This window comes from Trichosurus vulpecula, chromosome 7 (genome assembly GCF_011100635.1).
Source record: "Trichosurus vulpecula isolate mTriVul1 chromosome 7, mTriVul1.pri, whole genome shotgun sequence".
In the NCBI taxonomy this organism is placed as follows: Eukaryota; Metazoa; Chordata; class Mammalia; order Diprotodontia; family Phalangeridae; genus Trichosurus; species Trichosurus vulpecula.
In genome coordinates this window covers 151220711-151364889 of record NC_050579.1, presented here as the reverse complement: position 1 = coordinate 151364889, position 144179 = coordinate 151220711, and the positions used below count along the sequence as shown (strand labels likewise).

The window sequence follows — 144179 nt, the reverse complement described above, 5'->3', positions numbered from 1 at the left end:
CCCCAAGACAGATGAACTCATCCCTTTTGACTTGTTTATGAATGAATACTCCATGGGAAAACACCAATATTTCAGTCTTGTTTAAACCATTTCCCATTTTTCTTACATTTTCCCTTAGAAAAAAAAGCATCACGTATATAGCAATTTACTCTCTTTCAGGAGATTCTGGCAATCATACTGAAATTGTACTTGCTACGAGTATCTTGCTCCAAGGGACAGAGGCTGGATAAAGGTCATCGAAGCAAAAACTAAGGCCTCAGTGACTTCAGTAGTCATCGTTCACGTCAATGGTCAGAAGTAGAACAGAAATTTGTTAGAAGAGAGTTTTCCCTCCTCTTTCTCTCATTTCTCAATGGGGATGTGAAAGGAAGGAGGGGAAGAGCGATGAGCAACAATGTTAAAAAAGGGGAGCCATTGTAACATGTTAAAACATAGGCAAGAGAACAGAAGGAAGTTCAGGAGGAAGAACAAATAAGTAGGCCAATTTCGAAATTAACATTGAATTTATTCTACACTTAAAAAAAGAATAAGCATTATGAAATGGGGATTCATAGTTTCATAATAATAGCTAACATTTATATAGGGCTTGCTATGTGTCAGACATTGTGCACTTTACACTTTATTTTTGTTTATTATTTATTTTATTATATATTTTATTTATGTATTTATTTATTTACCACTTTACAATTTATTATCTCATTTGATTCTCATATCAATCCTATTATTGGCCCCATTTTACAGAAGAAGAAACTGAGGCAAACAGAGGTTAGCTAGCTAAGTATCTGAAGCTGGGTTTGAACTCAGGTCTTCCTTTCTCCGGAGCCAAATAGCCACCTCTTTTTGTGTTCCTCTGTGTCAATGGAAATGCTTTTCGCTGTTGTCTAGGCTTAAAATTTTAGAAATTAAAAAAAGCAGAGCAGGGTCAATGATACAGGTCATTAGATAAAAGCCAAAGTTTAAGAGATGCTTCTCTGAGTCCAGGACTTCAGACACCTGCGTCGGAAATGCCATCTTCGAATCTAATCTTTGCCAAATATGTGTCTCTTTAAACAAAAATACTTTTGCTTTTCCTTTTTGAGTGAAGATTGCAGGGAGAGGAAGCTCCCTTAGAGCTATTTAATGACACACTTTATGAAAAGAGTGAGCTCCTTTTCACTAGTATTCTAGCAGAGGAATTGCAGCAGAGACCTATGAAGGATCCGGCATAGTGGATTGCTGCAGAGGTTGGATTAAATATCTTCTAAAGGCTCTCCCCTCCAAGTGGGTTGAGTGAGAGACTTAGAGTCAGGAAGACTCGGGTTCAAATTCTGACTCTGACATTTACTAGCTGGGTGACCTTGGACAAGTTACTTAACCCTCCTAGGCCTGTTTCCTTATCTGTAAAATGAGAGGTTAGTGTTAGATTACCTTTAAGATTACCTTTGATTCTACGTTGAATTCAAGGCTAGATTCTGTTTCTCTTCATAGGAAATGGGGAACTCTAAACCGTACAGCCATTGGTTCTCACAGGTGTCAAGGAAGAAAGCAAATGGCAGCAGCAAATGACTCTTTGTGTAGGGGATTACAGCCCCCTGTTATTAGCTTTTCTCAGTTAAACCTTAATTATCAGCTAACACTTTGGGGATGGGGGAGGGTGGGAATTCAGAGAAATGGATGGGAATTCCAAGAGTGCCAGGAGAGAAAAGGTTTTGATAGGGAAGACAGAAACTTTAACCTAGGGAACAGCTTAGTTCCTTGCCCTAAGTTCACCTTATGACCACCGTGGTTGCAAACATCTTGTGGTTATAATACCAGGGAAGCTTTCCATGTAGCAACTTCAGAGAATTTCTTAAAGAGTACTGGCTTCTCTTCCTCCTCTCCTCTTCCCCATCTTCTCTCATTCTCCACCCTGCTCATTCTCTTTTTGCGGAAAGAAAGTGGTTTTAGGTACTCAACAAGAATTCAAAGAGTAGTTAGGATTAGAATCCTCTAGGTTAGAATGGACCTCAGAAGTCATCTCAACACCCTCAATTTACAGATGAGGGTCTGAAATCCACAGACTTAGCCCAAATCTCACAGATAAGTTAAATAGTGGAGCTAGGATTTGAACTTAGGCCATATAATTCCAAATTTAGTATGCCTTCCACTGAAGATCAGTCACCAATCTGAGCCATGGGGAGGGAGGAGCGGAGGTTTGAGAGAGAGGCCCCTTTGGGTAGAAGTTAAAAAATTCTTTCATCAAAAGCTAAAAAATTCATTCACCCTTGATGAAATGTTAACTCCATTAAAGTGACAATTTAAAAAATTGATAGGTTTCCTTAATTAAACAAATTGGAATTGTTTCTTTTTAGAATATAATCAGAGAGTACCTGAGAAAAGTTAGAGAAATAAATGTTTTTTTTCTCACTTAAAGACTCAATAGTTTTAGCCAATATGGTTAGTTGTTTCTGGCTTAACTGGTTTAGGAGTAAGCTATCTGGCTTAACATGCTGAGAACAATTAAGCATCTTGTTTAACCAGTTTGGCAATGAATTTCCTATGAGTCTAAGCTGGAAGGTGTTCTCCTTTCTCCCTGCCACCCCTGCTATCAACCCTGACTCAGTCCAGAAATAACATAAAGGGAAAAGTGACAAGAAGGGAGACATTCCAGCCACCTCTTCCTTTTCCAACAATCAATCCATAAACATTTACGAACTTGTTACTACTTCTGAAGGCAATAGAAAGAAAAAGCATCAGGACCCAAACTAAGAACTTCCATTTTGGCCCTTCTTAGCTTTGATTAGAAAGAGAGTTTCCATTGTCTGGAATTCAGTTTTCACAGATTTTAAAATTACTTTTGACAGAATATTTCTCCTTTTCTTACATGGCACATATCTTATCAACCCCAGATTCTCTGTATTTTAAGTATATACGCTACCAAAGCAAGCATGGCTTTTGATCTCATAATAGATTATAAGTTTTAAGAGAAGTCAATTGGCATGGTGTATTGAGATCTGGCCTCAGATCCCGGAAGACCTGAGCTCAAGTCACTGACTCAGTGGTTGTGTAAGCTTGAGCAATTCATCAATCATCTCTGTGCCCTAGGCAACTCTCTAACACTATAAATTGTAGAGAAGATGCCAACTTGCATTGGTAGGATTTTCCTCATCTGGGAGTTCCCTATAGCACAGTTCTAGACCATAGCCCTAAGATCCAAGAGGGCAAGCACATCTTTTCTAAATGTTGTAATCCCTCCCCCCTCCAACTTTGACTTGTGTTCTGCATGAAGTGGCTGCTTTAATAAATATTGAAAAAAATGACTCTTCACTATTTCTTGTATTTTTGCCCAAATCATTGGCTTTCCCTTGTGCTGCTCAGATTTATATAGTACTTTGAGGTTTATAAAATGATTTCTGAATCAATGCTCTTCCCCCTATAACACACTCAGATTGCTTACCTGTTGACAGCCCTATGTAGCCTCATTTTACAGATGAAGAGCTTGAAGCCCAGCAAGAGTAAGTGTCATAGGGAAAGTTTTGAACTGAGTATCACTGGCTCCAGTTGAAGACTCAAATTGACCACTATAAAACAACCAGTAATCAACTCAACCAGCGTTCAAACCCAACCTTTCTAGCTCCAGGTTCAATGTCCTTTACATTATACTTCAATGCTTTCAATGCCTTAGAGTCGTATAATGCTTTTCAAAGCATGTTCCCATAAGTCATCTCATTTAATTCTCCCAAGAACATTATAAGTTAGCTAGGAAATGACAGAGGCACAGAGTGGTCAGGAAACTTAGTCACCATAATGCCAAATGTTAAGTCCATCAAAAACTGAGACCTGTGTTTATGAAGTCTGAGTTCCTCCTGTAAAAAATCCAATTCCAAATAAACATTCTCTGTTATAGTTTAGATGTATTCCTGAGGTTTGAATTGGAAATGGATCCGGGAAAGCCAAGGTTCATTAGAGGTTTCCTTATTCATATGATCCCTGTGAAATAATAATAATAATAATAACCAACATTTATATAGTACTTACTATGTGCCAGGCACTGTGCTGAGTGTTTTACTGAAACGTCAATGAGGACGGGCATACAACCTTTGCCCACAGCTGGCTCCTAGTGATCTGGTTTTACAAAAGGACCACAAACTGTGCTAGCAGAGGGGATACTTAGGGCTACACCTATATATGCAATCTTAGGGATATCTGACGATTATCCAGCTATTGGGCACAATGGCCAGAGCCAAACCTGGAAATTCAGGGGGAATGGTAGGGGATCTATCCCACTATCAGTGACAGAGCCATATGTCTGGAAAATGGGTTAGTGTAGGGAGCCAGTGTAGGTTAGTGGGGAGCTGGCCTGAGAGTTAAGAATTATATTCAAATCCTGTCTTTGACTTATATTGGCTCTGTGATCTTGGACCAGTAACTGAATCTCTCAGTGCCCCAAGCAACTGTATAAGACCATGATGAAGAGGTGGTACCAATGTGCATTGGCGGAGAAAGTTTTCTCACTTGGAGTTCCCCATCCCGGATGAAATCACAGATTCTCCTTCACTCCCACCAATGGGTTAAACTTTTGCTCAATCTTACCTAGATATCATCTCATTATATGACAAAATTCTACTTTTTCCTCTTCGCTCTATTTTGAAGCAGATGTATCTAGTATACACAGAAAGGGCATGACTTCCTTTCCCTCCCCCTCTCTTAAAGTTAATTAACTAAAGCATAGGAAAATCTTCAGCAATGCTTTTGATATTAATTGTCAGGCAGGAAACTCCTTTGGTGTTACATAGCTCCTGACAATATTTATAAAGGCTAACATAATTGACAGCATATTGTTTCATCCGGAGTCCTCATTTCTTCATTACCAATCTAGGAAAACTGTCAGTCTATTAATAAGGAAACATTTGTGCACATACCCACATTTCCCAATATTTAAGTTCCTTGGTCATTTTAATATGTCTCATCACTCCTTGTTGTTTGTCTGTCGTTCTCAAAGAGGACCATGACATCAGGGAGGTGATGCCATGACATGCGAGTGAATTGGACTTAAGTGAGAGAGGGCTGTGCAAAATCACCAGCCTCATTTTCTCCTCCTAGGTTAAGGAAAAAAAGTTTAAAGGTTGGGAAGAAATGAAGAAATACACAGAGGATTTCACTTTGCTGTAATTTAGAAAACCAGAACGAAGCAGCAAAGCAGAAAATGTAGTGAAAATAAACACAGCACAAGCTACTGAATGAGGTGCCTTCTCTCCATTTTCCCCAGAGGATGGTAGAGTTAGACATGTGGAGGGTGTCTGGACTGAGATTTCATGGATATAGGGAACTTTCAGTGCAGAAACTCCCCCAAAATGCAAACCACTCATGTGCAACTTACCCTCTTAGAGGATAGCGAGGGGCATAGAGGGTCTACATAACTTGCTCAGAGTCAACAGAGCTAGTATACGTCAGTGGCAGGACATTAATGATAATAATAATAATGATAGCTAACATTTATATAATGCTTATTATGTGCCAAACACTGTGCTAAGTGCTTTATAATTATTACTTCATTTGAGCCTCACAATAAACCCTGCAAGGTAGGCACTATTATTATCCCCATTTTGTTGTGGTGTTCATTGAGTTGTTTCAGTTGTGTCTGACTCTCCCCCATTTGGGGTTTTCTTGGCAAAGATACTGGAATGGCTTGCAGTTTCCTTCTCCAGCTTATTTTACAGATGAGGAAACTGAGGCAAACAGAGTTAAGTGACTTGCCCAGGGTCACACAGCTAGTAAGCATTGGAGGCTGTATTTGAACACAGGTTTTCCTGACTCCAGGCCTGGTGCTGTACCCACTGTACCATCTAGCTGCCCCAAGTGAACCCAGGTGTTCCATACTCCAAGACTATGTCTATTTACTATGTAGAATCTTAATAATAATAATAATAATACCTCTCATTTATATTTCTTAAGGTTTGGTTCGGCAAGGCAGCACGACCTAAGGCAGGGCTGTCCAAAATGCAGCCTGCGTGGCCAACAGTGCGATTTATGCAGCATGCCTACAAGCATAGAAATTTATATAAATGCTTTGGTAAAGGAAACTGAGCTACCTCAGAGCTCTCACTAAAACGGCAAATCAAAGCATATTGCCTATTGTTTCAATAAAAACCTAAGGTTGGACAGCCCTGACCTAAGGCATAGTAAGCTAGACTTGGGAACTAGGAACACCCAGGTTCAAATTGTACCTCTGACCTCTTACAACATAGGCAAGTCACTTAACTTCTCTGAGACATATACACCTCTCTAAGATTATCAGTGATAGATGGGTTATAATCTGGGAGATCTCCAACCAACTCCAAAGACTAGCTTATAATGGCATTGGATGCTAATATAGACAAAAATTAATGTTCATTATTTTAAGAAGAGTTTAAAATTATAAGTTGTTTCAGTGTAATATATTATTTATAGCTAAGTTTTACACTTTGCCACCAGAAGCTAGAACAATTAGTTACTTAGTTTTCCTATTATATGGAAACCGTGAACTGCTTAAATTCTGCAGATAAAAATGTTAATTAAGTTAAACTTCAATACCTGTGATATTGTAAAAGTTTTCATGAAAAGAGAAAAAAATATTGACTTTGTCTTACATTTTTATCAACAGGAGGTACTGTGGCATATTGGAAATACCTAACAGGAGGTGCCATGGTATACTGGAAAGAACACTGGTCTTTGTCTCAAAAGACCTGAAATCAAATCCCAGTTCTGTGCCTTTAAAGAGCTCATTTAAGCTCCCATTCCTCAATTTCCTCATTTATAGAAAGTGGAAAATAACTAACTCTCAGAGTTGTTATGAGAAAAAAAACTTTGTAAACCTTAAAGTATTATGCAAGTGAGATTTATTATTATTATTGGGACATGTACTCAGCAAAGCTCAAATCAGTTTCATCATCATTAACTAAAATCCTATATACCATCCCATTCTCCCGAGGGGATCACTCATTCATATTCCTAGGAAGCTTTGGAATACATTGGGCCCCTTTTTCAACTTGTATTTGATATCCATGGAAACTCTTACATGGGTTTTGGAGGAATTTGCTACAATTGACTGATTCTTTCTATCTCTTATTTTTGAGGATCACTGATCCAGAATATGAAGACCAGAAGCAGAACACTGATTTCCAAGGGAGATGGCACAGCCTTGGCTTGAGCCAGAAATTGATGCCCTTAATACCAAGAAGGGCACACAACTCACATAGCAAGAAAAGGAGTGAGGTACTTGAAGATTGTAGTGTTAGTACCTTTTGGCCTTGCTCACCATAATGCAAACCCAGTCCAGATGGAGTGCTGGTGTCCTGGATGACTTCAGAAAGTTGAGAGAATTGGATATGAAGAAACAATAACCAAAAATGGGTGGCATCCATTTGCTGCTTCTTATAGTACCTGAGATCAGGTGAATTGACTGGAGCAGTTGTTCTAATCTAGACTGTGTTGATAGATGGCACTTCTCTACTGGAAACCCCACTCCCATGATGTTAAGTAACCACAGCTACCATGCCATGGATGGTACACAGCTTCTGTGGGTAGTGAATGGTAGAGGTGTGAGAATCAGCACAAGTGAATTGAGCCTAATGTTCCTAATAATGCTCTCTATATCAGCATTATCTGCTTAATGGCTGGCAAAATACACACCGGTTCCTCTTAAGCTCTGTAGTGGAGGCTGAATGGACCTACACAAGCCATTCCATGAGCCATGTGCCCAGAGCTTCCCTGGAAATTTCTGGTTATTCTAAGAACATGGTGACTCATTTCTTGGCCATTTAGAAGGCTATAAACTTCCTAGCTATTGTTGGCCACGTGGGGGCCCTTCACTGAAAGCACTTGGCCTTTTAGAATGACTCAGAAAATCCTGAGCAGTCCCTTGGTCCTCTACCCAGCCAGTGATAATGGCGGGGATGGGGTCGGGGTGTAGTTGCATCTGTCACAATAAATGACATCTTCTTGATCAGCCCTCTTTTCTGTGGCTGGCTTTGTACTCTCTTCCTTAACTCTCTTGTGTTGGTGGGTAAGTAGGTGGGCTTCCTCTCCCTGAAACTGGCCTCTTATAGAACATGGACTCAACTAAGCAATCTTTCACCAGTCCCCTTGGCAGCTTTATAAACTTGGCATTTCCTCTCTCGAAGTGGTGACCTCATGAGTTCAAAAGTATGGAGGTTAGCGAGTATAGCAATGACAACCTACACTAGATTTGTATGTGACCAGCTGTATCCAGGGAGATTGGCGGCAGCAACAGCAAATGCAGCAGTGGTGGACCATGGAAACAATTGCGCATGAAGTCCCAATGGTGCTTGGGTTTGAATTTGGAGCCAAGTAATAGTCGTGTCAATGTGGACTGTAAAATACCTACTTCACAATTCTGTCAACTGCTATATGTTCTGATGAAGTCTAACATCAGCTCCCTGATAGATTGTAACAACAGCTGTTAAGTTGTGATCGAATTCTGTTCAAGTTGCCTTGTTAATGCTTGCTGTGATTCTTTCAGGCTTAGTATTCTTCTTTCTGCGTAGGAGTAAATGACTTACTCAATATAAAGTTAGTCAGCAAACATTTATTACATGTCTACTACGTGCCAGGCACTGTATGAAGTGCTGGTTATACAAAGAAAGTCGGAAAAGTGCTGGTTATGCAAAGAAAGTACTCATATCCCTCCTAATGGGGGAGACGACGTGTAGAATATTGCACATAAAAATATATCTTCAGTGTAAATGGGACATAATCTCAGAGGGAAGACCCTAGAAGTAGAGGGTACTTAGGAAAAGTTTCCTGCAGACAGCTAGGTGGTGTGTGGATAGAGTGCCTGGTATGATGCACTCCTCCTGATACTGTGGTTTCAGTTAAACTGTTGGGTGAGCCACGTCCCCTGTGGTTGACTTCAAGCTTCTGGGCTCTGTTCCACATGACAGCTCCCAGCTTCTCCTCTTGCTTCCACAGTTATACCAGAGAGGGGTATGGTGATGGGAGTTTGTGTCTCCTCCCTCTGGTCCCTTCACGTTCCCATGGCTTCTGCTTCCCCTGTTGTAACAGAGAAAAGGATGGTGAAGCTACCACCTCCCTTTCTCCACTACCTCTGTGACTGTTTGCTGGGGAGAACCTGATGACAGCCCACTTGTTAAATACCTAGTGTGGGCCTAAAGTACCTTCTAGTTTCTGTCTTGTTGCATTCCAGCTGCTTTAGGAAGGCTCCCATGGGGATAGTCCAAGCCAGAATGAGTTTCTGGAAGAAGCACTGGGGCCATGATATTAAACCAAAGAATGACTTGCTATTGGAACTGGGACAGAATTTCTCTGGTGTCTATTGTACTTGTCCCTCCGGGTACATAGAAGACCTGAAAAACCCTGTTGGGTATCAACCTAGTCCAATGAAGCATGCAGTGTGAGGAGGCCCTGTTAGCATAGGAAAGAAGGCAATCATGGACGGGGGAGAGAACAGGCTCTCTCTGCTGGGAGATTTCCTGAGGGTTTCTGCTCATGTGAATACCGAGTGTAGCCTGTGAATGTATGTGGGAGGAGCAATTCAACTCTTCCCTGGATGAGGCTGGACTTCTTTAATTCTACATGTGCCAACTGATCTATTATAAATAGAGAGAAAGAGAGATGAAGAGAGCCATGGCTTTAGTCCTCGGTCCTGGGGTGTGTGTTTTTTTCTCTGTGTGTCCATGTGCTCTGCTATTGTATGAACCCTCCTTATAAGACAGCCAGAAAAGAGGTGGCATGCGTATTCTCCTCAGGGTGCCTTAGATGAGTGTTGCCCTCAAACACGTCACTCCTACAGGAAGAGAGTTTGTGATGACTCTGCCTTCAGAACGTGCATACAGAGAAGTGACGGACTCAAGGTGCAGAATGAGGCATATGTTTTTGGAAATAACATTTGTTTTGCTTGACTATATGTGTTTGTTATGAAGGTTTTATATTTTTATTTTTCAATTTATTTTGCAGGTGGGAAGGAGAGACAATAAGTGCTTGTTCACTGAAAAAAATTACAAGCAAATAAACAAAAAGAAGCAGCATACATATTAGAAGACATGCCTGAGAATCTTTCCTGCCTAGGCTAGTGTTAGAAGGGTCTAAGACAGGGGTGGGGGACCTAATCAGGGGCAGAGCCAAGATGGCAGCTGGAAAGCAGGGACTTGCTTAAGCTCTTCCCCAAATACCTCCAAATACCTGTAAAAAATGACTCTGATCAAATTCTAGAGCTGTGGAATTCACAAAATAGTGGAGGGAAGCAGGTCTCCAGCCAAGGAGAGCCTGGATGGTGGCTGGGAAGGGTCTATCGCACAGTGCTGGGAGCAGAGTGCAGCCCAGCGTGGGCTGCAACCAGAGCAGACCAGACTGGGAGTTGGCCTGGAGCAGGCCTTAGGGCCATGAATCATTGAGCTGTGGCAGTTACCAGACTTCTCAACCCACAAACACTGAAGACCACAGAGCAGATTAGTGGGAAAACTGCTAGATAGGGTTAGAGAGCAGTCTGGCCCCAGCCCTAGGGGTGGTGGAGGGGGTACAGCGGTGGTGGCAACAGCAGCAGGAAGCTCCTGAGGCTGCTTCCAGAGGTCCAGCATCAGCTGCTTCTGGAGTTCCTGGCTCACACACTGGGAGGAATCAAGCGGCAGACCAGAACAGGAGTGCAGGGCTTGCTTTGCCTTGCTTCGATCTGGGTTACAAACCTGGTTGGTGGTTCTTGGGGGAGGAGGAACGCTGCTGTGGCAGAGCTTGCGATGACAGTGGAGTAGAAGTAGCTCTGAAAACAACAGTGCTTGGACCCTAAAGCTTGGGACAAAGTCATACCCTGACAAAAAGCTCAAAGGTCAAGTAGCTGGCTGGGAACATGACCAGGCAGCAAAAAAGGATGCAGACTCAGACTCAGGCTCTACAATCTTTTTTTGGTGACAAAGAAGGTCAAAACATACAAGCCAGAAGAAGTCAACAAAGTCAAAGAGCCTACATCAAAAGCCTCTAAAAAAATGAATTGGTCTTAGGCCATGGAAGAGCTCAAAAAGGATTTAGAAAAGCAAGTAAGAGAAGTAGAGGAAAAATTGGGAAGAGAAATGAGAAAGATGCAAGAAAACCATGAAAAACAAGTCAATGACTTGCTAAAGGAGACCCCAAAAATACTGAAAAAATAACACCTTAAAAAATAGACTAACTCAAATGGCAAAAGAGCTCCAAAAAGCCAACGAGGAGAAGAATGCCTTGAAAGGCAGAATTAGTCAAATGGAAAAGGAGGTCCAAAAGACCACTGAAGAAAATACCACCTTAAAATTAGATTGGAGCAAGTGGAAGCTAGTGACTTTATGAGAAATGAAAATATTACAAAACAGAACCAAAGGAATGAAAAAATGGAAGACAACGTGAAATATCTCACTGGAAAAACCACTGACCTGGAAAATAGATCTAGGAGAGATAATTTAAAAATTATTGGACTACTTGAAAGCCATGATCAAAAAAAGAGCCTAGACACCATCTTTCAAGAAATTATCAAGGAGAACTGCCCTGATATTCTAGAGCCAGAGAGTAAAATAGAAATTGAAAGAATCCACCGATTGCCTCTTGAAAAAGATCCCTAAAAGAAAACTCCTAGGAATATTATTGCCAAATTCCAGGGTTCCCAGGTCAAGGAAAAATACTGCAAGTAGCCAGAAAGAAACAATTTGAGTATTGTGGAAACACAATCAAGCTACTACAAGATCTAGCAGCTTCTACACTAAAGAATTGGAGGGCTTGGAATATGATATTCCGGAGATCAAAGAAGCTAGGATTAAAACCAAGAATCACCTACCCAGCAAAGTTGAGTATAATGCTCCAAGGCGAAATATGGATTTTCAAGACAGTAGTGGGGAACCCGCAGCCTTGAAGCCACATGTGACCCTCTAGATCCTCAAGTGTGGCCCTTTGACTGAATCCAAACTTCACAGAGCAAATCCCTTTAATAAAAGGATTTGTTCTATAAAACTTGGACTCAGCCAAAAGGCCACACCCAAGGACCTAGAAGACCACATGTGGCCTTGAGGTTGTAGGTTCCCTACTCCTGGTCTAAGGGTTTAACAAAAGTATAAACTATAACATGCCACTATGTAGATGAGCAGTCTGCCATCCATCACTCAACAAGCATTTATTAAGTGAATACTATTGAGGCATCTAGGTGATGCAGTGGAGAAAGTGAAGGGCTAAAGTCAGAAAGACCCGAGTTCAAATCCAGCCTCAGATACTTAGTAGCTGTGTCACTCTGGACAAGTCAATTAACCTCTGATTGCCTCAGTTTCTTCATCAGAAGATGAAAATTATTATAGCATCTACCTCTCAAGGTTGCTGTAAGGATCAAGTGAGATAGTATTTATAAAGCTCTTTGTAAATCTTAAAGTGCTATAGAAAAGTTGGCTATTATTATTAGTTGTAGTACTAGTATTATGAGGCAGCTAAGTGGCATAGTAGATAGAGTGCCAGGCCTGGAGTCAGGAAGACTCTTCTTTCTGAGTTCAAATCTGACCTCAGACACTTCCTAGCTGTGTGACCCCGAGCAAGTCCTCATCTGTAAAATAAACTGGAGAAGGAAATGGCAAACCACTCCAGTATCTTTGCCAATAAAACCCCAAATGGGGTCATGAAGAGCTGAACATGACTGAAAGCCACTGAACAACAACAGTACTGTCATCTATTTTCTATGTGACAAGCACTATGCTGGGCATTGTGAATACAAAGACAAAAGTGAATGCATATGTCTTGAACACACAGTATAGATGGACAGAGACATGGGACCAGACTGAACAGGAGAAAGAGACTGGGTTAGACTGAATTTAGGAAATTGGATACAAACTTTCAAGCCGCTCTCTGACACAAAATCTTTTTTAACACCAAACTTTTTCCATTGCGTCTTTATGACTACAAATCATGATGCATCACAATCCCTGAGGAATCAAAAGTGCTGGTAATTCAAAGGGAACCAAAAAAGCAAAAAGGGGAGACATATTATTAATGATGACATCATCCTACCATGTAACATAAAGGATATCATCTGGGAAACATCTGAAGAGAAAAGGAGGCAGGTCTGTAACATAATGAAGGATAACAGCTGGACCATCTGACTTATGCACTGATACCCCAAAGGCTAAGAGCCTTAGAGGAAGACCTCTGGAATGTTAAATAGACCCTCTATGGAAGATCTAGGGGAGGAAATAGACAAGAATCATACGGGATGAGGAGTGAAGGGACTGCAGTCTATCCTTGATGGCTGGAGTAGTAAGATCATGAATCGATTATACTTCATATGTTGGTGCTTATGCCCTTCTTAGATTGTAAGATTCATGAGAACAGACTATTCTGTGTTCAAACGGTATCCATTTCCCAGCATTTAGTTAAGTCAATAAGCAGTTAAGTTCTTACTATGTGCCAGACACTGTGCTGAGGATACAAGAAAGAGTCCCTGCCCTCAAGGAGCTTATATTCTAAAGGGGGAAGACAATACATAAAAAGGAGTTGAAAAGATGTGTGTGTGTGTGTGTGTGTGTGTGTGTGTGTGTGTGTGTGTATGTTTGGGGTGGGGAGGGGACATGAGGAGGGAGAGATACCAGCACAGTGGCATCAAGACAAAATCTAGGGAGTCAGAAGCGGAATTGGGAGAGAACAGAAAGATGGATGACCTGGGACATTCCTCAAAATGAAAGTTCCAGGAAGAACTTACCAATGAGAGAAGGAGGCTTCAGGGGTAGAGGAATGTCCCAGAATGAGAAGACCACAGGGACTAAAAGAACTTCCAGGGTGGGAAGGCTACTGAGACATAGGGTAAAGTGCAGAGAGTCAGAAGAGGAAGCATGGTGCTCTGGCTCCTTAGGCTTAATAGATAATTATTCCTCAGTTTCAAAGCTTTTCATCAAAACATTCTATTATAATCATGCATGCTTATGGATTTTGGAATTAGAGACTAAATTTCCTTCATTAAGAAACTAATGATATATTTGTTTTTAAGCTAATATTTGCCCAAAGTATATTTTAGGGCTATAGATTCAATAAGTATATATATGCACATATTATATACATATATATGTATATATAAGTACAATATAATGTAGCTGCAGGTGGGCGGTGCAGTGGATAGAGTGCTGGGCCTGGAGTCAGGAAGACTCATCATCATGAGCCCAAATCTATCCTCAAGACACCAGCTGTGTGACCCTGGGCAAGTTCCTGGGATGTATGGTGTGTTCATGGAGGACTAGCATCTCTGGTGTGAAGGCTTGCCCAGTCCTTTTCAGAGCTGCTCACTCACCTTTGGTATCTACCTGGCACTTGACTCCCATCTGTGGCTCCAAGCAGGTGTAGCATGGATGGACAGGGGTTATATCCCAGTTAACCCAACTTGACAGAACAGGCTAAACCAGACTGAGGGTAACTGACAGATCTCAAACCCTTAGGGGAGTTGGGAGATGGGGTGGGGTGGGGAGATCATCTACTCCAAGCATGTGAAGACTTCCCCCCAGGGGAAAGGGCAAATTGGAATAATTTGTTCCAATGGCCATGAAGATGGCTGGGTACCGTGGGGCACGTAGAGCTTGGTCAGACATTGAAGATGTCAAGGTCATCCACTGCATCCCGGGCCATCACCAGTGGTTCTGATTTTTGTCTTGCCACTGGACTTCAATGACTCAGGAAGAGAAAATGGGTCTGACAGCTTTGTGCAACTCTGTCTGACTTAAAGTCAATTCACCCATGAGTCAAGACATCACCCTGTGATATTATTGGTCCTCTTCAAAAATGAGGGACAAACAACAGCTGTGTGATCCTGGGCAAGCAACTTAACCTTGTTTTGCCTGTGGAAAAAGAAATGGCAAACTATTCCAGTTTCTCTGCCAAGAAAATCCAAAATGGAGTCACAAAGAGTCAGACACGACTGAAAATGACTGAACAACAACAAATGTATATATAATATATATTCTGTGTGCCAGTAATTTATTGGATGCCAACATTGCTAGGTCCCATAGTTTACAACACAAGCCTTACTAGGTAAACTGGGGAACAGCCTGTTGGAACTTCCAGTGGAGAAGACAGGTGTCCAGACAAAATTCAAAATAAGACACAAAAAACCTGCAGCTGCTACTTTGAAGTGGGGAGCAGCCAAGCAGGTGGCCGTGGGGCCGCTACCACTTCCACCTCCTGAGGTGGCAACAGTTACAAACCACAACTGAGCAAGGTGATCATGGTAAAGCAAGCAAAGGACACAGGACTCTATGGGGCTGAGAGGAGGCAGAGCTGGTTTGCTAGCTGTCATCAGTCAAGCCGGGAGTCTGTTTTCAAGTAAATAGCCCATAACACACGGGCACCTAGCATTTATGTGGGACTTGGAGCTTTATACAGCGCTGTGGAAGTTCTATCTCATTTTATCCTCTCAGTAATCCTAAGAAGGAGATCCTGTTAACCCCTATTTTAGAGATGATGAAACTGAGGCAGAGAGAGGTTAAGTGACTTGCCAGAGTCACACAGCTGGTAAGTGTCTGTGGCTTGATTTGAATTCAGGTCTTCCTCTCTCCAGGCCTGGTGCTCGATTGGTCCACTGCACCACTTAGCTGCCTGAAGTGTTCCTGGAATGTGGTTTTTAAAAGTTTCATGAGGATGTTAACAAGAAAAATACTCATCTGAACGAAATGATGTTGGAAAACATGTTGTAGTGGAAAGTACAGGTGCTTCAGAGACATGATCTGAGGCATGAGTCCCCTCTATGACCCTCCGACAACCGGAGCCTCTTATGCATGCTTGCCATGATGAGGAAGTGTTCTCAGTCTCAAAGCTTCTCATCAGAACATTCCAAACTAACCTCACTGGCTTCACTCTTAACTTTCTACCCAGTCTGTGTTGTTGTCATCGTACTGTCCTCCTTTCCCTCTCTCTCCTCCTTCTCCCCCTCCTCCCCCTGCCTCTTCACCTCCTCCTTCTCTTCTTCCTCCTCCCCCCCTTCCTCTTCCCCTCCCCTTCTCCACCCCACTCTGTCATCCTTCTCCCCCTCCCCCCATCCCTCCCCCTCTCCCTTTCTTCCTCCCCTCTTCCTCTTTCTCCTCTTCCTCCCTTCTGCCATCCTTTTCCTCCTCCTCCCTCTATCCCTCCTCCTCTCCTTCTTCATCTTCTCTTCTTTCCCCCCCTTCCCCTTCCCCTTTTCCTCCTCCCCTCCTCTTTCTCCCCCCGTTCTATTCCTCCTGCCCCATCTCTTCCCCTCCTCCTTCTCTTCTTTTTTCCCTTCTTCCTCCCCTCCCCCTCTTGTTCCTCCTCCCTTCTTCTTCTCCTCCTGCCCCTCCTCCTTTTCCTCCTTTCCCTTTTCCTCTCCCTTCTCCTCCTTTCCCCCCTCCTCTTCCTCCTCCTTCTCTCTCTCTCCCCCTCCTGCTCCTCTTCCTCCTCCCCTCCTCCCCTCTCCTCCTCTTTCTCTTCCCCCTCCTCCTCATCAACCTGTTTCACTTAGGCCACTCACAGTCCCAGTCTCACTGCTGACGGGCATGGCCTGCTCCGTTTCTGACCTGGGCTAATTCATTTGTCTAAGCAGCCTAGTGACTTTACACTCCTGTGGGCTCACCGTAGTGTGGCCAGACTTCATGGGGATGCTCAATTGATTTCAGTCTTACTATAAGTCAGAACTCCTGAGTTTAAACGATCTGCCAACCTCAGTCTCTCCCAGGATTGCAGGCAGGCATCACCACCATGTGCAGCAAACCCAAATCTTCTGAAGGGTTTTTGGGTTTTCATGGCAAAAAAATCTACTGCTCAAAATCTGGGGTACGTCAGCCTAAAAACAAGTTTTATTGATATTACAAGCCATTGTAGAGACAGTCTGGTTGATTCACAGAGAAAATCTCTATGGGGAAAGTAGATTCTGTATAGACACCATTTTCCTATAGTAGGCATAGAATAAAATGAAGAGAAACAAGAGCAGTCATATGAGACAGCAATGTTCCTATCAAAGAAAGTCCTTGGTTATAATTTTTGTTATTTAGTCAACAAGCTTACTACATCCCAGGCTTAATGCTGGGAATGCAAATAAAAGAAGAAAAAAAAAAAAGACAGTCCCCGTCGGCAAGGAGCTTACATTTTAATGGGGGAAGACAATACATTAAAGGGAGATAAAAAAAGTGAGGAACAAGAGGAAAGTACCCATCAGAAGCATGATGGAGATCTTGCAGCCTAGTAGGAAGTGGAGAGATGCCTAACCTGGGAGAGCTCCTCAAATGGAGGTTTGAGGGAGAGACTAAGGGTACTTCTGACCTGTGATATTTTACGGCCTTGTTTCTGCCTAGAATAAGAGGGACCTTGGCAAGGACAAGAATATGATTTTGAAAGGCCTTGCAAAAGAATAAAAAACCTCCTCACCCAGGGGAGTGTATGGAACTTACTTAGTTTACTCTGAAATGAAGAATATTTCTAAATGTAGTTGCTCATGGTAAGAGAGGGAAGCTACAGGGCTCTTCTCTTGTTGCCTTCACAGGGTTCAGGAAGTGAATTGTATCGTTTTCATTTCTATTACACTATAGTGTGAGAAGTTGGTCTCTAGAAATTTTATATTAAAACTATATAAAGACTGCATTGCTTGAGTATCTGTTACTTTTTAAATGTTCTCATAGAAACCGAGAAAATAGCTTTGCACGGAGGTTACACAATTTCTCAGTTACAAAGACCCGGATCCAAGAGATATCTTAAAAGAAAAGTCATGTTTCTTTAGGACCTTCCACACAGGCTTGATCTCTGTAGCATATCTAAGTTCAGTATTAGTAGAATAGTAGATGACATAGCTCAGGTGTAAGCAACCCCTGAGTCTCAACAAATATCATGCTCTCCTATCTCTGTGTCTTTGCCCGCACTATTCCCTATGTCCCTGTTTCCTCTAATCTCAACCTGTTGAAATCCTAGCTGTTGTTCAAGGCCTAATTCAAATATTACCTTCCCCAGGAAGCCTTCCTCCATATCACCCAACCAGAAGTGTTCTCACTCTCTTAGGAATTTTTAAACCATTATTCATACCTTCCTAAGGGACCTATCATAATCTATTATGTATTATAGTTATTTGTATCTCCCCTACTAGATTGCAAGCTTCTTAAGGGCAGGGGTTTATGTTATATACCTTAGAATTGTAGAATTAGAACCAGAAGGGATCTTAGAGATCATTCAGTCTAAACCATTTGTTTCAAAAATGGGAAAACTGAGGCCAGGCAAAATAACTTGTCCAGAGTCACCCATGGGCAGAAGGTAGAAAGAGGATTCCAAGATGAAACTTTTGAATCAAGTCCAGTACTGTTTCCACTACAGCACACCTTGTCCTTTCCTACAGGCTAACTGGAGTGGGGAACCCACGGCCTTGAGGCAACATATGGTCCTCTAGGGTGGCCGTTTGGTAGAATCCAAACTTCATGGAAAGGGCCACCCTTGAGGACCTAGAGGGCCACATGTGGCTTCGAGGCCCTGGCTAGCACAATGCTGTCCATGAAATAGAAATATTTATTGAATGATAAATAAATGCATGAACCTGGAAGAAGGATTATAGGGAATTCTGGCATTATACTTTCTTTTCTGACTAGAATTCAGGACATGGTCCAGTTCTACAACTATTAGACAAATTGTATGAACACTCTAGATAATCCCATTAGGAATGAAGTGAACACAGTCATAAAGTAATCAGCTTTGGCTTCTTCTTGATGCCAGAATGCTAACTGCCACAGACTGTGATGGCGAGGTGAGGAAAGGCAGGAAGCTAACCAGACCTTCAACTGACAGATGGCTGAACCATAGTCTCCACAGAGAAACTCAATAGGCTCACAGATATTTCATAAAAGTCCCTGAATATGTACACGGCTGTCTGGGTCAAATGCTCACTGAAGATTACTGGGGTCCGAGAATTTGAAGTGCTACTTATTGGGTTTTTTTTGTATTTTTAAGAAACACATTGAAAAAGCCAGTGGCTTTTAAAAAGTGGTCTTTTGGGATGCTAAAAAAAAAGTTAGAAAAAGCACATCGTTATATTTCTTTCATATTCTTTATAGAATGAAAGATTCTCAGACTTGAAACAAATCTCAAAGGCCATCCAGTTTGCCTTATATCTTAACAAAAATGCTCTAAAATCCTCTGTTGTTGTTGTTCAGTTTTTTCTGACTCTTCATGACCCATTTGGGGTTTTCTTGGCAAAGATACTGGAGTGGTTTGCCGTCTCCTTCTCCAGCTCATCTTATAGATGAGGACACTGAGGCAAACAGGGTTAAGTGACTTGCCCACAGTTACATAGCTAGTAAGTATCTGAGGGTGTATTTGAACTCGCAAAGATGAGTCTTCCAGACTTCAGACTGGGTTCTCTAACCATTGTGCCACCTAGCTGCCCCCTGGTATCTTCTACAAGTAGTCAACTAGTTTCCTCTCAAAAGGTGGGCACTGCTTGGCATCCTATCATTTTTGATTATATCAGTGAAAGAACTTGAGAACATGAGGGGGGAAGGTCCATATGCTCATTCATGAGGCTTGAAATAATATGAGGTACTTTTGATATCTTTTATTCATGGACCTTCACAACTTTCATTTTAGTTCCTTATTTAAATGGATGAGGGATTCAACTCAAGTAAATCTGAAATAGCAATATTTTCTTTTTATAGTGTAGCTTTTCACCCCCCAAATCTCAAAGTCTTATAGGTAGAAATATTAACATGCCCATTTTAGAGATGGGTACTGTGGAGGTTAAGAGACTTGGTCAAATGCACAAAGGGTTAGGAAAGAAAAATAGAGTGGAACATCAGATTCCATTTTTAAACAACACTAATATGAAATCTAACAACATAGCAAATATTTCAAATAGAATTCTTACTATACAATGTCTATCATAGCATCTTACACGTAGTAGACAAGAAATATTTTCTGAGTGAATTAATTTAACTTAAATTCATTATAAGTGTGACAATCTTAGGGTCATAGCTTCAGAGCTGGAAGAAACGTTAGAGGTTATCTAATAAAACCCCTTCTTACAGAGGAGGAGACTGAAGCTATGAGATGAAGTGACTTGCCTAAGGTCATACAGGTAGATTACGGGAGTTAGAATTTGAACCCAGGTCTTCTGACTCTAAATCTAAGTGTTGGGTTTTTTTAATATATTGAAAAAGCCAGTGGTTCCTAAAAAGGGGCCCCTATAACAGGGGTCCTTAACTTGCAGCCTGTGAACTTTTTAAAATATTCATTTTCATAACTGTATTTGAATATGATTAAAATGCTGGACCTGGAGTCAGGAAGACAGGGTTCAAATCTGGCCTTAGGCACTTACTAGTTGTGTGACTCTGGGCAAGTTGGTTAACCCTGTTTGCCTCAGTTTCCTCATCTGTAAAATGAGCTGGAGAAGGAAATGGCAAACCACTCCAGTAACTTAGCCCAGAAAACCCCATATGGGGTCACAAAGAATCGTAAATGACTCAAAACGACTGACTAACAATAAAATTTGAATATAATTGATTTCATTTGCAATCATAAGTATTTTCTTATATGCATTTAAAAATATCAAGGGATCCAGAGGCTTCACCAGACTGTCAAAGTGGTCCATGAAACACAAAATAGTTAAGAATCTTTGCACTGCACCAGTCTTCAAGAAACATGTTTAAAATCTGAGAACACTTATTTTTTATTTCTTTTAGCCAAAAGAGAAAAAAGCTATTTGGCATTAAATGAACACCACGATTCATTCATTGATGGTGCTATCTTGGATAGTAACACATGGGAACGTTTTTTGAGCCTGCTATTAACTGGCTGGTATATTTAGATGAGAAATTAGATAGAACTTAGGCATTCTGATATCAAAATCACTGTTTAGAAACAAACAGATATTTCTACTTCCAAACACAGTTACATCTATATAGCTGGAAAGCAAGAAGTCTTGACATGTTTTTGCTTTGGGGAATTTGATAAATGCCACTCTCCCGTAAGGTCAAGGAAACTTAATGTAAAAGTGTATTTCTAAGACAAAAAAATTGGTTCCTAGTTCATTGTTTAAGTCAAGAAGCACAGATTTTCAATTAATAATTGTATTGGAGAAATAGGAGGAGTCTGTGTTTGACTCTGTCATAATATCCATCATAAATCCATCAGATTTAGTCCCACAACTTTTAAACTTTACCCACAAATAAATGTTCCATTATTTCTAGCAAACTCTTTGATGTCTTTGAAATTAATGCTTGCTGAAATGACTGCCACTGTCACTTTGAAAGTGGATGGGAGTTTCACTGTACAGTCTTCTTCTGTTTTACAATGTATGTGGAAATTCTGCTCAATTTTGCTTTGCATTTGACGTTTAAGTTCAGAATAAAAAAATTAAAACGACAAAAAGAAATAAAGGAATTGGGCACAGAAATAAAGGGTATGGGACTTGGAGAGCTAAACATTATGCAAGTATGTATATGCATTTACAGATGTGTGCATGCACAGAAGTGTACACACCCACACAGAAATAAAAGTTGACTTTTGTCTCATCTCAAAACCACCTTCAGCACTCTGTCATGAATTATACCATTTAAATACAAAGGTTCTGGGGTCTCCTTCTCAAGCTTATTTGAAACTGAACACATGTTACATCTGTTCTCTGTGAATGTTGAATACTTGGCACTGAAATGGGACTTTTTTTTCTTTGGCATGAAATGATCTCGAAGATTCATTTAATCAAAATGTCAACTTTCTTTTCCACTTTGCAGCTTGGAGAGTTGGTCAGTTTCCTGAGCTGCTTCTCCTCTGCAATGGACAGATAAGACTCAGTCTCCCTTTGTATGTAGGAGGGTAGCTATGGGTGTGGGTGTGGAGCTGAACTCTCACAGAAGTCCTAAGGTCACCAGGAATCCCAAAGACACATTTTGCCCCAGCTGGAAAGGGTTTAGTTAGAACTTCATAAGAAAGTGAGCTTTTTCAGGGTAGTCTGCTAAGAGGTGGGAAGTTTGTGCTTTACCACATACTGTTGCTTATAAGACAGTTTCTTTTTTCTCTTTTTCGAAGAACTTCATGCGAGCAAAGATTTGCCTATTAGTAAAGTGGGTGGATGAGAGAAACATCATGGTTTAGGGGGCAGCAGAAACTTCCTGTTCCCTCCTTCTTTGCTTTCTTCCTTCCTTCATTGACCATGTATCCACTAAAAGCATATGCTTAGTCGGGTGGAGGCATTGAGAACTTGACAAGAGAGAAAGCAGAGCCATTGGTTCTTAATTTTTTTTCTATTTCCTCTGCCAAAGAGAATGACCTTTGGATTGGAAAGAAAAGAATAAAATTGCCCAACAGGGAGATGAAATCCAGCAAAAGTAAAGAGATTGTAAAAACTCCTAGTTTTCTTTGATGAACCCAAATCATGTGACCCAGAAGAACTACCTGCTCAGCTACTGCAAGATCTGGGAGACGTGATTATTGAATCCCTGTCAGTGATCATTAGAAAATTCATGGACAACAGGAGAGGCCCCTCAGAACAGGCGAAGGGTAAGTATTGTTTCAATTTTCAGAAAAGGCAAAAGGATGGAATCTGCAAATGATAAGCTAGCATACTTGACTTCAATCCCTGGGAAAACTCTGAACTATATCATTAAGGAGAAGGTTTGCAAACATCTAGATAAGGAAGAGTTGATCCCAAAGACTGACAGGTCATGCCAGACTAAACTTATTTCCTTTCTTAACAGCGTTACTAATCGAGCAGATCAGGGAAATGCTAAAAAAAAAAAGTTCATCTAGATTTTAGCAAAGTCTTTGTTGAGGTAGCTCATATTTGGGGGGGGGGGGTGGAATGAAAAGATGTGGGTCAGGTTATAACAAAATTAAATAGATTTCGAACTGGTTGAATAGCCGTGTCAAATCAGTACCAGGTGTGGTGTACTCCAAGAATGTATACTTGGTCCTGTGCTATTTAATATTTTATTAATAACTTCGATAAAGCATCGATGACATGCTTAGCCAATGTGTAGATGCTACCAAGCTGGGAGGGATACCTAACACCCTGGGTGACAATTGAAACCCTCAAAGATAGAGGAAAATTAGGCTGAATTTAATAAGATGAAATTTAATAGGTATAAATGCAAAGTCTAAATATTATATCACTAGAACTGGAAGGGGCATCAGGAGCTGTCTAGTCTGACCTCTTCACTTTACAGATGAAGACACCCGGGCCCAAAGAGGTTAAGCATTTTGTCCAAGGGGTAGAATTCAAACTGAAATTCTCTGACTCCTGATTCAGTTCTTTATAGATAGCGATTCATCTCAAAGAGATCTAAGAGTATCAGTGGACTGCAAGTTCAGTCTGAGTTAACAACACAGTAGTCAAAAAAGTTAGTGAATCTTGGGCTACATTAAAAGAGGCACGAATTCTAGGAATAAGGAGGTGATGTGGCATGGGGTTCCTCAGGAGGTAATGGGTTCCCCTTCACTGGGGATATTCAAACAAAGGCTCCATGACCACTTATCAGGTGTATTACAGTGGAGATTCCTTTTAGGGCCTGAGTTTGACTACATGGCTGCTGAGGTTCCTTCCAATTTTAGAACTCTATGAGTTTGTGGTTGGCAGGCCAGACAGACTTAAATGGGTCTGAAGGACAAATTTAACCTCACTCTGAGGGCTTTTGTCATCTGGGTTTCTTCTGACTTGAGTAAAAGGGGAGATGGATCAATGAAGGCCCAACCCTTGGAGCATATGTGGATTTACCCTTCCTGATGGGCTGTATAGAGTATGTATATGAAATATTCTCCACTCATTTGAATCCAACACATAGAGTCTTGATAAGCCTACTTCTCACCATGAGTGGGCTAGTACAATGGTGATGATGAGTCTTATGACTGGCTGAGAAGCCAACACTGAGAAATCAGACAAAGGATTCATTCAAAAAATCTCTCTTCCCAGGTAGCACTGGAGTGAGGAGGACTGCTGCTATGGACCACCGGGTAGATGAGTGGTATCAGGCATGAGTACATGGCACCTCTGTTTCTTATATCTCTTTGTGTTTATTTGTTCATTATCTTAAGTGATTAAGTATCAGGAAACTGAGTGGACCAGGTTATGACTTTATCAGCTTCAAGAGTCAGAAGAGCCATAAGTGATCCCCTCAGAAACTAGAATCAATAGCAGAGACCACCCAAGCTAGTAGTAGCATCAAAAACTTCATGTAGTGAGGAGCCAGTCCTGAGGAGCCACCTGCTTGGTTCAGCCCAATGGTGGACTATTTGAGAGGCAAAACATCATATTCTTCATGGAGCTAGCCCATTTGAACAAAGGATCTATTCTTCACCTGGCTATGCCACACTCGGAAGTGAACGTGACTGGGATTCTGTGTAAGAAGAAATAGAATTCCTAGGTTTTTTTTTTTTTAGCAACTTAGCATCCCCTTCCCCTCTCGAGTCTATGAGTTCAAGACTTTTCAGAATGAGTGTTACACTGGCTTTATGATTTAAATAAAAAGAGATAGAGATTGACCCCGAGTTTAGATTTTAAATCAACTGACAACCCCTACCTTACTAAAACCAAACCAAACCAAACCATACCACACAGAAGGGGTAAATCCACAGATGACCAGCAGGTGGCAGCAGATATCAGAGTACCCACAGGTAACCTCATCCATCCATCAGTCAATAAACATTTATTAAATGCCTACTATTCCAGCCACAGAGCACCAGAGAGAACAACAGACCAGCAGTGCAGCCTGATAGACTGTACTTAGATGATATCACTCATCTGGACAAAGTCATTTTGTGATTCTTCAGCAGCAATAAATGGCAGCAAAGAGAGCAGTTGCCAGCTAGGTGATAGCCACGGGACCCAACTCCATGCCCTGGCTATACATCTTCCTTATTGGGTGTACCTTTCCTAGGTGTGTTTCCTCACCAGGAATGCTTCTTCTCTTACCAGTGGGATGTAAATCTGTGGGAGGATGGGTTTATGGAGGGCGGAGGAATTTTCCTTGCCATTTTTTTTCTTTAATTTTTTTTCCATGTTTAATTAAGAGCTCTTTCCACTGTACTGCACTGCCTTCCTTCATAGGTTTATGTGAGGAAAGTGATCTTCAAACCTTGCAGCACAATACAAAGGCAGGCTGCTACTTAAAAGGGGAGTAAAATCCATCTTATAAAGCTCTCCTCTTTCTTATGCATGAAGGAAAACTATGTTGAGAATGGAGGTGTTCAGAATTTGTCCAAGATCCTAGGATGGTGGATTTATAGCTAAAATAGACCTTAGAGGTCCGTTATTTCAGATTGTTTAGTTTGAGAGTCATCAAGGGCATTAAAAGGAATAGAAGTGATAAAAGGGCTCCCTGAGGGGGTGTGTGTGTGTGTGTATGTGTGTGTGTGTGTGTGTCTGTGTGTCTGTTTGTCTGAGAAGGGCAGTCCTAAACCCCAGAACATAAACTCCTTTAGAGCAGGGATTGTTTCATTCTTTATACCTATCCCTCTAATGCCTACCACTTAGGTGTCTAGCACTCAGTGGACATTTAATAAATGCTTGTCTATAGATTGGGTAAGAGTTTTGCCCAAAAGAAGCAGAATTTACCATTGAGCAGGAGCTGACACCCTTCCAGTCCAGCACATCCAAACAATAAAGCTTAGCACATAGTTAGCAAGAACAATTAGTTAAAATAGGAGCTACCAGATGGATATCCACTTTCTTTCCATTTCTTTGATACAACAAAAATAGGGCTATAAATATTTTTGTGTTTCTTCTCTCTTTCATAAGATCACAGATTTAGAACTAGAAGGGACATTTAGAGGTCATGTCTAAAGCTTTCACTTTGCAGATGAGGAAGCCAAAGCTTAGAAAGGTTAAGTAATTTTACTGGTTACACAACTAGAAAGTATATGAGATAGGATTCAAAACCACATCTTCCCAACTCTAGGGCTTACACTACAGCCACTACAACACATTGCCTCTCTTTCTTTGATTTCTTTTGGGTACATGCCTACCAGAGGTATTGCTAAATCAAGGGATATGCGCAGTTTGATTACTGCTTTTAAGTGTAATTCCAAATTGCTTTCCAGAATATTGGATCAATTCATAGTCCTACCAGTGGTGCATTAGTGTGCCTGTATTCTCACACTGTATTATGGCCCACATTCTCCCATGCTGAGTGTTACAGGAGTTCAGACAAGGGGGAAAAATCAGTATGGGCTAAATGAGTAAGTGAAGACTTCATTCAGAGAGAGCATGGGGCTTGAGATGGATCTGGAAGGCTAGGTAGGATTTAGGCAAGCTAAGTCTATTTAGGGAAAGGCAATAGGTACTTACATTCTCTACAGCATAAACTAGACAATCATTTGCTTTGTAGCTGTTGAAGACTGGAAAAAGCTAGTTTTGCTGGCCTGAAAGTCCTCTGTCCAACAGGTCATCTATGCCCTCATCATGCCCCTCATCTCCTCTTTGGTACCTCTGTCCCCTCTATTCTGCTTCTTCCCTTGAACCCTTATTTTTGGGAAACACCCCAGGGTAGAGACATCCAGTTTCCTAATTCATTATTTATAATCTCAGGAGTGAAAACATAGTCATCCCTGCTGGCCCCTCTCTCCTTTCCCTCTACAACACCTAGAACAGGCTTCACATCTGAGACGACGTGAGCCCCAGAGCCAGGTGAGTAAGCAGTCCCGAAGCAGACTTAGGGGCACTAGACTATCATGGATATTCTCATCATGCCATAGCCTGAAGATGGTTGTGCTGTAGGTTCTCTGGCTGTGTCCCTTTCCTGACCCTTCCCAGCCCTGCTTTGAGTAAGTTCCAAGTCCCAGAGTGAGGGAGGTTAGTGGTCTAACCTAGTCTGGAGGGGTCAGGCCTAGCCCACTGATGGGAAATTAAGAGAAATTGTTCTAGTTTGGAGGTATAGGTCCTGACTACAGTGTGAAGGGCTCATTGAGCTTCCTCGCACTTTCCCCCTGCCTCCCACTCTCTTGAGTATCTCTCCTTAAGTCATCCCTTTTCGGCTATTCCTTAAATGTATAAGTAAGTGTCTATTGCTTTCCATATTGAACCCAGGTTCTCTGACTTAAGAGGCAGCACTTTACCCTGTACCTCAAGCATTTCTGGAGAATTTTCAGAAATTATCAGGCTTGTACACTTTAATGGACACCACCCACATTTATTTACCAGTGTTTCCCATACCTTTTTCTACTGATCCCATATCACTGGGTTGAGAGAACAGAAGCGTCACCCAAAGTAAGTGTCCTCATTTCCCTACAGATGCAGGAAAGCTCACTTTGACATGATGCCTTAAGATTTAGAAAGAGCTTTCAATTAATATCAAGCCAAGTCAGCAAGTATTTATTAAGCACCAACTCTATGCTCACTGCTTTCCTCAGGCAAACCTGAGAGATGGGTGGTGGGAGTGTTATCCCCGTTTTCAAGATAAAGAAATTGAATATTAGAGAAGCAAACTGTATGGCACAAGGTCAAACCAACGGGTCACACCACTGAATCTTGGACCAAACTTCTTTTTACCCTCTTGCCGCAAAGATCGACAAAATGAGAAAACAAGTGGAAATCGTAACGCTTTCTTCCCAGTGGTTGAGGCCTTTCCTCTCTTCCACAGTGGCAGGCAGCAAGCAACAATTGGCATTCTTTGTTCTAGCAGTTAGTAAGCATTTATTAAAAATCTACTATGAGCTAGGTACTGTGCTAGGTGCTGGGTATTTAAAAGGGAAAAATAATGAAGCAACTTGTGTTCTCTGTATGAAAGAGGACAGTCCTTTTCTCACTCCTATTCTCCCGAACTCTGTAATTTCAGAGTGCTCTCAGCCAGCTTTAGCTTTAGCACATAAACTGTCCACCTGGAATGAGTTTATAAGTATGAAGCATAATTGCTTAAAAGTCTTGGAATCCAAAGGCTTGCAGCTGGTTTCCAGAGGAAATTCATATTCTCATACCCTAACTCTCCCTTTCACTCCCATGTCAAGTTCTATTATACTCTAAATTCTGTGGCTAAAGAGTTTTGGAAAAACAAAGTCCTTTTTTTTTTTTTAAATGAGCTTGTACCCAGAGTTCCAAACTGGGACCTTGGGTTTATATTCTAATAATCGTTGGCATTTAGACAGTGCTTTAAGGCATGCAAAGCACTTTTCAAATGTTAACTTATTTTATCCTCAAAAAAATCCAAGGAGGTTGGGGCTATTGTTATGTCCATTTTATGGATGAGGAAACTGAGGCAGACTAAGATTAAGTGACTTGCCTAGTGTCATACAGCTAGTAAGTGAACTTAGGTCTTCTGGACTCCGGGTTTGGCAGCCTACCACTATGTCACCCAATTGCTTCCATCTGGTCCTTTTCTAGAACATAGATCTTCAGAGTAGTCAAATCTTCAATAAATAATAATAATACGCTAGCAAGTGTATTATGAAATGAAAGGACTACAGTGATCTAGTTTCATTTTCCTTTCGTAGGTCAGGGGAGGTCTTGATCTAAATGAAGAGTTTTCTAATCAACCTGATAAGATCACAGGGCACTTGTCCCTGATCAAATTGAAGAGTTCCTCTAATCAAACATGAGATCCCAGGGCTTGCTTGGGCCATTGCCCTTGGAATCAGCTGATGCGACACTGGGACCTTTTATTAATTGGTTGATTAAAAATCTTGGCTGGTCCGAAGGTAGTGAGTTACCTCAATTGATTGTTCACAGTCAGTTACAGATCCATCTCCTTGTTCTCTCTTTCCCTCCCTTTTCACTACTGCAGTCAACTAGTCTTAAAAATAAATCTGACACCATTCCTTGTAGCCCATACATGAGGGCTAATCTTATTCTCTGGAACCTAGGCCTTTTGGAGACTTGATCTTGACTCCAAAAAGACTTGATTTTGACCCTGTCCCTTGTACCTTCTTTTTCTTTTCCTTTTTTTTTATAATTTAAAATAAAAGATTATGTTTACTTTTAACATTCATTTTTTAAAAATTTGAGTTCCGAATTGTTTTCCTCCTTTCCACTCCTTCCCCACTCAAAAAGGTAAAAATGTGGAGGCAAGAAAAGTGACATCAATTATACATGTGAAATCATGCAAAATACATTTTCATATCAGCCATATTATAAAAGAAAAAACCAAAAAAATAAAGAAAAAAATTTTTTTAAAAAGTGTGCTTCAATCTGTACTCAGATTCCACCAGTTTTCTCTCTAAAGGTGGACAGCATTTTTCATCATAAGTCTTTTGGAATTAGCTTGGATCATTGTACTAATCAGAGCAGCTAAGTCTTTCAGCTGATCATCCTTACAATGTTGTTGTTATTGTCTACAATGTTTTCCTGGTTCTGCTTACTTCACTTTGCATCAGTTCATGTAAGGCTTCCCAATTTTTTTCTGAAACCGTCCTGCACATCATTTCTTATAGCCCAATGGTATTTCCCATCATGATCATATACCACAAGTTGTTCAGTCATTCCCCAATCGATGGGCAAAACCCCTCAGTTTCCAATTCTTTGCCACCACAAAAAGAGCTGCTATATATTTTTGTGCACTTAAGTTCTTTTCCTTTTTCTCTGATCTCTTTGGGATACAGACCTAGTCGTTATATTGCTGGGTCAATGGGTACGCAGTTTTACAGCCTTTCAGTTCACAACTCACAATCAGTTCACAACTACACCAACAGTGCATTAGTGTCCCAATTTCTCCACATCCCATCCAACATTTATCATTTTCCTTTTCTCTTGTGTTAACTAACCTGATAGGTATGAGGTCGTACCTCAGAGTAATTTTTAATTTGCATTTCTCTAATGCCTACAAGGTTAAATCCCAAGTCCATTCCATCCTCTCATTGCCCCTGCTTATTCCAGAAATAAAAAAAAGTAATTTTTATATTTTCTCTCTCTGTGAAGTCTTCACAAGAATTATCCCCCACTCATAATGATAAAGAGTGCCAAGCCAAGGTCAGGAAGACCTGAGTTCAAATCCAGCTTCAGATACTTCTTAGCTGTATGATCCTGTGTTAAGTCACTTAACGCTATTTGCCTCAGTTTCCTCCTCTGTAAAATGAGCTGGAGAAGGAAATGGCAAACCTCTCTAGTATCTTTGCCTCCCACTCCCCAAAAAAGAGCAAACCAAATGGGGACAAGAAGTGTCCAACACAACTGAAATGACTAAACAACAGTAATAATTCAATATACAGTGTTCAAGGATCTGGGTTTTTTGAGTTTGTAAAATTGAAAATTGACTTTAATTCTATTTTGCTACGACTTTATCAAGCTAGATTTAATATTCCCTTTCATTGTTCCTTACCCTAGTAAGCTTCACCTACCATTCCCAGAGAAACTTATCTAAAGGTCAAGCTTTTGTCTTCCCCTTTGTAACCTCACCCACCACCCACTTTCCAGAGAACTTCATTAACCTAAAAAAGTAAAATCTCATCAAATTAAACTACTGTAGCAACGACTCTTATCACCTGAGAACATTTGTTTTGTGACAAGTCTGTGGTTAAGAGAGTTTTCTGGAAGGGGAGGTCCAAGTGAGGTAATCTCAATTCTGACTATGTCATCTATTTTGGGTTTACTTGGCAAAGACACTGGAGTTGCTTGCTATTTCCTTCTCCACCTCACTTTATAGATGAGGAACTGAGGCAGAGTTAAGTGGCTTGCCCAGGGTCACACAGCTAGTACACATAGGGAGGCCAAATTTGAAATCATGAAGATGAGTCTTCCTGACTTCAGGCCTGACACTCTATCTACTGCACCACCTAGCTGCTGTGATGCCCCATTCAGAAGACAATACTGTGGGTCTGTGTGCTCAGCTTGTGCCTATGTAGCATGAAATAAATAGAACTCTTGCAATTAGTCTGTTAATTTGATCTTGTTAATTAGCCTATTAATTTGATCAGGATCAGTCATAGGCAAAACTATAGGGTTAATAAAGTTTGTCATCAATGACCCTAAAATTCCCTTTTCTGTTACCTCTCCTTACTCTACCCCAAATTTGGTGGTACCTACCCACTTAGTCAATTACCCACTTTCCTTGGGTCCCTCTCTACTTACTCCACTGTCAGAACCTACAGTCTCTCATCGTAAATTGAAGTAAAGGTATTTATTCCTTCTAGTACTTTTGTTTTCAAATCTCATCTCTAGGTTAGATAATACAGTGGATAGAGTGCTAGGCCTGGAGTTGTCAAGACATGAGTTTAAATCCAACCTCAGATATTACTAGTTGTGTGATCACAGTCACTTAACCTCTTTTTCCTTCAGTTTCATCATTTATAAAATGGAAATAATAGCTTGTAGAGCTGTTGTAAGGATCAGCATCAAATGAGATAATATTTATAAAGCTCTTAGCACGGTGCCTGGCACATAGTGTTATATAAATGCTAGCTATTACTCAGTCATTAAACATTTATTAAATGCTTGCACCATGTAGCAACAATCTTGCTAGCAGCTACTGGGGCTGTATAAGACCAATAACACCAGCATACAGGAGGGCTGCTAACATGGGTTCTTTTGATTTGCTTTGCTAAGGAGAGTAACTTTAAGGAGTTAACTATCGCACTTTAATCCAACATGCAAATATCATTCACTTAGTTCAGGAAGAAAAGCCAGCACACTGAACTTCAGAGCAAATACAAACAAATTACAAACAGAGACAATATAAACAGACCAAATCACAGTTCAGTTACTGAAGAACCAGTGGGTCTGGGTTAGCAAAGCCAGGGAGTTACAAGGGCTTGCTCAGAGTCCCACGCCACTCTTTCAGTAACTGAGAGCCCCCCAAACAAAACATCTGGGCTTCTTCAAAGGGTGGAGGGAGGCTCCTTAATGGCTACCCAGAGTCTCCACACCAACACTCTTCCAATGAGTGAGAGCCCCAGACAAAATGCTAACCTTTGGGTTTTTAAACCCTGTTCAGGGCCCCGAAGGATTCACACTTAATCAGCAAAAGGGTATGAGTCTGGGGCTTAGTACCTAGTTAGCAAAAGGGTGTGTGCCTGGAGCTTTGCACCTAGTAAGACTTAATCAAAAGCACTTAATTAATTTAGCATTCTAAAACAGCAAAAAAAGTCCCACATTAATTAATATTACACACTGTGCTAAGCACTAGGTATACAAAAAGAGGCAAAAGACAGTCCCTGCCCTCAAGAAACCTACAATCTAATAGGGGAGACCATATACAAACAAATATATAAAAAGCAAACTATATATAGGATGAATAATTTGGGATTTAACCTTGTATTTTTAATTTGCATTTCTCTAATGATTTGAGCATTTTTCATATGACTATAGTTAGCTTTGATTTCTTCTTGTAAAAACAGCCTGTTCATATTCTCTGACCATTTATCAATTTGGGAGTGACTTGTATTTTTATAACTTTGATTTGGCTCCCCTCATATTTGAGAAATGAAGCCTTTATGAAAGAAACTTGCTATAAATTCTCCCCCCCCCCGCCCAATTTCCTGATTTCCCTCTAATCTTGGCTACATTGGTTTTGTTTGCCTTGTACCTTCTTTTTAGAGTGCCACAAATGGGTAACGGAAGGAAGATTCTTCTATCCTTTGAGTAGTAATGTTGACTTAGAACAGATGGATATGAACATAGGAGACACGTTTTCTTGCAGCCTGAGAAAAGAGTTCAAAGATACTGCTCCTGAATCTCAACCTCCTATGTAAAAGAAAATGGGGAGGAGATTTGGAATTTACTAGGCTTCATGCACTTGGAATCTAGGTGGTGGGGGGTGAGACAGAAGGAAAATATTATTTTTGCTAATCATTTTTTTAAACTAAGAAGTTGGCAGGGGGAAAGTTATAGATGTGGGACATTTAATGTAGTTTCAGATAAGGTTGTTATATTGTTAGTTTTGTTTTACTTTGAAATAGTAGACCTCTGATAGAGTAAGGGCTATCTGTAAATGGTTGTAATGTCAGAACAAAATACATTAACAAAACTCAAAAAGATAAAAAGAAATCAAACCTTCTACAGAATTCATGGACAGAAGCACCAGCCTTGAAATTTGCCTCATGAGTAACTCCACGTTCAAAAGTTCTTGAGTTTGGGCACCACATCTTCAAGAGACAGAAAATTTCCTGATGCACTCTCTTTTTGGAGAAAGAAAAGCACACAACCCTTGGTTCCTACATAGTACCCTACTTGGAAAAAAAAGCCAGTAAGTCACTCAGATAGTGCAGTTATGATGAGAAAAGGCTGGCTTGCTTATCAAGCCCCAAAACATTTTTTTCCCTTTAGAGGAGTCTAATTCTGAGTCATCATGGTTAATACTGGCTTCTAAAACTCTACTTTTTGCATAGGCAGCAGACAGAGAATTTTGCCCATGCTCAGTATAACCCATTAAGAACTGCAAATTTAAGCATGACCCAAGGAATGAGACCTCTTTGGCCAGTACCTCTACTCAGTTTAGTCATTTCAGTTGTGTCCAACTCTTCATGGCCCCATTTGGGGTTTTCTTGGTAAATATACTGAAGTTGTTTGCCCTTTCCTTCTCTGGCTCATTTTAAAGATGAGAAAACTGAGGCAAACAGGGTTAAGTGACTTGCTCAAGGTCACATAGCTAGTAGGTGTCTGAGATCTCCATTACACACACATAACTGGAACCAAGCATGGAATATTTGGGCATCCTTTGTATGACCCACCAGGAAGGGCAGTTCTGAGCGTAATCCCTCCATCATATAAGCAAGCAATCCATAAATCTTTAGAAGTAAACTCCTCCATTCAGTCCAGAACTGCACAAATAATTGGCCAGAAGCTAGTGGAGGCTGGTAAAGAGGTCACACCAGCTATGGAAGATGCAGAAAGAAAGTTCTTACTACCAAAGTCCTTGACACTATTAAAGAGTTCAACATCAAAAACTGATATGTTATTATGGGAAATGACATTTAAAAAGAGGCACCACCATATGCTTTGTGTCTTTACCCAAAGGACCACACAGTTTAAACCTATATGTGTTGTTTCCCTCATTAGAATGTGAGTGCTTTGAGAGTACGAAGTACATTTCTTTTTTATTTGTATGTAAAGTGCTTAGCATAGGAAGAACTTAATAAATGTATTTTTTAATTCATTCATTCAACAATTCTAGTAAAGAAGCAAGGTATAAAATAAAACCATAGAAATGATCAGCCTTTGTGCATATTTAACAACAAAAAACCAGCAGGAAGAGATTGAAAAAAGAAATTCTATTGGAAATAATTATAGGAGAAAAAAATTTCTGGGAGTCCAGTTACCAAGTCATACTCAGGAATTATATGAATACAATTACAAAACATTCTTCACAGAAATAAGACCTAAAAGACAGACCTAAATACAATAATTGGAGAGATATTAATTGTTCATGGTTAGGTCATGTCAATATCATAAAAATCACAACACTTCTTGAGTGAATTTACTCAGTGAATGAGACTCAGACTCAGACTCAGATTCTAGAATCTTTTTTGGTGACAAAGAAGATCAAAACATACAGCCAGAAGAAGTCAACAAAGTCAAAGAGCCTATATCAAAAGCCTCCAAGAAAAATATGAATTGGTCTCAGGCCATGGAAGAGCTCAAAAAGGATTTGGAAAAGCAAGTTAGAGAAGTAGAGAAAAAATTGGGAAGATAAATGAGAATGATGGGAGAAAACCATGAAAAACAAGTCAATGACTTGCTAAAGGAGATCCAAAAAATACTGAAGAAAATAACACCTTAAAAAATAGACTAACTCAAATGGCAAAAGAGCTCCAAAAAGCCAATGAGGAGAAGAATGCCCTGAAAGGCAGAATTAGCCAAATGGAAAAGGAGGTCCAAAAGACCACTGAAGAAAATACCACCTTAAAAATTAGACTGGAGCAAGTGAAAGCTAGTGACCTTATGAGAAATTAAGATATAAAACAACCAAAAGAATGAAAAAAATGGAAGACAATGTGAAATATCTCATTGGAAAAACCACTGACCTGGAAAATAATTCCAGGAGAGATAATTTAAAAATTATTGGACTACCTGAAAGTCATGATCAAAAAAAGAGCCTAGACACCATCTTTCAAGAAATTATCAAGGAAAACTGCCCTGATATTCTAGAGGCAGAGGGTAAAATAGAAATTGAAAGAATCCACTGATCGCCTCTTGAAAAAGATCCCAAAAAGAAAACTCCTAGGAATATTGTTGCCAAATTCCAGAGATCCCAGATCAAGGAGAAAATACTTCAAGTAACCAGAAAGAAACAATTTGAGTATTGTGGAAACACAATCAGAATAACACAAGATCTAGCAGCTTCTACATTAAGGGATCAAAGGGCCTGGCATATGATATTCTGGAGGTGAAAGAAGCTAGGATTAAAACCAAGAATCACATACCCAGCAAAACTGAGCATCATGCTCCAAGACAAAATATGGATTTTCAATAAAATAGAGGACTTTCAAGGTTTCTCAATGAAAAGACCAGAGCTGAATAGAAAATGTGACTTTCAAACATAAGAATCAAGAGAAGTTTGAAAAGGTAAACAAGAAAGAGAACTCATAAGGGACTTACTGAAGTTGAACTCTTTTGTTTACATTCATACATGGAAAGATGATGTGTGGAATTCATGAGACCTCTCTCAGTATTGCAGTAGTTGAAGGGAATATAGATAGATAGATAGATAGATAGATATAGATATATAGAGATACATGTATGTATATAGACAGAATGCACAGTGAGTTGAATATGAAGGGATGATATCGAAAATAAATAAATAAATAAAAAAGAACTATACCCAAAAAGTATTTAAAGTGTTCATATTGTTTGATCCGATAATACTATGTCTAATCTTTTATCCCAAAGAATTCCAAGAATGAGGGAAAGCATTCATATGTACAAAATACTTACAGAAGCACTTTTTATTGTAAAGCAAGGACCTGGAAACAAATTAGTTGCCTCTCAACTGTAGAAATGTGAAACAAATTATAGTATACAAATGTAATGAATTATTATTTCATCTTAAGAAATGAGAAAATGTTGGTACTGGCTAAGAAATACAGTGGTGGATCAGTGGAATAGGTTAGGTACACAAGACACAGTGTAATGGTAACTAAAGTGGGACTTTTTTATTTTCTCTTTTAGAATGCTAAAGTGTCTTTGATCAAGTCTTGCTAGATGCGAAGCCCCAGACCCACACCCTTTTGCTAATTAGGTTTGAAGCCCTCTGGCCCTAAGAAGGCTATATAAACTCAGAGGTTAGCGTTTTGTTTGGGGCTCTCGCTCACTGGAACAGTGTGTGTGATTTGACCAGATGAGACTCTGGGTAGCTGCTGGAGCCCCCCGGCTTGAAAGCCCAGATTTTGGGGCTTCCCTGGTAACTACTGAGATGTTGGACAGAAAGCTCAAAGCCTGTCTACTGGTTCATGTTATTTGATCTGTTGATATTTTCTGTTTGTAATTTCTGTTTGCATTTGCTCTGAAGTTCAGGGTGCTGGCTTTACTCCCTGAACTAAGTGAATTATATATGTATGTTTGATTAAAGTGATATTGTTAACCCCTTAAAGTTGTTTTCCTTAGAAAAGCAGATCAAAGAACTTGTGCTGGCAGCTCTTCTGTGTGCTGGTGTTGTTGGTCTTACACAGCTACAGTAGCAGCGAGCCACATTGTTGTTACACACAGTAGTCAATGACTATAGTAATCTACCCTTTGATGAAACCAAAGACTCCAGCCTCTGAGATAAGAACTCATTATTTGATAACAGCTTCTGGGAAAACTGGAAAATAGTATGGCAGAAACTAGGCATAAACCAACATCTTATACCCTATACCAAGATAAAGTCAAAATGGATACATGATTTAGATTAAAAAGGCAATACCATAAACAAGTTAGGAGAGCAAAGAACAGTTTACCTGTTAGATCTATGGAGAGGGGAAGAACTTTTGACCAAACAAGACATAGAAAACATTATAAAATGCAAAATGGATAATTTTGATTATATTAAATTTAAAAAGCTTTGCACAAACAAAGCCAATGCAACCAAGATTAGAAGAAAAGCAGAAAGCTGGGAAACAACTTTTACAGCCAGTGTTTCTGATAAAGGCCTCGTTTCTCAACTACATAGAGAACTGAGTCAAATTTATAAGAATATAAGTCATTCCCAAATTGATAGTCAAAGGATATGAACAGGCAGTTTTCAGATGATTAAAGCTATCTATAGTTATATAAAAATACTCTAAATCAGTATTGATTAGAGAAATGCAAATCAAAACAACTTTGAGGTACCACCTCACACCTATCAGATTGGCCAATATGACAGAAAAGGAAAATGATAAATGTTGGAGATGTGGGAAAATTGTAACATTACTGCATTGTTGGTGGAGTTGTGAACTGATCCAACCATTCTGGAGAGCAATTTGTAACTATGCTCAAAGGGCAACCAAACTGGGAATACTCTTTGATCCAGCAATACCACTATTTGGTCTGTATCCCAAAGATATCATAAAAAAGTGAAAAGGACCCACAAGTACAAAAATATTTATAGCAGCTCTTTTTGTGGACAAAGAATTGGAAATTGAGGGAATTTCCATCAATTTGAGCAGGTGGATTTCAGCAAAACCTGGAAAGATTTACATGAACTGATGCTGAATGAAGTGAGCAGAACCAGGAGAATATTGTACACAGTAATAACAACATTGTATAATAATCAACTATGATAGACTTCGCTCTTCTCAGCAACACAATGATCTAAGACAATTCCAAAAGACTCCTGATGGAAACTGCTATCCATATCCAGAGAAAGAGCTATGGATTCTGAATGCAGATCAAAGCATACTATTTTCATTTCTCTTTGGTTTTTTTCTTCCTTGTGGTTTTTCCCTTTTGTTCTGATTCTTCTTTGACAATATGACTAATGTGGAAATATGATTAACATGATTGTACAGGTATAACCTATATCAGATTGCTTGCTGTCTTGGGGAGGGTGGAGGGAAGGGAAGGAAGAAGAAAAATTTGGAACTCAGAATCTTATAAAAGTGAATGTTGAAAACTATCTTTACATGTAATTGGAAAACATACTATTAAGTGGGAAAAAAAGAAATAAGAAAATGGAGGGATACAGAGAGTGCTAGAAGGACTTACATGGAATTGAAACTCGATAACCCGCTTTATTTTGTATTAATTTTTCATGATCAATCCACTATGTATTGGTTGAGCCCCTCCTTGTGTTTGAGTTCCCTAAAGCCTACAACTTCATTTGCCTGTTGTGAAATTTGAAAATTTATATTTCATGACTAATTATTAATTGAGATTTGTATCCAAACAGTGTACCTAATCAGAATCAATATTTGTGAATCAAATTCAGATTTGATTTTATAAGCCCTATTAGTAAAATTTGTAAGAGTTTAATTTCCCTGTTCCTGTAGGCTAAAGTCCAACTACAAAAACCCTAATATGTGAGCTTCTGCTGACCATGGGGGAAGATGCATTAGCCTGGTAGTAGGATGTCTGCCCACCATAGAACTTTCCAAAGGATGTTAGTAGGGGGATGTTGGTCCACTTGTGAGGAACTAATGTAAGCAGCACCAACCAATCAGGAGTGAAAAACGTCTGTATAGCCACTGTGTAAATGCTATAAAAGAGTTGTTCTGTCAGATACATCCTTGACTACTGAGGAGTCTTGGATCTAGTTTATTGGTAATTGCTATCCATATTAATAAAATGATCATGCTTGGAACTTTGGGCCTCAGTTTCTTTATCACAGATTTTTTTTCATAACATTTGTATGAACTGGAGCAGAATGAAATGAGCAGAATCAGGAGGGTAATTTATACAATAACTATACCATCGTAAAGAAAAGCAACTGTGATCAATGCAACAACCAATCCTCCAAAATACATCCTTTCCATAATTTCTTATAGCCTAATAACATCCCATTGCATTCAAATGTTATAGTTTGTTCAGTCTTTCCCAAGGTTATGGGCACACTTTGTTTCCAGGTCTTTGATATAAATATTTTTGTATATATAGGTCCTTTCTAACCTTTCTTGGATCTCTTCCCTTCTGTCCCTCCAATTCACTCTTCCCCCTTCCCTCTGCAAACAGATGTGTTCCCCTACCCTATCCTAAGGCTAATCCCTGAACCTGCTCTTGTGGTATTTTTCCTGCCAAGCCCCTCATCTTGACTTTTTATTCTATTTCTCCACCATTTCCTTCTGTCTCCTGTATTCAAAGCCTTACTGTTTTGCTCTCTCCTTTAACTTTGCTCTCAATCTTTCACTTTCATTGGCTGGCTTCATTCTATTTGTCTACAACTATGATCAGATGTCCTTAAGCCCCAAATGAAATAAATAAACCTTTCCTTTTGACCTTTCTCCATTATAGAGCTACCATCTCTTCTTCCCGGTCTTTGTTCATATATTTGAAGAAGTCTTCACTCCATGCTCCCACTATTTAATTCTCTATTCCTCAACCCCTTAACAACTAATTTTGCCATCCTTTTTTTATTGAAACTATTCTCTCAAAGATAGCTAGCTATTCCTAATCTCCAAATTTAGTGCCCCTTTCCTCAGGCATGTTCATAAGATCAAAGATTTATTGCTAGAAGTAACTTTAGATGTTATTTAGTCCACTTTTATCAATTTATAGATGAGTAAACTGAGGCCCAATGACATCAAGTTAGGTCACACAGTTAATAAGCAGCATCAGAGGCAGGGTTGGAACCAGAGTTCTATGGTTTCAGAGCCAGTGGTACCATGCTACCTCCTTGATTCTACTGACCTCTCCTATAGGAATAATTCCTTTGCCTTTGTAAATACCACACATGCCTCCTTCTCCTCATGCCTCTGTATTGCATTTTTTCTCTCCTTTGCTTGGCTGCTCATTCTCTCCCTTACTCCTTTACTGCCCCTTAGTAATTGCTGACTTCAATTCACATTTCTATGCTGGTGATTCCCAAATCATTACCTACAGTGTGACCTCTCTTACAGGCTCCAGACCCACATTTCTCTTCCTGTGTTTGGAATATGTTCACCTGGATCTTTTACCATGAAACTCAAAGTCAACATATCTAAGTCAGGCTTATTCTATTTCCCCTTAAAATTGATCGTTCTCTTCACTGTTTGTCTGTGGAACTATCATTGAGTCTGCCTCCTGTGTTTAGAAGCTTGCTGTTACCTTTTGACTATTTCCTCACCTTCACCATTCCCTAATCAAATTTTAGAAGAGACATTGAGAAGCTGGAGAGCCAGATTAAAGTTACCAAAATAGGGGGTGAGGGGATCAGAGACCATGCTATACAAAGACTGATGGATGTAATTGGAAATGGTTAGCCTAGAGAAGACTTTCAGCAGGGGTGGAAGTTGGGAATATCTTCAAATATTCGGACAGCCATGTGAAAGGCAGCCTATCTTCCCAAAATTTATTGTTAACATCTCCTTTTATCTGATTACATAGCACTCATCTGAATTCAGGTCATTATCGTTAATTACTTTGACTACTGCTTTAGTCCAAAGTCCCTGGCACTGTCAAATGGTTTGGTGTCAGAAACATAGATTTGATCAGTGAAAATGACATGAAAGAAAAATGGCCACTTGTTTTAGCATCACACTCTATGAACCATGGGACTTTTTCATTTGGCTTAAAGCTGGAGCTTTCTCTATGGGCTGCTTTCCCCATTAGAATATGAGCTCCTTGAGAACAGCGGCTGTCTTTTTCATTTGTATCCCCAGTACTGAGTACTGTGCTTTGCTCATAGTAAGCCCTTTATAAATGCTCATTCAGCAGCCTCGTAACTGGATTCTTTGGATTGAGGTTCTCCGTACTCAAATTCAACTTCCTCTCAATTGCTAATTTTTTTACATTCTCCCCACCTTCCTCCACAGCCACCCATATCAATAAACTCTAGTGGCTCCCTATTATTTCAGGATCAAATGTAGTCTTCTGCAATTGAAAGCTCACCACAATCTTCTTTTCTTACTTTTCATACACTTTGCTTCCATCTATCCACTCTATAACCCAGTACACTGGCCTACTTGAACATGATACTCTATCTCCTGACTCCATGACCTTATATTGGCTGTTCCATGCGCATCCCCAAGTTTCCTTGACTTCTTTTAAGTCTTGGCTCAAATCTCACTTTCTGTAGGCAGCCTTTCTTGATACTCCCATCTACTAATACCCTCCCTTTTGAGATTACCTCCCATCTACCGTGTATATATTGCATATGTACCTAATTATTAATGTGTTGTCTCCCAAATTGAAATGTAAGCTCCATGATATTCCCAGTTCTTCGGACAGTACCTGGCACATAAGAAGCAGAACCATCTCTGAATATGAGGAATAACAAATATATGGTTTTTTTTTTCAATAAAATCAGAAGTCTGTTGAACTTCTTAAGTAAAGCCCAAAATGTGACAAAGCATGGGCAGGTCATTAGCTATGAGATAAATCATAGACATGGCTGACCTCACATGTAGGCAGAGTAATTCTAAGTTTATGTGCTGTGTGTTGAGGGCATTGGGAGGTAGGTGCTATTATCCCCGTTTTACAGATAAGAAAATTGAGACAGAGATGTTAATTGACTTGCCCAGGGTCCTGCAGGTACTGTGTCACACTTGGTACTAATCCAAGGTAGGATTCAATCTAAGTTCTTCCTGATTCCACATTCAGTACTCTTGGTGCTGTGCCACCTAGTTACCTCTATTATTAGTTTGGAAGTCACTCAGCATCAACTTATCTGTAAAATGGGCTGATCATACTTATACTATATCTAAAGGGCTGGTAAAAGAATCAAAGTTCTCAAATATAAGTTCAATTCTTTAATGAAACTGAACATGTCACTTATTATTGGCAGCTGAGTATCAGCTATCATCAATATTATTAACCCATAGTAAATAACACCTTAATGATGACGCTCATTGATCTCAGATCGGGAGAGAGGAAGACCCTGAATGGAAAGGATACAATATGGGGAACGCTGGAGGCAGTATAAAAGGGGACAAGTGGAAGCAAAGACAAGGTTTATCCATTTCACAGTTTTGCTGATGACTGGTAATGATGCCAGATGACAAACAGGATTCATTCTATAGTTTTCTCTTCCCATACACTCTATTACCCTGAACTGGACTTGGAGCTCCTAAACAAATGCTTTTGAATAACACTCTTTGCTTATGAGGCTCCATGTTAGTTCTCTATTAAGCTTAACTTTGGAATTTTTATTGCTATAATTTTAAGGAGTCCTACTGAGTTGTAACATACTTTCAGGAAGAATGTCCAAATGTTCAACGTCTAAAGTTGATTTAGAATCATATCATTGTTCCTTCAATCTTTCTGTCCTTAGTTCATTAACTTTTAAATTTACTTCTGGTGCTGAAAGTAGTAAGTAGATGTTTTAGTTCTCCAAAACACAAATTAAGAGTTTTGCTCACATATTGATAGTTCACATGGCACTGACTTTGGAGTCAGAGGACCTGGGTTCAAATCTTGCCTCTAACACTTATACCTGTATGGTCTTGGGAAAGTTGCAACCTTCTCTGGGCCTATTTCCTTCCTTGTAAAATGAGAGGTTGGCTTCTGTTCATGGGTCATTGTAGTAGAATGGCAAAGTGGGTGGAGCTAGACCTGGAGTCAGGATAATTGTGAATCCAAGCATGTCATTAACCTGTTTGAACCTGTTTCTTTATCTTTAAAATGAGGATAACAGCATGAACGTACAGGGTTGTTATAAGGACTAAATGATGTACGTGAAGTGCTTTGCAAACTTTAAAGTGCTATATAAATATAAATTTATGAGAAAGCCAGAGATCTTTCATTATGAACTCGACAGACCATTATTACAAACTTGAGAAACGTCAACAAATGAACATTTCCCTATATACAAAGAACAGAAAAAGAAGACTACATATGAAAACACAGATCTGCTTTTATTGGGGGGGGGTTGTTATTTTTTTTAATGCTTTACTGACAATATTTTGTTTTCTAGAAACACTGTCACTACCCTACCACTCTTTTTCAACTCAGAAAATAAAACAAGGATAGTGGACTATACCCAGACTGCTTCCAACCCAACTATACGGAAACTTTGGAGTAGTTTCTACTCAGGGATTGTTACTGAATAATGACATTTTCTGACTTTGGAGACGGAAAAACTTGTGACTTTAAAACTTCTGGGTCAGAATTGAGTGTGTATATAAAAGGTATGACTTAAACTCTCAGCCTTTTTTCCTTGTGGCTACAAGTAGTGGGGCAGCTTATTATACCAGGACACCATACTTCTGTGACCATATGGTGTCTCTGTTTTTTGCTTTTAGGTGAATAAATATTACAAGAGGGGAGTAGCCTGGCAACCATGTGAGTTTAAGCATTTATATGGTGCTTTAAGGTTTTTAAAGGACAAGAGTGTGAAGCAGGTCCTACATGGATTTTTCCTATTTTTATTGATGATCCCATTTCCTCTAATTAAGCATCAGAGGTCAAATCAATGACTGGAGCTCTCAGCAGAATCCACCAGTAGCAGCAGCTGGGGTAATAATGAATGACCCAATAGCAGCTTTGATATGGACATGCCACAGCAGCAACTCTATACGCATTTCACAGTCTGGAAAAGTTGCAGAGTAGCTGAGCAGCCTGGCCCAACAGTTGCAAATCTATCAATTTAAGGAGCCTGGCCCCAAAGGAGAGATATGAGAACGTACCTTCTCCTTCCCCTCTGCAGAGACGTGTAGAATAGAACATATAAATACATGGCATGGTTTTTTTTTAATGTATTGGTTGATTTTGCTGATTTTTCTTGTTCTTCCTTTAATTCTTTTTCAGGAGGTGCTCTATAAAAAGGGAAGGGGAAGGAACATAAGGTGATGTAAAACAAGTTATCAACAAAAATCTACTACTAAAAATGGGGAAACTTCCTGGAGATGAAAATTTTAGAGGAAGAGTTCCACTTTGAACATACTGAGTTTGTGATTCCTATGGGATAGCTACATGAGTTGGTGATAAGTTTGAATTAGGGCTGAGTGCGAATTAAATAATTTTATATTTAAAGTATATTTTATTATATTTCATTCATTTATTGTATTTTATATAAAGCATATTTTAACAAATACTAAATAAAAACCCATGGGATCTGATGAGATCACTGGGAAACGGTAGAGATGGTACTACATTCCCTCACCTCCTACCCCCACCCCCTTGGATTATGCCACAGTTTATACTGCTTATATGAAAGCATCGGTCTTGTACAACTGTACTCTTTCACCTAATGAACAGCTTTATTTAATGACAATTTAATCATGGCATTAACTGTCTCACAGGAACTATGTAGTTGCACAATTGGAAGATGTTATGCTAAACATATGCTCTTGAAAAGAAAAGAGTCGAGTTCACATTTGCGTATAGAATCACTCCACTGGGCTCTCTGGGCCAGGTTTGACAAAGATCATAACCAGGTAGATTTAGAGCTGGGAGCTTAGAGGTTATCAAGGCCATATTGAAACAGTGGCCATTAAACTGTACACAAGGATGTCTAAGAGCAACATACTGACTTAGAAAACCACATATTAATATAATCTATGTTCTATCATATTTCTATTTATTTTGTTAAATATTTCCTGATTACATATTTGTCTGGTTTGGGCCCACTTGTGAGTACTGCCCATCAAACCTCTGGTGTAGTCCAACTCTTCATTTTATAGATGAAGAAACCGAGGCTAAGAAATGTTAAAACGACCTGCCCAAAGTCTCACTGGTGTTAAGTGGGAGACCTGGGATTTTAAGTCTGGTCTTTTGACTCTAAAGCCAATGTCCAGATTCCACCAATGGGTCCTACCTCGGCCTACCTTTGGACACAGCATTTAATTGTATGGGGGCAGAGGGTGGATATGGGGCAGTGATGAGGTTCTAAGATGCAAACTCCAAGCACTGTCAAGATGGTCAGATTCAAACATGTGGATTTAGGAGAAAAGCAGAATACATTGTTGATATTATCAAGCTAAGTGATAGAATTTAAACTATTTGATGCAAAAGACGGTTTCTTTTTTTTTTCTTTTTTGTATCCCACTGGCAAGCAGAGTGGAGCAGTTGCTTAGTAAATGCTCGCTGACTGACTCATTGAAATCTATTTCCAGTGAAGGAAGATGAGCAGCAAATCTTGTACCTCTGAATTATAACCAATTTTTAAACTAGCAATAAATTTTTGCTTTAAGAAGGCAAAAAGTATAAAGGATGGTACTAGTATTAGATTGTCCCATTTACTTCCCATTCCTTGACAGGGAAACTAACAATCAACATATGCAAAGCACAAAGAGATAAGGTACTACAGTGTAGTAAGAAAGACAATAGGACCTGGAATAAGGACATACCTGGGTTCAAATCCCAGATCCCACACTCTGCTTACTTAGAGGAAATGGGATCATCAGTAAAAACAGGAATAATCCATACAGGACCTACCTCACACTCTACCTACAATAGAGTACTTTAAAAACCTTAAAGTACTATGTAAATGCCTGCCATGGTTATTATTATTAATATAGCATTAGGGTCTTTATGGATACAAAGTTTTGGAATTAATATCATATTTTTACTTGTTTGGAGACACCAAAATCAACATATACATTTCTACCTTCTTCATATCATATTCTTTCAAAATGCAGATGGTAAAAAACACAGCTTCATTTCCTAACCGGTGCAAATCTTCTTTTGCAATACTATGAATTACTATGGAACCTTAAATAACTTTAGTAGTAATACATATGGCAAGGAGACAGACATACTGTATTTATTTTTAAGACATCTGAACAGTGGGAAAGCTGACACCTTGTGGTCAGAAAGGGAAAAGACAATTGTACGGAAATGAATATTTTCTTTCTACAATTCTGTTCACATTACAACTGTTCTCTACAATGAATGCATTCCATATTATTTCCATTGTTCCCTTGTGACTTTTTTCAAATGCCTAAAAACAGATACCAATCCAATACATGGCCTTGCTTCATAACAATCAAGTCAAACATCTGTTTATAAATTGTTCATTTTCAAGGTATTTCCATATGTGAATTCCAGAGCCCACATAAACCTTAATTCCTTGCTAAATCCCACCAACTTTCCCTGATTTGTATTCCATGGCTATTTTTCAACATGTAGTGCTCCCAAGGCAGTCGTCCTAACAACACAAATGGAAAGAGAATTAGGTTCTGCACTGTCTCCTCATCTCTCTTGCACCATGACATAAGAAACAAAGCCTGAGTTCAAATTTGTTACTGACCTCTTTTGATGACAATCCATTTTGATGCTTTAAGATTTCCCTCCCATGATTTATAACAAACTTCTATTTCACTGATACTTGTAAAGAATTACATAGGGCGAGTGGCATAAAGGATATTAGAGAGATTACCAGAAAAGAACTATTCATGCACCAAAAGCAATATGTAACCAATGTTCTGCTTGTATAGTTCCTTTGTTTAAATGCAATGTCCAGAAACCTAAAAGATCCCTAAAATGATGGGTATGGAGGCTTAATGGGAAAACAGGGACAAGAGTCACAGGATGATTAAGTGTGGATGAGCTGTGATTTGTACTGGTTGAAATCACAGACCCACCGTAACAAAATTATGAACAGTTTACAATAGCTTAAAATTCCTTGTAGCTAAGAAAAATAAAACTTGGTACATACATAAAGTTTGAGACTTAAAAAGTCTCCCTAAAAGACTAAAAAATTAAAAACTGACCAATTCTAGGCCCCCTAAAGAAAAAAAGTATGACCTTGGTTTAACTTATTGCCAGTGAGAGAAATCATACGCATGATGTAGCTGGGGCACAACTTTAAGTAAAGCAAGGTCACTAAGTCAATGAGTTATGAACAATATCTGTGTAAATTTCAAATACAATTTCATAATTTTGATAAACTCTTTCTTATGTTATTAGGCTGTTTTTCCACTGACAACTGATTTGGTCAACAATTTATTAAACACACACTATGTGCAGAGCAGCCCCCTATTCACCAAACCTTCCCCCCTTGGCAAGGCTTTGTTGAGCTGGGTTAGGAATTCAAGTGATGAAAGCAAAAACAGACCTACAAAACTCTAAATAATCTGGAAAAAAAGAAGGCTGGGCAACCAAGTCAGTTGAGGGTTGGCAGAGAAGGGTAATTAATTGTCTGGCTTACACGTTACATGCTGAAAACTGACATAGAAAAAATTCATTTTAGACTAGGGGTTCTTAAACTTTTTTGTGTGTCATGGATCCCCTTTGGCAGTCCAGTGAAGTCTATGGATTCCTTCTCAGAACATTTTAAAATTTACAAAATAAAACATGTAAGATTACAAAGAAAACCACCTATTCTGAAATAGTTATCAAAATATTTAAAAATTCATGGACCTCAAGTTAAGAACTCTGGAGTTAGATCATTTCACCAGGTGGCTTTACATGCCATAGTCTTAATTCTTAGTTTGAACTGAATTAATTAAAAAAAAACAACAACAATTTAGTAGAGTCTGCCAAAAATATGCAAACCTTTAAGTCCTTCTCAAAAATGATTAAATTTAGCTCCCCTTCCCATTTGAAAGTATTTCTCATTTTCTAATACTTTTAGGCATCCAATTATCAATGATAAGCCTCAGAAATTATTCTTACAACTCAATGTTTCATTACCCAGTTTATTACCTTCAGAAACAACTTAAATTGACTATCTGAACTATAAAATGTAACTGAATCTCTGAAGCATTAGAAAAAATTTAAATTTCTGAAGACAGTATCCTAGATGATTGTAAATCATACTAAAAAAATTAACTAAATTTACAACATTTCTTTCAAATCTCAATAATAGGACAAAGAATCACAAATCAAATTTAGTATAGAAGTTTACAGCATTAAATAAATCTCTAATCTCAGTACTCAATTAAAATAGAAATATTACTAGCAGCCTTAGCAATAATGTGAAAGATTGAAAATGTCCATTTATATTCTTGGTTCCCTTTTCACCTACTATACAAATTTTCTTGCTAATTCTAAAACAGAAGTTAGGGGATGGGGTTAGAGATCTGTTCACTCTCAAATGTTTTGAGTGTTGTATCCAGGAAATAAAATACTTCTAATTTAAACTCGCACTGAAAATCCAATAAACACAGCAAAAAATGAATCTTCTACTCTACATGTATATTAAACATGGTCAATTATGAAATATGGATATACATGAATGGTTTATTTCTTTGGTGTAAAAACTGCTTCACCTAGGAATATCTCATACCACCTATAACTGAGTTGAGACATCTTACAGAGTTATCTGAAGGTCAATAAGAAAGGTTATGTGATTTGTCTATAAAAGTTTGCCAAATAATCTAGAGTGGGTATTGATATTCTACTATCTGAATACCAAATTTTTTTAAAACAAGTTTTACTGTTTTTGAATAACAATTTCTAGGGGATTCATTAAACTAAATATTGTAGTTACTTTTATATCTTAATGTGGCCAATTCAATTTGAGGTATATGAGCTCAATAAGACACCCAAGAAAGAGGAATTTCCAAATTTTCAAATCAATTGCAGTCAATTTCCTTACCCCCAAATGAACTCCAATATACTAATTCTATGTAACTGTTGTACTCTACCCTGTCAACCAAAAGTTGACAATGTATTACAATGAAAAACGAAAGACAACCCAAGTACAATTTGTTTTTTAATAAAGATAGTTACAAAAGATGGAAAATCAGCTCAGAAAGGCAAATTACTTCTTTAATAGATCAGTTTTTAGACATAACATAATAACTCACATCAATTTTAAATACTATCACATAAAGCATGGTGGAGAAAGAAATTTTGCATCATAATTAGAAAAACTCACAATACAACTTGCTAACAACCAAAAAAAAAAAAGCCATTTTGAAAATAAATACAGTCCATGCCAAGTAGTACAAAATGAAGTCAGCAGTCTCTTTTGAAAAGAAACCTGTATTTTTTTCTCCCAATATTTCCCAATTTAGTACTTTTTCCTGAAATTGGTGTGAGGCTCTCTAATTCAAGGATTGCTGAGCTGTTCCGATTTGGCTCTGTTCAAAAGGCAAAATATAAAAGTGGCACAATTTTAGTTTTAATGCACTTTGACTGAACTAACATTTGCAACTATATACAGCAAAACAAGTATTTCAGGGACAGAAAATGTCTTCCTTAATTTTTTGTTCACTTAGTTCTTTTCATTAATTTCTGAGGGCTGGGACTAGGTATGGTAATTGATTTTATAAAGCTTAGCACAGTTTATCATGAGTTGATGTAGATATTCAGATTAACTGAATATATGACACTAGGAATTCCATAGTTGTATTCATCATTCCTAGTGTATGTTAGTCTAGGTGGGTTATTTTAAACTTTTATTTGAAACTTAACCACAACTAACTCATAGGAGATTCAATTAGTACTGGGTTACCCTTTGGTGTCTGTCTTTTCACCACTGTTGTCCTTGGACTTCTCCTCTTCTTTAACATCTACAAATTAAAGATCAAAAGAAATGTACAATAAATACAAATAGCCCACACAGGAAAGCTTAGTCCTGAAATCAAAATAAAAAGAAAGAAAACAATCCTATGTCCTCGTAAAACTGTCACTGAATAAATACAAACTTGAAAGTTCTGAGCAACTGAAACCTCACAATTCTTATACCTATGTCACCTATGTAAAATGTCTTACTTAATTTCCACTCAAGTGATCAAAAAACAAAATAAACCAAAGAGCTAAACAAAAATTCCAATATGGAAGATAGAGTGAGACGTTAAGTCTTAGGCTATAATCAAGCTTTATTCTAGGTAGTTATATCATGTAGTCGGAGATACAAAACACACACACACAGATATACATATGGATGCACATACACACATACATATACACATATATACACACAAACATATATGCTTATTCCCTTCTGTTCCCTTCCATGTACTTAGTGCAGTGTCTGCAACATAGTAGGCACTTAAATGCTTACCGAATTGAATATATAATGAGCTCTGTTGGTTTGCTTCAATTTCTCATTTTATTTTGGCTTTAGAGACTAAGCATTGTTAAAATGAGATGATGCACACTTTTAAAAAAATATATTGATCCTTTAAAGGCTAAGGGAGATGTACCTCGCTTTTTGGCCAGTTATTTACTTAGCACAATGCCCTATTTGAGTACTGCTGTAATTGAGTTCACGTCACTTCAGAAATGAAATAATCTCATTAGCAAATCTATCATTTACTACATTTTGAAGACCAACAACTAACCTGCTTTCTTGTCCTCTGTTTCCTTCTTGTCCTCTTCTATCCTTGCTTTCTTCGCTCCTTTCTTATGATCAGCCACATTTCTACGTCCTCCTTCCCCTTCATCCTCGGAATCTGAAAATTCTTCATCACAAGCTATCCGCTTGTCTGATGCTCGAACTGAAATACAATGTAAAGGTACATACTACATTTTGGCAAACAGCAGTATAAAATTTGCATTCATGAGCTTCAAGTACAGATTTTAAGTTCTACCCAAAGTATAAATAACACAAAATACTTAAAATATACCAAAGCTAAAGCCAAACTGGACATCTTAAAATTCCAGAATTAGGCCATGTTTTCTCTCAATAAATACTAAACATACTTTAGTACCGGGGGAAAACAGTTAAAGGGAAATGAAAAGAAATCTGGAAAGCTGGAAAATCTATTTTAAAAACATAGCTTACAATGAGAAATATTCTTACACTGCTGTGCTGTACCAGTTATTATAGTAACTATTTTTTAAAGACAAACAGGTAAAATGCCAAGAGGGGCTTTAGAAATCAGAACAGGGGATGCTCAATGTAATAACATAGTTAAGAGGCAAATAAGATGACTACTCACCCATAACTAAGCTTTTAAAAGGTTAGCAGCAAACCTTTTTGAACATCTAAAGTTTTTTAAAAATGTATAATAGTCTGTTAAAACATGTATATTCTGATTAAGCATAAAATTCTACTCAAGTGGGTTTTGAATCTTTAAGGAAGACCTGCAATTCAGTTTGTTTTCAATGAGAAGCAAGTTATTTTTTCTAAGAAAGAAAACTATCCTAGAATTCAATCTGTATCAAAGTTCTTGGTATGCAAGCCACTTTCAAATAGGTTGAGGAACTAAGAAAACCAACATACCTAACACAATTTTCATAATATTTTAATAGTATTAGCTTACTAGAAATTCGTTTGTCTGGATCTTCTCCATCTTCATCCCCACTGTCTTCATGAACAGCATCTTCCGGGATGGCTTGCATCTGTACACCAGGCGCATGAGGTAACATGCGCAAGTTTTCAAACAAACGTTGTCTATATTGCACAGGGAATAGTCATTCAAATAATTCATTTTTTTCATTAGTCCCTAATATATTTTTTATTGAATTTTATTTTACCAGAACACAAATACAAAATAGAGAAAAGAAACAAAAACACATCCTATAGTCCCTAATATATTTTAAGCTTGAGTACCTATACGTTTATGTATTAGATATATTTGGAAGTTGTATTGGTCATTTTTTTTTTATCAAAATAGAACATTTTCTAGAGTTCAAATTTCAGCAGCTATCCAAAGTACACAGAAAAATTGCACACACAGGAGTTATACTAGGTTACAATGCAGCAAACTGTAAGAAATACTTGGGTCTAAATCCATACATATTTAATTTTCTTTCCTTCTCTTTAAGACGAATGGGCTTAACGGTAATCCAACTAATAGACTGATACATAATTTCATTCTTGGAATTTCAAATTACCCCAAAGAAAGAGGAAACAGTTTATCTGTATGATTAGCCCTATGCTCTAACATCCCATGATTTTTAACAATACTAAAACTGAATAACAACTACATTTCTTTTCAAGTAAAAACCTTCAAGATGATGCTAAAAATAGAATCAATCAGTCAATATTTGCTATCTATGCCACAGGTCATATTCACAATAAACATTCACAGGTCAGAGCATACTCTTAAAAAAATGCATTCAGATTCACTATATATCATTCACATCAAGAACTGGCTTTCTTAACAGGGTAGTATCTAAATTTTAAAAAAATTCTTTCATTGGTCTTAACTAATGCCTTTGTTATGTGGAACTTATTTATACTGAAAATGACAAAATTTGTAAGAAAAATATCATCATTATGTCAACTAATGAGATATTTGCAGTATATATTGCCAATTTAAAACAGTATTAAAGGAGAATGGGAAAATCTTGCTATTAGGCACGTACATTATCATTAAAAAGCAATCCTCGTCTAAATGTCAGTTTATGTTTCATTAACGGATTTCATTAAGAAGCAATTTCCTAATACTTTCATCAAAGTTATAACATTATAAGAATAATGTTAATTCACGAAACACTGAAATTGTTTCAAAATAAACTAATAAAATAATGCTTTAAACCTATTAAGGTGATAAAATTTTAACTGAACTTTGTTGACTTCAAGTGAACCAGTGTTTCAATATTTTTTCAAATTTTCAATGTTTCAATATTAATTTGTCCTCAGTTAAATAGTCAATAAAGTTTTATAAGTTAGATAGTCAATAAAGCCTAGTTATATTAAGATTACTTAAAGACTATTTACAAGCATCTTCAGATATTTCATTGTTTAAGTTCACAATTGCTAAAATCTGCACAGAATCTCTAGATCTTGGAACCTCAGAAGAAATAGTCAAACCTGTACTTGAACAGAAATCCTCTAAATACACCCAAGAAGTGATCATCCAGCCACTGACTAAAGAAAGCACTGTCCTCTGACAAGAGTTCATTCTAGGTTTGAATAATTGGTTCTATTTGTTAATTGAGTATAAATCTGTCTCTCTGCAACTTCTGTTCAAGGTTCTTCACCTTGCCCTCTAGTAAGAGGCAGAATAAGTCAAAAGCCTTCCTGGGTGTTAGCCATTTAGATATATCTTAAGATAACTGCTGGTTTTTCATACTGAAATATTTCCCTTGATTTTTGTCAGTCTCCTATCTTCTCTTTTCTATCTATATTGATATCTATCTATCCAGCTATATAGACCTATATCTATATCTATATATGAAAACATATAACATGTGTATCTCTCTCTCTAAATGTACATACACATACATAGCATATCTACAGTTTCCTCAATTCTTTATATATAGAGTACTGTTTTTGGTGCATCAATGCTTTATTAGATTATGAGGTTCAAAGATCTTAAATCCGGATCCAATTCAACCACGAAGTTAGGGCTTATAGTTATCAAGTCCAAAGTGGACTAGGCACTATTTGCTAGATTATATTAAAAAGTAACACAAGAGAAATGTTTACCTTCCTATTAACAATAAATCATAACCACTGAGAGAAATAATATTATTTTCAAGGTCACTTAGTTAAAAAACATCTTCAAGTAAGAACTAGATGATCACTTGTCAGATATGTTATAAAGGGGTTTCTGATTTTACTATGGGTTGAACTAGATGGTCTCTGAAGATTCTCCAATTTGAGATTCTCTGAAAAAAATGTTTCAGAATGAAAATTTAATGGTATTAAGTATAAAGAAGTAAAAAGTAGGAAGAATATAAACATAGTTCATTATCTAACATTATCTAAATCTAAGTTTTGCAACTTAAGTTATAAAGGACTAAAATATACAAAAGATAATTTAAAAAATGTGTCTGCTTGTGTATGTACCAATTTTTTTATTTTATCAAACATTTAACAAAATAAACTATTTTAATCACTACTTACTTGATCTTTTCCATATACTCTGGGGTATTCTGATTTGTCATATTTGATGGACTAATGTGCAGTTTAAAGTCTGGTCCAAAATACTCAAAGTAATCATTGTATGGCAACTCTGTTGAAGACAACAAAACAAGTTACAGAAACAAAGCTCATCTTTAATGTAGATAAAGTAAACACCCATCAGACCTAGAATTTAAAAATATTTCTTAGAAAATTATAAAAATAGATAGGACCACATACAGCAGGCTAAGTTACAAATAAGTCTACACAAGTGAATGCAAAAGTATAGGAAAAATCTAAAATACAGAAATAATTAATCTCTTAATACTTAAGTCCAAATCTTCCATAACAAGAAATTTGAGTCGCTTAAGTCACTATTCCTCTTCAACTCAAGAATATTGGTAACCTGGACCATTTTGGGGATGTTGGGGAAAAAGAGGAAGGGAGCCAAGAGGGACTAGACACATGATTTCATTAGGAGAGGAATTTTTAGTGAGGAAATTCCTTCTGCCAATGCAGTTACCTTAGAACTTACAGTGTTAGACAAGGGGCACTAAGAGGTTAAATGATTTACTTGCCGATCACACAACCAGCATGTGTCAAGAGCAGTGGTCGAAACCCAATGTTGTTGACTTTGAGGTCACCTCTTTAGTCGCTGTCACAATATACCCTCTCTTCCATCTATCCCCCCCTTTTTCAAAGCTAGGTGAATATGAACTATTACTACATTTGGTTCAAAGAGCATCTATTAAGTACTTACTATGTACAAAGCATTGTTAGGGTCTGGGAATATAAAGATAAAATGAAAAAAGCACTGTACACATTTTAAAATGTAGTAACACAATGTTAATTTCATTAAACCAAAGTACAGAATCACGATACTTAATTTAAAGGGCAGTTTACAACATCCAACACTAGTAATAATTCACCATGCATTTATTAAACTTGTGTAGGGAGGAGACAACATGCAGAGAACAACAGATAAAATATTTACAAATAACTACAAGGTAACCAAGGGATGGGGTGGAACCAACACTTGAGAAATCAAGGTAGGATGGTGTAGGATGTGGTACCTGAGCTTGGTAAGTAGCTGGGAATTCTAAGAGGCAGAGTCGAGAAGGGAATATATTCAAGAGACAGGGCACACAGCTTATGCAAACGTAAGGAGAGAGATGATGGGATCAAGATGGATCATGGAAAGATAGTCATCAGCCTCACTCTCTTCGTGAATCAATAAAGTCCCGGGGCAGGACAACATTCGAGATGACTGGCAATGGCCTGGGCATTCAGGCACCTTTGATGCTTAACCAACTAAGCACTCCACAGCACCCGTTTCAGTCTGTTCTGTGGCCTTTGGAACAAATTGTTCTCATCTACCCATTCTACTAGAGTCGTCACATGTTTGGAGCAGACATCCCCCTAACTCACTGATTCGTTTGAGACCTGTTGGTTACCCACCGCACTAAACTGTCAGGAATCAACTGCCAAGCATGAGGAACAATACCAGCGTGAGCCCACAGAGTGTGTGAAGGGGAAGGACACACAAGGCCAGAAAGCAGACTGGAGGCAGACTACAAAGGGATACGGAACAGAGACAGATATCCCAGATGGGGCCTTCGGGTAGAACACTGGAGATAATTCAACATATGAGACTAAGTCATACAGGTCAGAGAGCCAAAGAAAAACAGTGTCAGGAAAACCCAGGAGAAAGTATCTAGGGGAGGGTAATTCCCTTTCTACCTTTAGAATCTTCCTCTGCCTTACTCCCTTTTACAATGCAAGCACACTGCCCAGCTTGTTCTTCATACAGGACATTCCATCTGTCTCTGAGCCTTTCCACAATTTGTCCCCCATATCTGGAATGTTCTTTCTCTCAGCTCTGCCAATTTTCCCTCTCTCTATTCTAATAATTCCTATTCTTCTATGCTAAGTTGTTGGATTTGAACTCAGGTCTTTCTGACCCCAAGTGCAGCGTTGTATTCACTGCATTATTGAACTGCGTATTCTCTGGCTATTTTACCTAAACCTAGCCTCTCAACCCCACAATCGACCCATTCTGGAAGGAGTATTAAATAAACTCTGCCACTGTTCCCGTAAGGCGTATGTTCATCTATTTCCCATGGACCCATTGATCATCCCAGTTAACATTCTGAAGCAAAGTGCTACCACCGACCACCATTCCCCTAAATGATTGTTATTTTACCCAACAGAATTCAAGCTGCCTTGAAGGTACAGACTGTCTTTGCTTTTGTAGTTGAATCCCCAGTGCTTAGAACATGGGGTCAGGGGGCAGCTAGGTGGCGCAATGAATAGAGCACCAGCCCTGGAGTCAGGAGGACCTGAGATCAAATGCGGCCTCAGACACTTGACACGCTTACTAGCTGTGTGACCTTGGGCAAGTCACTTGACCCCAACTGCCCTGCCTTCCCCCCTCCAAAGCTCCACCCCCTGCTGACAAAAGAACATGTTTGTCATATAGTAAGTGCTTAATAGTTTGTTCATAATAAATATAGTTCATTCAGTCCTTCATCCAACCATTAAGAAGCCCATAGCTACCAGTGACTCCCCCTCTGAGATTCCATGTCCTCTGTATTATGTATGTGTGTGTATATGTATATGTACATACATACTGTACCTACTTATTTTCATGTATGTAGGGAAGAGAGAAAAATAAAATAACCAATATTTACATACTGCTTTAAGGTTTGCAAAAAAGATTTACATATATTTTCATTTGAGAAATTGTTTTCTTTAATCCAATTTTTGTTTCATTCAAATACCCTTCTGCTGAATGAAAAATACCATAGCACTCTAAGATCCTTTATCAAGGGTAAAACATTTAATGTTCTGTTACACCACACTGACAACTCCTCAGCCACATTCATCCTCTAACTCAGTAATTCTTAACTTGGGGCCTGTGAACTTATTCTTTTCAATATTTTGATAACTGTATTTTAATATAATTTCCTTTGCAATGCTATGTATCTTATTTTATATATAAAATAGAAACGTTATTCTGAGGAGGTGTCTACAGGCTTCCCCAAACTTCCAAACGACAGGATGGCAAAGAAGGTGAAGAACCGTAACAGCTAAAGGCTTCATCCTTCTCTTTGTTGTGAGCAAGGATTAATCATAAATAATCTTATCATTTTATCATTGTTTTCACTGTTTAATTGGGTAATAATACTTGCCATTTGGAATTTCACAATCTAAGGCAACAGCAGTTTCATATGTCCAACACCGTGCAACATTACGGATTGTATATCCACCTCCTCCAAGCATCAGCAGGGGTAAATTGAAAGTCTTTACAACTTCTACACATTTAGCATGACCTGATACAAAGACAAAAGACATAAATGAGCAGTTTTACTCACAAAATAAACTGTAACATTTTTAAAACAAGGTAAACAAATAGTCAAAATGGTTTTCAAACATTGTATATAAACTTTATAAGGATATTTTTGTTATTTTAAAACACTTCACAAACATACATCTGCCAGAGGCAATTTCTACTGCTTTAATCAGAGTCAAAAGTACCTCCAAAGGTCTTCTTGTTCAAATCACGCCTAACTGGGAACCCCTTCAACAGCATCTCCAATAAGAGAGGAAGAGGTAACCTGTCAGCTCCCAAGGCAACCCATTTCACTTTGGGGTAAAGAGAACTGTACTGTTTACATGGAAAAATACTGACACTTCATTGGAAACTTCAGTCATTAGGCCAGGGTTTCTTAACTGGAGGTTTGTGAATGTGTTTCCAATGTAGGACATATTTTGTATTTTTTAAAATGTGACCATAGTTTTCTTCAGTACCCAAACCTCTCCTCCACACCTTCCCAGAGGTGTCCCATATAGTATTAAAAAAAAAAAAACTCTCCCTCCAAAAATAAAAAGGAAAAATGTCAGTATAATTGGTCAATACAATGAAAATGCTTGAAAATATGTGCAATGCATACTAGTGGAGCCTGTCTTTGAAAAGAAGGTGGCATGTTTTTCATCTTTCTTTGGAGTCATGCTTATTCTAATTTTACAAAATTCACTTTTGGTTGTATTTTTTTCCATTTGCAGTTGTTGTAGTCATTGTGTACTTTTTTTCTTTGCTTTGCTTGACTGCATAAATTCATGTAGACCATTCTATGCTTTTCTGAATTCATCTCATCTTATAGAACATTATTATATTCACATATCCTAATCAAATGAGCATCCCCTTGGTTTCCAATTCTTTGCTATCTCAAGAAGGGCTGCTATAATTTTAGTGTATGTGGGCACTTTGCTGTTATCAAAAACCTTGATACAAAAGCCTAGTTGTGGAATCTACGGGTCAAAAATTTTACTTGCATAATTCTAAACTGCTTTCCAAAATGGCTGTACAGATTCACACCTCTACCAAAAACGTGCTAGTCTCCTCACAAGCCCCCTCCAACGCTGACTTCTCATCTTTTGTCATTTTTTACTCATTTGCACAGTGAGATGAAATCTCAGGGTTGTTTTGATTTGCACTTCCATTATTAATATTTGATTTGCATTTTTCTTACATATGATTATTTGGCAATTCCTTTGACCACTTATCTATTGACGATTGCCTTTTGGTCTTGTTTACATGCAGATGTATATATGTCAATTATTTATGTATCTTAAATACCAAACTCTTACCAGAAAAACTCAACACAAAGCTTTCCCCTATTTGACCACTAAACTGATCCAAGATGTATTTCTGTGTGAAGTTTTTCACCTTTATGTAATCGGTTATCTATTTTATCTTTTGTTATTGCCACTATCCCTTGGTTAAGAATTTATTTGCTATGCATCACTGTAAAGGCATACGATCTACTTCTTTTTTCGTATCAATTTTTGATTATCAAGGTAATGAATCCATTTAGAATGTATCACAGAATACAGTGCCAAAGCCTAATTTCTGGCAGACTCCTCTACTTTTCCCTGTGTATTTATTTTTAAAAAGCCAACTGGGGAATTTTTCCCTAAATTTGTTTTATTAAACATTTTTGAGTTCTATTATGGTTCTCTTGTCGTATGTTTCACCATCTAACTCTATTTTAAACTGAGATGGTTCTGATGACTAGTCTAGTTTAAAGTGCTACTCCCTCTTTATTTGTGCCCATTTCTGTGTCGTGTCTGGAGTTCACATTTGAACTCAGGTCCTCCTGACTCCAGGGTCCGTGCTCTATTCACTGTGCCATCTAGCTGCCCCAAATGCAGTTGATTTTTTAAAGTCTACAACTTTGCTTGTTGTTTCAATTAATATTTTTGCTGATTCCTTAGATAGTAGTGGTTATTCTATCATTTCAGTCATGTCTGACTCTTGGTTACACCATTTGAGGTTTTCTTGGGAAAGACATTGGAGCGGTTTGCCATTTCCTTCTCCAGCTCATTTTACAGATGAGGAACTGAGACAATGTTAAGTGACTTACCCAGGATCACACAGATAGTGTCTGAGGTCACATCTGAACTCAGGAAGGAGTCTTCCTGACTCCAGGTGTTGCACTCTAACCACTGTACCACCTAGCTGGAGACACCAGCAAATAGGAATCCTTATGCCTTTAATTTTCTCATTGCTATTGTTAGCTTTTCCAAAACTGTGTCAAATAATAGTGGGCACCATTGTCATACTCTTCTTTTAACTGGAAGTTTTTTGTATATTCCTGTTGTCATCATAATGCTTGCTTCTGAACACTTTTAAGACATTTAAAAAAGCCCCTCTATTCCCACTATTTGCAGAGGTTTTAGCATAAATGCATACTATACTTTGTCAAAGGCTTTTCCCACATCTACAAATAATGATGTGGGGTTTTAAGTATTTGTTTTCACTATGAGTAAAGTTTTCTTTCCCTAATGTTGACAACATCTTTACATCCCTGTTATAAATCTAATTCCATCAGAATGATTTCTCAGATAAAGCACTGGAGTATGACTGACCAGGTTTCATTGAAATTTTAAAAATCAATATTCCCTAAACATTATTCCATAGTTGTTTTGTCCTTTCTTGGTTTAGCTTAGAATTTCTTTTCTTTCATAAAAGAAATCTGGTAGGGCACTTTCTCAATTTTGAGAATGCTAAGTAATGTGGACATGGTTTTTAAAGGTTTGAAAGAAATCTGTGAATCTATCAGGGGCAGTTTTTTTTTCCCCCTTTGGTAGTTCCTTTTTTCTTCCTGAGAAGGGGTTGTTTAAATTCTCTATTTGGTCTTCGGTCAATTTCTCAATTTTTATTTTGAAACTAACGTATTTCTTTTGTGTTGTTTTGTTAGCACACTACTGTTTCTAACGTGTCAATTAAGAATATTCATTCTGATTTTGTTGTGATTTCATTTTGCTTTGTTAATTTGATTTTTGCTAACCCCTTTGTAATCAAATTGGCTAAAGGTCTATCAACTTTATAGGCTTTTCAAAAAACCAGCATTTATTTTGATGATTTCTATAGCATGTTTCTAATTTATATTCAACTTGTTATCTCCTCTTTTGTATTCATTTTAGCTTTGTTAGCTTTCAAACTTTTAAAAATACATATTCAGTTTATTAATACTCCCTATTTTATTTCTTCAGAAATGTTTTTCCCCCAAGTACTGCATTAGCTGCACCTCAGAAAGTTTAGCATGTTGTTTCATCACTATCATTTTCTTCCAATTAATTGTTTCCATAATTTGTTCTTTAACCTAACTTTAGTATTTCATTGAATTTCTAATTGGTTTCATGTTGTGGTCTCCGAATTATTTTTATTGTGTTACAGTATGTAAAGAATATCATATTTTTTAACATTTATAACATCTCTATACCCTAATACACAGTAAAATTTATAAAAGTTCCAATTAGTGGTGGGAAATGTATATACTTTAGCAACTGCACATAGAAGACATCTTAAGTCCTTTAGCTGGTTTGTCCAGCAAAACATTGTTCCCTATTTTCCATTTCATTTCTTTCTCTTAAACTTACCCAAAACCCAAGACATGAAAATGTCCTGCCACCTACGTTGCTATAACCTCTTGTAGTTAACTTTTCTTTTTTTAATTTAGATGCCAAGGCATTTGAAGTGTTTAAGTGTAATACTGATATATGGCTTTTTAGCATAATGTAGTTATTCCTTTTTGTTTTCAATGCATTTACTTTTGTCTGACAGCATGACTGCAACTCATTGTTTTGAAATTTGCCTGATGCAGAGATTTTTTTTCCTAGCCCATATTTATAATATGTATGTTTTAAAAATGTTTTTTCTTGTAAGCAACAGGTTGTGAGGGTTGTTTTCTTGCGCAATCTGTCACTTTTACTGGATTCTTCATTCTTCTGTCACCCCATTTCCTAGTTTTAGAGTATTCTTTAACTTACAAGTTCCTTTAGCTAATTCTAGCTAGCTAATTATTCTTCCCTTTCTCTCCTCAGTTAGTCAAACAAAACGCCCCTTGTCTCCCTCCTTTCCTTCAATGAATTGTTACTTTTTACATTTTTATTTTTGCCTTTTTCCTTGCCTATCCTAGATTTCTGTTCATGGTCCTTATACTTAATTAGTCCTTTATTAACATTATTCTAAGAAGAGGTCCATAGACTTCACTGGACTGTTAAAGGGGTTCACAACAAAGGTTAAGAATTAGTGCTCTGGGAGAATAAAAAAACTCAACTTGTAACTATTATCTGTTACTTTTGTATTACACATCTCCCAGCTTAGTACACTTTAATCAATCTCCTAACTTTTGCACCACCCTCATTTGATTTTTCTGTACTGTCAAGTTTATAAATTACTTGGCTATAATCAGGATAGATGAAGAGCTTTGCTGTAGCACCTAGTTAGTGTGCTTCTCCAGTCTAGCTCTTTTCTTGTAGCCATAAATAATAAAGAACTGTCTTGGCTAAGCTAGAAAAAATGAAAAGTGGTCAATTCTTTAAAAATGTACATACTTGATTTGTTCATGTATCAACGTTTCTGTATTACCAGCCTACTTCCTTTTCTGATCAGACCTCTAAGATGGTAGTTTTCATGCTACTCCTTAATGTATAAGTCACTAGTGATAATGCTGGGGGGTTACTAATCCCTGCCTGTCTCTCCACTGTCCTTTGAGTCACCTGGAATTTTGAATATTAGAAAATAAGGATGCTACATGATTTACAGCTATCTAGTTTTTTCCCCAACTTTTCAGCTTAAATACCTCATTTGAATAGTTCAGGTTGGGACCATTGTAACTGGAGACCATTTCATCTTATCCTTTCTTTCAATTCCTTTCTTGAACAGAACACTCACGAAACAGAGGCATAAACATTTGAGATGTCTGCTGGTACCTAAATTACAATTATTTTTGCTTATGTCCATCATAAGCATGAAAAAGCAAAATGATGAGGAGTCTTATGAAATTATTTCTCTTAGACCCTTCGGATGAAATACTCTACTGATTAGGATTTTGTGTTTGGAGTACCTAAGGTAAAATTATTATTTACCAAACCTCTAAATACTGATATTTTAAACCACCTCTGCTCCTTTTTATGCCACTCTATACATATTGCCAATACTTAAGTGGAAGAAGTTACCTGAGATGGAGGGCCATTTAAAAAAATTTGCATCATGAGTCACCATGTTCAAAGAATTCGTATGCCTAGTGGCTAGACTATTAGTGATGAGCCTCTCACACTTAGGCTGGTTCTCAGATAGCACATTTAATCTGCTCTCTGAACCATACCAAACCTTTCCAATGTGTAAAACATCCAATAACATGAACTTTTTCTACAAGAACGTGAGGTCACTCACCAAAATGAATTCTGAGAGTAGGACTTTTGTAAAGGAACGATGACTACTCTAGAATGTTAGCCTGTCTTAATTTCTCTGTAAAATCTACATAGTACGGATTCAGCTTCAAATAGCATTTGACTAAATTTACTATTTTCAAAAGAAAAGTTGAATTTTTAATTAGTCTGTATAAACAAAGAATATTGGTATGTGATTTGCATATACTTTAATAAGCCCAAAGATTACATACTATTGTCATAAAAACAATAATTATTGCTTTAATGTCTTCTTGGTAGTAGTCTTGAAGAAAATTCGGGATTGCTTTATTGATGTGAAAAATTCAGGAATCTGCGGATAATCTTTCCACTGATTCAGATTGCAATCCTTCTAAATTTAGTTCTCTATCGTAGGCCCAGTTTCTCTGATGCAGCTTCCCCCTAACCCTACCCCCACTCCCATATGGGGAGGCTTTACCTATAAGACAAAACTTTCCAAATGTGATTGGCCCCAGCTTCCACGATGCAGATTCATGATACTCTAAGGGCATAAAAAGTATTAGCCATGTGGAATCTAGGCCTTTTAAGTCTTAGGTGGGAGGCTAAAACCATATCCATCTGATTCAGATACATCTCTGTGAGAGGGTAATTTCATAACTTTGCTATGTTAAGGCAAAGGAAACTTTTTGTTAAATGTTCAATGGCTTACAAGCCCCTCAAATTTAACCTGAACTAAGTGTGCTGGTGTTAGAGGAGCACCTTTGATATATGGCCCAGTTTCAGCAATTTGGGATGAGTTTATGTTAAATTGGGGGGAAAGTCCTGCAAATATAGAGGAGGGTGGGGTGATTGGACCATTATGCAGTTTCCCGTTTCATGAGCCCTCCTGATGATGTATTTCTGGATAGTATATTAAGCAAGCTCCTGCTTAGGGATTAGTTCAATGGGTGCTGAAGAATCTTGTCCAGGAAGGGTAAATCAAGCCCAGAGTTCCCTGACTTTTATTGACTGCTCTGTATATGTTGGACTACCAGCTGAAGACTGAAAGTGAACTGGAATGGAACACTGAAGCAGCTAGAGACTGAATTCTCAGCTTTCAGGGAACATGCAATGAAAGCCAGGGGTCAACTGGTGTCTGATGAATTAAAGGGATCTCTCCTGATGGGAATGGAGATTGATGATTTGTCAGTCCCCATCCAGGAACTCACCTTATGGGAGCTGGTAGTGAGCAAACCTTTTCCACCGATGAACTGGGATGTTTGTAGAAGTTCAAAGAGAAACCTAAGGAGTCCCTGGAACACTATACCAAGCCTGTCTCAGGTGCAAGTAGATCCTTTCTCAGAGGAGCCTTGCTTGAAAGTTTCAGACTTTAGCTATGGGTCTCCCCAGGTGCATAACCACACAAGAATGGGCTGATCAAGGGGTGAAACTTGAGCAGCAGGTTGGGACAGTTGTGGCTTGTGCAAATATTGTCAGTTTAAATAGGAACTCTGAACTGAGGAGGTATCAGAGGCCATCACCCCGCTCAGTAGGCATAAGAAATAACACCATCCTCAGGAGGGAGCTTAGGGAAGGTTCCTGAAACATGAGTTTGATAAGAAAGCAACAACCAGCTCAAGGTGGTGTTAACAAAACTGTACAAAGAAATTAAGAAACCAGGCACCAAGGGTCCTTCAGCCCCATCCTGAGGTATCCTCTGAAGTCCTTGCCCCAGTTAGATCGTTCAGGAGAGGCTACAGAGGACAGATTATAGGTTCAGATCCTGTGTGAATCCTTTCAGAGATCTATAGGCATATTACTCTGGGTAAGGCTAAAAGAAAATGTTTAGGGTTATCTGCTCCCATGTTGTTAACACCGTACAGTATCTGGTCCCCAAGGGGGCAGATGGAGGTGAAAGATATTTCTTCTCAAGTGATGGAGATGAAGGAAGCTGAATCACTTCATTATACCAGTTTCCCTTATATAACCTTGTGTCATTTGAGAGGAAGGTAGATGGCACCTGGTAGCTTACAGCAAACTGGAAGCTGAAAAGTTGTCAAGTCTATTTCTACAGCTGTTCCTGACACTATCAATGTTGTAGATGAGTTACCCAGGACCGCGGTGATTGGCATGGGGCAATCAACTTTGCCAATGCTCTTTTCTCTATTTCTGTGGCTAAGATTGGTCAAGAATGATTTGCTTTCACCTGGAAAGAAGTCCAATATAATTTAACCATCCTTCCCCAGTGTTTCCTCCACTCTCTCTCATACTACCACATTATGATCAGTAGAGACCTAAAGAGGTCTGAAAGGACGATGGTGAACACCACTACATTGATGGTGTAATATTAATAGGTTATTAGGGCCAGATGAAGCCCACTGTGGCAGAAGGCCCATAAAGGAGGATGGGGGGCAGCTAGGTGGTGCAGTGAGTAGAGCACCGGCCCTGGAGTCATGAGGATCTGAATTGAAATCCGGCCTCAGACAACTGACACACTTACTAGCTGTGTGACCTTGGGCAAATCACTTAACTCCAATTGCCCTGCCTTCCCCCCTCCAAAAAAAAAATTTAAAAAAAAAAAAAGGATAGAGATGGGAGTGAGAATCAACCATAGGGTAATCCAGGGTCCAAACTGCTCAGTCTAATTTTGAGGAATACAGTAGGTAGGGAAAAACCAGAGGATTCCAGGTAGAGTCTGGAATAAGCTACGGACACTTGCTTTTACATGAACTAAAAAGGAAGCCAAAGATTGATTAGACTTTTCAAATTTTGGAGAACCTGTATTTCCTACCTGGGTATCTTGATGGCCCCTATTTATAGTCACTGCAAATCTGCCTCTTTCAAATGGCTCCCAGAGCAGACCACAGCCCTGGAAAGATATAAAGCAAGCTGTCTCATAGTTTGGGTCCTTATGGCTATGTAAGGCTCATGCTTCTCAAAGTCTCTATCCATACAGATTAAGATGAGCAGAATCTTTAGTGGAAATCAAGAGGTTTCCAGAATAAATGACTATTAGGCTTCTGGAGCACCAAGTTTTTCTAGTGCAGCTGGTCACTACATCACTTTTGAAAGGCAGTTCCTTGCTTCTTATTAGTCCCTAATTGTAATGCAAGATGGTCCTTCTTAACAAGACAATTATAATACAAGAGGCTTCTAGTGCTAGATGGAAATGGTACATTAGAAATTACACTTCCTTGAGACCCTCTGGTGTGAGTGCCCTTCATAAGCAGGTGATGACTACACCAGAGACTAGTATAGTCTCCACTTCAGATCCTGGGAGCCTTGCCTCCTCTACTGGCCTAATGGGCCTTTTTCCTAAAAAGACCTGAGGAAAAGCCATTCTGCCTGGTTGACTAATGGCTCTATTTGCTATGAGAGGCATGTGCAAATTGACTTCTGCAGCCCTTAATCTGGTAACAGGGGATACCCCAGATAATGAGGAGCCTTGTAAGTCCATTCAGTAGACAAGAAGATCTTCATCTATATTGACTCCTGAGTGGTGGCCATAGGTCTGGCCATGTTGTCTGGGGCCTGGATTGCACAGGACTGGACAACCAAAAGCTCTCCCCTTTGAAACTGGGACAAAGGGAAGAATTATACTGATGCCTCCCACTGCACATAGCCATTTGTGGAGCATGTCAACACCCATCAGAGATATCATACTCTAAACCACTACTGTGGAGCTGCTATAAGAAAAGCAGAGGTTAGGGAATGGATCTAATGCCAAGTCGAACACTGGGGTAGCAATGCCATGCTGTGATAGGCACAGGACCATATGATCCCCTTAACTGAAAATGAGGCAATTGCCCAACTGGGCAAGCTGGAACACAACTCAAGTGACACTCAACTTGTCTCCAACTAGCAAAATGGCACTCTCTCATCTCAGGGACAAGAGGTTTGCTTCTGATAATCAACAGTCACAGACATTGTTTGTGGGAGGTTGGACACCTCACCTTAGCAATCAACATTATGCATTTGATTGCTAAGGTAAGGTGTCCCACCGCCCACAAACAATGTTTCTGACAAATCAATGACATCCTAGGAAGAAGCACTTTCTGGTCCAGTGGTTTTTGGAATCCAGTCTCCAGAACTTACCTGATAAGAATGGACTGTTTTTGGACTTAGTTCCAGCTAACCCTCCCTGGCCCTTCCTTTCCCAGTGCAGGGTCTCAGTTCTTGCCTCCTCAGAGGGTACCATATCCCCCTGAGAAGTAGCTTATGTTCCCCTCAACTGGCAGGCTTCCTTTTCTCTAGGATGTTTTGGGTAACTCCTTCCCAGAAAGGGCCTGGGAGACAAAGGGGTAGAAATTTTGGGAGTATCCTTGCTTTTAATAGCATACTACCACTATAACAACGATGGATTCATAATTACCTGGTAGAAAAGGGATCCCTGAGTTGACTTGGTGGCACCCACGATATGAACTAGATTTTAAAACTTGAGACTTGAACCAGATTTTAAAACTTGTCCTCCTTCTGAAGGAATGAGGAAAGGACTAGTATTTCTGGCTTCTGTTTACCTCCATGTTTTTGTTTCATTTTTTTTCTCCCTCTTTTCCCTTTCCCCCTTTAATACTGTGGAACAAGAGTCCTATAAGCATTAAATGGTAGAAGGTCCTCCAGGAGATTCTTAAGACCCGGCCGCCAAGCAGTTATGTTTTCCTGACACAGCTTCTTCCCTCCCACTCAAAACATGAGGAAGTATTAATTAAAAAAGCCAGAAGTGACTTGATGGGCCTAGATGATTAATTCCTGCTTCTCTGATGCAGCTTTTCCTCCCACTCCCAACTTCCACCCCACTCCTGGGGTAGGTACAGGACAAAAGCTGTCCTGGGACTTGACTGGCCCTGGCTTCCGTGTCGCAGATTCATGGTCAACTAACGACACTGGAAAGTCCAAGCCACGTGGAATCTAGGCCTCTCAGTCTTGAAGGGTATCTAGGATCATACCCTGACGACCTGCTGATCAGACGTGTTTCCATGAGGAGGCGAGGGAGGACGGGTCAACCAAAGCCGAAGATAAGTGTCACTGTATCCTTGTTGCATATCCTTGCTGTGTTAGGGCAAAGTAAACTTCCTTTTGTTAAATGTTTAATGACTTATAACTGACTCTGTGTTTTAAAATTTGAAACTGAACTAAGAGAGTGCTGGCATTAAAACTGCAGCCTCCAACAACAGTCTTTGAGAGATGCTGTGGCTACAAAATTCACTCTTCTGCAGCCAATTTGAGGATGAGCATCTTTCAAGTTCAGTTAAGGTGGACCTCAGAAGAGAGACCAAATCTCACTCAAAGCCTTTTTAGGGTGACAGGACCTGCCAAAGATTACATTCCATTGGCATTGTCTTTAACAACCCAAGATTATCTTTACACTATGGCCAAGTGAGTTTAGTGAAAGACTAATAATAAAGTAATTTTTAAAATGACAACATGCAAAAAGTCCATTGATCAAATATTTGTTACTTAATATTATATATGTATATATCTATACATATATATGTGCACCTGAGGTTTAAACTCTTATCAAATCAGACATAATTAAGTTAAAGAATAATAATTTTTGAAAACTCCTCTCCCACCCTGATCTGGGAATATCACTTTTTAAAGTAGTTACCTTTGACAGTAAGATTGAAACAACCAAGTCTGTCACCAGATAATGAGTCTGCACCACACTGCAACACCACTGCACTAGGTTGATACATCTCCATCACTTTTGATATTATCTACACAGAAACAGGATATCAAAGGTTAATGTCTTTCAACATATAAGAAGAAATGGAGGAGATCTGGCAAATATAATACTTACTGGTTTAAATATCTGCCCATAGGACTCATCATCTATACCATCTCTCATTGGAAAGTTGACAGCATAGTACTTGCCTTTTCCTGCACCAATGTCCTAAAAATTAGAGAATTTTTCATAACAAATACTATAAAATGTGTCAATCAAACTAATTTGTTGGAAATCTCACAATATTTATTTAAGCGACAAAGTGAAAAATCTAAAATCTGATACAACTAACAAACACCAGTATACATTGGATATGAAAAGGAAAACAGCACATAGTAGCATGCACCCAAATACTTGGTAACTGATTATTAACGACAGACAAAAAACATCTAGATGAAATTTGGCATTTACTACAATTATCAGTGAAGGCGACCCAGAGTTAGTATTATGAATACTCATGACTGTCGCCAGAAGAAATCATGGCTGCCCAACTATTAGACAACTCTGCACCAAGTAGCCATTCACCACCAAATGAAGTCATGTACTCTTATACTGGTGACCTAGACATCCAAGCTGTTTTCTAGTATTCCCTACCTACAATGGTTTGTAGATCAACTCATGGAAGGAGATATGTTGTTTCCATTGTTTGTCAAAATTTTGTAAAACTTGGCAGTTCAAGTGAGAATTATAATTCTACAGAAGGCAATGTTAGCCTTTTGCAACACAGACAGGGTCCAGGTTTTGAGTGTAGACAAATAAAGTTCCAACATATCTGATAGCTGAAGCAACTGTTGAAGTCTGTTATTTAATAATGGCTATCATTAATATAGTTCTTTAAGGTTGCAAAAGACCTTACTTGTGTCATTTTATTTGATACAAGAACCACAGGAGGTAGTGATACAATTATTCCCATTTTATAGTTGAGGAAACCAAGGTGGAGAGCGGTTAAGTGACCTGCCTGAGGAAGGAACTAAACTCAATTCTTTCTAATTCCAGGTCCAACACTCAACCTCCTGTACCACAAAGCTGTCTCTATGAATTTAAAGTAATTTTTTTTTTTACTGCTAACAAATTGGGTAATGATACAGATTATGCACCATCTTGTAGAGCCTAGGAGTAAAGAAGGGCATATTTGTGAGAGCTGCTGGGAGTTAGAAGTGATAGGGCATGGCAACTGATTAGATATGGGTAGTAATATGAGGAGGTGAGGATGACACCTGGGTTGCTATGATGGGTGAGTGGGAGGACAGTAGTACTCTTAACAGTAATTGGGAAGTTAGGAAGAATAGAGGGAAGGACTGTGGGGAGAGAGGAGATCAATTCTGGACATGACAAACTTAAGAAATTCAATTATAGAGATGTCGCATAGGCAGTAAAATGTGAGAATGGAGGTCAGGGCTGGGTAAATGGAGTTGATGACATCACCAAGCAAAATAATATAGGGGGGAAAGGAGGGCCCAAGACAGAGTCTTAAGGGACTCATGTTTAGTGGAAGTAACCTGGATAAAGATCCATCAAAGAAGACGGAGAAAAAGCAGTCAGACAAGGAGGAAGAAAGCCAGGAGAAAGCAGTGAAGTGAAGATTTATAAAACAAGAAATTATCAGGGAAAACAGGGCTATCAGGATTGTCAGAGATAGCAGAGAGATCAAAGAAAATGAGGATTAAGAAAAGGCCCTTGGGGGCAGCTAGGTGGTGTAGTGAGTAGAGCACCAGCCCTGGAGTCAGGAGGACCTGAATTCAAACTTGACACACTTATTACCTGTGTGACCTTGGAAAAGTCACTTAGCCCCAATTGCCCTGCCTTTCCCCCACACCTCCAAAAAAGAAAAGGCTCCTGGATCTGGTAAATTTAGAGACAGCAGTTTTACTGAAAGATGGAGCTGGAGGTCAGAATGTAGAGAACTGAGAAGAAAGGAAGTGAAGGTACTAATTACAAACAGGGTTCTCAAGGAGTTAAACTAAGAAAGAGAGGAGACATAGAAGATAGTAGTGAGGTTATACAGACGATATACAGTAGACTTAGGTGTGTTTGTGTGCAGTAAAGAAAAAATGAGTACAGGGAGAGATTAAAGATTAGTGTAGCAGAGTTAGAGAAAAGGGGCAAACTGCTGGAGAATATAGAGTGGACCAAGATCTACTTTTCCCCGTAAAGGAGTTTGTCTTGTCTAAGAGAAGGGCTACCTCCTCATATGAGATAGGGATGAAGGAAGATACTGAAGAACGGCATCTGAATAATATGAGATGAAAAGAGAGAGCTCTTGGCAAAAACCCTCAGATGAGATTATATAATGTAAAGCTGTGGAATCAGTAAGCATGGATTCATGATTTTTTTCAGCTTCCTTCAAAAGCACATTAATAAGAGGGAAGGTACAATGCATCCCGTGAGTAAGCAGGAATTTCAGAGTTCATAAACTAGAAAGCGTAAAACAGCACTTCTTAAACTGTGGGTCACAACTCCATACGGGGTCACATAACTGAATATGGGGGTCATGAAAAATTTGGCAATAGTAAAAAATTTCTGAATGCACAATGACCAAAAATTAATTCAAAATCAAATGTGTAATGAATCCAAGGTGTTTTCCGGAAGTATGCATCACGCAACTTCACTGCAGCCTTGGTTCTGAACACACAACATGCACACTTTGCTTGTTATCATGCTGTCAATGCCAATAAATGCTGCCAGAAACACCTTGGCCCAGATTTGGGACTACTGTATGTTATGAATTGCAGTGTTTTTACTGTACATACAAAATCATTTAATGAATTTTGATTGGGATTAGGACAGAATTTCCAACAATTTGTGCAATGGTCCTAAACATATTTCTGCCATTTTGCACTACATATCTATGCAAAGCAGCATTCTCAGCATTGACGATTACAAAATCAAAATATCGATCAACTCCGAATAATGTTGAAGATCCTCTGTGTTCTGCAGTAGCAAATATTTTGCCAAGACTTAATTCTTTATGTAAAAATAAACAAGCACATCCATCTCATTAGTACATAAATTTGCTTTAGTCTTTAATAAATGGTAAAATTATATGTATACCAAAGAATTATTTTAAAATAAATTTCTTTATGATTTATTATCAGTAAATACTTGATTTGTGTACCTATTTTTTATACCTATATACCTGGGGTCATATAAAAATTTCTTGGGTGAAGAGGGGTCATGAGCAGAAAAAGTTTAAGAAGTCCTGGTGTGGAACACTAGTGGGTGATGGTGGTGTCAAGGATAGGACCTCTCTGTGTGTAGCTAAGTCAGGATGTTTTGAGGGAGTATCAATAAGTATGGTGAATTCTCCTAGTATAAAGACAAAAGTTGGAGGAGATTGAGAGCTAGGAATTTTAATAAGGCTAGAAGCAGCGTGTCCTGGAGAAAAGTTACCAGAATGTTAATTAAGTAAGGTACAAGATATTCAGTTACTTTTTATGACAAGTAAAATAAAGCTGGTCTTGTAATTTATCTAAAGCTTTAATAATTCTAATGGCTTAATAACTCAGGAATCATATTATTCTTGTAATGTGGATTTTTTCATGCCTTCCTAGAAATAATTGTTCTCATTTCAGACTGAATTCAATTCTCTTGAGACATAATTTTAAAATGTGTATTATTTTCATGGAATGATAAATACACTGACACTACACATACAACCTTTACTTCATAAATATACATAAACAGAGTGTGAAGGAAAAAAAAAATCACCCTTCTGACCAGGACACACACTTATGTGTTAAACTCCAGTGATTCCCTATTATTTGCAGAAGCAAGAATAAAATTCTCTATTTTGCTTTTAAAGCCCTTCACAGGCTGGCCCCTTGCTACCTGTCCAGTCTTTCTATATACCTTACCCCACTCCATACTACTCTGTGATACAATGACACGACTCCTTTGTTGATTGAAATACTCCGTCTCTAACTCCCAACACTGCATTTTCAGTGGCTCTCCCCCATTCCTGGGATTCTTTCCCTCCTCATCTATGCCTTCTGGCTTATCTGACCTCCTTTAGGTCAGAGCTAAAATCCTACCTTCTGCAAGAAGCCTTTCCTAGTCACCTTTATTGCTAGAGACTTTTCTCTCTTAATCACCTTCAACTTAACCTATTTCTATCCCATAAATGCAGTTTTTACATGTTGTTTCCACCATTAGATTTTGAGCTCTTTGAGAGCAGAGGTTGATTTAGCCTTTCTTTGTTTTCTCCAAAGCCTAGCACAATGCCTGGCACATAGTAAGCATTAATAAATGCCCGCTGACAACATAGAAATTATTTCTATGTAGGTTTATCAAACAAGTCACTTAAAAAACCATACAAAAATATTGAGTTTCAAAAAAAATCTACAATCCCAATTTAAGTTAAAAAAAGATGAAATAAAATGAAATAATAACGAACAACCACATATTAATATGGTTTCATTTGCATTAACAAACATGTTGGGACATGCCACAGTATTTGTTGCAGCAAAAATTCTTACCAATGTTAGTACAAAGCCAGCAAAACTGAAAGGGTATCTCATATCAGATCACCTTAAAAATGTACCTAAAGATGTCAGGTTCTTTTTGTGTGAAGAAAGGTCAATTTGAAAAAGTGAGGCATTTGCAAAATTTGTACTTGCCTTTTCATAAAAACTGTGAAGAGTCCTATGAAGCTGCTTACCAGACTGCCAAACAAATGAAGTCCCACATTACTGAAGAGACTTTAGCAGAGCCATGAGCACTGCAAAGGGTCAAACTGGTTTATGAAATATAACAGAGGAAAAATCTAGGAGTGGCTTCACTGTCAAATAATGTGATAAATTATGGGATAGTTGATATTTCTTTTTATATTTTGAAGCAAGTCACTGAGGCATTGGTAGTCTTGCCAATGACCCCTTCAGTACGTAAGTATGGATGAAAATACAAACACCGCTTAATGAAAATAGATGATTAATACTTTGTGAATCCCTTTTGGAAGCTACAAAGCCCATTAATGTTTTGGAAATAGTTTAAAAAAAAAGGTGTTTTTTTTGTTTTTTTTTTTTTGCCAAATAAAACTGTGGAATGGAAAGTTTTATACAGTTTGCATAGATGCAGTTGCTTTAAATTTTCTGGTTATGCTACTTTAGCAAAAACAGGGAAGCTCCTCATGTCGCTGTTGTTCACTGCTTTTAACACCAACATGCAACGCCAACAGACTCTTCCAACAGCCTTGAAAAAAGTTTTGTGAATAGCCACAAAAGTCATCAACTTTATGAGGCGTAGGTGTCTGAATCATCATATTTTAAAAAAGACTCTCTTAGAAGTGGGAGCAGAAAACGAAGTGCCATTCTACTACACTGAAATTCACTACTTTGCAAGAGGACAAGTCTTGAAGGGCTTGTTTGAACCAAGAGCAGCTTAAGGAAAAAGAAAACTTGCTCTAGGAAATACTTTGAAAGAAAGGGTTTTATTCATTAGTTATCTTCCTGGTAGATATCTTTAACCATATAATGAGATAAATCTTTCAATTCAAGTTCCTGAAATCATCATTATGGATGCTACTGAAAAATCACAAGCTTTCTTGGCTATGCTGGTAGTCAAGAAAAAAGCAGAGGATATAATCTTACAAACTTCCACATGCTGGAAGAAAGTACCTTACAAAGATGGAGTAGAGTAAAATTCTGTTAACTTCTTGGAAAAGACAAATCTCCAAATACCTTGGAAATAATTCAGAACTCTTTCAAAGTTATTTTTATTTTGATGGTATTACACTTAAACCATGGACTGATGCTTTCTGACATGGACTCTGCTTTCTGACATAAACTCTATCAAAGACGCTGACTTAGCTCAAACTGAACACCTTAATCTTAGGACAAAAAACTTACTATGTTTGGAATTTTACTCAAAAAAAGCAGATCCTACTCTCAAAAAGCTCACAGTCCAAAGGTGGAGATAACATGCAAATATCTATGTACAAACAAGATACAGACAGGATAAACTGGAGATAATTGACAGAGCAAAGGCACTAGTATGAATTAGGAACGAGAATGGCATCTTGTAGAAGGTGGGATTTTCACTGAAAATTGATTGAAAGAAGCCAGAGAAACCAGAAAGCACAAATGGAGAGGGAGAGAATTCCAGGCATGGGGGATAGCCATTGAAAACACATAAAGTTGGGAGTTGGAGACTGGATGTCTCGTACAAGGAACATCAAGGTCATGTTGTTGGACTGTGGAGTATTTGGAGGGGAGTAAGGTATAAGAAGAATGGAAAGGTAGAAAAGAGTAATGTTATGAAGGGCTTTAAAAGTCAAACAGAATTTTCTATTAGATCCTGGAGGTAAAAGAAAAACCAATGGAGTTTAATGCATAGGAGACTGACATGGTCAGAAAAGACAATTTTTAGGAAGAACAATTTGATAACATAGCAGAAGATGAACCGGAGTGGGGAGAAACCTGAGGCAGGGAGACCAATCAGCAGGCTACTGCAACGGTCCAAGTGTAAGGAGATGAGGGTTTGTATTAGGGTAGTGGCAATGTCAAAGAAAAGAAGGGAGTCTACATGAAAATTTTGGTAAGGTAGAATCAACTGGACTTAGCGACTGACAGTATATGCTGGTAACAATGCATATGAGAAAAGTGAGGAGTTTAGAATGAAAACTAGGTTGTGAGCCTGTGAGGCTGGTTGTTCCTTGGACACTAACACGGCAGGGCTGGAAGGGAGGGGGAAGGTGAGAAAATAATTAGGTCTTATGTGCTCCACTTTAAAAAATTCTATTTCTTTTTTGGTTTTCTGATTATCTTCTGAGAGAAGATAGCATTTCAAATAATCTACATACATTTTTTCCTGGTCTATTAACATAGGAAAGGAAAAAGGACATAGATCTAGGACAACAAGGAGGTATGGTACTAATAAATGCAGACATGGTCATGTCATTATATCAAACAAAATATTTTAAGGTCACCTACACAAGTGGTATAGAATTCTACATACAATGTGAAAGATGCTATGCAAGTTAAAAAAAAAACTTTCAACGAGACAGCAAAAAATCCTATTAATTTTATTGCTGACTGTGAAATACTTAAATTACAATAAATCCCAAATTTCTCATGAGCACATATATGGAATGAAAACTAAGTTGCCTTTTAAATAAGCTTTCAATATTCTCAGTAATCCAGCATTAATAACTTTAGGGTTAAGGAAACAGTACCATCTTGTGGACAGATGAAGTAAAAATCATACCTAGAAAGAAATATTTTAGATTTGAAGACTTCCAATGATTTCTTTTACAAGCAACTACCATTTAGAAAGAAACACTGTACGCTGATTGTTCAGACTCCCAAATATGCCATTTAAGTAGTTCAAAGTGATGAAAAGAGGGAAACAGAATAGGTTTGTCTTAAAATTTATTAAATTCAACAAATATATATTAAACGCTTACTCTGTAGAAGACATTGAAGATATAAATATAAAAATTGCAATACAACACCTGCCTTCATGATACTTCTATTACAGTGCAATTACTGCCCATTAAAAATATCATCTATTTCTCCTTCTTATCAAATAGCTCATGATTCATGGCTTAGTTATATCAAAGTAGAAAATTTCACTTAATATACTAATTTAGTCTGCTGTATTAAAAGTATTTCGATACATTTATTTTCTTCCTAAAATCTAGCAGGACCAAAAAAGTTGTTAACAAAAATAGTCAAGAACACTGGGGTATTTAATAGATGACTGATAATGTATACAGGATAAAAAAGGTAAAATATTAATGATGATAATCTAAGGAATCAAAAGAAGAAAAAGTAATTTTAACATAGTTAACTAGAAAATTTTCTTTTAAAATATTAGAAATAAACTTGTTTTTCATTATTTCTATTCCAGTGAATAATGAAAAAAGCAATTTACAGTCTCAGTAAACAAAAAAATCAGAGATCACAGAGTTTAACAGGAAAATCATGTATATTTAGTTTTAAAAATTACATAATTTTTGGTAGAACACTTCTATAATCTAGCTCCTTTAAGTTCTTTCTATTTATATAGAAAGGGCTTCTATGGCAAATTTCTGTTTTAAAGTCGGCAGAATATTATGACTTCATTAAAAAAAAAGATAACGTAGTGATATTTAAATGCTACCTTTTATTAACATCAGAAGGAAAAAAGCATGTGATATGCAATTTTATTAAATTACTGTAATAAAAATTTCAACTTATCACTAAATCTATTTTGGTAAGCAAACTTAGGAAAATAAATTAGTATTGGTACAAAACAAATAGCATGCTGACAGAAAACTTCATAGACATGTTTTGCAGACAAAGCTCAATTTTTAGGAAGAGTTGTTGTATAGTTAAAAAGACTTAACTAGGGGGGCGGAGCCAAGATGGCGGCTGGTAAGCATGGACTAGAGTGAGCTCCGTACCCGAGTCCCTCCAAAAACCTATAAAAATGGCTCTGAACCAATTCTAGAACGGCAGAACCCACAGAACAGCAGAAGGAAGCAGGGCTCCAGCCCAGGACAGCCCGGATGGTCTCTGGGTGAGCTCTATTCCACACAGAGCTGGGAGCTGGGAACGGAGTGGAGCAGAGCCCAGCCTGAGCGGCGTGGACGTTCCAGACCAGAAGCCGGGCGGAGGGGGCCCTAGCGCCCTGATTCAGTGAGCTGCGGCAGTTACCAGACCCCTCGACCCACAAACACCAAAGACCGCGGAGAAGGTTAGTGGGAAAAGCTGCGGGAGTGGAAGGAGTTCGCGGTTCGGCTTCCAGCCCCGGGGGCAGCAGAGGTGGGGCAGCTACAGCTGTTGTTACTTCCGGCTCCAGGCCCACCTGGTGGGAGGAATTAAGTGGCGGATCACAGCAGGGGTGCACAGCCTGCCAAAGATCTGAGCCCAGTCTGGACTGGGGGTCCTTGGGGAAGGAGGAGTGCGGCTCTGACAGAGCTGGCACCTCCCCCCCAAACATAGAACATAGAACTCTGTAATCTACAAGCAGTCATACCCCACTGAAAAACTCAAGAGTCAAGTTAGTTGGTTGGGAATATGGCCAGGCAGCGAAAACGCGCCCAGATTCAGTCTCAGACTTTGGATTCTTTCTTTGGTGACAAAGAAGACCAAAACATACAGCCTAAAGAAGACAACAAAGTCATAGAGCCTACAACCAAAGCCTCCAAGAAAAACATGAACTGGCCCCAGGCCATAGAAGAACTCAAAAAGGATTTGGAAAAGCAAGTTAGAGAAGTAGAGGAAAAATTGGGAAGAGAAATAAGAAGGATGCGAGAAAACCATGAAAAACAAGTCAATGACTTACTAAAAGAGACCCAAAAAAATACTGAAAAATACACTGAAGAAAACAACACCTTAAAAAATAGACTAACTCAAATGGCAAAAGAGCTCCAAAAAGCCAATGAGGAGAAGAATGCCTTGAAAGGCAGAATTAGCCAAATGGAAAAGGAGGTCCAAAAGACCACTGAAGAAAATACTACTTTAAAAATTAGATTGGAGCAAGTGGAAGCTAGTGACTTGATGAGAAATCAGGATATTATAAAACAGAACCAGAGGAATGAAAAAATGGAAGACAATGTGAAATATCTCCTTGGAAAAACCACTGACCTGGAAAATAGATCCAGGAGAGATAATTTAAAAATAATTGGACTACCTGAAAGCCATGATCAAAAAAAGAGCCTAGATACCATCTTTCAGGAAATTATCAAGGAGAACTGCCCTGATATTCTAGAGCCACAGGGCAAAATAGAAATTGAAAGAATCCATCGATCGCCTCCTCAAATAGATCCCAAAAAGAAATCTCCTAGGAATATTGTTGCCAAATTCCAGAGCTCCCAGATCAAGGAGAAAATACTGCAAGCAGCCAGAAAGAAACAATTTGAGTATTGTGGAAACCCAATCAGAATAACCCAAGATCTGGCAGCTTCTACATTAAGAGATCGAAGGGCTTGGAATGCGATATTCCGGAGGTCAATGGAGCTAGGATTAAAACCTAGAATCACCTACTCAGCAAAACTGAGTATCATGTTCCAAGGCAAAATATGGAGTTTCAATAAAATAGAGGACTTTCAAGCTTTCTCAGTGAAAAGACCAGAACTGAATAGAAAATCTGACTTTCAAACACAAGAATCAAGAGAAGCATGAAAAGGTAATCAAGAAACGGAAATTGCAAGGGACTTACTAAAGTTGAACTGTTTTGTTTACATTCCTACATGGAAAGATGAGACCTCAGTATTAGGGTAGTTGAAGGGAATATGCATATACATATATATATATATATGTTTATGTATATATATAAGTGAATGTGTATGTATGTATGTATCTATGTGTATATGTATGTATGTGTATGTAAGTGCATATATATATATGTAAAAGAGAGAGAGCAGACACAGGGTGAGTTGAGGATGAAGGGAAGATAGCTAAAAGAAATAAAATGAAATTAAGGGATGAGAGAGTAACATACTGAGAGAGGGAGATAGGGAGAGATAGAATGGGGTGGATTATCTCGCATAAAGGTGGCAAGAGGAAGCAGTTCTATGGGAGGAGGGGAGAGGGCAGGTGAGGGGGGAATGAGTGAACCTTGCTCTCATCAGATTTGGCCTGAGGGGGAATACCATACATACTCAGTTGGGTATCTTACCCCACAGGAAAGAAGAGGGAGGAAGATAAAAAAAAAAATAAAAGGCGGGGGGATGATGGAGTGGAGGGCAGATGGGGGTGGAGGTAATCAAAACAAACACTTTGGAAAGGGGACAGGGTCAAGGGAGAAAATTCAATAAAGCGGGATGGGTTGGGAAGGAGCAAAATGTAGTTAGCCTTTCACAACATGAGTATTGTGGAAGGGTTATACATAATAATACATGTGTGGCCTAGGTTGAATTGCTCAACTTCTTAGGGAGGGTGGGTGGGAAGGGAAGAGGGAAGGGAATTTGGAACTCAAAGTTTTAAAATCAGATGTTCAAAAACAAAAAAAGTTTTTGTATGCAACTAAAAAATAAGATACACAGGCAATGGGGCGTAGAAATTTATCTTGCCCTACAAGAAAGGAAGGGAAAAGGGGATGAGAGGGGAGGGGGGTGATAGAGGGGAGGGCTGACTGGGGAACAGGGCAACCAGAATATAAGCCATCTTGGAGTGGGGGGGGAGGGCAGAAATGGGGAGAAAATTTGTAATTCAAACTGTTGTGAAAATCAATGCTGAAAACCAAATATGTTAAATAAATAAATTGCATTTAAAAAAAAAAATCTAGAATGTACTTTCCCAATCTGTAGAATTAAGAACCTCAGTAATGATCTTATAAACAGAATTGGAAAATATTTAATAACATAAAGGTATTAAATCAATAGAGTTAATAAGTAGTTTTTTTTTTTATGTGCAACTACAGAGATCCTTATGTGCAATTTAGTGACCCTCATTCCTATTTGAGTTTGAAACAAGTGGCTTAAAGCTTTCAAAATAGAGAAATAAAAGCAGAGAATGAGAGCCAATCTGAATATATCTGACCAGAAAGACTGTTACTGTATTCCTGAGAAACAAAATATACTTCTTAGAATAGGAATTATCTCAATAGATATTTCTAGCTTGCTGTGGTCTTCCTAAGTTTGCTACTTGGAAAGTTTAAAAAGTGATTCAGCTGTGAATATACAATAGAGAGTTGGCTCCTTTTCAAAATAATTGCCCTGCTTACTAGCTGCTTTTTCTTATTTAGGCCCTTTATTTTGTTGTTTTTTCACCTAAAGTCTCTATGTAAATTAAATTATAATAACATTGAAACTACAAAAATTAAAATACATGTTGCAACCAAAAAAAAAAAAAAAGACTTAACTATTACCATTAAACTTCTGACAAAATATAAGCTTTTTGAAGGCCTGCACACTCATTTTATCTCCTTATTCCTAAGAGAAAGGCAGTTATTCTGAAATGTCCCCAAGACCATAAACTGCAGAACTGCTGACCTTCATTGATAGAGAGAGCTCTTTACACCAATGAAATCATAGATGTAGACTCTTTACTCCACAACCAAAAAAAAAAAAGAAAAGAAAAGAAAAGAATCCTAGTATATGCTCTGCTACTAAAAAATGTTTTTTGAAGGAATAATTTGATTCTTCATAAATAAGTGCCAAGGAAAAGACAGAAACAAATTTGCTTAAGTAACAAAACACACTTTACCCCAAACATAATGTTGTGACCCACTTAAAGTTACCTAGTGCCATAAAAGCATTACTTTGTAGGTGACAATAATTAGGTCAAAGGATTCAGGATTCTAAGTGATGAGAGAGAAATCAATTCCAATACCTTCACTTTGCACAAAAGCAGAAACTATAACCTTGAATGGTTAATTACTCACTAACCAATTAACTTTTGGGTAACCAAAGTCACCCAGATCATAAGTATCAGGAGCTACAATTTGAATCCAGTTCTCAATTCCAAATCAAGTTTTCTTTCCACTATACTAAACTACTTTTCAATATTAAAAATGGAAGACAATTATTGGACAGCCAAAATTTATAGTATACATTTTGTAGTATAATAGTAAATGGCAACTGGTCTTTATAGACAATTGACAGCATAAGAGAGGTATAAGGGACAGCTAAAACTACCAATCAGTGCAATGTTCTGAATGTGCAGAAACTTATTAAAAACAAAAACACCATCTTTTTCCTTAGACAATTAACTTGATTCTCCTTTCTTGTTAATAAAGCTATGAATGACAATATATTTCTATGATATTTAAACACACAAAACTATTAAGATTCAAATTGGATACCAAGGTAGGGCTGCATATGGGAATTAGCTGAAAGACTCTATATTAAACAGATTTAGTAAAATACCTATACTCACCCCATCCACGGAAACAAGAAAAATTCAAGTATTACTTATTTCATAAAAATGATGAAAATGAAAAACAATTAATTACAACCATTTTAATTCAACTAACAATATCTTATGGCTACATCAGTTATGCAGTGGTTCACAAAGACAAATACCTCTTACAATTGTAAATGCTTAATAAGATTTTGTTGAGGAAAATTAAAATACAAGCCTAGGCCACAGTAAACTCTAAGCATATTGTGTATAATGCACAGAAATTAACAAGGTACATGCATTAATTAGCTCACATATGAACTCTACAATTCCCCATGAGGAAAATTAAAATGCTTAACAGTCTTACCCTCAAGTCTCCTGTGCCAGGAAAGTATTCACCATATTTGTGGAATGATACAGTCATTACACGGTCTGTTGTGTAAAATGCTTCCTCAACACCATCACCATGATGGATATCAATATCAATGTACAGAACTCTCTGATGGTACCTACAAAAAGATTTATAGGAAATAAATATTTACAGGAAAATAAATGCAGAAAATATTAGTCCTTAAACTAAATTAATTTTAAACATATTTGTTAAGAAAGAAGGAATTTGCCAAATTCACAAAACTACTAAAAGCTATTTATAAAAAAAAAAAAATTAGTATTCAATTCAATGAATATTTTTAGTATTTAGAGTGGTAATTTTTTCTTCTCACACTCTTGATGCTATTTCTTTAATCTCTCTGTGTAAAACTCAGGCAAAGAGTACTAGTCTTCTACACCTTTCTGTTTTCTGTTTTAATATAACACCTGCTAGTGTTTCCAACAATTGTAAGAAAAGACTTTCCGATCATAAAACACAATTACAGCAAATCTAAGAAGTGGTGAGGAGAAATCCTGGATGCTATTAGCTGCCCTATCCCCTCTAACCCATTAAGGATGAAGCCAAAGATGAAGAAACTCTAAAACCATACAGAAAATGGCAACAACAAAAAGAAAACATCAGGTCCTGATTATGGCCTATCAAGTAAGGAGAAACACCTCAAAACTTGTTGGTCATTCAATATAATTATTTACTGATTACTTGGTGAAAGGCTATTGCCTTCTCACCTTTCTTAAGTCTTCAAAGAGTCCTTTAATGCTCCCAATGGTAGCTGGGAATTCCTTACCTTCTAATAATTAAAAATCATAATCAGACATTAATTAATTTTGAGTTTTGCACATTTAACATGGTCTTCTCTTCCAAAAATTGTCAAGAATAAGCTCTCTTAATGTTGGATTAAACGGATGCAAGTCAAGACTCAAGAAGAATAAAATAATTTTAAAATTATCTTTTGCTAATGGAGAGGGGATTATCTTCACTAATATGTGGAATTTTCAATATAATTACAATATCAAAAAAGTAACCATTAATATTAGAATGAACTTACTTTAGCAATTCTAAGATGGCAAGGACAATATCATTAACATAACAGAAACCTGATGCCTCTGATTTCTTTGCATGATGAAGACCTCCAGCCCAATTAACAGCCATGTCAGTCTGCTGTCTGTTTAATTTTACTGCCCCAGCTGAGAAAGAGAAATTAAAAAAGGGAAAATACTGTTAGTTCTAACAATGAATAAAATAAGAAAGACTTCAGCATAATTTTTCATTACATAAAACATGAGGAATTTTCAGCTCTTGATTTTCAAGTCAAGAAGTATTTTAGTGTCTACCAGGTGTTTTAAAAATGGGAAAACTTAAATTTTAAAACCATTTGTGGATATAGGATTAAATCAAGATTACTCACCAACAGAGCCACCAGTTGAGAGCTGGCAGAACTCAAAAAGCCCATCAAACACAGGACAATCTTCTCCAACGTTAACTGTGAAAGAAGTACCAAGTCTAATTTAACCGAATGTATTAATACAAAAAAAAAAATTAAAGACAACAAATATTAAGCATCTTGTATGTATAAAGGACTAAAGCTAGTCACTACCATGAAGGAACTTAGGAGTTAGTGTATGCTAGGTGCACAAATGCATAAAAAATATAAAGTGTTGTAAGATTCCAAAGAAAAGAGATAATTTTTGTCTAGAGATTTGCCTCAGGGAAGAGTTCTTATAGGAGCAGTATTTCAACAGCCAGAAGTAGGGGAAGGAAAGTTTTCAAATAGTACAGTTTGAGAGAGAGGAGTGTGAGAGACTGGAAAGGTAGATTACAGCCAAGTTGTGGTGGGCCTTGAACATCCAGCTTAGAAGTCAAAGCTTCATTCAGGAAGCAATGAAGAGATTTCAGAGAAATAAAATAATGCAATAAAATGTGTACATGGAAGTATTTTATGTGACAGAATAAAGGAAACATTGGTAGCCAGAAAAAAGAAGAGAACAGATATTTTAATAGACTAAATGAGAGGTAATGATATATTACTTCATAGCACTAGACAAAAATATCAAAATTTATTTTTCAAGAGAAACACTGAAAAAAAGCAGGAATGGAGGCTTAGGATTAACAGATCTAACTCAAACCATATTATAACAACAACCATAAAAAATGATCTGGTAATGGTTATTTCATATACAGACACACACATAAACACAATGGAGGAGAATAGCTAAATAATACTCCTAAACAAATGAACACATTAACCCAGTATTTAATAAATCCAAGAATACTAAGGAGTGGATTCCTCATTCAAGAAGCAATGCTCAGAAAACTGGAAAGCAGTCTGATGAAACACAGATTAAGGGCAACATCTTATGCCATCTACCATAATAAACCCAAATGGACAAGGGATCTAAATAAAAAGCTAAACCATTTTAAAAATAGTAAAGAATGAAAAGGAAAGGGAAAAACTCATAACTAGACACAAACTAGAAGAGATCACATATGACAAAATAGAAAATCAAGATGATGTAAAATTGGAATAATGCACTAATGAAATCTGTTCAGCTATAATAAGTTATGGAGTAGGAAAAAAAAATTCCTTTGCATTAAATAACTGACAAATATCTGACATCCAAAATACATAAGGAGCTGACACAAATCTATAAAACAAAGAAACATTCCACAACAAACGTTCAAAGAATATGAAGTTTTCAAAAGAAGAAATATAAGCTATCCACAACCACTTGAAAAAATGTTCAGACATCACTAATAATCAGAGAAATGAAAATTACAACAAAGCTAAGATAGAAATCATACCCTTCAAACTAGCAAAAAGTCTAAAAGATGGGAAAACATTGTTGGAAAAGCTACAGGGAATACAAGTAGCACTAAATCACTGTAGGTTCGAGCACACAAGTTGGTAACTGTTTAATATCTCATTTGACCCTCACAACACCCCTGTGGGGCAGGTGCTGTTATTATCTTGACTTTTTTTTGTTTGTTTTCACCATTGAAGGGTCAGGACAGTCAGTTTCAAGTTCACGCTAATTTGTTAGTATTCAAAAGCCCAACTACATATGCTAGTTTCCCATTAAAAGTTGGTTATATCAATCTCTACATCCAATGGATAAAAGCTAATAACTCAATTTTGAAATCCTGGCATTTTCCAGTTACATTACTTTTACAGTCCTAAGTCAATCCTTTGTTAATTAGGACAAAAACTATCATAGCATAATTAAGCCACATGAAATGTCATTTTAATCATTTCCAAGTGACTACAGACTATCATTACTTCACTTCAGTCATAGAAAGGAACTTTTAACATCCGAGTTCAGTTTCCCTATCTATAAAACGGGGAGACTAAAACTTATCTATATTACAGGGTTGCTATTAGGCTCAAATGAAATACTGTATATAAACTGCTTGGCAAACTTTAAAGTGCTATATAAATGTTAGCTGTCATTGTTACTATCATTGCCATTAAGCAGTATTGAAAATTAACTGAAGTAAAAAAAAAATTGCTCTATCTAGGTACTTCTTTCCATAAATGTCAATATCTTAATATGCACTGATAAAATACATTTGGAGTAAGGATGACGAATAAGAGTAATGTTAATCCTATTGCACTTATAAGTAACCATTTACGATAAGCCTTATATAACTTCATAGATAAAGTCTCTATATAAACAGAGGAATTTTATGAAACAGTATTAACATCTACTTTTAATTTCCAAACTCACATCTTTGCATCTGTTTGCTATACTCAGACATGTTATCTGGCCTTATTGAGCGCAGAAATTTGATGTATTCATCACTGTGATACTTGGTCATTTCTTCAGCTGTAGCTTTGTGGGGCCTCTGTAGGAAAAAAAATTAGAATTTTAGGATTATATCTAATTATTTTAAAATAAATTCACTGACAAAGGATGCTTAAACGTTCCCATTTGTTGCCATCACTGGAAAAAAACTATGAAAAAATAAATTACCCTATTTCAGAAAAACCAGTCCAAAATATCATTCCCAGCTCCAAGCTTTTACCATGCTGTCTCTTTCCCTGGAATGCCTTTCTCTTCTGTCTATCTAGAATCCCACTCCATCCTCACGCTGGGAATGGAGACCTTGCTCTGGCCTTAATGCCTCCCTCTTTCTCAGGTGTCTTTCAGAGTGGGTAGGTTTATAAGGAACCTCAAAGCATTCAATTTTGTGTCAGATGATAAGAGGAGTGGGGAAGGAGAAAACTGCCCTCGAAACATAGCACCCTAGATGCTAGTGAGTAATTACAATGAAAGAATAGGATCTGAGACACTCACAAAGTCAAAGGAGACAAAATCCAAGAAAGGAGCAAGTAGTAATAAAACCATTAATCAACAAACATTTATTACATTTCTACAGTACACCAGGCAATGTGCTACGTGCTGCAGTTGCAAAGACAAAAGCAGAACTGCTATAAAATGATAACCTCAAATGTATACACACAAAAGTTCAAAGTTTAAGTAATAAGTAAGAGGAAGTAGATGTCCTAAAGCAAGAAGGTAATAAACTTGAACCTCATGGGCATCACTGAAATTTGGTGAGATAAAACCCATGAATGGAATGTACTCTGGATGGATTATGCCTTAATAAAAATTTATGGTATAATTATTTAAAAGGAGAAGAAAGGAGATAATGGCAGTATTGTATACTAAGATAATTATACTTTTGTGAGGAAATATACAAATCTGGAACCAGGGTGGGGAAAGCATGGTGGAGTGCATTTAGCTGACTATCAATGGATTGAGAAACAGAAGTAATTTTATCATTGCAGAATACTACAGAACACCTGGATAGAAAGAGGTAATAGATGGGAAGTTCAACAAAATAGAAAATAAGCCTGATATAAAAGACATAATACAATGGTAATAGAAGACTTAAATTATGCAGACACTTGCTAGAACTCTTTGTGCCAAAAAGCACAGCTAGTAATTTTGTGACATGCCTTAACTATGATTTTGTCATTCAAAAAGTAGAGGAAACAAGAAGGGGAAATTCAATTCTGGAGACGATTGAACAGAGGAACTGGGTGTTAGAGTAGAATTGATGGGAACCCTTGGGCGGATGTGACTACTTCCTCTAAGTAGTATATGTAACACAGGTGAGCAAAGCTAGGCATAGTCTGGCATGCAACCTTATATGCTGGGAGGGCAGATTTCAAAGGGTTAAGGGCTTTGAAGAATAGGCTCCAACTCCTATGGACTAAAATTCTACAAGGGAAGTCAGCTCAGGAGGGTCAAGATCCACTCAAAAAATGAAATTCCTGAAAATAAAACAAAGGGAAACAATCCTAATGGGAAGGAAAAATAGGAGCTATGAAGAGAACGATGCAGAAGAAAATGGAACTCCCCAACCACATGACAAGTTATAAAAAGGTATGTCCAGAAGATCACAGCAAAGCCATTTAATTGAAGGTAACATTAATGTAGCAGAGTCCAATGACAACAGAGAAAGGGCAGAGATGCTCAATTCTTTTCCATGTCTGTTTTCTCTATTAAAGAAGTGATCTCTACAATAGAAATACTTGAACAAAAATGGCTAATGGGAAGCTGATGCCCAAGGTAAAAGGACATCCGTTAAGTACCATGGCTAAATCCAAGTTACTTGGCTCAGGTGAACTAACTTCATGCTCTGGCACTAAAAAACTAGAAGGTAGGATGGCTGAGCCACTGTCAGTATCTGAAAGAAAGAAAGGCTGGAGGACCTGAAAAGACTGCAGAAGAGTAATGTTCTGATTTTCAAAAGAGAATGGTTTATACACTATAAACCAGAAAGCTTACCTTTGATTCCTAGAAAAAATTCTAGAACAGAGCATTAAAGAGATGATTGGTAGCCATCTAGGAAATGAAATGGTTTTGACTAAGACCCAGCATAGCATCATCCAGAATGGGTCACGCGAAAATAGCTGCATTTGCTTTTCTGAGAGAATTATTCAATTGGTAGGGCAGGGGATATCATAGAGTTTACATAGATTTTAGTAAACCACTTGATAAAGCAGCTCATCCTATTCTTCTATGCACTAGAGGGTAACACAATTAGATTCAGAATCAGCTGAATGGTTGGATTCATAGAGCAATCATTAATGTATTAGTCAACCTGGAAATCTCTAGTCAAGTGTCTCAGGGATCTGTGCTTAGCCTTGTCCTAATTAATATTTTTATCCGTGTCTTGGGATAAAAATTTAGATGATATCTTATCAAATTTGCAAATGACACAAAGATGAAGAATAGCTAACAATGAATGACATTCAGTATCTCAAAAAAACCAAAGCCTCTTGATTGGCTGGATAGAGCATTAGCCTGAATCTAAAACGATGAAATTCAATAGAGATGTAAAGTTTTACATTTAGATTCAAGAAATCAACTTCACAGACACAAAACGGGGGAAGCACGGCTTAGCGAAGTGGGATATGGCAATCACAAAAGCTAATGCAATCTTCGGCCACATTAAGAAGGGCAGACATTCCAGGAAGGAAATGATGGTTCCTTTATACTCTTCCCTGGTCAAACACACTTGATAAAACAGAGTGTGTCCAAAGTTGGTCAGTGAGAATAGTAAACTGGGTTAGTTGTCATAAGAGCATCACTTAAAGGAAATGGGGACATTTAACTTTAAGTGAGGACTGAGGGAGAACATAATATTAATGTCTTCAAGCATTTGAAGAGCTGTCAAATGATATAAGGATTGGACTTGCTTCATTTGGCTCCAGCGGGTAGAATCAGAAATAAAGAAGAGGTTTGTAAAAAAAGACAAATTTAAGCTTAATATTAGAAAAAATTTCTAACAGACCTATCCAAAAAGTAGAATATGGTGGGTATCCTCTCAGTGGAGGTCCTCAAGCAGAGGACAGATGATTAGCAGTTCGATATATTGTAGTGGGGATTCATTTTCAGGTACACACTGGACTAGATGGCTGGTGAGGTCCCTTCCAACTTTACTAGTCTGTGTGGGTTCTGACATAGTAACATCAGAGTGGAAAAGAAAAGATTGTTTAAGGATTTAAGGTCATGTGGCACAGTGGAACATTAAAATTGGGGCCTGGAAGCCAGTCACTCAGTACCACCAATTAACTTGGGCACATCACTTTCTTTCTCTGAACCTTAATTTACTAACCTGTAAAAAACCAAAGGCCTAGGTAGAGAAGTGATGGACCTTCTAACTCAAATTCTGTGGTTCTAGCTTGTCTTCTTAATTAGACAATATGCTGCAGCAGAGCAGGGACTCACTTCTTTTGTGTTTTCCTCAGCGTTCTGTACAAGGATATGCACAGAAGCTAGGGCTTGACAAACATGCTTGATGGGTTTTTGGATATTTTTTATTCCTTCCTATTGTTACATTTTATTAAGTAATTGAGTTAATGGATTGCTATTTAAATATGATTCTTTAAATATGAGGGGATAGACTATTTAAGGCCCAGGGGTTCCAAGAAGGCTAAGGATAGAGGAGAAAAAAAAATACTGATGATATTTTTCTCTCATTTACCACTGTTGACTCATTTGGTCAAAACTGTGCTCATTTCAAAGTAGCAGCTCAATTAAATTTTCAATCATGAATGTTCTTGTGGAAAGGTGATACTTACATATATTTCCATTTTTCTGTATAAGCCATAATTTAGCAGCAGGTTATGGGTCATGCGAATCCTATGAGGTTTCATAGGATGACCCTGTCCATAATAATAATTTCCAATATCACCTGAAATAAGAAGAAATAAGTACAATCAACAATACCAATAAGAACTTATAGTTTACATGCAAACATTTTAAAGGATATCACTATATAGGCCTATCCCTACATAATGATGTCCTGGTTTACATCATTTTACAGCATTATCATCAATTAAACAAGCCACACTGAGTTTGGAGACAACCACAGAGGAGTGGCAAGTGCCCTAGGTTGTCTCAACTCTTTTAGTGATTCACTGTGTGACACCAATACTGGGCTCTAAAATGTGTGTATATAACATGATAGTATTATATTAATCTCTTAAGTCCCTTCTAGTTTGAAAAAAACCTAAGACTTTCATGAAAGTTATCATTATCAAGTCACTGGAAAATAAACATTTTGAATTCAACAGTTTATAGATGACGGTGGTGGTTTCAGGCTATGCTAGGACAACAATTTTCACTACCAAGATCAAATATCTTAAATATTAATATCTTACTTATTTAGATAACTAAACTAGTTATCTTAACACTTTGTGGAGATTTTCCTGATAACAAAAATTCACTTAGTTACTTTAACAAAGCAAATATGTATTTTTCAATTTTCAGCCAGGTGAACAAGAGAAACTTAAATATATTAAAAATTATTCTTGCTCTTTATGTTCTTGGTAAATCTGACAGGGAAAGATTGACATGCTTTTCTGATTTTTCAGCTTTCTTAATTTAAGATGAATAAATACACAGGAAGAAATTGTTCCTACTGCTATGTTAAAAGGAATATCTGATAAATTTTTTTAAAAAACATGAAAAATAAACAATTTTTAAAAAATATGTCTCTGGTAAATCCAGATGCTCAATGTGACTGCAACCAGTCACACATATATGTATGAATTTTAAAAATCTTACCAGGGGAAAGGTGGCAGAGTCAAGATGGCAGAGTGAGAGTTAGTATTTTTTGCACAGCTCACTCCATACACATCTCCTCTACAACAAGCTAGAAAATGTGCCAAACTGATTGGGAAAGCCAAGAAAAAGCAACAGTGAGTCATTTTTCCAGTCCAGAGAAGCTTAGAAAGATAGACAGAGAGGTCTGTGGACACTGGGTTGGGCTGGCCAGGAACAGCAAGGGAGGCAGCAGCAACAGTAGTGGGGAGCATTCTAATGCCCAAGGATTGCAAAGGGGCAGAGACTGAACACTAGTGCTGGAAGCACAGGGGCAGAAGGAAATCCCAGGGATCCCTTAACAAGTGTTAGGAACAGGTGCTAGCTGGCAGCTCTGTCACCCATTACCCAGGTTCAGGTTACAGTTCCAGGGCAGAGAGGAATAGTTGTGAACAAGAGAGGCTCTCACTGTATAAAGGGCAAGAAACAAGTTCCAGAACCATAACTGTGTGACTCTGAGCTCAAGAGCAGAGAGGGGAACCCAACTCTAGCTTTTAGTCCTCCATCAAAGCCTGCAGTAGAAAAACCTGGGTAAGAAACCCAGACCAAAACGGAGCCAGCAATTCAGTTGTTCTGAACCTGCAGAAGCTTCTAGTGAGCTAACAATGACTGAGTCCAGCAGCAGTCTACTGAAACTCAACTACACATAAGCCAACAGACCTAAACCTGGGTCAGGAACTTGCAGAACTCAGGCCAGGAGGGCAGTAAACACACTTCTCTCCAGATCACATCACCTTTGAACCACCAAAACCTTGCAGGCCCCTAGGCTGAGTTGTGAAAACAGCAGAAGAACATAAAAAAACAAAAGCTCAAGCCAGACATCCCCCTAGAAGTGAACAGAGCCCAACACTAATATAAAGTCTGAAGTCAAAAATGAGCAAACAAAAAAAGAGATGGGCAACCATAAAGAGCTACCATGGTGACAGGGAAGCTCAAGGGACACAAACACAGGAGAAGACAATGACCTGAAAATATCTACAAGCAGAGCCTCAAAGAAAAATGCAGATTAGATATAAGCCCAACAAGAATTCTTAGAAGAGGTTTCTTGTTTTTTTTTTTAAAGATGTTTTAAAAGAGTAAAATAAATACATACATAAATACATAAAATACTAGCAAGGAGATTGCAGCAAAAATATCACAAAGATCATATACTATGACCAGGATGAATCTAAACAACCACATTAATAACATAAACAAAAATCCTATTATTATTTCAAACATAAGACTAACAGGAGCTTTCTTAAATGATATGTGGCACCTGTCTAAAATCAAGAGCAAGCATTACTGGTCAAGGGCCTTTCCAAGACAAGCAGGGTTGTGAAGCAAGGATTACATCACCACTACTTTTCAGTATTATATTAGAAAAGCTAGCTATAGCAGTAAGACAATAAAAAGAAATTAAATAAGTGTAGCCACTGAGGAAACAAAACTATCACTCTTGGCAGATGATATGATGGCTTACCTAGGAAACCCTAAAATCAACTAAAAAGCTAACTGAAGCAATTAACAACTTCAGCAAAGTTGCAGGAGATAAAATAACTCCACATAAATCACCGGCATTTGTGTACCACTGTACCAACAAAATCCAGCAGAGACAGAAAAATTCCCTTTAAAATAACTGTTTAACCGCATAAAATACTTGGGAGTCTACTTCTCAACACACACACTGGAACTAAATAAACACCATTACAAAACACTTTTCACACAAATAAAGACAGACACAAATAACTGGAGAAATATGAAGTGCTTATGAGTAGGCTGAGCCAATATAATAAAATGACAATACTATCTAATTGAATTTGCTTATTAAGTGCCACACCAATAATTAAACCACCAAAGAATTACTTTATAGAGCTAGAAGCAAAATAACAAAACTCACCTAGAGAAACAGAAGATCAAGAACATCAAAGGAATTAATTTTAAAAAACTGGAAGAAAGAGGGCCTTGTAGTACAGGAATTCAAATTAACTACAAAGCTATAATCATCACAACAATTTGGTACTGAATAAGAAATAGAGAGGCTGATCAATGGAACAGATTAGGCATGTCAGATATTAAATGAACACAGTAACCTAATGATTGATAAACCCAAAGATCCCAGGGCAAGAAATCACCGCCTGACAAAACCTATAAGAAAACTGTAAAGTAGTCTGATAGAAACAAGGCACTGACCAACATCTCACATTTTATACCAAAATAAGCTCAAAATGAGCACAAGATTTAGACACAGAGGATAATATCATAAGTAAATTACAGAAGCAAGGAAGAAATTACATATCAGACTAATGAACAGGGGGAGGGTTTATGTCCAAACAAGGGATAATGAGGTTCATGGAAGATAAAATAAAAAATCTTGATTAATAAGAAATTTAAGATTTTGCACAAACAAAACCAAAGTAGCTAAAATGAGAAGAAAAGCAACGGGGAGGGGAAGACAGTTTGGTGGTAGTATCTTTGTAGCAAGTTTTTCTGATAAAGATCTTATTTTTAAAATATATAGGGAACTGGGTCAAATTTGTAAGAATAAGAGTCACCCCTCAATTGATAAATGGACAAGGGATATGAATAGGCAGGGGAAGTAATATAAGCTAGCAACTGCCAAATGAGAAAAAGGCTCTAAATCATTAATAGAGAGGTACAAATTAAAATGACTCAGGTACCATTTCATACCCATCAGATTGGATAAGACAACAAAAAAAAGAAAATGAGAAATGCTGAAGGGGATGTAGAACAGAAACACTAATGCACTGTTAGTGAAACTGAGAAGTAGTACAATCATTTTAAAAAACAATTTGGAACTATGCCCAAGAAGCTATTAAGTAGTGTATTAACTTCAGATGTAGTGATACTGCTACTAGGATTATACCCAAAAGAGATTTCCATTCCCCCTTCCTTCCTCCCCCACTAAAAGAAGAAAAAACTCATACGCACAAACAATATTTACAGCGGCTCTTCTTGCGGTGACAACGAATTAGAAACTGAGGCAATGCCCATCATCAATTAGGGAATGGCTGAACAAGTTATGTGGTATATGAATGTTATAGAATACTACAGTGCTCTAAGCAATAATGAAGGGAACGGTGTAAGAAAAACCTGGGAAGACCTGCAGAAACTTAGGCAAAATGAAGTGAGCAGAATCAGGAAAACAATCTAGACAGTCACATCAATAATGTAAAGAAAATCAACTGTGACAGACTTAGTAACTCTAATCAATACAATGACCCGCCACAATCTGATATGATTCATGATGAAACATGCTACACTTGAATAATTCATCTATAGTCCTGATTATTACCGAAGGATACTGCTTAATGTCCACATCTCTGTCAAGTGGATGAGGGTGTCTAGGAACCAGAAAACAGGTCCGTTCATACGTTATATGAGGTCTGTATCTCAAAGAGATCCAAGAAAAAGAAAAATTATCTATACATACAAAAAAATTTATAGCAGCTCTTTTTTGTGGTGGCTAAAGAACTAGAAATTAAAAGGACATTTATCAATTGTGGAATGGCTAAAAATATTGTGGCTTATCACTGTGACTGGAAACTACCGTGCTGTAAGAATTGACTAGAGGGATGGTTTAGAAAAACCTGGGAAGACCTACATGAACTGATGCAAACTGAAGTGAGCAGAACCAGGATATCATTGTACACAGTTAACAGCAATATTGTAATAATGATTGACTGTGAAAGACTTGTTGTTTAGTTGTGTCCCACCCCTCTTCATGACCCCATTTGGGGTTTTTCTGGCAAAGCTATTGGAGTGGCTTGCCATTTCCTTCTCCAGCTCATTTTACAGATGAGGAAACTGAGACAAACAGGGTTAACAGACTTGCCCAGGGTCACAAGACTAATAAGTATCTGATGCCAAATTTGAGTTCAGGTCTTCCTGACTGTAGGCCTGGAGCTCTATCCGCTGCACCACCTAGCTGCTTTATGCTACTCTGATCAATAGGATGATCCAAGACAATCTGGAAGGACTAAGGATGAAAACTGCTATCTACCTCCAGAGACAGTACTGATGAACTATGAGTGCATATTGAAGTATAACTTTTTAAAAATGTTTCTTGCCTTTTTTTGTGACATGGCTTGTTTTGCCTGATTTCACATGTGTAATGGGTATCATATTGCTTACCTTCTCAGTGTGCAGGGGAGAGAGATTCTCCCTCCAGAGAATTTGGAACTCAAAATTTTTTAAATGTTAAAAATAAAAAATAAATGAAATTTTTTAAAAGTACATATTGTCTCAAATATTCATGCTCATTCTTGTGATGATCTATTTGAGATTAAATCAAAGTTGACATATTTTTACATTGTTAAATTTTTTAACCAAAAAAAGCCTATTTTTAAACATCAGTCATTTTTATCTACTATATTACATTTTACAAATTCAGGTTATTCAAAATTTCTGTAATGAATGGCAACAATAAGTAATACGATTGTAGTTCATTTAACTTTTCCAATTCAGTGAGAAACTTAACATTCCATAAGCTATTTTTGTGCATCTTTTAAGCATACATTCTTTGCTTCTTATACTCTCATACCAGAGCTGCTATTATTGAATATCTTTTCTTTTGTTTGGGACTTGTATTTTCATTGGTTTGGGGGCTCCTGGTATAAGAAAACACCTTCTACTAATGCAAATCAATGACCATTTTGCATCTTACAGGCTCAGAGACTTTGGGTGACCTGCCCAGGTCATGGCTCTGCTATCTGTTTCAATTTTTGTCAGTAGCCTTACATGCAGTCTTTCTGATTCCAAGGCTGTCATGCTGCCTTTGTATTTTAATTTCTTAACATATCATGTACATTTCATAGAAAGTAGTTTTAATAGTTTTAGAAATACTACCTTTATTTTGTTTAGTAGCGTCTGGGCTACCTATTTCTTTCAAATTATTAAGTAAATGGATGAAAAGATACTTCTTAATGTGAAACGAAGAAATTATACAAATGAACTGCTTATGATTTTGTTACATGATAGGTATGTGATCTTGTTACAAGTTGCTCAACTATTCTCAATGGATTGAAGTTTTATGGTTCAATAGTATAGTTAGCTATTGAACGCTTCTTGAGAGACATCTATCCACCTTCAACATAGAAAAGCCTTTTGAAATGTCTTAGTTATAAAATATTTTCATGAAAATTCTGGTAAAAAAGATTTTTTTTGTTTCTCTACCATGGTCATCAAAATAGTTACTTGAAGACAACTATCCATTTTTTAAATTGCAGGGATATTTCCAAAATTAATAATAAACATTTATATAGCATCTTAAGATTTGCAAAGTCATTAACACATTATTTGATATTAAGTATTCATGGTTAACTAAAACTTCAAGCTTCAGCCAACTTTTGAGATAAAGCACCTTGAGTATGTTAATACTTGTTTTTTTATTTTTCTAGCTTTGAAATTCTCTTCTGAAAATGATGAAAATAGGCATTTTGGTACTGTTTGGATTAAAGACTAGCAACTTCTATTTTCCAGGTGCCATCAACAGGGACTGGCAAGCCTCTAATTTACTGTTATGAAAGCAAAGGTATCTTCTATGAAAACAAAAGGGTAATAGTACTCCATTCACTGCTGTATTAGCCACAATTCAAAAATTATCTAGAGATCTGTTATGATTGTACTTTAAGCAGCAAAGTGGTATTTAGAAAGGCAAATATTCAGTGAATCCTGAAATGTCAGTTCAATCAAACAGTAACCTCATTCTATAAGCAAAGGGGATACAGTTGGAATGCTATCAAACAATGTATCCTAATTGTCAGAGAGCAACAAGTTAGAGTTAACCTCACTATCAAACTGGTTCCAAATATGAATATTTAGAGAATGGGTAAAGAACTTCCAGGGCTCAGTGATACATGATCTCTAAGTTTCCATTCAGTGTCCTGCTGCTGGACTTGGATGACTCAGGAAGAGAGTGAGGCTGACAAATCTGCATAACTCTACTTCACTTCACTTAAATCCAATTCACTCACAAGCCAAGGAAGACATCATCTTGGTCCACTTCGAAATGAAAGACCAACAACGGTTTTGAAATGTTATGATTACATATTAATAATCCTTGTATTTTCCCATTTCCATGACCTCTACTATTAACACCTGAGGTCCACGACAACTGAAATATACAATAATAAAACATCTACAAACACTAATTTAAGATATTTCCTCAATTCCCTACTCAACAAATATTTATTATGCAAACATTATGTACAAGTAACACACTGAATAGAGGACTTAATTTTCCATTAAAAGAAAACATCACAAGAATATTAGTGATCAAATTATAGAGGGATTCCCTCATGAAGCTGTCACCTTCCACTTAAAACTGCCTAAAAGATTTAAAAGGTTAAGGATGCAAAAGGAACAAGTAGGAAAGACTATACCGTTCTTAATCTTTCAAAAACCACTTTTCCTCCCCTCAGTGGTATGACAATTTAGATTGCTTTTTGAGGAGAACAAAGAGAAAAGTAGTTAAGGTATCTGAGAGTGGGGAGAGGAGACAAAGATATCTCAAAATTCTACTGCCTTGCTAGATTAACTTAAAATTTTGAAATACTATGAAGTCCCCTCTCCTGTCACCTTCCCATCCTCTGAAAATTAGTTAGGAAACAAGAACTCAAGTAACAGAAAAAAATCTCCCTCAAAATTAGCATTGTGCAAGAACTATAACCACAGGCTATAAGTTAGGATGTTAGAGCCCACCTAATCTAACTCAGAAAAAATCACCTAAACAAGACTTCTGACAAATGGTTTTCTAGTAGACCATGCTTAAAAATGTTCTCCATAATCAGATATATTTAACTGCTGAGAAAGAATGCAAAGCACTATAAAAATACAAAATATTTAGTATTTATCAGTTAGAAGGGACCTTAGAGGTTATATAGTCAAGCCAGTGCCTGAGTAAGACTCCTCACAATAAAACTGCCAACAAGTGTTTGATTGCACAGCCCCATCAGTCCGTATGCTTCATCACTTTTTGAAAGTTTCTCCTTACATAACGTTGCTAAAAATGCCTTTTGGCAACTCCCACATATTGGTTCTGCCCTCTAGAAAAAACTTTTATTCTTATAAGATACGCAAAACAGTTCAATTTTGAGTGTTCAGAAAAGTGATTTGCCTTTTCTGTTATTTGGCTTTCCACATCATGTCAAAATGATGTCTAAATGTTTGGAGCTATTTAACTGGATCCTAAATCAATGAATTCTCTTCCACCTAAGTTCTCCTAGATGCCCCATGGTGGATTACAGGTGACCCTGGATTCTTAAAGGTTATATCACAGTAACTGTTCATGCCTTGGTCCAAGGTAGCAGTTGCCAAGCATGAGCCTAATTCAGAGTCAGGACCACATAGTTGGTCATCAATTGTTGTTTTAACCACAGCAACTCGTAACAATCCCCCCCACCCCTTAGGTGTAAAAGGTTATGATTTATATTAATTAGTGATATAACGGAACTTTCAGAGTTTTACCTGGATCCTCATGAAAGTAATATATAATAAAAATAATTTAAAATCCATCATAAATAAATTTAACCATGGCACATATCCCTATAACTGCTTTACCATGGATTTAGAAGCCTTGAATATCCATGAGAGCACATCAACAAATATTTATTAAACACTTATTAACTACAAGGATTTATTAAATACCAAGCTTAAGTATCTGAGATACAAAGAAAAGCAAAAATGGTACCTGACTTCAGGGAACTCACCATCTAAAGGGAAAACATACCAACAGCTATATACATATAAAATAAATACAGGATAAATTTGAGGTGACATGGTCAGACTTGTTTTAGTAAGATCACTTTGACAGATGAGTAGAGAATAAAACACAATGAGGAGACACCTGAGGCAGGAAGAAAGCTAATGCAATAGGGTCCAAGTTATGAGACGATGAGGGCCTGGACTAGGGTGGTGGCAGTATCAAAGCAGAGAAAAAGACATAGATGGGAAAACAGAATCAATAGATGTGGCAACAGAGTGGATATGGGTGTATATGCACGTGCATGTGCATGTGTGAGAGGCAGGGGAAGAAACAAAAAGCTAAAATGAGAACAAGTCAAGGATGACATCTATGTTTTGAGCCTGTGTGACTGGTGGCACCCTCAGTGGTAATATGGAAGATAAGAAAGTATAAAGGGGGTAAAATTCAGGGAGAAAGACTGGGCATGTTGTGTTTAAGAAGTCTATGGGACATTCAGTTTGAGTTGTCCAATTGGTAACTAGCGATGTGAGAATGGAGGTCAAATGAGAGGTTAGTGCTGGATAAATAGATTTGAGGATCATCAGCATAAAGAGAAACATCAGATCCATAAGAGTTGATGAGACTGGCAAGAGAAGTAGAGGGAGAAAAGACCGAAGGTCCAGGAAAGTGCTTTGGGAAATAGAATACTGCCGTGTACACTAGACTGTTCACTTGATGCTTTACACCATATTCATCCCAATACAGGTCATGTTTCTCACCAAAAAAAATCATTGTTTATATTAAGTCAAAGGTAGGTAATCTCATACAAAATACTTGGTAATATATCTACCAAGATATAACATTTTGCAGAATACAGACAGACCTAAATAAGAAATAGCAATTGTTCATGAGTAGGTCCAGTCAATTTAATAAAATGACGACACTACCAAAATTAATTGATTCAAACTACCAACATACCATAGGATTATTTTACTGAGGTAGAAAAAAATAATGAAATCCATATGGAGGAACAAAAGATCAAGAATTTCAAGGGCAATAATGAAAAAAAGTGGGAAAGGGGGATCTGTTAGTATCAGATCTAAATTAAACTATGAAGACTTAGTTACTCAAACAATTTGGTACTGGTTAAAAATAGAAAGGATAATCGGTGGAACAGATTAGGTATACAACACAAAGAAGTAAGAGAATAGAGTTAACTGTTCAATAAACTCAACATTAATTAATAGGGTATGGACTATTTGACTAAACCTGTTGGGAAAAGTACTTAGTAAAACTGGGTAGAGATCAACACTCACACCAAGATAAACTCCAAATGGATACATGATTTAGACATAAAAGGTGACATTGTAACCAAATTGAAGGAAGGAACATATCTATGGACAGAGGAAGAGGTCATGCCTAAACAAGCAATACAGAAGAAAGGATCACAGAAAATAAAATGAACAATTCTGATTCCATAAATCAAAGGGTTTTATATAAACAAATCTAATGTAGTTAAAATTAGAAAGAGAAACAGTTAATATGGGAAAAAATCCTTGTACTAAGTTACTAAGTTTATGTGATGTTCTCATTTCCAATATATAAAAAGAATTGATTAAATTTTATAAGACTAAGAGCCATTCTTCAAGGGTTATCAATTAATCATATAAAAGAGATCCAAGTAATTAATAAACAAATCAAATTAAAACGACTTGAAGTTCTACCTCACACCCATCAGACGGGCGAAGATGACAGGGGAAATTAAGTACATTACGGCACTCCTGGTGAATCTGTGAAACGCAATCTGGAACTATGTCCAAAAAGTTACTAAACTACCCATACCCTCTGACCCAACTATACCACTATGAGGCTTTTCCCCAAAGAGATTAAAGGATTGATATAAAAATATTTATAGGAGTTTTTTGTGGAGGCAAAGAACTGGAAACTAAGATGGTGATCTTCAATTTAGGAATGGATAAACAAACTGTGGTATGTAAATGTAATAGATTATAGTGCTGCAAGACATGATGAAATGGACACTTGTAAAGTATACTGGAAAGACCGCTAGGATATGATAGGGAGTGAAGTGAACAGAACTAGGAGAATAATTTATAAAATGACAATGTAATAGGAAAAAAAAACAACAACTTCAAAAGACTTTGGAATTTAAAACTCTCATTAATGTAATGATAAACCAGAGGATTAAAATGAAATCACCTACTCTTCCTAACAAAAGTAACAAGCTTAAAACACAGACAGATACAGCTATATTTGTTCACATAAACAATGTGGGAATTCGTTTTGCTGGACTATGTATATTTATTGTGGGGGTATTTTTTGTTTGTTTTACTCTTCTATTGAAGGGGGCAGTGGGAAGGAGAATTTTTTTAAAATAAAAGACTCAGTATTAATATTCAGTATGAGCAAAATTAAGTACTTTTATTTCTCTGACTGGCTTATAAAGAGGACATGCCCCATTAGGCAGTAAATTTAAGTAATGATGACAGTGGAAGATGATAAAAATGAATAATAATTTTGTACCAACTGAAAAAGTTTAAACTCTCACAGTAAATATAATTTTAAATACAGCAAGTTGTCTCATCTCCAGTATACAGCTATTATACAGGATGTCCCAAAAGTCTTAGCGCAGTTTTAAGCACTACATCTTTTGGAACATCCTCCCCACCCCCCGCCCCAACCACACACATATGTATGTGTATATATTTACACACATACTAATAAGCTATCTGAGGCTTCTGTTTTTTTCCAGAATTCCCTTGCTTTTTTTCATCTCAAACTCCTGTTAAACTGCTTATTATCTTTAGATAAGTGTTTCATAAACTATTCAAAAGACTCATTCCATATGATGTCAATAAGGGTTCTAGGTAGAAAAATGACAATAGCTATATTATCCACTATAAAATATTAGATTTTATAGATTTGGAGCTGGAAGGTAACTCAGAGATGAACTCCATTTAAGAGATTAAGAAACTGAATCACAGGGAGCTAAAGGTCCCACATCTAGTTAAGTAGAAAGACGAAAATTTAATCTCAAGTCTTCTGGCTCTAAATTTAGAACATTATTCTGCCTCTAAAATTATGCACACACAAAAATATTCATTTTACGATATTCTATGACTTTTATTTCATCACTAAATTTAATTAATTCTCCTTCATCCAAGAGGTATTCCATGCTCAAAGATTCTCTGAGATGGCATTCAGGGTTCCATCAACAGATCTCAAGCTCATTAAGTGTTTTGTGGCCAAATTAATTTGGAAAATTGTTATTGAAAGTAGCTCTTACGATGTTAGTCTTGCACACAGTAGGTGCTCAAATATTCACTCAGTTAATGAAACTTGTGGCTAAGATGGTCATTTTTATGCTCTGTGAGTATCCCGTTTTTATTTTTCTTTCTTCTCTCTCCTACTACTTTGTCCTTCTAAGTTTTAAAATGAAGAGGATGAAATTAAAAGGCCACCAAAAAAGTGAAGAAAAGACATGAAAATATTTTCTAAGAGGATAGTGGCCTGTCATAGAGGAGGCACTTAATAAATGCTTATTGACTTGAGCAAAATTTGTCAGATTTAAGATTCTTTCTGAGGGACACATATTTCAATTACCTGTGGTCTTTGAGGTTTGGTAAAAATCCTTCCCTTACATATATTATTCTAACTGTAATTCTTGAAGATATGGAAAACATTTATATTTATTGCACAGATCTCAGCGCCATGTACAGGAGAGGGATTAAGACTATTAATTAATGCTAATGACTATAAACATAATAAAGCTAATAAACATTATAAATATAATGAAGTTATCAAACTCAAAGACATCACTGCCAAACTGTTAGCGAAAAAAGGCTCAAAAATACAAGAGGGACCCAACTCTTTTTCAAAGATAAAATTCAAAATTGGTGGCAGTAAATGCTTATCTAAATACAGTACTCTAAAGAAAATCAATCAGCTATTAAGCACTTACTAAGTGTCTACTATGTGGCAACATTGGCACATAGCTAAAATCAGTCCTTGCTGTACAGAATCTTAAATGTTTTGGAGGAAACAACAGGGACATGCAAATAAATACAAGGTAATGGGGAGGTGGGGGGAGTCAGGAAAAGTTTCATGTAGGAGCTGGCTCTTGGGGTGGGCTTTGAAAAATCTAAAGATTCTAAAAGTTGGAAGGGAGGACAGAGAATAATTTGGATCAGTCTTTGCAAAGGCAGGGAGATGGTGTATGATGGAATGTCTTGAGGGACAATAAGTAGACCGGTTTAACTAGAATGCAGAATAAGGGAAGTAATATATAATTTACTTATATATTAAGGTAGTTAAAGGTAGCCAAGTTAAGAACATAGATTAAAAAGATGAGAAGTAAATCAATTCAAGTCAAACATTTATTGAGCATCCACTGCATTCATAGCTATGCTTTTCATGCTAGACAATGAGGCAAAGTTTAGATAAAACAGTTAACTGTGTGATACACAATAAATCAATTTCAGAAGTACAAAACAAAAATACTAGCTGAGGACAGATGGGTAGAGGGCAAGCCCTTCTAAGGAAAGGCATCGGAGTGCTGTTCTTTTAAAACAGAATTCATAGTAAAACAGGTGAAAAGGAGATGATGCTCTTGGTGGTTCCATTAACTGAAGAAGCAAAAAAGCAGGAGTTTCTTCTGGGACAGGGAGTAGTTGGGTTTGGTTGACTAAAGTGTCTGGAGGAATTTGATAAGGCTGGAAAAAAAGTAAGATGGTGTCAGATTGGGGGAAGAGAGGAGAGACCAGTGTTACACAAAGCATTTACTCCAATGATTTTCAGAATACGTCCCTAAAAACTTTGATGGCAGTCCTTAGCACGGTAAAATAACTAATTAAAGTGCTCCACAATAAAAAAAAAGCTGACAAAGTCAACTTCTATTGCTATTCTCATTGTTTCTATTCCATCATTTCACCCAGAACTACTTGTCCTACTACGAACAAAAAGACTGGATATATTTACCACGTAGTAGTAGCCACCATAACCCAAAATCTTCAGAGCTCTAGTAGGGTCAACTCAGTTCTAATATTTATTTAAAAAACTTAATACATGCAGTCTGGTGATACAAAAATAATAATAAAAAAAGACAGTCCCAAATTTACAATCTACTAAAAGGGATACATTAGGTACACAAATATGCTAAGTTATAAAGAGAGAGTGCTACCAGGGAAAAGAAGAGACTAAGTTTCTCCCTTGGATACCACAGATGTTACTAAGATCAGAAGAAAAACTGCAGTCTGGCTTACTCCATTCAGAGCCCACAATTCACTGCCAAGACCAACTAACAGCTGTTTGAAGTGTTCTCTGGATCAGGTTTCCCTGATCCCTTCAAACCTGCCCTTACAACATCAATTTAAAAAAGAATGCTCTAAAACTATATTTAAATAAAAAGAATCACTTGCTAATATAAATAATCGAAGTCTATTTTGGTTAAAAAAAAACCAAAAGATTTTATAGCACCCCAAAACACGTACAAAAAGTGAATAAGTCTTACTAAGACACCTTAAGTCCCATATATAACTTTTAAACAATTTAGAGTAAATAATTAACTCTCCCAGAAAGTATATTTCTAGCAAAGACAAAGCTATGTTGTTTTATTCTCATAGCCACAAAATAAAATCCCCATAAAATTTTGCATCATTTGATAAAAGGTCATTTTTTTGGTTCATAAAACAGGCATAAGAAAAATTATGTCAAGTTATGTCATTTTCATTAGGAAGATGTGGTATTGCTTAAAAAACGGCCAAAGGTAAATCATCAACATCTTTTTTGGTACGACTATGAGTCCATGTTGAGATAGATGACTTATAAGGTCCCTTCCAAAAGATACCATATTAAATTTAGGAAAAGGTTGGCTTATAAAGGGGAGCTTTTGAGTTAATTTCATACAAAGTTTCAAAGGCACATCAGAATATGGGATTTTTTCCTCTAATATAATTTGTTCCACTAACTTTGAAAATATTTGCACCCTCTCCACACTCAGGTCCTACTCTGATGCCTCATTGTGCTGTGAGATAACTTCAGGGTTCCCTAGTGCAGCACAAATGCTATCAAGTCCCACTACACTTAAGGGGGAAAAAGGTGTTAGTAGAAGCTCTTCACCATGTTGACCACAGGGTGAGTTTTTCAGCCACATCAATTTCTGAAGAACCTCTAACAAGATGCAGAAGGATTGCAAACATGTTACCAGTGCAGCAAATACCCAGATCCTTGAAATACTCAACTACCTGCAATCATACATCACTTCTGAATTGCTGCTGAACGCTTCCTTCACCAGGATTCTAATTCTACCTATACCAAAGGTTCCAAAGGGGTATTAAAAACTCTTAAAACCAGGGGCTTTCGCACAACGCTTCTCCCCCCCCCCCCCCCGCCCCCCAACACACACACCCCTTACTGAACAAAGAGCAACAAAGAAGTGGGCGGCAACCACGTCTAACTTGGCACTGCTGAGACAGACAGAGGCTTCACCAGGGCCAGGCCCCGTCAGGTCTGATTTCCAAACACAAGTAGCAACAAATACCTCCACGTTCCCCAGCCACCTCTTGTTCCTCTTAATTCTAATTAATCACTACACTGAAATTCTCAAAGTCCGTAAAAATCCTTGGCTAAAAACCCTTGGCTTTAATCGCCAAAGAACGATGACATTGAAGCCGAGGTAGAAGAAGGGGCCTTTTTTATCCCAATTGGCCCTGAGAACGTGGGGCTCCATGAACCGCACGGACAAAGGGCTAAGGAAAAAGATCATTCCTTAACACGAATATCTGATGTATGTAATCCTAGCCTGATCTTACGATTTGAGGAAAACTCTCTTCCACCTTCTGCAATGGATGCATTAAAGATGGGTAAGAGAAGGAGCCAGAAGGAGGGGGAATGGGAGGAGGAGAGAGTGCGGGGAGGGAAAAGAGGAAGGGGCTGATGGGGGGAAGGGGAGAGAAGGCGGGGCTCGGGCTCTAGGGGGATGCACCGCTTTGTGTAAACTGAGAACGTCTCCCACATAGACTTAAAAACCATTATTTCGCGGGTGGCGGTGGAAATAGGATGCACTTCTCGTTGTCCTCCCCCCCAACTCTCCTCCTCACGCATGCAAGTGTGAGTGAAGGGCGGGCCTTATTCGCCATTACCCCAACCCCAAAGAAGCCTGGGCGGGCTCCCCAGGGGGTGGTGACTTTTGGGGAGGAGGATGGGGATGGTTGGGTAGGTGGGGAAAAGGAGAGATGCCCATTTTCCCGCCTGCAAACTCGGCGGAGGCGGGGCCGGGGGGAGGGAGGGAGACGGGCGACCACCCCTCACAGCAGGAGGGGATGACCCATCCCAATTTCAGGCTCTCCTCCTCCCCGCCCCCCCACCTGGGGAGGGAGGAAAGGGAAGGCCAAGGTTGAGTGCAAGGTGGAGGGAGAGTGAAAGGGGGGGCCTGAAGCCCCATTAGCGTGCCCCCCCCCTCCCGCTGAGGGTCGGCCTCTTTTACCATCATAGTAGTAGCAGACTTTCTTCTTGCCGCCTCCCTGACTGTACGCCATGGGCTCCCCGTTGCCGCCGCCGCGGCTGTCGTTGCTAACTCTGGGATCCTGGGCTTCTGCAGCCGCCGCTGCCGCCTCCGCGGCAAGCTGGAAGCGCGCAGGGAACAGAGGATGGCCTGCGCTGGGACGGCGGTGGTGGTGGTGGTGGTGGCGGCGGCCACGGGGGCGCTACAGGCGGGCAGGCAGGGAAGGAAAGAGGGAGGGAGGGAAGGAGGGAGGGGTGACGGGAGGGGGAATCGGCACCGCCCGGCAGAGGGGGCCGACAAGTGGAGTCGCGGAGGAAGCAGCGCCAACTCGCGACACTAGGGGGTGGGGGAGACTTGCCACCACCTCTCGGGAGCGTGGGGAGGCGGGGACGTGCGCATTGTGCCTGCTAGGGGAGAAGTAGCGCAAAAGAGCTTTCGATATTTGGCGGCAAAAGCCCCCTATATAGGCTGTCTCCTTACAGATAAAGAAAATAAAAATAAATAAAAGGAAATGAGAAGGCAAAATGGGAATATAGGTTTATCTAACAACTAAATATTCCTAGCTGCTGCTTGTATTCCCCTCTTTTTTCAGCGAGGGCTAAATGGTAGCGCCCACTCCGCGCCTGCGCAGTTATGCGTTCATCCGTTCCCAACCGAAGCATCAGCCACCGAGACTCTGCGTCCACCTACGCCTCCCTCCTGCTTCTCTGTCCCCACCAGTGTACCCGCCTGGGTCAAACCACGTGTTCTACGCTAGAGGGGAGAAATGGGGGGGGGGGGGGGGGGCTGGAAGAGACCACTGCTTTTCTCTTCCCGGTGCGGCTGCGCTTCCCTTTTGCCTGAGCTTCCCTCCTCTTAGTCCTCTATTACTAGTCACCATCTTTGCTGTCGTTGACCCAGAACTTCTCACTGGCTCATTTAAAAATAATCAAATTATGAATACATTTGCGAGTTCATACGTGCCGCTGCTCACTCACCTCGACACAGCCCTTCCTCCCCCACCCCCTTCTTCCTTCTACCCCCACCCCCTCCCCACTTCCTCCCCTAAGAAATAAAGTTACTTGATAGAGAAGATGTTTTTTGGATGCTTAAGCTATTCTATTTCCAGAGCTTCTTAATTCAGCAAACGCTTAGTGCTCACCATGTGCAAAACCATGTGCTAAGACCTGCCAGGTCTGTAGGTTCCTCCTCTAAAGAGAAAAGTAAAATAATGCATTCAATTGGCTCATTTGCATTTTCTCTCATAAATCCTAAATTTGTTAGCTTCTGGTAAGAAAACGGCTAAATTGGTTGGAAGTTTAGGTTCTTCCCCAAGAGTCAGTTATTTCAAGAAAAGAAAACAAAATGTCCATCAGCATCTAGCACAGAGCCCTGAATATAGTATATGATCCATAAATGGATAAGTGGATTTGAGATAGATTTCTGTGCCTTCCTGAGTCTGATTACTGGGATGGCTGCAGGCAGTATTATATCTTCTCAAGATTCATCAACAATGTCTTCAGTGTGTATGTATATATTCCAACGTGAACGAGGAGGAGATAATACCTTCCCTAAGACTCAAATGGCTGTCATCCCTCTGAATCACTTGTCTTGCTACATGACTACAGTGATGTACTGATTGATGACTTGTAATATTAATTATGGTGGGGGGCAGCTAGGTGGCACAGTGAGTAGAGCACCAGCCCTGGAGTCAGGAGTACCTGAGTTCAAATCCCACTTGACACATGTACTAGCTGTGTGACCTTGGGCAAGTCACTTAACCCCAATTGCCTTGCCAACAAAAAAAGGCAAAAAGAGAGAGAAAATCATGGTGGGACTTTTTTACTGTTTTCTTTTTCAGAATGCTAAAGTAATCAAGTGCCTTTGGTTAAGTCTTACTAGGTGCTAACCCCCGGCACCATCCCCTTTTGCTAAATAGGTACTAAGCCCCAGGCTCACAGCCTTTGCTGATTAGGTGTGAACCCTTAAGGCCTAAAAAGGCTAGCATTTTGTCTGGGGCTCTCTTACTAGAAGAGTGTTGGTGTGGAGACTCTGAGTAGCTGTTGTTAAGAGCCCCCACCCCCTTTGTAAAAACCAAGATGTCAGTGCTTCTCTTTTTGGTAATTATGTATGTGATATCTTGATCAGACAAAGCCTGTCTGTTGAATTGTGTTATTTGATCTGTTGATATTTTCTGTTTGTAATTTCTATTTGTATTTGCTCTGAAGTTCAGGGTGCTGGCTTTTTCCCCTGAACTAAGTGAATGATATATGTATGTTTGATTAAAGTGAGATTGTTAACCCCTTAAAGTTGCTTTCCTTAGAAAAGCAGATCAAAGAACCTGTGCTGGCAGCTCTTGTTGCTGGTCTTGTTTGGTCTTACACCTCAGCAGCAGCTACTAGGCACATTGTTGTTACATGAGTGTGGTTGTGATCTTTTTCTTAGACTATTTCTTAAGCTTTGGGGCCTTTATAATTAGTTCATTACCATTATCTTAAGGCCATAAACATTGAAAATTAAAATTGAGTTATGAGTAAATTTTTCTACTGATATACTTTAAGTACGTGCCCCACTATTACCACTGACACTACCCCAAGTGTACCGCATGATGAGTAACTTTAAAAATCTTTTGTTTTTACAAGAGCTTTATTTCTGAACATATCCCATCTATCTCCCATCCCCAGAGAGCCATTCTTTGTAATAAAGAATAAAAAAGAAAGAGGAATAAAAGCACTTCTTCAAAACCAGCCAAACCATCAATCTCTTCTGACATATGTAATATTCCACACACATAGTTCCCTACTTTTACAAGGAAAGGAGGGAGATTAATTTTCACACATCTTCTCTGGGGCCAAGTTTGGTCATTACAAATATATAAAATTCAAGAGGCTTTTGTTGTCATTTTTCCATTTACATTGTCATGAATATTGTTTTTCTGGCTTATCAGTTCATATATCTTTCCATGCTTCTCTGAATTCTTCATATTCATCTATTCTTAGAGGACACATAAATTTTAACAGATAACTTCTCTTCCCAATTAATCTTTTTTTCAAAGCAAAGGCATTTACTGAGATGGCATCATGAGACCAATAGTAACAAAACTTTTCCCATAAACACTTACGGTATATACTTTTCAAACTATACATAGTGTTGATGATAATAGTGGGGCACATACTTAAAATACACTAATAAAAATGTATTCATAACTCATTTTTTAATTTTGGATGCTTATAGCCAAAAGATAGCTGGAAATGTGCCACGTGTAAAAGCCCCAAAGCTTAAGAAATAGTCTAAGAAAAAGATCATGGCCATATGTGGAGAATTTAAATCAATTCAACATACGTTTACTAAGCACTTTCTATATCTTTAAAAATTCTGAACTTAACAAAAAAATATTTTTAAAAGAGCAAATTGATTATTGTTATTAATAAATAAAATAACATGGATGAATGAAAAGCATTAAAAATGGAGAGGCCACAATTTTAAAAATCTACAACCAAACCTTTTATCAGAGTAACTAGCAGCAAAATGATTCCATTTTTACCCAGTAAAATAACAAACATTCAAAAGAATAAAATCATCAAAAGGACAAATCACAAATGATACTCTTTCCCTAAATAATTGAAAATTGCCTCCAACTTTATGCAACTAATTCTGTTTTTCCAAAACTCAGTTGCCTTATCTGTCAATATACAAAGTACCTTCAGATTCTTTCCTTTGGAGAACCCTATTTAAATTTGGATCTGGGTCTGTCTTTGTAAGGACTCTCTACATTTAATATGAATTTAATAACTGTACTTGCTCTAAAAACTTGGCTCTGGTCATAATTCAGTTCAATTCAATTCAATGCTAACAGCAATTATTGAGCAACTACTGTATGCCAGGAACTGTCTAAAGGCAAAAATGAAAATCCTCAAGGAGATTCCATTCTAATGGGGGTTAGGGGAGGAAGGATTTGCATACAAATAAGTACAAAACACGTAAAAAGAAATCTAATGTAATTTATAGGGGGCACTAACAACATGTATGTTGTAGAGTCACTCCATTTTTTATTTGTATAAAATAATTCTTCAAATAAACATGTTTTCCTTTGTTAGGTCTCTTTTCTTGGTCTAATGTGAATGTGGCAACACCATAGGAAATATAGTAGGGAAATGCTAGGTAAATTACAAGGATTGACACTAGGGTGTTGCCCCAAAGTAAAATAGCCTCAGGCTTAATTCTAATCTCCCCAAAATCATGGTGCTTGCTTTTACATGGCAGTGCGTGCCATATGGTAATTCACAGGATTTGAACAACTCCAACAATCAAAGATTATAGTGCTATTGTTGAGGGAGAAACCCAGGGCTTCAGGAACCCCAAAACTAAAGTTCCCAGGGCAAGGTCGCCTAGAATGAATTCGTGAACCCAAGCAATCTTTAAGTCAAGTTGGCAAAAGTTTATTGTTATGCTTTACAGCAGGCAAGAGTTCTTAAGGAACCTGCAATCTAAAAGGGGATACAGGTATAGTTTATATAGGATATTTTATGGTAAAACATGTGCCAAATATTTTAATTAGTTGTTTTGGGGTAGGATTAGGGAGTGGTTAAGGAGTGGTTAGTTCTTAAAGGAACATACACATTTAGTATTTACTGTGCAGGCATTTTACCCAGAGTTCACTGCGAAATAGCCCAAGGAGGGGCTAAATGGAGGTGTGGTTTTAGGCCTAAAATGTCACTAAGTCAACTAAGGTCAGGGCCGACTGGAAATAATCCAGGCTGCCTCCATCAATAAGTAGTAAATACCGTTATGACCCAGTACACATCCAGTTTAGCACATACACAGGGAGTCTTAAACTAATAAACTCTTTGGTGCAGCTGGCTACTGTGTCAGAAGGAGAGAAAAAGTATTTTGCTAGGGCATGCTGCCCTTGAACTGGAGAGAAACTGCCTGGACAGTTTTTTGAGGCTAGGGAAAGATGTGATTTTAGAGCTGCATATGGTTTTAGAATTGGGGTCCAGGAACAGGCACCCAAACAAAGGCTAAGGAGAAATGTGATGTTAGAATTAGGATCCACGCATAGGCACTCAAGCAACCCATCACTATTAGGATCTAAACTTGAGGCTTAAAAATTTTAAGTGCTGACCTGTATGTACAAAAATATTTATAGTAGCTCTTTTTGTGGTGGCAGAGAATTGGAAATCAAGGGGATGCCCATCAATTGGGGAATGGCTGAACAAGTTGTGGTATATGAATGTAATGGAATACTATAGCGCTATAAGAAATGAGGAAGATACAGACTTCATAATAACCTGGAAAGACCTACATGATATGATTCTGAGTGAGAGGAGCAGAACCAGGAGAACATCGTACACAACCCCAGACATATTGATTCTGTGATGACTAACTTTGATAGACTTGGCTCTCCTCAGCAATACAAGGCTCGAAGACAGCTCCAAAGGACTCATGATGAAGAGAGCTATCTACATCCAGAGAAAGAATTATGGAGTCTGAATGCAGATTGAGACAAATTATTAGCTCTCTTTTTTTTCCTCTTCTTTTTTGGTTTTGTTCCTTCTCTTTCATGATTCATTCCATTGGTCATAATTCTTCTTTGCAACTTGACTATTGTGTAAATAAGTTTAGTGCAAAGGTTTATATAGAATCTATATCAGACTGCATGCCATCTTGGCAGGGAGGGAGGGAGGGAAGGAAAGAAAATTTGAAACTCAAGAATGTGTAGAACTAAGTGTCATAAACTAAAAATAAAAAATCTAATTAAAAAAATTTTAAGTGTCTAATGACCAAAAAGCTTCAAAGTGAAGTAGAAGCTGTCCAATTATTTTATTCATTTGACTACATTATATGTCTCTCCAGCAACTATCAATGATCAAACACAAATTTTTGTCCATGGGTTTCAAGGAATTTTACCACCTTGTCCTTCTCAAGGGATATCTATAGATCCTTATGTATATATGTATCTGTGTACGTATTTACATATATATTATATATAATATATAGATATATATTATATATATAATATATATTATATATATAATATATAGATATATATTTTTTTCCTCCTTTACATTCCATGTCAGTAAGTCTTGCCACAGTGCCTTGAAAGTCATTGAGTTCACCATCACTGGAAGGTTTTGGAGTCTGAATTACTGTTTCTAGAGACGTTATAGATAAGATTTTCTGTTCTAGGTAGGACTGAGTGGCTTCTGAGATCTAAGATGATGACTCTCTAATTCTTATTCTGTGATGACAAGAACTATAAATAATTATAGTAGCTACTTTATACTTTATATAGTATATATGCTATATACTATATACTTTAAAGTTTGCAAAGTGCTTTCATTGCATTTGATTCTCACTAAAACCTTGTGAAGTAGATACTATTCTTATCTCCACTTTACAGATTAGGAAACTAAGGTTGAGAGTGACTTGTCCAAGATAACATAAGTAGTACAAGCACACCTCAGAGATATTACAGGCTCAGTTCCGACTACCACAATAAAGTGAATCAAATGAATTTTTTGGTTTCCTAGTACATATAAAAAGTTATGTTGGAGGAGATTCTGGGGAAATGGCAGAGCAGGTCAGAAAATTCCAAGCTCTCAAGATTTTCTTCCACAAAAGAGAAAAAATAGTTTCTCTGGGAGAACATAGAGCTGTGAAAACAAATAAGAGTAGGGGCAGAACGGGGTCATCTTGGGACAATAGGAGGAGACCAGAAGAAAAATCCCAGGACTAGATTTCCTCCTTGTGAAGAGTAAACTAGGGTCAGCTTGAACAACAAGCCTCAAGCCACAAGCCCTGGGGGTGATGAGTTTAGAGTTTATGTTTTTAGGAGTGCATTTGGTCTTGCTGAATGAATTCTACTCAAGCCTTCTCACAGCCAAAAAGAAACAAAGTTTATTACAGATTGACCATAATGGGTTGTCTTAAGAAATCTCACCATTTGTGACGCTTGTTTTCACAAGCGGCCAGATTCCATCTGAGGTGGATTGAATCTGAGCACCTTCATGGCCGCAAGATGAAACTTATATACACAAAGATTGTGGGAGGGATCTACGTGGTCCCGGGGTGATGGGAGGAGGGGTTTAAGGAGAGTCTTGAGGAGGAGTCTAAGGAGGAGCTTGATGGGACTGGGATGAGGTCAGACTCCAGGAACCAAGAGAATGGAATTAACGGTGGGAAGTAGCTGAAGGCTACCTGGAAATAACCGACAATGTAGGACTAGAACAGTTTAAGGGTAACAGATTTGGGCATTGACACTTTGATAGGATCAAGGGTGGAAACTAACCAGACAATGGAGGGCTAGGCTACATTAAGAGTAACCTAGCCTAGAGATTTGGGCCTAGCAATAATGAAAGGCTTAGGCCTCAGGCAAGCACCTCATCTAGTGGGAAGATTCAAGGGGAGTTCAAGGGGGCTCCCATAGTTTAAACCCCATTGGGGCAGCTGGTTTGGGAGGCTACCTCCACCTAGTCATAGGAACTCCTTCCCCACCCCATCCCCCCCATAGTGAGGGGAGTTGGACATCTGACCTGGGGAAGATCAAGGGAGCCTCTGCTGATCAGGAATGCCAGACCTAGCTGTGCTTCATGGAGCAGCAGAGGTGAGAAGGAACCAGCACACGCGTGGTGAGTGCAGAAGCAGTGGGGTGGGATGCCACTTGGCTTTGGGCACTTAGAGGAGACTGGACGTCTTGGTTTGAGTTCAAGGTCAGAGGGGAGAACTGAAGAGGATCAGAGGCCAGAGGTACCATCCCCCATACCCCAGGACTAGAGGTGATTATAAAAACTAAATTGTCACACACACACACACACAAATGCACAGGCAAAGGAGAAAGAATCCAGCCATAGAGAACTGCTACGGGAATAGAGAAGACCAGGGTTCATCTTCAGAGGAGGATACTGAAGCAAAGAAACCCTCTTCTACCCCAAAGAGTAATGTCAAATTGTTACCTACCCAGAAAGAATCCATTGAAGAACTTAAAAAAGATTTTAAAAATCAAATGAGAGAGACTGAGGAAAAATTAAAAAGAAAAATGAGAATAATACAAGAAAAACAAGATTATGACAAGAAAGTCAACCAATTAGAAAAGGAGATCCAGAATCTTAAGGAAGAAAATGACTCCTTGAAAATCAGAATTGGGCAAGGGGAAGCCAGCAAAGTTATAAGAGATGAAGAAATATAAAGAATGAAAAAATAGAAGAGAATGTTGTTGTTATGGTGGTGGTGGTGTTTGTGCTTCGTTCTTGAAGAGGACCATGACATCAGGAAAATGATGACATGACTTGCAGTTCACTTTGATTTGCTGTGCAAGGTCATCAGCCTCACTTTCTCCTCCAGGGCCATCTGGGTCCAGTGGCCTGATATTCACTAGGATGACTGGAGATGGCTCAGGATTCATTGAGACACCCTAACCCTTACAGACTTTTCAGGTTCTCACTTTGAGTGAGGTAACGCCCATTTAGTGAATAGGCCTCTTTAAGAAGTTAATCAAGAGATGGCCCCTTTAATCAAAACAAAACAAAACAAAAAAATCAATCTGGGAAGGGAAGACCCTCAGCGTTCCTAGCTGAAAGAGGAAGAGAAAGTGAAACATCTCAAAAGAAAAACAATGGATCTAGAGAACAGATGAAAAAGAGAAAACGTGAAAATAATTGGACTACCAGAAAGTTCTAATAAAAAAAAGAATCTTGATACAATAATATAAGAAATAAAGATAATTGTACTGAAGCATTAGAACAAGTAGAAATAGAAAAGATCCACTGATCACCACCTGAAAGAGATCCCACAAGGAAAACTCACAGGAATATTATAGTTACATTCAGAAACCCCCACATAAAGGACAAAATATTACAAACAAGAAGAAAAAAAATTTACATATGATGGTACCATCATTAGAATCACAGAAGACCTAGCACTGGTGACAGTAAAAGATGGCAGGTCTTAGAATACTATATATGGAAGAGCAAAAGAACTGGGCCTTCAGTTGAAAATATCATACCCGGCAAAGCTAAAGATAATTTTGAATAGAAAAAAAATGGGCATTTGATCAACTGTCAGACATTCAGGACTCTGTTAAAAGAAAATGAATGCAGTATAATATTTGACATATAAGAGCCAAGAGAAATACAAGGTACATACCAATGACCAAGCATAAGGGACTAAATAAGGATAGAATGTTTACCTTTTATGTATGGAAAATGTGAAATCTATGTCTAAGATTGTTACTATTAATTAGGTAGCTTATAAGAAAGATTGGGGTAGACCTGAGTATGATATGGCTATAAAAAATAAAACTGTTCACAAACAGCTAAAAGAGTCATTAGCTCATACAAATGAGGTGCAATAGGAAGAACCAATACAGAGGAATTAGATGGGGGAGGGGGGCTGCTCTGGGTTTCATTGGGAATGGGTTTAAGCGGGGAAATTAAATATACATCTAGAAGTGTATAAAAGTTTTCTAAATTAAAAAAAAAAATAAAACTCCAAGGGGATAGGGAGTGGGGAAAGGATAAAGGAAGGAACTTTAGAGGGGAGGGTGAAGGAATAGGTTAAAAGGAAGGTATAGAAGGGTGTTTAGATTTAGGGGAATGGGAGGATAAGGGAAGGAGCTTTAGAGGAAAGGGGGTTGGAATAGGTCAAAGAAGCATACAAAAAAGTGTTTAGATTTACGGCAATGGGAAGATAAGGGAAGGATTCCTAGAGTGGGAGTAGGTTAAGTAATAGGAGGGTAAGGTAGCAGGTAGAAGTAAAGTAGAGGAGTTAGGAGAGATAGGAAAAAAGAGATATGCAAAAACATAAAAATAAGATTAGGAGCAGAATCTCTTAGGGAAAGGATATGTTTACATTTGTATATGTATGTATATATGTATATGTATATGTGTATACATATATATGTGTGTATATATACGTATACACATACATACACACACACACACACACACACACACACACACACACACACACACACACATATATAAATATATCCATGCTCAATTGTAGCCTTGTGGTGGCAGGTGGGGGGAGGAAGGGGGAAAAAGAACAAAGCAAAAAAGTGTGCAGCAGAGAACAAAAGAAAACCTAAAAGAAAGCAAAAATTGGACAACTTTCAACTTAACACACAGTATTTAATATAAAGGCTTTCTTGAAATAAGTTATTGCTATATATTTTGAGTCTTCTCCTAAGTTCTGCTGTGCACATGACATGTTTTTTCTTTTCTAATTTTTTATTTAAGTTTATAATGTTTCTTTTTATTTTCTTATTATGCATATAAGTTTTAGTATTTGTCTAAAATTTAAAAAAAATTTAAAAAAGAAAGTTATGCTTACATTATAATATAGTCTATTAGGTGTGTAATAGTATTATGTCTAAAAAAACAATGTATATACCTTAATTGAAAAAAAAAACCACTTTATTGTTAAAAATGCTTGCCGTCATCTGAATCTTCAGTGAGTCACAATCTTTTTGCTGGTGGAGGATTTTGCCTGATATTAATGGCTGCCAACTAATCAGGGTGACGGCCTAGCTTTTGGGCTTTCAACATGCCTTCCTCACAAAGTTTAATCATTTCTAGCTTTTGATCTAAAGTGAGAGATGGTGTGACTCTTTCTTTCACTTGAACACTTAGAAGCCATTGTAGGGTTATTAACTGGTCTAATTTCAATATTGTGTTTTAGGGACTAGAGAGACTCAAGGGGAGGGTTGTTGTTGTTTGTCCTTAGCTCTCCAAGAGGATCATGAAATCAGGTGCCATGACTTGCAAGTGAATTGGATTTAAGTGAGGGAGAAGGGAGGAGAGGGAGAGATCAGAGGAGCTGCAGGTTGGTGGAGCAATCAGAAAATAGGACATTTATCAGTTAACTTCACCATGTTAGGTGTGGTTCTTGGCACCCCAAAACAATTATAATAGTGACATCAAAGATCACTGATCACAGAGCACCATAACACATATAAAAATAATGAAAAAAATTGAAACATTTCAAGAATTACCAAAATGTGACCCAGAGATATCATTTGAGCACATGCGGTTGGAAAAACGGTGCTGATAGACTTGGCTTGATGCAGGGTTGCCACAAACCTTCAATTTGTAAAACAAAAACAACAACATAGTATTTGCAAATCACAGTAAATCTAGGTATTCCTTTAAGTATCCAAGGCAAAATTTGAATTCAGGTCTTCCTGACTCCAAGTTCAGCACTTTATCATTGTGCCACCAGGCTGCCTCTTGAAATCATTGGCTAACTTTAGTACCTCTGTTAGTCTCTTCTACTTACTTCAGCACTTCGTGGATCTGTGATTTCATCTATAGGGGTTGGCAGGGGATGTCTTCCTTTTTTTTATATTTGTTTTGCTGGGAAGGGACCAGGGAAGGCAGAAGCTGATGACATTAGGCACAGAGCATTAGTGCTAAGCACACTCCTGTCCCATGACTATCTCCTTGTAAAGAGGAAGCAGGGAGCAAAGAGAGGAAAAAGTATAAAACAATACAATGGAGGAACATACACAATTAATGATCGTAACTGTGAGTGTGAAATGGGATGAATTCACCCATAAATGGAAGAGGAGAGTAGAATGGATTAGAAAATAGACTCTAATAACATATTGTTAATAAGAAACACACTTGAAACATAAAGCCTCCGTTGAGTTAAAATATGGTGCTGTAGCAAAATCTGTTATGCCTCGGTCCAACTGAAAAGAAAAGAAAAGCAGGGGTAGCAGTCATGGCTTCAGGCAAGGCAATGACAAAAATAGACTTGTATTTGTAACACCCCCCCCCCCCCTGCCCTTATCATTGTGCTTGGCACATAGTAAGCATTTAATAAATGCTTTTCATTCATTCATTCATTCATTTATTCATTCATTCATCAGGGGCCTCATCAATTTGATGAGCTTGTAGAGTAGAGAGCCTTTATTTGGGACACTATCTGTCATCATTTTCATTATATCTCATCAATTGGGGAATAGTTGTTTTATTATTGTGGATCAGAGCCCCTTCTTTGTTACTGCTCATCAAAGGAGGTCAGTCCCAGAGTTTTCTCTCAACCCTTACATAGAGACAAGAAAGCAGCAGAACTAACAGCTGAGGGTGGGGAAGAGGAATTAGTATAGCACTCTGCCCTGGACAGGAGTCGTCCTGATGAGTGAGTGGACAAGTAACAAATCATCTACTACACTATCTAACTGGCCTCAAACGAGGCTTCACATCCATCTACCACTGAATGTCATGCTATCTATTCTGCTGCTGGGTACAGTGCTCCCTATCCCATAGTTCTGGGATGGGCCTGCCTCAGTTTTAAGCCCAACATTGGAATAAAATGAGAAACTCACAGGTCATTCAACAGTTAACAAAAAGTGATTTACTTAGTCATAGAGGAAGGATATTTAACAAGGATATGTATCAAGAATACTGTAAATTGATTCAACAGAGGCAAGCTCCTCTGTTTCTGAATTGCCCAGAGTGGTCTGTCAGCCAGGTAGACCTTTCTATCTCTTGCTCTGGCAAAAGTAGTCAAATTGTGCTTGCTTTGGCAACACATATATTAAAATTGGAATGATACAGAGAAGATTAGTATGGCCCCCATGCAAGGATGACAAGCAAATTCGTGAAGCATTTCGTATTTTTTTCATGGTTTTTGGTGGTTTTGGGGGGACCATGTCTTCTTTTACAACATGACTAATGTGGAAATATGTTTTGCATGATTGCACATATATAACCTATAACCTATATCAAATTGCTTACTGTCTGAAGGAGGGAGAAGGGTAGGGAGAGAAGGAGGGAGGGAAAGAAGTTGGAACTCAAAATTTTTAAAGAAATGAATGTTAAAAATTGTCTTTATATGTAATTGGGAAAAAGTAAAATATTATTTTACAAAGTAATTAAATTACCATTACCATTGTTTCTGGAAAGGCAATGGACTCCATTCACTGTTGGTGTGGCTCCCCAAACCTAAACTCCCTTTCCTGTCCAACACTTCCTAAATGTATTGTCTGCCTCTACTAGAAGGTGAGTTCCTTGAGGATGAAGACTAGTTCATTTTTATATTTATAACCCCAGTACCTAGCACATATTAGATGCTTAATCAATGCTTTTTTATTCATTCACTCATTCATTTCAATCCTCTGTGTTTTAGGAATTTTATTTTGGCATCTATGTAGAAGATGGAATGGAGAGGGAAAACTAGAGACAGGGAGGTGTAACAACAATGCTACTTGCTGCTACTGTGGCTGTGTAAGATCAACAACACCAGCACACAGGAGGGCTACTAGCACAGGTTCTTTGATTTGCTTTTCTAAGGAAAGCAACTTAAAGGGGTTTACAACTCAACTTTAAGCAAACATACATATATCATTCACTCAGTTGAGGGGAAAAAGTCAGTACCCTGAACTTCAGAGCAAATACAAACAGAAATTACAAACAGAGTAAAATAACACAAATCAACAGATGGGCTTCTATCTGTCTGACCACAGCAATACATACACAGTTAACGGATAGAGAAGAACCAACATTTGGGTTTTTCAAAGCGAGGGAGAGACTCCTTAACGGCCACCCAGAGTTTTGTCTGGCCAAAAAATTACCAACGCTCTTCCAATGAGTGTGCCCCCAAACAAAACTTCTCTTCCTGAAGTTCTGAGAGTTCTAGCTTAAGGACTACCCTCAGAGTATATATACCCTTTTTCTAGGTGCCTAGGGCTTCACACCTCTCCTAACCTAATTAGCAAAAGGGTGTGAGCCTTCCTACAAACAAAGGCAAGACTCCATCAAGGGCACTTGATTGCCTTAGTGCTGAGAAGCACTCCAAAAGAAAAAAAACAGTAAAAATGACCACTTTGTTTGCCCTCACAGGAGGCCACTTATAAAGCTCGAAAGTCTAGGCAAGAGATGGTGGAGGACTGAACTGAGGTAGAGGTTCTATGAGTGGAGATAAAAGGACAAGTGTGATACATGTTGTGGAAGTAGGGCCAATAAGATTTGACCATTGATTAGATGAGAGAGCTGGGAGAGAAGAAAGAGTAAAAAGGATGGCTTCAAAGTTATATGAATCCAAATGAATAGAAAAATGGTGGAACCATCAGCAGAAATGAGGAAGTCTGGCAGGAGGTAGTTTTGGGGGAAAATGTGAGATCTATTCTGGACATGTAGAGCTTGAAATGCTGGTAGAATATCCAGGTAATGTTATCGAACAGGCAGTTGAAAATATAGTACTAGAATTCAGGGTAGAGAATAGGGATGGATAGAAAGAATTGGGAATCATTTGTGCTGCCTATAATTGAACTCTTTGGGAGTAGAGAAGATCATTAAGAAGAGGTAGGAAAAAGGGAGAAGAGGATCCAGGATAGAGCCTTGAGAGAGTGAAAGGCAAGCTCATATTTAATAGGTAAGAGAAAGATAATAATCTAGGAAAGGAGAGTGAGGAGTGGATAGATAGATAGGAGAAAAGTAAGAGTATGCAATGCTACATAAGCCACAGGAAAAGAGGGTCTAGGAAATGGCAGTTTCAAAAGCTCAAGGTTGTAGAGGGCTAAGAAAAGGTCATTTTTTTGCATAAAAGTACTATCGATGCCTTTTGTTTTTATATAATTTCAGAAAGTTACCATCCTCTCATCCTCACCATATCAGACAATGAACTCTCCCTTAAAACAAAGAAATAAGCAAAAAAACAAGAATGAATTAATATGACAATGTGTGTAACATTCTCAACATTGTGTCAAGAAAAGGGAGATTTTGGGGCAGCTAGGTGGAGCAGTGAGTAGAGCACCGGCCCTGGAGTCAGGAGGACCTGAGCTCAAATCCGACCTCAGACACTTGACACACTTACTAGCTGTGTGACCTTGGGCAAGTCACTGAACCCCAATTCCCCTGCCAAAAAAGCAAAAGAAAAGGGAGATTTTTTTTCATGATTTGTTTTCCAGGATCATTATTAGTGCAGGTCTTTAGATTTAGCAGTCAAGAGGTTGATGACTTTGGAGAGAGAGTGGTTTCAGTCTTACACTGGGGTTTGATGTTGAATTATAAAAGACTGCCTGAAATTATAAGAAAACTGACAATTATAAAAGACTGAGTGGGAAATGAGGAAATGGAGACCTTGAATGTGGGTAATTCATTGCAGAAAGGGATATAGGACAATAGCTTTAAGGAAAGACAGAGTTAAGTGAAGATTTTTTTTTTTTAAGGATCATGGAGACCTGGGAGTGTTTGTCAGTAGAGAGAAAGAAGGAGCTAGTCGATAAGGATACATATATGTATATATACACATACACACATATATATACACACATATACATACATATACGTATATACATACATACATATGCATATATATACATATATATATGTATATATATGGAGAGAGAGAAAGAGGAAGAGGGAGAGGGAGAGGGAGGAGATAAACTCCAGGACACAGTACGGGATGGGATCAAGAGCACAACTTAGAAGAGCTAGCATCTGTTTACCAGAGATTGGAGCAAAGGAGGAGAACGTGGAAAATGGTGGAGTGTTTTTGAGGTATGAAGTGACGAAGAATGAATTTGAAGTGGATGCCTTCTACTTTCTCAGTAAAGGAAGAATAGATTACCTTTGCTGAGAGGGACAGAAAAGGTGGTATAGGCAGTCTGAGGAGGGAAAAGAAAGTTTAGGATAGATAGAACGTTTATTAAGTGCTCGCTATGTGCCAGGTATTGTGCTAAGTACCAGAAATATAAAAATAAATAACTGTCCCTCTTCTCAAGGTGCTTAAATTTTAATGAGAGAAGATACACATCAAGGGGTGATAGAAAGGGAGAAGGGAAGAAGAAAAGGGTACTTACACAGCTGATGGCAGGGCCTTTGCAGAGAAGCATGGAAGCCTGGTTTCTGGGTAGATAAGGCAAGAAACTTGACTATCAGACCTCAGCGGAGTTAAGAGTGGAGTCCTAGTTTTTGGTGATAAATGCATGATTTTGACAATGAGAAAGTCAGTCATAAAGGAAAAAGGGATTGTTATGCAGTAGTGAAAGTCCAGTTGAGATGAGACAATATAAATTTTTAGTGAACCCAATTGGCATGGTCAAATGACTTAAAAAAAAGTTTTCATTGCCATCTCTTTTTTTACATCATCATAGTTTTCCAAGTATGCTGCTTCTTCTCAGAGTGCCATCCTATATTAAAAAATGGTATTTTTTTCAAGGCAAAAAAAAGCCTGAGAACAAGTGCAATGTGCAATACCAATGGACCTCCAACATCTACAAGGTGATCGGGTGAGTGGGAATATATTCTATATCTCCTTTCTAGACATGTTTGATCTTTATAATTTTACTACACTCACTGTGTGTGTATGGTCCTTTCCATTTCCATTGTATAATCAATTATGTATATTGTTTTATTGGCTCTGCTCATTTCAGTATCAGTTCATGTAACCCTTTCCATCATATTCTATATTCATCACATTCATAATTTCTTTCAACAGAGTAATTTGTAATTTCTTTCAGTATTTCTTTCAACATTCCATTACATCTATATACCTATGACATAGAAAAAGTTCGAGAGGCATAGTTTCCAGGTAATTAATCATTTTATTAATTATGCTAGCATATAGTTAACAAATTATTATAATTAATTAACTAATTTAATTAATTATAATTTATAAAAAGGGTCAATGACACTCTCAAATGCAAAAGACCTCTCATGGAACCCACTCAATGTTTATATGCCCTTGGAAGAGTGGGTGTTCTTGAGGGTGGCAATCAACTCGGATTGGTTAACAAGTAATGAGAGGATGAATATTATAATGAGAGATGGACTTAGTCTAAGGAACAACTGGGGGAAATGTGACTTTGATTATATCATTTACTTCCAAACCACCTCCAGCCTTGGGCAATCTAATCAAAGAATTTATCCCTACCCAAACCTGAGTAGAACACAATGGGCTTCTCCGCCACAGATCAAGCACACACAGTCCCTGTGAGCATTTGGGGTCAGTGAAGCAGTTATACTGAATAGCAATAGTGCAACTGTGTCTAACTTGATCATATTGAATCTAGAACTGTGTGGATGTGTTAATATGGAAAGTATAAACACACCAAGGGCTAAAGGCTACACAAACCACAGCGCAGGTCAATTGTGTCTGAAGACTACCTACCTAGATAACTCAAAGAAAATCAATCCTAGCAATTAATCACATGTATGTGTCTTCCTGAGTATCATGTGTGTCCAGGTACAGATGGTACTGCAAATATTATTCTGGTTTTATAGATGAAGAAAATGAAACTTGAAACAATTAAGAGACTTGATAAGATGTGCATAACCAATAGTTTTGTTGGGACTTGCTTTTACAGAATATTCAAGACAAAAGTAGGGAAGATCCTACTCAAGGAACATCTGAAAATAGAGGCTTGATTGTTCTGGAGTTGATGGGGTGAGATATCAGCATGACAGAATTTTTTAAAAGAATTCAATAAAATGAGGTTCATTTAAGGATTCATCCTACATACTCTAGTAATTGCTCTGAGCCCTTGGCAAAGTCCTTGATTTCTTAGACCCCCAGGGATGAGTCTGATAGCAATGGACTATATACATGTATGAATTTATAAACGAATAATATAGGCTTAGATAGTCTCAGAGGTCCCTTCCAGCTCTACATTAATGTCACTCCACTGTTCAAAAATCTTTTGTGTTTCCCATTGACTGTAGGATAAAATACAAATTCCTTAGCCTGACGTTTATGGTCTTCCACAGTCTTGTTCCAAACAACCTTTAAAGCTTTATTTCAATAACACTAGTTTAGCAGGTTGATCTAGGTCCTAGGGAATTCCCTGATTAACTTGTTGAGTTTATGGTAGGGGAAGGAAGATTTTGTTTGGGACTTCATTTGAATCTCATTAATTTAAAATCAGGCTGCCTGACTTAGTGGATGAAGGGGTGGGGAACCTGTGGGCTTGATGCCACATGTGGGCCCCCTAGGTCCACAAGTGCTGCTCTTTGACTGAATCCAAATCCACCCTGAGATAGAGCATAGGAGACTTGGGGTCAAAGCCCATCTCTGACACTTATTAGCTTTGTCACTGGGAAAGTCATTTAACCTTTCTGAGCCTCAATTTCACAGAGCTGTGATTATCAAATGAAAAAATGAACTTAAAAAGCACTTTATAAATCTTAAGGCAATATACACAGTTTTGTTGCCTTTTGCCTTTTCCTCTTTCAGAGGACAGACCAGAGAGCACTGAGCTATCGGTGAAACTGAGTACCGGGGAGGTAACCCTCCTCCAGTCTCCAGAGTGCCAGTGGCTGATTTGGGGCAAAGGCATATGGAAGTTCTTCCCATTCACATAACCTGAGAGTTCTTGGACCCCAAAATTCCTGGCCTTAGAGAGACAGGGGCATAAAATCTTAGATCAAGAGATGACAGCCATGGAGAAAGGTGTTGCCTAACAATCCCAAGTACATTTTTTGTCTGGGGAGTTAGAATCCCTTAGGGTAAGTAGCAGGAGTGTAGATACTTATATGTATCTCTAGCATGAAAATGTTAGCAACCTCTTGTTCATTTCCCTTCCAAGAGGAGGTCAAATCACAGTGGGGTGCTATGAATTCTCTGGACCAGTACTTGCTAATGCTTTTCTTCTATGAATCTCTATCAATAACAACAAAAACATATTGTAAACACCAAGGTAATTGAATAATATCTTTATAATAATTCAGTTTATTGAGTAGTTTGTAATGGTAATTAAGGTGGGACTTTTTTTTTTTACTATTTTCCCTTTTGGAGCACTAAAATAATCAAGTGCCTTTGATGAGTCTGGTCTTTGTTTCCTTGATTAAATTCGGGGGTCTTTGATGACCTGCTTAAGAAACAAAAGCCTAGTTCACATAGGTTTGAGTCACATGGTTGTGATGCCTGAGGGAGTATCACATGGTTTTGAGTGGCATGGTTGTGATGCCCTTTGACCCTGAACAGGGTATATAAACTCAGAGGTTAGTGTTTTGTTTGGGGACTCTCACTCACTGGAAGAGTGTTATGTGATTTGACCAGATGAGACTCTGGGTAGCCATTGGAGGGCCCCCCTTTTGGTGCCTTTCTTTCTGGTAACTATGTAATTCATTGGTCAGACAGCTAGAGGCCTGTCTGTTGATAGCTGTGTGTGTTTGCTCTGTTTAATATTGTCTCCGTTTGTAATTTCTGTTTGTATTTGCTCTGAAGTTCAGGGTGCTGGCTTTTCCCCCTGAGCTAAGGGAATAATTATATCATTAAGGTAAAATCATGACCTCGAAGAAGACCATGAGCATGCCTGAATGGTTTGGAATCATAGAATATAAGGAATTCTCTAAATAGAAGGCAGAGGAATTAAAGCATTTATTCAAGCTCCAAAGTACTAGACCCAAGGACCAATGCCCCCAGTTCGATATTGTGGCAAGAAACTTCCAGAGTCAATAAGCCCACCTCACAATAGTAACCAGGAGGTTACAGAAAAGTATTATGGCAGCAAGCCAAACCATATTTGTGCTTTCCCTCCAATGCTAGGGCCCTCCTGAAAGAAGATCACTCACAGGTCCCAAGTCCTCAGTTTCTGCTCCTCCTAATCCTCAGTTTCTCCAGCCTATGCTGCTCCTTCAGCTTCTCAGCTTCTTCAGCATCTGCCTCTTCAGTGTCTGCTGCTTCAGCTTCTTCCGCTCCTCGGCTTCCACTCCTCCAGCTTCTACTGCTCCAGCTTCTGCTGGTTCTGCTTCCACTGCTCCTCCTTCTCCTGCTTCTACCATGTCTGCCTCTCCAAGCTCTGTTCTCTCTTTTTAGACAGTCCTTAGTCATCATCTGATGAACCAGAACTTAGCATTGGCTCTGGTCTTGGCAACTCCACTTAGGGCCCTGGGGGCTTCACACCCACATTGGCTTAGCACCTAGTAATTAGGGGTTTGGGGCCTGCTTAGGAGCAAAGAGCTAATCAGACCTCCCTTAGTTGGCCCCACCTGGAGCCCCACCTGAAGCCTATTGAAATGGGCAAGAGGGGAGGGGAAGAGCTCACTTACTGATTGCCTTTACAATGATATATGTATGTTTGATTAAAGTGAGATTGTTAACCCCTTAAAGTTGCTTTCCTTGGAAAAGCAGATCAAAGAACCTGTGCTGGCAGCTCTTCTGTGTGCTGGTCTTGTTGGTCTTACACAGCCACAACAGCTGCTAGCAACATTGTTGTTACCCAGTTTAATAATATCTTCATAACTCTTCATGATATTCTTTTTAGATTTCTTCATTAAACTCTAAGAAAAACTACAATGACAATTTTTATCCCCCACCCTATCTCCCAACTAACATTTACATCATACTATTATAATTACATAATATAAAATTGTATTCTATCTATTGTACTGAGGTGGGGTAAAATGCACTAAAAATTATGATTGGGAGAGGATGTTCCCAATATTGGACCCAATCCATATAAATCTGTTAGACCCAGTTAGTCCTGGATCTTCAGGGCACTGAGCCGCAGGTTATATTGTCCTTTAAACACACAATGAGTTTATCACTATACATTATCCTGTCCTAATAGAATTGGTGCTCCTCGAACACCAATAGGGTCTCTATCTTCCCAGTAGAACTTGTGCTGAGCAATAACAGTGTTTCCTTTTTATCTTCATCATCCTTAGGGTCTGCATAAAGAAGGTACATAATAAACTCTGTGTTGGATTGAATTGAATGAATCTCTCAGTTTTGGCAACTATTTCTGAATATGTATGTATGTGTGTATGTATATATATATGTATATGTGTACATATATACACATACACAAACAAATACACACACACATATATATGTGGCTGTTGTGGTTTAGTTGTTTCAATCTTGTCTGACTCTTTGTGACCTCATTTAGGGTTTTCTTGGCAAAAATACTGGAGTGGTTTGCTATTTCCTTCTCTAGCTCATTTTACTGATGAAGAACTGGGGCAAACAGGTTTAAGTGACTTGCCTAGGGCCATACAGCTAGCAACTGTCTGAGGCCTGATTTGAACTCAAGAAGATGAGTCTTCCTGACTACAGGCCTGGCACTCTATCCACTGTGCCACCTAGCTGCCCTATAGATCGATAATAGGATAAATTTAACCTGTAATTTAATCAAGGTGGATATTATCCATGTAGATTATAACTCTATATCTTAGGAGGCAGTTTTCATGATATATTATGATAAAACAATTCTCACCTTGTGACCAAACTTCTGGTGATGAACTTCCCTGAACTTAGGCTAATCCTTTGTTGGTCTGTTGCTAGGCTGAATCTGAAAACTTTTAAACTTGGGTGGAGATGCCAGAGCTTATTGGCATAATCCTTAAGCTGTGCCACATCTATGTGGTGATCATGGTGATGATAATATCATTTGGACACCATGAGTGTAAAATTTTAATGTATACTAAGGAAAAAATAGACACCAAAGCTTTGAGCTTGGATTTGGAGATTAAATTAAAATGTACTAGTGTAATTAATACACATACCTTACTCTTGTCTTGGCAAGAAAATCAAGCATAAAATTCTTAGAGAACATTATGGCTGTATATATCAAGACACTTATTGGCATCCTAAAGTCAAATCTCAAAGGGGAGATGTTTGAAATGTTTAACAACTAAGCAACAATATATTTAATATATGCATTTGGAAAGCATCCTAACAAAAACCTTTACAATGTTAATGAAACACAGGGACCATCATCCTAAGACAGCTATGACATCACTTATTTGAGCAATAATAAAACCTGACAATAGCTATATACCACTGAATTTGTCAAGTCTTACTGAAAATGGACAGAGCCTATGACAACTAAGATAAATGAGGAGAATTAAAAGACCTTGTATTACAACAGCCACATGAATTCAGCCAAGAATATATCAACAAACAAGCATCAAACAAACGGTTGAGTCCTTCAGATTTGGTTACAGAAAGAGAGGAGCTTATGATAGCAATTCAGGTCAGGTCCTCATCCCCAGAAATAATAGGAAGGTTGTCTTTTAGTACTCTAAACTCGTAGATCAATGATGATTATGACAGGAAATTGTAAAAACTGTGCAATATTACACTGTAATTTGTAACAATTTAGTAGCTATTGAATAATTAGAAAGTCATTATCTGATGACCAGAGGTATGTACCAGAAGCTCACTGTCCTTCATAAAGTAACAGATGACATATCCCTATTCTATAGCTATATACCCCAAACTGTTCTTGAGAATTGGACAAATAACCTATACTGAGACCAGCATATTCTTACAGATAAAATTGTTGCCTACAATTGTCTGGACATAAAACATGGAGCTATAAAAAGTTCAGAACAGCACTTTAAAATAGATTTCACAATACCAAATACTCCATAATCTCTAAACTACACGGAATGGAAAGCTTTCAAAATATGGAGATTTAATAGATGAAAACTAAGTGATGTTGGACCAGGGTAAGCTATACACACCCCCATATGTGTGTATTATCCCTCTCATCTTGTCTGCTGCTAGAATTGTCTCAGAGTCTTCTTGTGAGCCTACAAAAGGTAAGTAAGCTCTTATTTAATTACAAATGCTCTTAATTATGAAAATCAATTATTTTATCCACTAGTGCAACAATCAACATAACGTTAGATAAAAAAGAACAACTTTAGATCAGCACTGTTTCTATGGGAACTCCATTAAAAAGATGAGAACAAGATAACAATAGTAAGAATAATAACTTCTCAAATGTGTAGAGTGTATTAAATTTTACAAATTTCAACTCCTTTGAGCTTCATAACAATCCTCTGAGGTGGAAACTATCTTTATTTTATATATAGAAAGATATATATTATACATATTATATATATGCGTATATTAATATACATACATACATACACACACACACACACACACACACATATATATATATATATATATATATATATATATATATATATGTATAAGAAAACTGAGGCTCAGAGAAGTTAAATGATTTGCCAAAGGCCACACAGCAAGTAATCATCTAAGGCACGATTCCAACCTGGTTGTCACTGATTGTAAGTCTTTAACTCATTTTATCTTGCCATGATGCAGCTCATGGACTAGTAGGAGCTAGGAGAAATGAGCCTTCAATAAGAGCCTTTTTGGGGTTGTCTTTGAAGATCAGAATTCTTATCTCTTATTCCATCCTAACTTACACCTCTACTGTGATCTCATACAGCTAGCCAAGCACTAGCACAATCTGGAGTACAGTTGATTTGACATACTGAAAAATAAGGCTGGAAAAGTAGGATGGGGCCATGTTGTACAGTGGAGGTGTCAAAACATGTGGCCTGCCTACAGTACTCAGGAATGTCCCTGACCAGATAGAAAATGTAATTAGGAAATGTTTAACAAAATAAAAAATATATAATAGAACATAGATGATGTCAATGTGTGGTTATCCAAGTTAATATGCCACGGGCAAAAATCCTTGTATGTGGTTTAGTGGCCCTGTTTCTGTGTTTGATGCCACTGTTGTAGAAGGCTTGGATCGCCAGGCTATGGATCATTTACAAGATGGGTAGGTGAAGTAGGTAAAAATAGATGTCATGCTCATTTTAGAAATAATAAAATTGATAAAGGATAAGTGATTTCACTAAATCATAGGGCAACTAGTAAGTGATAGAGCCAGGACTGAAACTCTTCATGAGAAGTATTATTTTGGAGTCATTATGGACTAAAGGAAAAGCAACATTGGATTAAATTCTCCTGTTCATTCTTCCCTACTACTCTATAGCAATTTCTCTCTATGTAAGTAATTGTATGATGTTAACTGCCTTACCAGAGAAGGGGAAAATAGCTCATTCATAGAACTTATATTTTTAAATGGTTTTTATTTAAGAACAGTCTATGCATTTGAGTAGAAAGCTTGAGAAAGCTGGAGAGGAGGTGTGTTCTAGTTCCTTGGGTCTCTAGCCCAAAGTAGGTCTCCATCAGCTATCTGGGAAGCAAACAAACTTGTACTCACCTATCAGTTTGTGGGGTGAGGTAAAGGGGAATGCAGAAGTTCCCCCAGTGTGCCAGATGATGTAGTACCAAAGATAGCTCACTAACCTTTCCTTCTGGAGAGGTACTTTTTCTGATTTGTGTTATTGATATTTCAGTTTTCTGGCACCAAGAGATTCTAGAGTAATGATCGGCTAAATGAGATGTTGAATATAGAATTAGAAAAGTCATATTTCTTATCTTTGTTAAAAGCCTCTTAGAAGAAGATGTGAAAATCTATTATCTATATTCCCAGGAACTAGGGTACTACAAAAGATTTTTCCATTTGGGCCAGGATGATCATTATTTATGAAATCATAACTTTTAGAAATAGGGAAAGGTCTAAGCAATTTCAGGATATAAAGCAAATTAGTCAAAAGCAAAAAATTAACAAGGGTAAGAAGGAAAATAAATATTTGGCAAGAATACAAGTATCCTAAAGCAGTTCTCTTTATCTCTAAACAGCTTGACCAATGCCAAGGGAAATGGCCTTGAGGCATGCTCTGTGGTGCAAAGATAATAAGGTTTTTTGCTCAAGGACATTACAGCTTTCCTTTGCTACGTTTATAGAAAGCACAGTCAATTCGTTCACAAAGGAATGCTAGCTTTTGTAGCCTTAACATCCTAAATAACAAACATATCCTTGTATAAATTATAAAAAGCTATAACCTGGACATTATAGAATGTACTGTGTCTGTCACAGGACGTAGTACACCCTATTTTCTCATCCTATGTCATTCTTGTTCATGCCATGAGAATTCACTCAGCACATTGGAGACCTTTCTGTTGATATCTTAATATCTTGAGGGTGCAAATGACATTTGAAGAGCTCTTTCCACTATCCAGTACTACTTTGGAATTTCCCTTTCTAAGGAAATGCAACTTAATCATATTTCACATTTTTATTCTATTTGCATATACACACATAGCCATTTATATTTACATTTTGATTAAAAGTTTAAAGCGGGCAGCTAAACATTAAAAGATTATCTGGTTATCTGGTATCTAATCATTAGCCAAGTCTTCTCCATTCTACCTTTATATCTCCCTTCCGTTCTCTTTTTTTCTACTCACAACATAACTACCCTAGTCCAGGTCCTCCTCACTTCTTGTCTGGACTACTGCAATAGTCTCCAAATTGGTTTCCTTGCCGTAAATCTCCCTTGTCTTTGATCCATCATTCTCACACCTGCCAAAATGATCTTCATAAGGCTTCAATGTAACCTTGTTACTTCTCTGTTCAAGATGCTTGGGTGGTTCTCTATTGCCTTTAGGTTAAAATAAGAATTGCTTTATTTTGTATTTAAAGCCTTTCACAATATGGCTCTAGCCAATCTTTCCAAGATGATCACACATTGCTCTTGCTCACGCATTCTGCACTATAGTTAAACTAGCCTACTTTCCATTTCCTGCACATAACATTCCACCTTAATGACTTTGCACAGACTGTGCCCCTTGCCTGGAATATAGTTTTTTTTTTTAAAGCTGGCATTTCTATAGCATTTTTTTTTTGGTTTGCAAAGTGCTTTACATATATTATCTTCATTCCAATAATCTTGTGAAGTGCCATTATTATCCCCATTTTACAGATGAGAAAACTGAGGCTGGAGGCTAAAAGACTCACTCAGAATCACACAGCTAATAAAGTATGTTAGGACTCAACTAAGGTCTTCCTGACTCCAAGTCTAGAAGCTTTATGTACTATTCTATCTAGCTTAATCTTTGTCTTCTTCACCTCTAAATCCTTGTTCCTTTCAAGGTTCAGCTTAAGTGCCATTTCCTTCAAAAGGACTTTCCTAGTTTCAACAGTGGTTAGCAGTCCTGCTGTATTACTATATATATATATATATATGGCAGCTAAGTGGTACAGTGGATAGAGTGCTGGTCCTGGAGTCAGTAGAATTTAAGTTCAAATTTAACCTCAGATACCACCTGTGTGATCCTGGGCAAGTCTCTTAACCTGTTCACCTCAGTCTCCTCAACTGTAAAATGGGGGTACTATCCAAGGTTCTATGAGCATCAAATAAGATTATATTGGTAAAGTTCTTAGCACAGTGCCTGGCATATAGTAGGTGTTTAATAAATGTTTGTTTTCTTCTTTCCTATGTTGACCTATAGAGGCCAAGAAATAAAATGTAAATTGGCTTATGGAGATTAGCCCATGGAGCATGCTTAGACTTGATATTTCTGATTTCAGTTGATCATATGGGAGCTTTGGGGTCTGCCAAGGGCCATATGTGACTGAAAGCTAAAGGGCTTGCATTATGAGATAATAAAAAAACCTCCTTATTTGTTACAGTGCCAGAAGAGTTCATGATGAGGTAGATGTATCTATCTGTAGCCTCTTTCTTCCCTGTCAGTTGCAAATTGTGTTAGGACTGTTTCAAGCTGCTTTGTTAGGGGAGGGGAGACAAGGAAAAAGGCAGTTTTCCTTAACTCCTCCTTTCTCTGCCCTTGGCCTTCATCTGACTCAAAGCACTGGGTATCTGATGCACATGTCCTTCTAGGCAAGCCTGAGTCTGAGTTTGGGCTGCCTCTTTTATGTCTGTTATTTCCTTATCATAAGTGAATGAGGGTCTATCTTGAGATGGATGTATCAAGGCTTGGAGGTGACCTTCTGAGTTTGAGGGGTCCAGAGTTTCTCTATCTCATTGTGCTGAAGCTGAATTGTTGCAGGGGAGGAGTCTCCAGGAATTATCCCCGTTTTCTTTGGAGAGGATAGGTACCAATAATTAAGCTTGGTTATATTAGCAACAGACATGTACTGGGCAGCTAGGTGATGCAGTGGGAAGACTGATCTTTCTGAATTCAAATTTAGCTTCAGATGCTTACAGTGTGACCCTGGACAAGTTGCTTAACCATATTTGCTCCAGTTTCCTCATCTGTAAAATGAGCTGGAGGACTAAGTGGTAAACTATTCCAGTATCTCTACCAAGAAAACCCCAAAATGGGGTCCTGAAGAGTTGTACACAACTGAAAATGACTGAACAACAATATGTACTGGGAGTTGTTGGATTGTTCATAGACTAGCAGATATATAAATTGTTTTATGCTCTGATGAGGCTTAAGTATCATCCTTAGATCAAAAATAGAGAAAGAAAATTATAGAGCAGTTTCATTAATGAATATGGATGCAAAAATCCTAAATGAAACACTAGCTAGGAGACTACAATAGTTTATTACAAAGATTATACATTGTGACCACATGAGATTTATACTAGGAATGTAGGAAGGGTTTTATACAAGGAAAACTATTATCATAATTGATTATATCAATAACAAAGGTGAAAAAATCATGATTATGTCATTAGATGCAGAAAAAGCTTTTGATAAAATATAGCACTCATTCCTATTAAAAACATTTGAAAGCATAGGCATAAATGGATTTTCCTTAAAATGATAAGAAGCATCTATCTAAAATCATCAGTAAGCATTATTTGTAATGGGAATAAGCTACAAGCCTTCCCAATGAGATCAAGAGTGAAGCAAGGCTGCCCATTGTCACTAATATTATTCAGTATTGTATTAGAAATGCTAGCAATAAGCAATTAGAGAAGAAAAAGAAATTGAAGGAATCAGAATGGGCAATTAGGTAATAAAACTATCTCTTTTTGCAGATCATATGATGATATACTTGGAAAATCCTAAAGATTCAATTAAAAAGTTAGGGGAAACAATAATTTTAGCAAAGTAGAAGGATAAAAAATAAATCCATACAAGTCATTAGCATTTCTATATATCATGAACAAAATCCTGCAAGAAGAGATAGTAAGAGATACATTATTTTAAATATCTGTAGAGAGTATAACATGTCTGGAAGTATACTTACCAAAACAAGCCCAGGAATTACATGAACATAATTATAAAACACTTTTTATACAAATAAAGTCAGATTTAAATAATTGGAGAAATATCAATTGTTCATGGAGCGGCAGAGTCAGTATAATAAAAATAATAATTTTACCCAAACTAATCTATTTATTCAATACAATCCCAATTAAGTTACCAAAAATTATTCTACTGAGCTAGAAAAATAATAACAAAATTAATTTGGAAGAATAAAAGGTCAAGAACATCAAAGGAATTAATAAAAAAAAGTAAAAGAAGAAGATTTAGCAGTACCATATGTTAAAGTATACTATAAGGCAGTAATTATCAAAACTATATAGTAGTGGCTAAGAAATGGAAAGATAAATCAGTGGAGCAGAGTAGACATACAATGCACATTAGCAAATGATCATAGTAATCTTGTGTGTGACAAATGTAAAGATTTAAACTTTTGGCATAAGAATTAATTATTTCATAAAAATTGCTGGGAAAGCTAGAAAGCAGTCTGGTAGAAATTGGCATAGACCAATATCTTACGTCATTTGCCAAGATAAGGTCAAAATGTATACACGACCTAGATATAAAGGGAGATATCATAAGAAAATGAGAAAAACATTGAACATGTTATCTATCAGACTTATGGACTTATCAGATTTATGAATAAACAAGAAATAGAGAGCATTGTGAGATATAAAATGGATAATTTCAATTACGTTAAATCAAAAAGTTTTTGTATAAATAAAACCAACGTAGCCAAGATTAGAAGGAAAATTTTAAAAGTTGGGACAAAATTTTTATAGACAATTTCTCAGATAAAGATCTCATATCTCAAATATATAAAGGACTTTGTCAAATTTATAAGAATGGGAGTAATTATCCAATTGCTAAATAGTCAAAACAGATGAACAGGTAGTTTTTTCAAAGAAGAAATTGAAACTATTTATAGTCATATAAAAATGCTCTAAATCTCTATTGATTAGAGAAATGCAAATTAAAACAACTTTGATTTTTCATCTTATACATATCATACTGCCTAAAACGATAGAAGGGCAAAGTGACAAATGGTGGAGGGGGTGTGGAAAAATTGGGACATTAATTCACTGTTGGTGGCATTGTAAACTGATCTAATCATTTTGGAGAGTAATCTGGAATTATGCCCAAAGAGTTATAAAACTGTGTATACCCCTTGACCCAGCAATACCACCATTAGGTCTGTTTCCTAAGGCGACTAGGGAAAGAGGAAAAGAACTTATATGTTCTAAAATATTTATAGCAGCTCTTTTTGTAGTGGCAAAGAACTGGAAATTGAGAGGATGCTTGTCAATTGGGGACTGGCTAAACAAGTTGTGGTATATGATTGTGATGGAATACTACTGCGCTATAAGACATGACGAACTGGTTAATTTTAGAAAAAACATGAAAAGACTTGGATGAGATAATGAAAAGTGAAATAAGCAAAACCAAGAGAACACTGTATACAGTAACAGCAAGACTGTTCTAAGAACAACTTTGAACAACTACGTCATTTATACTCAAATGAAGGAAGATATTATCCACCTCCAGAGAAAGAACTGATAAGTAGATGTTTGTATAGTATGGTTTCTCTCTCTCTCTCTCTCTCTCTCTCTCTCTCACACACACACACACACATTTGCCTTTTCTAGGGTGAGGTGGGGAGGGAGGGAGAAAAAAAATAAAAAGTGCTCAACAAAGAATGAGACAAAACTTAGAAGGAAGCATAGAAAAGAAGGGTAGCTTTGAAAATGATGTGTAGTATTTATTACATAGTTTTTTTAAAAAGGGAAACAATATAAAATGGAAATTCATAGTTTTATATTGAACCCTCTTTTTATGTTGTACTACGTACTTGGGTTTTTTTTGGTCTTTTTGTATTGAAGTTCAAAAAGAATAAACATTAAAAAAGTATCATCCTCCCAGAAGATTGTAATAGTAGTTATAAGTTAAACTATTGAATCTTGGTTTAAGTAGCCCAGTTAATGTGCATTATGCTTCTTTTATGTTTAGATTCCTTTTGCATATAAGAATAAATTACCTGTCCTATTCTTGATTTATATCATACGTTGAGTATCTTTGCGGGAAACACTAGATGTCAACCATAATCAAAGCTAAAGTTATAAATAAGTCATCTTACTTGGAGTAAGCTTACCTGGAGTAGCGGAGTGGGAATTTAATGAATCAAAGAGTATGAAAAAAGGGAGCTTAACCCCTCTTATTAGAGGTGAGGTTCACTAAGACTGACTGAAGTAGTACTAAATCATGTTTGGGTTGGACTCATGAAATAGGTATCTTATATAATATAGTATCTCAGTCCCTATGGGCCGATAGTGTTTCTCTAATGTTAAAATCCTAGATTTGTTTTCTTTGAACATTGGTAGGGATTGTCTCACTTTTTTATTTGTTTCCCTAGTACCTGGCACAATGCCTGTCACATATAATATATGCCTAATAAATGCTTGCTGACCGATTGGAAGAACACTTTTCGTATAATAAAATTACTTAACAATAAATAACATAAGGCTCCTTGATGCTTTTGACTGCATTAAGAGGGTCATGGTGTCCAGGACCAGAAAGGTTATACTCCTGATTCATTATATTCTAGTGATATCATATCTTGAATATTGAATTTCATTCTAGATGCTACATTTTAGAAAGAACTACACATTGTTAAGAAGAGAGGAATCAAGATGGTAAAGAGTCTTGGGAACATGCCATAAAATTGTGTAAAGGACCTGGGAATGATTATCTTGGAGAAGAGAAGCTAAGGAGGATGGAATAGGTCTCATTAAATATTTGAAGGGCTGCCATTTGGAAGAGGGATTAGATTTGTTCTTTGGCCTCAGAGGGCAGAGATGCAATGAGCAAAAGTCAAATTTAGGCTGAATATGAGTAAAAGCTTTCCAACAATTAGAGCTATCCAGAAGTGGAATGGGCAATGATGACACCTCACTAGAGATTTTCAAACAAAATCTAGATGACTGCTTGCAAATTTCCTAGTTATTTATTAGGCATCTCATCCCCCTAAACTCACCCCTCCTCCAAACTTCACTTTTTCTTTTGAGGGAACCATCTTCTTTCCAAACACACAGATTCCCAACCTGAGTGTCATCATCATTTCTTCTCTCTTTATCACTGTGCATATACAGTTGCCAAGTTTCATTTATTCTACCTCACTAATACATTTCCCTTTTTTCTGCTCACATAGCCACCGCCAAGTTGAAAGTCTCATAATCTCCCTCTCAGACTACTAGAATATCCTCCTAATTGTTCTCCTGCCTTCCAGTATCTCCCTTCCCTTATCTATCTTCCACATAGTAGCTCAAATAATTTTCATTTAGCACAAGTCCAGCCATTTCACTTTTCTGCTCAGGAATCTTCATTAGCTCCCTATTGCCTCTAGGCTAAAATACAAGTTCCTCAGCTTGGCATTAAAAGCTCATCTCAGTCTGGCTCTAGTCATTTCCATTCTGCTCAGATTATATCTTGAGATTTCAGTTCTGGTGCCACATTTTAGGAATAGAATTGCTATGCTAGAGATTGCTCAGAGACAGTCAAACCAGGTTGATGAAAGGTATTTTTAAGGAAGGTATTATAGTGCAACAGAAAAAGCACTCAATTTTTAGGTAGGAAAACTTGACTCTGTAGCTTGTTACCTATGTGTCCTTAGGTAAGTCATTTAGCCTTTCTTCGTCACAGTTTCCTCACCTGTAAAATGAGGCGTTGAACTAGATGACATTTAATAGTCCTTAGAGCTCTAAATCTATGATCCTATTACTAAATACCTCCCGAGGTTCCTTCCAAAGCTGAGTGGGATTCTGATTAATCTGTCAACAAATTAGAGGCTGAATGGATTACCCTTTACTTCAATGCTTATTGATTGATTATCAAATTCAGCTAGGCTGGTACTCAGATTATAGGGATAATCTGTAATTGCTTCCATCCTTGAGGGCCCTCATCCATTTTAATATTCTGTAAAGCTGTGATCTTTAGTGTATATTCATAAAATATCTTTGAGAATTCTAATTCCAACTAGTAAGATTAAACTTGAAAAAGAGCAATTTCCTCTTAAAATGGAGGGGAAACCCCTCACTTTCTTGCATAGAAATTTGATCTAAAATAGGCTATATTAATAGGACGAATTCGACATCCCTTCAGTATTTGCCATTTACTGCCTAACTGAAGTCTGGTGCTCTACAGCCTCTCCTGTTCTAAGGCATTACTTTGAGCTAATTTGAAATCAAAGAAACTGAAGATGGAAAGGACCTATTAGGTCGTTTAATTTTTTGTGCTTCACCGCAATTTTTCTTACACTGTGTTTCCATCGACTTTTAAAGTAGCTCTAATGAGCAGTGAAGTTCTTGACATTTGATGGAAATTATTCCACATTTCAGTAGCATATTTTTACCTGAATTTAACCTAATTCATTTTCATCCTATTGACCCAATTCCTTTTTACTAAGCCCTCAATCAGCAATGACAACTTAGAACAAAGCAACCCACCCAGCAGAGAACAGACTCAGAGTCCAGTTGGGAGTCAAGTTGGGCAGCAGAAAGAAACATGCTTAGGGAGTCCAGTGGAGTAACCTGTGCAGTGGAGACCCTATATTAAGTGGGAGCAGCAGAATGACATTACAAGGAAAGACATTTGTGTCCTGCAGTGCCAGAGATAGGTATTGCCTTGGCCACATGTGTTCTTGATATTTGTGCCTCCCTACTAGTGAACTCTTTCCACTGAGGCTATATGCATTCATGGAAGAGTATGCCACAGGCAGGAATATTTTGTCATTACCGTTCTTACCATACTAGTGCAGTAAATGCCTTTGCTCTGAGCTAATTGTGTCGACTGGCTGACTATTAAAAATGAATATACCAGCAGGGTCTTGTGAGCTAGAGTGCCATGTACTTTGAGAAGTTATCCCCTCAGAGGATCAATCCAGTTAGTTTAAATGAGGGGGAGGGAGTGCAGAGGGAATACTGTTTGAGCTTTTCTAAAATTTTCCTTCTTGAATATTCTAACATTACAAGGATCCATTGGAGAAAAATTACTATTTTTTGTTATGTTTTCAGATTATAATTGGATTTTTTTGGAGGGGGTGAGGCAAGGCAATTGGGTTAAGTGACTTGTCCAAGGTCACACAGCTAGTAAGTATCAAATGTCTGAGGCCAGATATGAACTCAGATCCTCCTGACTCCAGGGCCAGTGCTCTATTCACTCTGCCACCTAGCTGCCCCGATTAATTTTTTTTTCAGATAAATTTTGCATGGTTCAATTAAATGCAGCTATCTATTGCATTAATGTGTTATTATGCTTATGGAAGTGTGAGTAGAGGGTATGTTGTATCCTTGGAACACAGGTACCTACCAGTGTACCTGAAGCATACTGTGGGGGCTAATCAATGTTAATTTTTTTTCATCTTTGAGTAGATCTGGACCGTTTGTTAAATTGTGGCTTGAGGCCAGACAATTTGTCCACAGCCTTTATTGATTCCAGGTTTATCAGATTATCTAGATGGCTAAGAAATCTTGAAGCAATCAATCCCCAGTTGTTAATCCCTTTTCAGAGGCTCACACCTCTCTGAGTAGTTCCTGAATATATTTTATTTCTTTCTTGAGTTAATCTGCTTGTCCTGGAGAGGGATGAGCTTGGCCATGTATTTGGAACATCTAAGTGTTGCTGAGATCGATTGGAGAAATGTTGGGTGCCTGTGTGTTAGGAATTTTGGCTCAGGACATTTTGGTTTCTTACCTAAAGGTGAAAGGTGATTTCCAATCAACTCCAGGTCTCTTATTCTAGTTGAGAGTTCTTTGGGGAACCCTTTCGCTCTGAGGGGCAGAGGCTTGTTTTTCTTTTTCCCTTTATTGCTTTTGGGTTGGGGCAAGTGTTTACATTCAGAGAAATAGTAACTGATAACAATTTTGTGAAGTTGTATTACATAACCATGTATTTTTTTTATCCAAGTCTTCAGGACCCCATTTGAGGTTTTCTTGGTAAAGATATTGGAGTGGTTTTCTATTTCCTTCTCCAGCTAATTTTACAGGTGAGGAACTGAGGCAAATGGTTAAGTGACTTGCCTAGAGTCACATAGCTAGCAATCTTCTGAGGCTTGCTTTGAATTCAGAAAGATGAGTTTTTCTGACTCCATGTCAGGTGCTCTATCCATTGTGCCACCTAAATGACCCATGTTTTTAGGGGTAAATGTAATCTCCAGACCTACCAACTTGGTAACCTGAACTCTCAAGGGCCTATTAATTTCTGGTTGGTTGAAGAACTATACCAAAAAGACTTTCCTGAAACTCTTTCGTCCCTTTCAAGTACTTTTGGGAAGGCACTTGAGAATACAATGTTTCAAATCACCAGAAAACTATCCAGAATTGGGAATATGGACAAACATGCTCAAAATCTCCTCAGTCAGGGCAGCTGGGTGGTGCACTGAGTAGAGCAATGGCCCTGGAGTCAGGAGGACCTGAGTTCAAATCTGACCTCAGACACTTGACACATATATTAGCTGTGTGACCTTGGGCAAGTCACTTAACCCCAATTGCTCTGCCTCCCCCCAATCTCCTCAGTCAATTTTCTGGGGAGAGTGGATATTATCTGGGAGGAGAACGTAAAGGTGTGCAAAGGTACTGTTTACACTTTTATTCTTTAGGAGGTGTGAAGTTTTTCAATCAAACTTGATGAAGTGATGGATCAACTAGCTGGTGGATAGAAGATGATTGAGAACACATCTGGTGGCCTTCTCAAAGCAAGATTACCTGCTTTGGAGTTGGTCAAGACAGGAGTTAATGTGCCAATGGAGAGGAAAGCATCCCTGGTTTTGGTTGAGGAGAGAGCCAGCTATGGAAGAAGCCAGCTCTTGAGAGGGAATCACTCTTTGCCTTTTCTAATGTTTCTCTTCTGGCTGCAGAGTCAAGGGGAGCTGTAAAGAGGAGCAGGCTCTCCCTGCTTGAAATGGACATACCCAGAACTTGTAAGCTTTGCTGGGTCTAGTGAGATTGCAGGGAAACAGCTGAGTAGCCTATGTTAGCATCAGCTGAACCTAATGAAGAGCCAGCTCAACCACCAAGATACCTGCTTGAGTGAGACCAACAGGGGATTGACCCAACCAGGTGAGACACCGTGCCCTGCTGGAAGCAAGCCCAGCTGAACCACCCATGTAATGGGGATGTCATGTTCTCTGAAGAACCAGAATATGATGACTCATAGAAAACATCAACAACACAGCAAACACCATGGGGACCTGATAAAGGGTAGAAAAGAGCTTTCAGGGTCAGGAGTTGGGAACTACCCCTTTGTTACATGTATTCCACATGTGTGTCTCACTACCACTTTAAGTTTGAAGCCACTGTCTCTAGGAACCTTCTCTTTGCAAGGGGAGAGTATGCCCCTAAAATGAAGGTTCTATTTATCTATCTCTAAAAGTTAACTGTTGTCTACTGACTGATTGATAATGGGAAGCATATGAGTACTTATGAAGGATGATATTAGAGCTCCCAGTACCTCAAGGTTACCACTAGAACCTTGAAGGGAGAAATAGTTAGCCACTTTCTGGGGATCCCAACCTGTGAGTGCAAGTGTCCAGTTGGGGACTGACTTCAAATGTGTTATTCCAAGAAGATATCTGGGAAGAAGAGATGGGAAATATGGTCTAATTAGTACAAGGGTTGGCGAGCTAAGGCCTGAGGCCCAAATTTAGCCTGCCTGTTTTTGTACTTCCAGGGAGCTAAGAATGGTTTTTACATTTTTAAAATACAGCAAAACTTTATTTTAAAATGCAAAAGCCATTCGTAGCTTTCAGGCCATACAAAAACAAGCTATGGACTGGATTTAGCCCACAGGCCTTAGTTTGCCAACCCCTGTAGTACATTTGAGTAAAGAGCAACAGAGGGAGAAAAATAGGTGATTTTGTCATTAGAGGCCACCTTAATAAAAAGAGACAATAGATAAGGAGTTCTGAGTATAGATCATAAGCCTGGCACAGAGGCATGATGTAGTTGTGATGGGGACTTCAATTATCCAGATATCTGCTGGAATGCAGAGCATTAAAATCAGAGAATAAATTAAATTCTTTATTAGCTTTAAGGATAATTTATCTCTCAAAAAGAAGAGAAACAAACAAGGGAGAATTCTGTCCTGGATATGATTCTCACTAATAGGAAAAAAACCTAGTTTCTGGGGTAGAAATGATGAGAACTCTCAATGAAAATCATTACTCCCTCCTAGAGTTTGTGAGGAAATGTGGACATAGTCTGACATGTAACCTAGATTTGAAGAGAGTAATTTTTAAATAGTTTAGAGAAAGGATAGGCAAGATCCTATTTAATAAAATTCCAGAGGGGAAATCAGTCCAAGAAGATAGAAATAACTGATAATGGAAGTTATGAAGATGCAGAAGGAAACAATTTCAATGAGGTGATAAATGGGAGTTGTCTAAATATTTGCTTGTGGAGGAAACTCACCAACCAAATCAGATTCAAAAAGAAATGTACAGAAAATGGAAGGAACAATAGACAACAGAGAATAAATATAAGAAGTATGGCATGGTCCTGTAAAATAGTGTCAGGAGTGGTAAAATACAAAATGAGTTGAGGCTGTTGATAGAAGCTGAGGACAATAACAAGGATTTTAAGAAGCTATAGTTGGAGGAAAGGAGGATCAAAGAATGACTAGAATGCTGCTTGGGGTGGATGGGACAATAATAAATGACAACAGAAAGCAAGAAGAGCTGATCAGTTCTCAGTTTGTTTCTGCTTCCTCTGCCAAGGACAATCATATTTGCACTGGAATTGACAAAATGAAGATGGCTAATAAGGTGCTGATACTCAAGATATTCTAAGTAAGGAGAGAGTAAGAGTGCAATTAGCCTCCTCTTAATGGAGTGAAGTCATCTGGACCAGAAGAAGAAGATTCCTGGGTTCTGAAAGACCTGGCAGATATTCCTGAGCCAATGTCTGTAATATTTGATGATCAAAAAGAGGAGAGGCACTGAAAGATTAGAGAAGGGCAAATGGGCTGATTTTCATGTCTTCTCTCTTTCACATAGTAGCTGTATGGACTTGAGCCAGATTCCTAACTTCTCTGAGTCTCAGTTTCCTGATGAAATGTGAATAATATGGGTGACATTACCTACTTTATCTCACAGTATTATTGAGGATCAAGTGCAAATAGTATGTTTGTGTCAAACATTTTATAAATTATAAATGATTACATAAATGCAAGTGATTATTATTAACAGAGAATATATGGTACCCATTCACCTTCTGACTCTTCCTCAGACCAAGGAATCAACACAGAACATAGCTTCCCCTGAGATGGATGGCATTAGCCAGTTTGTCTATGTCTTCCTAGTCCCTCATGTAGCACAACTGAATTATTTTGCCAGCTTGGACATGGATAAAAACTCAACAGTTCTAGGCAAAGTTTCAAGGAAAGACACAAGAACTGTAGGGAGCTATCTATCATCACAGATAAATTCTGCTGTAGTCATAGACAACATTTGCTTTAGTTACTATTAGGAAACAGCTGCCTTAGCTGTAAATATAGGGCTGAAAAAAATGAATTTTCTTTTTTTGAGTGATTTTCCAATCAGACTTTCAGTGTTCTGTTCTTTAGGGTCAAAGTTTTATAGAAGCTTTTTAAATACAATGGTTCTGCTCTTGAGTGGTTAAAAATGTCCTTTAGTTGACTTTTTCTGCACAGTGCTTTTTTTTTTCCTAGTCAGCCAAGTCGGGTAAAAGAGTTGAGGCCAGCCAAGTTCACTTTCTTCAGCTGCCTCAGGGGCTTGACTACATGGACTTAAAAATAGCATTGCATTCCAGCCATAGTTACTGGGAATTGGTCAGAGCCCAAAGTATTTATACTGGTCAGTAGACCTTTTATTTAATGGCACTTAAATTAAAATAATTAGCATCCCAATTTGTGACATTGAGGCTTCATCTTTATTATATATTAGATATCTGAAACTCATTCTGAATGCTAAACTTCTTTGATTCCTTCTATGTCTGAGTAATAATGGTTCATATTTTCTGTGTAATTGAGTGACAAAAGCATTTGGGACTATGTAATCATGATTCGGTTGAAATTGCAATGCTGTTGTGTAGACATATTCTACACTTCCAAATACGTTCTTTTAACATACTTGACAATTATCAATGAAATTGAATATTTACAAATACAAAGGAATAAAACAAGAAGATTGCATATAGAACAGCAAAACAGCTATATCATGGCTCATTTAAGAGTATATGCTAAACTTAAAAATGGCAGTACCAATATAATCCTGCTTGACTATATTCCCTTGTGAACTTCCCTCCATTCTATTTTATGTAATTTAAAATGATAAATGGAATGTAAAATGATAAAATTTTATGTAATTTAAAATGATTAATCTCTTGCTTTTCTTTTTTGCATCACTATCATTCTTTTGCATCACTTTTCTTCACTATCCATTCTCCTGAACAATTCTCCTTCCCCAAATAAAATCCCTCCTTTGTATCAGATAAAGATAGTTAAGCAAAAAAAAAAAAAATTGCATTGTGCTGGTCGTATCTGAAAATGTATGTTTTCATCTGTGCCTAGAGCCTATCACTTCTCCATCAAGAGGTGTGAAGCACGAAGCATGCTTTATTATCAATCTTCTAGAATTATGATTGGTCATTGCTTTAATTAGAGTTCTTAAGTCTTTCATTTGTTTCCCTTTACAATGACGTAGCTATTGTATAAATTGTTCTGCTTTTGCTCAAGTCTCTATGCATCTGTAACTTCAGTCACAAAGCCTATTGGTATGGGACTCTCCTCATTGGTGGAGATGAAAGCCCTGCCCTGCTTGAGGGGTGGGGCAGAGGTGCAAAAACAGAGAGTTTCACACTCATTAGTCTTCTTTAGGACTCTTTAAGCTTTAGTCACTTCAGGTGCTTCTGGCTTCCAGCTTTGAGGGAGAAGATAGAAGAGAACAACTCCAGTTTGCTGGAGGAAAAGATTCTCTGATTTATCTTTTGCTATGATGTGGAAAAATGGATTTCTTTGCTATTTACTATGTGTGTTCATTATAGAACTGGTATTTGGTGGGAAGGGAATCAAATCTTGGATATAAAGCTTGTGGTCCTCCTTTCCTCCTAATAATGGTACAGTGATCAGAAGTTATATTGAACCTGATTATATTCACCAGACTAATAATATCCAAGGGAGCAAAGAGATGGAATTCTTCTTGCCTAGTATCCTCCCCCTACCTCCTTCTTTGAGGAGAGCAGAGTGACCTCTGGCCCCTACCTTCTGTTTCTCCTCCTGGAAGGAATTGAAGACTCCCTTGGAGACAGGTGGGGGGAGAAGAGGCTAGAGATGTTTATTCTACCTCCCTTCAAGCCATACAACAATGCCCCCATGCTACAGATGGGGGAATACTACAGACCACACATGGAACCTCATTACATATCAATTTATATGTCATCCAGGATTCATCCCTTTCACCATTTCTTATAGTGCATTGCATTTA

At 37.9% G+C, this 144179-nt stretch overlaps 1 protein-coding gene and 1 non-coding gene across 2 annotated transcripts; one reads left to right on the top strand and one right to left on the bottom strand.

The window, feature by feature from the left end:
• Positions 1-48463: 48463 nt before the first annotated feature.
• Positions 48464-105234, bottom strand: HDAC2 (histone deacetylase 2). The gene is made up of 14 exons (XM_036767760.1): positions 104885-105234; positions 88676-88788; positions 84807-84924; positions 82490-82564; positions 82130-82268; positions 81061-81202; positions 68005-68097; positions 67813-67921; positions 56699-56839; positions 53511-53619; positions 50977-51107; positions 50053-50208; positions 49221-49278; positions 48464-48846 (listed from the first exon to the last, which is right to left on the bottom strand). The coding sequence occupies exons 1-14, from the start codon at positions 104934-104936 to the stop codon at positions 48816-48818; spliced, it is 1467 nt and encodes a 488-aa protein (XP_036623655.1). The 5' UTR covers positions 104937-105234; the 3' UTR covers positions 48464-48815.
• Positions 105235-117400: 12166 nt separating this feature from the next.
• On the top strand, positions 117401-117507 carry LOC118858903. The gene has a single exon (XR_005011020.1). It is a non-coding gene; the product is annotated as a U6 spliceosomal RNA (small nuclear RNA).
• Positions 117508-144179: the final 26672 nt, after the last annotated feature.

Excerpts from the sequence above, each read along its gene's own strand:
- HDAC2 (XM_036767760.1), bottom strand. The coding sequence starts at position 104,936 with ATGGCGTACAGTCAGGGAGGCGGCAAGAAGAAAGTCTGCTACTACTAT. Across the intron at positions 82,565-84,806 it reads TAGCAAACAGATGCAAAGAT|TTAACGTTGGAGAAGATTGT; the intron begins GTGAGTTTGGAA and ends CTTCTTTCACAG. Across the intron at positions 82,269-82,489 it reads CTCAACTGGTGGCTCTGTTG|CTGGGGCAGTAAAATTAAAC; the intron begins GTGAGTAATCTT and ends TCTCTTTCTCAG.